Source organism: Cyrtonyx montezumae, unplaced genomic scaffold, assembly GCF_038088225.1.
Source record: "Cyrtonyx montezumae isolate F1298 unplaced genomic scaffold, pur_monq_1.0 scaffold_10, whole genome shotgun sequence".
In the NCBI taxonomy this organism is placed as follows: Eukaryota; Metazoa; Chordata; class Aves; order Galliformes; family Odontophoridae; genus Cyrtonyx; species Cyrtonyx montezumae.
Window position 1 is genome coordinate 44,300,413 of NW_027071826.1, and position 140,193 is coordinate 44,440,605.

General features: G+C 44.9%; 5 protein-coding genes and 2 long non-coding RNA genes across 28 annotated transcripts; 6 read left to right on the forward strand and 1 right to left on the reverse strand.

Annotated features, from left to right (window-relative positions):
- Nucleotides 1–1,691: 1,691 nt before the first annotated feature.
- Nucleotides 1,692–3,486, forward strand: LOC136060539 (uncharacterized). The gene is made up of 2 exons (XR_010623369.1): nt 1,692–1,892; nt 3,452–3,486. It is a non-coding gene; the product is annotated as an uncharacterized LOC136060539 (long non-coding RNA).
- Nucleotides 3,487–4,209: 723 nt separating this feature from the next.
- Nucleotides 4,210–6,173, forward strand: TNNI2 (troponin I2, fast skeletal type). The gene is given in 6 exon segments (XM_065755153.1): nt 4,210–4,240; nt 4,243–4,304; nt 4,625–4,753; nt 5,161–5,250; nt 5,372–5,548; nt 5,873–6,173. Coding segments are annotated over 6 exon segments (573 nt in total). The 5' UTR covers nt 4,210–4,224; the 3' UTR covers nt 5,972–6,173.
- Nucleotides 6,174–7,661: 1,488 nt separating this feature from the next.
- On the forward strand, nt 7,662–45,898 carry LSP1 (lymphocyte specific protein 1). 3 transcript variants are annotated; one of them, XM_065755169.1, is made up of 11 exons: nt 7,662–7,813; nt 27,183–27,335; nt 28,975–29,064; nt 31,389–31,584; nt 32,168–32,233; nt 34,498–34,541; nt 34,652–34,733; nt 35,114–35,254; nt 35,910–35,990; nt 36,691–36,805; nt 45,045–45,898. In XM_065755169.1, exons 1-10 carry the CDS (start codon nt 7,734–7,736, stop codon nt 36,778–36,780), a joined length of 1,023 nt encoding a protein of 340 aa, XP_065611241.1. In that variant the 5' UTR covers nt 7,662–7,733; the 3' UTR covers nt 36,781–36,805; nt 45,045–45,898. The 3 variants fall into 3 exon arrangements, with proteins under 3 accessions (XP_065611241.1, XP_065611239.1, XP_065611240.1); XM_065755167.1 differs by having other exon boundaries at nt 7,663–7,813; nt 32,168–32,290; XM_065755168.1 differs by lacking the exon at nt 7,662–7,813 and adding an exon at nt 17,669–17,845 and having other exon boundaries at nt 32,168–32,290.
- Nucleotides 39,950–53,890, reverse strand: PRR33 (proline rich 33). 2 transcript variants are annotated; one of them, XM_065755165.1, is made up of 3 exons: nt 53,783–53,890; nt 48,744–48,871; nt 39,950–41,717 (listed from the first exon to the last, which is right to left on the reverse strand). In XM_065755165.1, exons 2-3 carry the CDS (start codon nt 48,762–48,764, stop codon nt 40,089–40,091), a joined length of 1,650 nt encoding a protein of 549 aa, XP_065611237.1. In that variant the 5' UTR covers nt 48,765–48,871; nt 53,783–53,890; the 3' UTR covers nt 39,950–40,088. The 2 variants fall into 2 exon arrangements, with proteins under 2 accessions (XP_065611237.1, XP_065611238.1); XM_065755166.1 differs by lacking the exons at nt 48,744–48,871; nt 53,783–53,890 and adding an exon at nt 42,334–42,412.
- Nucleotides 53,891–54,958: 1,068 nt separating this feature from the next.
- On the forward strand, nt 54,959–88,920 carry TNNT3 (troponin T3, fast skeletal type). Of its 18 annotated transcripts, none has more exons than XM_065755181.1 (17): nt 54,959–55,036; nt 59,282–59,316; nt 60,006–60,019; nt 60,729–60,746; nt 62,966–62,983; nt 70,852–70,866; nt 73,093–73,104; nt 74,624–74,641; nt 79,617–79,635; nt 80,485–80,530; nt 81,340–81,456; nt 81,767–81,844; nt 82,098–82,211; nt 82,399–82,508; nt 83,319–83,409; nt 84,055–84,095; nt 88,784–88,920. In XM_065755181.1, exons 2-17 carry the CDS (start codon nt 59,297–59,299, stop codon nt 88,830–88,832), a joined length of 780 nt encoding a protein of 259 aa, XP_065611253.1. In that variant the 5' UTR covers nt 54,959–55,036; nt 59,282–59,296; the 3' UTR covers nt 88,833–88,920. The 18 variants fall into 18 exon arrangements, with proteins under 18 accessions (XP_065611253.1, XP_065611248.1, XP_065611251.1 ...); XM_065755176.1 differs by lacking the exon at nt 73,093–73,104 and adding an exon at nt 75,803–75,829; XM_065755179.1 differs by lacking the exon at nt 84,055–84,095 and adding an exon at nt 86,339–86,379 and having other exon boundaries at nt 54,961–55,036.
- Nucleotides 88,921–90,376: 1,456 nt separating this feature from the next.
- Nucleotides 90,377–101,069, forward strand: MRPL23 (mitochondrial ribosomal protein L23). 2 transcript variants are annotated; one of them, XM_065755155.1, is made up of 5 exons: nt 90,377–90,440; nt 90,545–90,667; nt 90,987–91,069; nt 92,825–92,898; nt 100,706–101,069. In XM_065755155.1, exons 1-5 carry the CDS (start codon nt 90,415–90,417, stop codon nt 100,862–100,864), a joined length of 465 nt encoding a protein of 154 aa, XP_065611227.1. In that variant the 5' UTR covers nt 90,377–90,414; the 3' UTR covers nt 100,865–101,069. The 2 variants fall into 2 exon arrangements, with proteins under 2 accessions (XP_065611227.1, XP_065611226.1); XM_065755154.1 differs by lacking the exon at nt 90,377–90,440 and having other exon boundaries at nt 90,447–90,667.
- A 1,768-nt stretch (nt 101,070–102,837) lies between these two features.
- LOC136060936 (uncharacterized) lies at nt 102,838–103,371 on the forward strand. The gene is made up of 3 exons (XR_010623405.1): nt 102,838–102,932; nt 103,040–103,128; nt 103,219–103,371. It is a non-coding gene; the product is annotated as an uncharacterized LOC136060936 (long non-coding RNA).
- Nucleotides 103,372–140,193: the final 36,822 nt, after the last annotated feature.

Below are 140,193 nucleotides of genomic sequence, written 5' to 3' on the forward strand. Positions count from 1 at the left end.
TCGTCTACTGCATGAGAAAGGTACCCAAACTCGAATGCTGTGTCCACTCTTGGTTCCTACACAATACTTGTGTTCATGTTTCTTGTTCACAGAGCTAAGACAGCTGACTGCTCATGGTTTTCTCTGAAGGACTTGCCTGGAGCTTCCTTATGTTCTCCTTGGGTTTTTCTGCTAGGAACTTGTTCATTGATCACTCAAACAGTTGCATTACTTTGCTTGGAAACTTCTGTTATTTTTTTTAATATTAACTATTGCTTTGTGTTTGGGTTGTTTGGTTGTGTTTTTTTTTTTTCTCTTCTTCCTGCTGCTCACTGGGGTTCTTCCTCATTTTAGATCTGGGGCCCCTTTCTTTTTTTGGAGGATTGCTGCCCTGTGGTTTAAACTCTCTGCAAGGCAGCTTCAGGGAAATCTCTTTGCAGACTGAGAGATTCAGCCTTTCACTCACCCTATTACCACATCTTGACCTCTAGGACTCCTTTGTCTTACAAACACATCTGTTAACCAACATTTGGTTCATGGGACTTTTCTTGTGCACCTTCAGCCTACTCACTGCATTGACCTGAAGCGATGAAGAGAAAGGAGAGCTGCTATCTGTAGGACTGTTGGGATAACTGTGTGTCTAGTTCTGTAGAGAGCTGGAGAAAATGACTAGAGAATCTTTGGAAAGGGTAATAAAGAGTTGATATAACTTTAGAGCCAAATATGGCCTATGGATTTGGTACTGAAGTGAAAAATGAAGTGGCTGAACTCCTCAGTGGGTCAGTGCTGCTCCTAGCTGCTGAGAGTGGCTGCTGTCTGTTTCCAAATGTACTTACTTTAGTCTCTATTCTTTATTTTTCTGAGAAACTGGCTTGTACTGGGAGAGGCAGGCAACTCAGGAGGATCTGCAGGGTGATATCTCTCCTCTGCAGGCCATGAAGTGACACCAAGAGTCCTGATGTAGCAGTGTTGTGGTAATTTCACTACCCAAACTATCTAGCTCTCAACATTTCAGCATAGCTAATCCTGAGCAGATCCAGTCTTGCCCATGTGGTAGTTTCATCTCAAGCACTTAGTCTTCCTTTAAGTATCTGCAGCACTGTGTACATGATGCTACAGGAAGTGTTGCAGCAGCATGTTTGCTTTTATCAGTAACATCCAAGAGGAAAATTTGTCACGGTCACATCTGAATTAGCTTAAAACCTTTTGGCTGACTGGGAGGGGGAGTGCCTGGGCTGTGGGAGGAGGACAAAGGCTGTTTGGGCTCTTGTCTCCATGGGATCCCCTACACACACACACTACATCTGCTCTGGATGGAGCTGCTGAATATTTCCAGTGCCATTTCCATCTGCTTCTTGCTTGTGCCATGGGTAAGTGGGTCTGGGTACACCTCTGCAGATTTGAGGTTGCCTAACTTGCTGGTAGCATAGATCTACCCAGCAGCAGCTCCGTAACTTTTGAGTGTTTTTGTATTTTCTTTTTAATAAAAACATTTAGTATTAGAATATTTCACTCTGGGAGGAGCTGCGCATATTTTTCTGTGTGGTAACTGAGGTTAAAAGAAGATGCTAGCACTGAATGGATCACTCAGGGATGGCTCTCCTACATGCTGCCGATGGCTGAATGTTGGTGGGGTGATGCGTATGCTGCGGGCTCCTTCCAGCCAGCATTCCCCAAGGGCAGAGCTGCTCCTCTCCTGTGGGGCTGCCTGGCCTGCCCCAGCCAAGGGAGGTGCATGGGGACTCTTGCACACCATTGGTCTGAGAAGGTCTCCATGCCCTTAAAGAGAAGGTGGATTTTCTGCTGAGCCATCCGAGAAGCCCTTTTATACCTCCTTTCCCGGCCAGCTGCTTGCGGCTCGCCAGTCAGTCCTGGCCAGCCAGCGGGGTTCTCTGTTCCTCCTCCGGACTCGGGTGAGCCCTTGTGCATGTCTCTTACTGACCAGCTTGCTCTTACTGGGGTGGCAGGGAAGCAGATTTGCTCACCTGAGTGTTGGGGAGATAAATGCTGGGAGAGATGGGGGTGCTGATCAGAGGGTCTGTGCATCGGGAGTTCTCTCTCTTGCCTTTCCCAGCTGCCTTCTTTCCCTTTGGTTTCATCCTCACTTGGTTTTGCTCTCTTGCCTTCATCTCCCTAACTCCTCCCCAATAGGAAAAAGCATCCTCCTCTGTGGCAACTTGCAGTTCTCCCCATCTGCACCCCTTCCTCTGCCTGCTGTGTGCAGCCCCTTCATCCTTAAATTGCCCCTCAGCACCTGAGTTTCCGCAACTCAAGGACTGGAGTCCCTGTTACTGACCATACCCTGCTATGGAGCTGATCTGGCTTTGCTTCCCCACGCCCTTTGCGCTTGTAATGTGGGTGCACGGATATGGGAATGCCAGCAAAAATAGCTCCTGCTCCTCATCCACCTGTGGTGGCTTTTGCCTCACATCGCCCCGACCTCCCTGAGTCATGGGGCCTGGCTGCATCTGAGGAGACAGCTGCATCTCCTTGTGCAGCTCCCTGGCCATTTTTAGAAGCACTTCCCCCCCCCCAATCCCCCCCACTCTTCCCAGCAATGTGTTGTGCCCGCACATTTTCCAGGATAAGGTTTCCTCAGGGAGCTTGGCCCTGCAGCCTTTACCTCCTCTTCGGGCAATGACCCTGTTAACATTTTGCCTCCCAGGTCTGCAGATCGCTGTGTGTTAGGAGGAGGTTCACTTCTCTGTAAGGGAGTGGCTTCATTTGGGCTTGGCCGGTGTGCCTGCTGTACCCATCAGTGGGTATTAGCAGGAAACACTGCTCTGATGAGTAAAATTGCATTTATGGGGAAGAATTGGTATTGAAAAGTACTTTTCCCTGAGGAATCTCTCCATACCTTTGCCAACTCAGCAATAGCTTTCAGCTCTATGCTTCATTATCTGTGCTGAGTTTTCTCCCCTGCCCCATGCAATGCCAACATGTGCTGGCAGTCACCTACAGTCACTGCCTGACTGTGCCCAAAGCTTCCCCAGTCCTGGTGTAATTCATGGTCCGTGACCATGTCAGAGCTGTTTTCCCCCTTTGGTACACAACAAGGTTGAAGTCTAAGGTATTTGCATTGAGTTTGCTACAGCTCTATGCTATGAACTGCATGAGAGAACATCAGGTGTAAAATAGCTTTTTTTCCCTCTTCTTACTTCATTGTGTTAAGTGGTACACTGTGGAGCCAAGGACAGGACAGGCCTAAAGGGAGTACTGTCACAGTCTCTCCTTTTCCAACCATGCAGCATTTGTCCCAGTTGCACGTGTGGCCATGAGCTGGCACATGTTTACCTTTCATCTGCAGACCACAGCCCGGTTCCCTCCGTGATGGAAATTTGAAGAAGTTGGGAAATAGAAGCAAAGCTGTTGTTCCTCTTTTTGGTGTCTGGGGGAATCTTGCTTTGTTTTTAAACCCAAGAAAGCTAATGCTAGCATGAATAACTGTGAGTTATTTTGGTTCTTGTTGCAGGTTCATAACCATCTAAAGCAAGATGTCTGAGTAAGTTCCCATTTTCTGTCTCTAGTATGTTGCTGCTGTTAAAACTTTTGTTCAGATGCCAATTTTTACATACATTCTCCTTTGCTTGTTTCCAATGAGAAAGCTAACTGCCTTTTTCTCCTCTTTCTCTTCCTTCCCTTCCTTGTCCCTCTGCTCTCCCTGCACAGTGAAGAGGTAAGAGCGTCCTGCTGGGCTTTTTCCTATAGCAGAGCTTATAGCATCTATCTTCACTTTGTAGTTCCTCTTTAGGAAAAGCAGTTGTGGAGTGGTGGGAGGAAAGATTGTCTCATGACCTGGCATTTCTGTTCCCTTCTGGAGAAGAAGGGAAGGATGAGCGAAATCCTTTTCCAAGGGCCTTTGCTGGCAGTTGGATGCTTTCTCCCTTTCCCGTTTCCCTAGCCGGCCACGAGATGGTGCTGGGAAGCGTTCCCCGAACCACTCCAGGGCCGCATAACATTTGCCAGCAGCGGGGATGCAAAAAATCCCACCTATGGTGCTGATGTTCAATGGCACTTTGGGTGCACACTAGCCCAGTGCCCCAGGGAAGGCTAGCTAGGGACTCTGGAACGAGGTAGCACTTTTCAGAAGGAGAACAAGCCCCAGTCTTGGAGTCTGTAAGGAACCTGAGCAAGATTCCTCTGGTTAGTGTTGCATGACTTCTCTAAGGTGAAGATGAAGCTGGTTTGGGGACCAAATGTGTGACAAAAGGTGGGATTGTGTGGGGTGGTGGAAAAGATGAGGGAATGCATCATATCTTACCTTTCATTTTTCCCTCTTGCAGAAAAAGAGGAGGGCAGCCACCGCCCGGCGGCAGCACCTGAAGGTATGTAGCACTGCTGGGGCTGGGTGAGGTGTGTCCCAGCCATCCCATCTCCTATCCAACAGTTGGCACACTCCCTCTTGGGAAGGCCATGGTGCAAAACGTGGAGTTCCCCATATTCTTTCCTGCACCTTACTGGGTCACACAGCAGGACTCTGGTGCGGGGGAAGGCTGGGGTCAGCATCATCCTGAGCTTCCCAGAAGTCCCCGTAGCCCCCTTTGTTCAGAGATGCTGGTATTTTGGACATGGGTAGCTCCCATCCCATCCTCCTCCCATCCTTTGACCCCAAACCCATGCTGATCTTCCTCCTGCTGCTTTACAGAGTGCTATGCTCCAGCTTGCTGTCACTGAAATAGAAAAAGAAGCAGCTGCTAAAGAAGTGGAAAAGCAAAACTACCTGGCAGAGCATTGCCCTCCTCTGTCCCTCCCAGGATCCATGCAGGAACTTCAGGTAAAAACTCCTTTAGACCTTTCAGTAAGTATTGGACTCCACCACTCAGCCTGCTGCATTTAGATTGTCCTTCCCATCTTGACCATTTCCTGTCCCTGGGAGAGTCCCTTCACTACGCAGGCAGAGACAGGGACTGGCACCCTGGATGTTTTGGGTGGTGGCTGGCAGTGCAAGGGCACAAGGGCTGCATTTGTGTGAAGGTGGTTGCACAAAGGCCAGGAGCTGGGTTGCAAGATACATTTCATCATCTGTGATCTGTTGGTATTGAATTGTGGCCTGATCCTTCTCCAGCCTTTGGGATTTTCAGAGGTAGAGGGGTCTTTCAGAGACAGAGTACAAGTGGTCAGGAGAGAGAGGAATTGCTTGGTGTGTTGTATTACTCAACATCCATCTACTTTTCCTCCCAGGAACTGTGCAAAAAGCTTCATGCCAAGATAGATTCGGTGGATGAGGAAAGGTATGACACAGAGGTGAAGCTGCAGAAGACTAACAAGGAGGTGAGCATCCACTGGAGCATCTGGATCATCCTTTGTTCCTCCCCATGCTGCTCACTTGTGTATGATCCGTCTCACAAAACTCATGCTCTGCTCTTTCTGCCTGATACTCTCTTCCCCACAGCTGGAGGACCTGAGCCAGAAGCTGTTTGACCTGAGGGGCAAGTTCAAGAGGCCACCCCTGCGCCGGGTCCGCATGTCTGCTGATGCCATGCTGCGTGCCCTGCTGGGCTCCAAGCACAAGGTCAACATGGACCTCCGGGCCAACCTGAAGCAAGTCAAAAAGGAGGACACGGAGAAGGTATTGCTTCCCGCTCCCATAAAGGCATAAGCTCCCAACTTTGGGGGATGAGATCTCCTTGTGGGCAGAGCTTGAGACTGTCTATGTAATGTCCTTCCTGCCCCATGTTTCCTCCTCCAACTCCCATGTGGTTGTAAACATGGAGTTCAACCCCGAAAGACATGCATCGGGGGTGGAACTGGGAGTCTCTGGCTAAGTTTTCCAGAGGAGGTAAAATGTTGAGCATTTGTGGTGAGGTTCCCATGGGTGGATGGGTGAAAGGGCACTATTTGGGTGGGTTATTACCTGATGGTCCACCTCATCATGTGCTTATCCCTTCTGCAGGAGAAGGACCTCCGTGATGTGGGTGACTGGAGGAAGAACATTGAAGAGAAGTCTGGCATGGAGGGCAGGAAGAAGATGTTTGAGGCCGGCGAGTCCTAAGCACCGGTCTCTCCACTCTTGCCATTTCTACCCTCTTCCATCCCCTCCTGAGCACAGTCACAGCTGTCAGCATGGCCACATCCCTGTCCTGAACCTCAACATGTCCTCACCATGCATTGAACCCACTGACTGGGTGCTGTTTCTCTGATTTTGTGAAGAGCTGCAGTCCAGTAGCAGCAATGTAAATAAAGCTTTCATGGGAGAGGGGGATGTGGCCTGCCGTGATGGGGCTGGGGATGCCTAGGGCTGTGGGAACACACTGGGGATGCTCATCTCCTTTGGAAGGCTGTTTGAGTTGAGGTCAGCAGCACAGGGGGCTCCCCTGCCTCCCTCTCTCTTCGTCTCTGTCTTGTCATGGGCTGGAAAGGCCATCTCTCTTCTAAGCTGAAGATCCATTCTCTGACTCATTGCCAGCCCTTGTGTCCCCCATCTCAGGAGTTGCTGCACTTCAAGAGCTACCAAGGCAGACAGAAAGAAGGGATGGAAACTGGGGGGGTGGTGAGGAACCATCTGCCAGAGGAAGGAAATGGGTGAGGTCATGCCGCAGTGCTGTTGGCTGTTCTACCTCCTCCTGCTTCTGCTTCTTTCACAGGGAGTGCCTGTGGGCCAGGAGTTAGTGTTTCTTGTTTGGTGGTTCTGATTGATCCTTACACCAGAGTTTGGGCCTGTCATTCTTCTTTTCATCCTTCTCTCTCTGGGTTGAGACCTGCTGCAAAGGCCACAGCCTGAGCAGTGTCCAGAAGCTGTCCCTGTCTAAACTACTTCCCTGAGCACCTTTCCTGGGACAACAAGGTCTGCACCCTGTGTTGAGGCAGACAGCATCTCATGTAGCCCTACTCTGGAGCTGGGGTGGACAGACTGCCTCTGCCAGGAGCTGAAGGGGTGGGTCTTACAGGGCTTAATTTCTCTCTGTGCATAGGGTGTTTGGCTTCTGCTTCCCTGCAGATAAAGATACGGAAATATTCAAGCCCTGGGAGATTCCACTGGGCCTCCATCCATGGTAGCAATGGTACCTGGCCCACAGGGCAGCAGAAGATGAGGGGAAAGACCACTAAGATCATCTAGTCCAACCATCAACCCATCCTCACAGTGACCACTAGACCACATCACTCAATACAACACTTACTCTTTTCTTGAATACCTCTGGGGACAGTGACTCTACCACCCCTTGGGCAGCCTGTTCCAATGCCTTGCACAGGGAAAGAATGTTCTAGAACAAGACATGCAAGGTGATAGCTGAAAGGTAGAAGCTTTCGGTCTGGGCACAGGAGACACACAGCCTATGCTGGCAATGCAGAACAACCATTTTCAGAGCGAGGGGTAGCATATGCTGAGTGCCCAAAGCGGAGTGGGTTTTCTTTTGAGAGGTGTGTGATCAAGACTACCTTTGTGTCTGTGGTGGTGGTGCCCAATGCACTGTAGGGTGCTGCAGCATTTCCCCAAGATACAGGTGGCTCTGGGGAGTGATGGACTGCCCTTCTTACTGCTGCTGGGGGGGAATGACCACTCCTCTTGCTGTCCCTTCATCTTAGTTTGACACTTTCCACTTTTGAGGCTGCTGACAAAACCTTAGAGTAACTCAAATGGTTGTTAAAAAAATAATAATTTGCATTCGCCTGCTCCTCTCCCATCCCCCCTGAGCCTTCAGCCCACAAAGTTTCCGGCACAGCTCACTTCTGCTGAGCGCAGGAAGAGCAAAGCAGCAGCAGCAGCAGCAGCAGCACCCTCTTGCATCAACCCTCTGTGCCACCCAGGAGGGGATATGTCGGACCCTGAGGAGTGCCAGGAGGGTGCAGGAGGCACAGATCAAGTGGGAGACGAATCCTACCAGGAGAGTGAGAGGTGAAGCTGGGGTCTGAGGAGCCAAGTGTCCATGAATCTGGGAGGATGGGGGAGCTGGGTTTGATGGTGGGGAAGGAAGACAGTGTGGCTGAAATGAAGAGGATCCATGGGACATAAAGGTGGCCAGATGCTTTTGGCCTCCCAGATTGAGAGAGACTTGGTTTTCTCCTAGGTCCTATCTCCATTGAACTTCAAGACCAATGGGGTGTTGATCCAATGGAAAACCTGGCCCTGACCGCATGCAAGGTCAGCGAGGGGTCTGGCTATGAGACCCAGACCTGCCTTAGTGCTTTGCTATTGAAACCCATCTTCAAGATGAGGTGGGGCAGACCCTTCTGTTCTCACTGTGTATGCATGGGTGTAGGGCTTTGGTGGAGAGGAAATGGGAAGTGGGAGGGATGCACAAACCCCTCTTGCTTTTACCTGCCATCTGTGCTACAGCTCAGGTGACCTTCACCAGGCATGTCCTTGGAGACATTCAAGGTGAGGCTAAACGTGGCTCTGAGAAACCTAGCTGTAGGCATCCCTGTTATTGCAGTGGGGTTGAACCAAATGACCTTTACCGGTCCCTTCCAACTAAAACTATTCTATGGCTTGTGACTTTGGATGCAGCCGTGGGACGGGGCTGAGATGCGATGCTGCTCTGAGGGTCTGATTTCTTTTTGTGTTGGCTATTCCTGTAAGCTGAATTAGCTGGGACATTTTTCAGGCTGTCTGCTGCCTTCTGTCAGTTTACACATCTCTCTCTTCCCCGATCTGCTTTGTTGCTTTATCAGCAAAGATTGTAAAAATCTTGCTCTGTTCACTCCACAGCAAACAGCTTTCCATGGGGGTTAAAAGGGAAAAGAGTAGCAGCTGAGACCAAATTACTGCTGTCCCTAATAAGGGAGGCAGAGATAAACAAGGCTGAAAATCACACGAAAGAATTCAGACTGGGGCTTGCTGGGTTGAGGCTGAGCATCCTTGGAGCTTGGGGGGTTGCCTGGTTTTCTCCTCTGTCTTCAAAGCCCACATTAGCATTTCTCCCAAAGGCAGCACACTCAGATAGAAACGCACTGATAGAAAAACACCCCCTGAGTGACAATAAGAGGAGAAAGGTGTGTCATCTCCCATCACTAATGATTGCAGCAAGTGTTTTGGCTGACACCTGACAGCAATTAGCCTCGGCTGAAGCCTTAACTGGAAGCATCAAAAGGTGCAAAGCCACAGCAAACTCAGTTGTGCCTGCAGAAACAAAGCGGGGTTTGCTGCTGGGGGAGTGGGGTGATGGCTCAGCATGGTATGTGCAATCCCAGGCAGTGCTCTGTACAGCAAGCAGGAGAATGGAGCAGGTGCTGGGATATCTGGGATAGACAAGTCTTCACCTTGTGCTGTGCTGGCTCAGATAGGGCTATGAAGCAGAAGCTGCTGAGGTAGAGCCAGGTTTGTCCTTTTTCTTTTTATGGTTGAAATTTACCATAAATAAGATGGGAAGTGAATTGTTCTAGCAATGAAACTTTTAAAAACTTGTTGTGAAGTTGCACATGTGAGTGTTGTTTGAAGGGTGGTGAGGACCTTCCTTTTCAGCTGAATTTAAATGGAAAACTGAATATGATGGAGAAAAATATGTAGAAGTAACATCTGTTTTGGAAAAACACAGAGAACTGATATTCCTCCTTTGTGGAGGATTTGTGTAATGACTTTCTATGCAGCTCTGAGCTTCTCCTGCTTTTGCTCACAATTAAGTGTTGCTAGGTTCTCATGATTTCTACTCCCAAAATGGAGGGAGGAAATGTTTGTGTGCTGCTTAGGGCTACCTTTTCTCACTCTGAGGCTAGCTGAGCTCTCTGATCTTCTCACCTTAAGCAGAAACTCTTCTCAAGCTGGGGTTATGCTCTTTTGTGAGCTGCCATTGCTCTATGGGAAGACTGAGTGGTGTGAACCTCACTCCCTGGAGGACATCCCAAGGCTCACAAGCAGGCTTTGCTGTGGGGCTGTGGCCTGTGAGATAAGAGATCACTTCCTGAATTCCCCTGCCTCCTTCATGCTGGGGCTGCAGGAAGCCCTCAGCAGCCCTTGTATGGTCAGCAGCAAGGGAAGGGTGCTGCTGCGCCAGCAGCCCCAGGCTTTTCCTCACCCCAGCTGTCTCAAATTCTCTAGATCCTTGGAGGAGCCTCAAGGGCCTTTGCTGAGATGACTCTTGTTGCTAAGTATACCCGTGGCTGGAAGGAGGTTGGCCAGGAAAACTGATATGGGGAAAGTCCTCAGTTCATTGGATTCCTTTGGAAAAGGATGGCTGATCGCTGCATGGGAGTAACTGGTCCAAGTCTGATCCAGCTGGGTGCGTTGGAGTGAAAAGGAGGAGGAGAACAAACAAAAGGGGGCTAGCAGACTTCAGTTGAAAAATTCAATGAGGCTGGGCAATATTTCAGCATTTCCATATTGGATATAGGTGCTCTGGCAGGGCTGTTAAGGATAAAGAGCTGCCTCTAATTATAGGGTCATATCAGGTGCCTTTACTGCCTCTTTCTACTTTCAGGAAAGCTTGTCTCTGAGCCTAGTTTGCCATGTAAAGCCATGGGTTTGTTGTACCTGTTAAGCAGGTGGATTGCCCTGGAGTTCTTATTTGAAATTTTTAACTGCATGAAACTGCTGGCTGGAAGGCTGTAGAAAAGAAAAAAAAAAGTGGGTGTTTCTCTAGCAGGTTGTTTTAAAATGTTTTAAAACATTCTGAGGTGAAATCTGGCTCCGAAACTGCTGGGAGTCCCTTCTCTGTGGATTTTGGAGAGAGCTTATTGTGGAGCTGGGTGTGAAGGCAGAGTGGGGAAAGGCTGGACTGGGAGAACTGGAAACCCAGAGGATGTCAGGGAGGAGGCTTTACCAAAACCCGTTGTTGCAATGGGGTAAGATTTCTGCTGTTTGGTGGGACACCAAACCCCTCCAGCATCCCACCCCTGCGCACATCATCCCCATCGCCCTGTTTCCTTATCCTTAATCTGACAAGCTCCTCCTAGGACTGAGCTGCTGAACTCACTGTTGAGATGCTTTGGCATCCCTTGAAGCCAAATGTACAAGGAATAGGTTCTTGTGGGGTGTTTCCTCAGTCCTTTCATGAAAAGAAATCCCTAGGTTTCTTGCAATGAAAGCAAATATAAGGATGTGCTGTCTAATAGGGAATTTTGTGCCTTCACTGCTAGGAATTCAGTTCTGTGTGGTGTGACCCCAGTGTGATGTGTACTAGAGTAACATCAGTATCACCTTGGTGGATGCTCTGCTATTGGCAGTCTATACCCATGGCACACTGTGCAAGAAGAAAGGGTTCTCTCTACTGTCAGGCCAGGGAACTGAGGGGGAAGAAATATCTTAGCCATGGGATTTGACCTGTGTCAGTTGGTGGTTATGGGTAATCCCTTACTGGAACACCTGCCAGGGCTTGGACATCTCCAGTGGCTCTTGACACCTATGTTTAGGCAACAAAATTGCTCCAAGTTTCCAAAACCGCTGCTGAGATTTGAGTTGCACTCTCCCATTTATTACTGGGTGTTTCTCAACTCTCAAGCTCTCTGGGTGCTCCATGGAGATGCAGTCACCAAGGGGTTAACCAGCCCCGCTTGGAGCCTAAGTGTGTTTTCCCTGCTAGTGTATCCCTCCTAACATGCACCAGATGTGTGAGGAAGCTGCCGGAGTATCTTAATCCCAGGTTTCAGCACTCAGAGTTGTCTTGTTCATGGGCAGGTCTGCAGAGAGATTCCTTGGAGCTTTGCAGGGTGGTGTGTGGCAGGGTGCTGGCAGCAGCCAGGATTTTCCCTACTTTGAGGAAGCAGTGTGTGATGACTGCCCAGAGACTACATGGGCAAAGAGAAAACCAGATGGGCGCACCCCTCTGGATGTATTAATGAATGGAAATAGTCAGAGCTTTTCTATTATTGGTGTGATTGGTGACTTGCTTGCACCAAGAGGCTGCAAGTTTGGAGCCACATGGGAACACCTGCTCTGAGATGTGCAAGGCTTGCGTCATTTGAAGCCAAATTTATTCCAGTTTCTTATCGTATGGAAATACAGACCCAAATGTTTATGTTAGCTTAAATCAGTGCCATCCCACTGCCTGCAATAAAGCTGTGACAGTTTGCACCAGCTGGAGGTCTTTGGTTCCTTCCCTTACAAGCTCATTTAGCAAGCAGATCCTTTGCAAGGGATTTTTTCTGCTTTACCAAGCAGCCCCTCTCCTAGCTCTAGATATCTGTTGCTTGCTGCTGCTAAATAGACAGTATGTGCAATTTGTTTTATCAAGTCCCTGCCAGATGGGATGGAAAATATGAACTCTTCTCCTGTGCATGCGCATACATGTGCTTTTTCTGCTTCAAATGCAGTTTCCTTTCCAGAGAAATGTTGCTCTAGAGCCATTAGCATTAAAAAAAAACTCCTGAACTATTGACCTATTCCAAGCAATCATAACCACCATCCATTTGTGAAGGGCAGATTCCCTTGTACCCGATAAAATTTGTAAGTGTTGTAATTATTGAAATACTCTCAAAATAAATGCCTCCTGGCAACTGACACTCAACCTCCATGTAACAGGAGGTAACAGCAGTGTGCTCCAAGGAAAGACTACTGTGATATTCAGTTTGTTCTCCCCTGTTCTGACAGGGCTTCTCCTTCCTTTGAGTTGTTCCAGGGGAGGTTCGGGTTGGCCAGTAGGACAAAATTTTTCTCTGAAAGAAGTAGTTAGGTGCTGGTACAGGTTGTCCCGGGAGGTGGTTGAGTCACTGTCCCTGGAGGCAATCAAGAAGTGTTGTATGTGATGGATGTGGGTGGTTGGACTAGGTGATCTTGGCAGTAATTCTATGATTGCTTGGGATGGTATTTGTCTCCCATTTCCTACTCCAGTTGACATGGCCCTTCATGCAGCTCTGGGTCCCCCTTGTGTTTGCCTTGATCCATCCCTCTTGATGTAATGACAGGAAGGCTTCTCTCAACTTGCTATGAGGGCTGACTATGGGCAAATAACGGCTATTCTCATATTGGTAGAAGCGTACTTTGGGCTTCAGACTTTTTGGATACACGGTGCCATGTTGCTGTTCTTTGTCTGTTCATAGTAGCTCCCATCTTTTTGCCCAGCTCCAGTAGGGGAAGCATGGATGGATGCTGGCAATCTGAGGTTAGATATCTTCCAACAAGGTGTCTTGGAAATGGGAGTTGGCAGGTGGTGCCTTTCTATCCCTTAGCCTACCCTGACCCCAGCTGGAGCAACAGGCTGGCAGCATGAAGCAGGTATTAGGCAGAAATCACCTCTGTCATTGAAAACTAGCAGCAGGACGTGATCCTGTAAGAAGGCCTTTTATAGCTATTTGTTAGTGTCCTTAGTGAGGGGATGATCTTGGCAGCAGCTGCCTGTGGCATATTCATCCAGACTGGAACTTTGCCCCACTGTGTGGCCCTGCAGGGGAGATGGATCCTGTAGTGATGGAGCTGGTCTCCTTGAAGCCAGTAGTTCTTTGTTTGTCCTGTAATGTCCAATCTGCAGGGGCCAGGAGTGCCTTATCTACACTGTTGTTTTGTTTTCTTATCCCTTTCACAATGGCTTTGTTTATTTAGCATAAAGATATGGTGCACGCTGCAAGAGCTTTGCTGGCTTGATATACCAACCTATCTCGGCTGAGTCACTTGGCCACCTCAGGTCTTAATGGTGCTGAGTTGCTCTGGTTTGTGCTCGCACCCTCCTCCTTGTTGGCCTCTTTCTCCCTGTAATTTTCCTTTTGCTTCTTTCTCCAGCAGCTCCTTCATCATTTCTCCTGTTTGTATCATCACTGGAGCAAAGCTTCCCCTCTCCAGGCTTGTAGATTCGTGTTCCCCTTTCCCTGGGGGATGAAGTGGACCCTTGGGATTTTAGTTTTGAGGTCTGCCCATAAAACATACCACGAGAATGGAACTTGGTTGGCCCCTCCTCCATCCTGCATGCAGACAAGAGGGCAGTGGCAGGGTAAGGAATGAGGGCTGCTCCTTCTTCTTTTTCTGCCCCTTTGGATATCGTAGGAAGAAAGTCATCGCTGTTCCTGAGCCAAGCGCTTCAGCCTGATGACATGATGTGTATTGACTCTAGGGACTCAGCCCACAGTGCTATGAGCTCTTCCTTGCAAGCCAGCACTCCTGCAGCCACTGACATCCCTCGCCTGTGGGACTGCCCAATGTGCTGCAAGGTGAGCTCAGGACCATGCTTGTATCTGCAGAACCCTTCCTCAGCACCTCCTGGGTCCTCAAAGCCTGTGGGTCAGGCAAATATTCTTGCTGTGACAGCTTCCACCCACAGCATTCACTTCTTTCAACAGCCATGAGGTCATGCTTCGGCTTGGGAGCATCCTTGCAGGTTCAGCATAGCTACAGGGGGATGGTTGTTCTGCCTTCTACCTTGAGCACAACTTTGCATCCCTCTGCTCCGCTTCAGGGCATTTTCTAGCTCACCAGAACTGGTGGCTCCTGTTTTCAGGTCCTGCTCTTTCCTCCCCAGAAATCAAGTACCTCCACCTTAAACACACAGTTGAGATGTGCTGTTCTCTTGACAGCATGCTTCTGGATCTTGCAGACGGTTGTTCATGTGAGAAGGGGACAACGTACAGCTCTTGGCTGCTAAACACTCCATTTCCTTGGGATTAACTCTGACTGTTTTGGCTTCTGAGTTTGGCTGCCTGAAATTGAGTGCTGATGGAGTGAATTGGGCTGCACTAAGTGGAATCCAGTGATGAAACCTACAGAACATGTGGAGGAAACTTCTTGGGATGTATTTCTTTGTTAGCAGTAAAGTGTTTTCTTCTAGTTTTCCTTTTCTCCTCCCTAGATCATGTGTTAGCCTCCAACTGATTTTGCAATCAGTCCTACATAGCAGAGCGATTGTGTAATTAACGGGAACTGATGCAGCCCTATCTCCCTGGGACTCCCGCCCTCCTTCCACCACAGCCCAGCCTCACTTGCTCCATCTTGGTCTCTCACCTTCTCTCTTTCTCCAGCTGCTGGTGAGAGCTCAGTGAAGCTCTCTGGTGGCCTGCAGCCTGTTCCTGAGTGCTCTGGGCACCTTTCCTCGTGCATTGGGTGCAGTTCTGCTGCAGGGGGTTATGTCAGTTCTCCTAGCTTGTACTGTGTCAAAAGGAGGGGAAAAAAAAAATGAATGAATTCTTTGTTTCTCTTTCTGTGTCTGCTGCATTTCTGCCCACTTCCTGGTGGGACCATGAGGTTTGTTTCTGTGAAAGAACATGAGAAACTGTCCTTACCACTGGTTTACTGGGGCTGATGCACCTGGGCTTGGTGGGAGGTGAGGGGACAGAGTGACTCTGTTCTGCAGGCTGATGGTAAGGGACTTCCCTTGCACTGCTCCTTCTCCAGCCCATTCTACCTCTGCTATTTCCAAGTGGATGCTTCACCTTAGTCCAGTAGGTGCTTGTGCTATGATTTCTCTCTGGCCTGGGTTTCTTCTTCTAGCTTAGTTTCCTTGCCCTGCTCACTGAAGGCATGCATCTCTAGTATGGTCATGCCTCTACCTTGTCTCCTCAGCTGGCTCAGATCATGGGCAGGTTTGGGGACATTTTCTTTGTAGGACAAGAAGAAATGTCCTTTAAGTTGCATCAGGTTGGATATCAGCAAAAATTTCTTCTTAGAAAGAGTGATGAGGCACTGGTACAAGCTGTCCAGGGAGGTGGTGGAGTCACCATCTTGGGAGGTGTTCAAGAACTGTGGAGGTGTGGCACTGAGGTACATGATTCAGTAGGCATGGTGTGGATGGGCTGATGGTTGGACTGGATGATCTTAGTGGTCTTTTCTTAATGATTCTATGATAAAGAGAGTCCTGCAGATGTGTTTCATTCTAAATGTGTGGGCAATTGTGATGTTAGAAGGTGTGTTCGCTTGCTTAAACCTAATTGCTCCTGCAAGTGACTGTGGGGCTGGAACATGCTCTTTCTGAACATCATAGGCCTTTTTTGGGAAATCTTTTGCATCTTCTCACCAGCCCCAAATTTAGAAATAGAAAATACAATGGGACAGCATCTAAAAAGCCAGCAGAGCTAGGCCAGAGTCAGTGTCTGTGCTTTGAGGGTTCTGTTGTTATGATCACCAAGGGGAAGTTTGGTAAATACCTGCAGAAAAAGTAACAAATTGCTTTGAAATGAAGCTGAGGAGGGGAGGCACATCCTTCTGATCTGGGCTTGGTACGCTTCCTTTTTATTGAGGAGTCTGGGTGTACTGCATGGGCAACTTCTCCATTTTAGGCAGCAAGCTCTTCTGTAGAAGTGATTGAAAAGAAATGAGTAAGTTAGATGAGAGAAGCTGAAAGCAGGAGGAAGGTGAGGATGAGAGAAGGGTGATCCATCTCAGAGACAGACAGGTATTCCCATCCACGATGGGGGAAGGAGGGCAGGCTGTGCCGTGAGTGATGTAGCTCAGTGGGCATGGTGAAGATGGGTTGATGGCTGGACTAATTAATCTTGGTGGCTTTTTGCAGACTATGTTTCCCCCTTTATGTGTAGGTACAAGTCCAGGTAAGTGTCAACTTGGTACAAGGCATGGTCTTCCCCTGCAAAGTCAGGGGAAAAGACTTATTTTATTTGCTGAGCTATTTTTCCAAACACTAATCTCATGACAATGCAATGTGAAGGCTAGAGCAAACATCTGCATCTGGCAGCACAGCACCACAGGTGGCAGTGTTATTGGTCCCTCATCAGTCACTCACGTGATTCTTTATTCTCCAGAAGTATTGGGGTTTCACAAAGACAATCCAGATTTCTTCCTTTCACCTTCCCCCCCCCTCCCCTCCAATTTGATAGCTGGGGAAATCAGCCATTTGGGCAGGTAAGGGAGGTATTGGGAGCAGGAGCAGGGTGCAACTCATTGGCATGCCCCCAGCTCAGCTGTTGTCCTCATCTCACAAGAGCTTTCCCCCAGTACAGGAGAGACACGGGTGTGTTAGAGTGCACCCAGAGGAGGATTACAATAATGATTTCCTACTAAAACTGGTTGAGAGAGCTGGGGTTGTTTAGCCTGGACTACAGAAGGCTCTGGGGAGATTTGATAGTGCCCTTTCATTATCTAATGGTGAGAGTGCTGTAAGGAGGAAGGGGACAGACACTTCAGCAGGGTCAATTCTGATAGGACAAGGAGGGATGGTTTCAAACTATTACTGGAGATTCAGATTGGGTATAAAGAAGTTTTTTTTACAATAAGGAGAGTGAAGTGCTGGCACAGGTTGCCTAGGGAGATAGTGGATACCCCATACATTGAGATGCCCCAAGGTTGGATAGGACAGGGCTCTAAGCACCTGATTGAGCTGTAGGTGACCCTGTTCATTGCAGGGGAGTTGAACTATGTGGCATTTAATGATTCCTTCCAGCTCAAATGATTCTAGGATACTCAGGCCCTCTTGCACGAATTCAGCTCTTGGTTCATCTCTGGGTACGCAGGGAGCACTAGGAGGCGAGGCTTCTCCCGATGTGAATGGACCGGCAGTGATTTACTGCTGCCTGCTCAAGCACAAGCTGCCAGCCCGGGCTGCAGCCCTCAGCTTGCTTTATTCTTCATTTTTATCATAGGGAAAGCAGCGGTGGAGGGAGGGGAAAAAGAAAAGGGTGGAAGAAAAAAAAAAAGGCTTGGGGGGGGGGGGATAAAGAGAAGGAAAAAGAGAAAGCAGGGAAGGAGAAGAGATGGAGAGGATGAATGAAGGATGGGAGAGGAGCGCGTAGCAGCCCGGAGAGCGCCGGCTTTGTAGCGTGCTCGCAGGCAGCACCCAGCCCGCATCCAGCGCTGCTCCCGGAGCTCTCCCTGACGTTTGCAGCAGGCAGAGGAGGAGGAGGTGGAGGTGGAGGAGACACGAGGGGGTGGAACAGGGGGGGCTCGCCGAAACAAAAGGAAACCAGCTGCAGAACTTCCTGAAGACGGGGCGGGGGGACGCGCGGCGCCGGGCGGCTGTGCGGGCAGGGAGCGGCTGCGGGAGCCGGCCGCCGGGCTCGGCACCATGAGCAGCGCGGTGCTGCGGAGGAACTCCAGCAAACAGGGCCTGCAGAACCTCATCAGGTGAGTGGCGGGGCAAGGGGGCCGGGGGGGTGGACACGCGGACCCTCTGCCCCGGCTCGTCTCCTCGATCCCCGAAATCTGCCGGGTTTCTGCCCTACCCCACTCCGCTATGAGTTGGGAGAAAGGAGAATAGATCTCCCGAACAATATGAGAAAAGCAGATCAGAACTTGCTGATGGATTTTCCAGGAGCGCACAACTGGAATAACAGCACAACCGCGCCGTGACACTCACCTGAGACAGAGACTTTTTTTTCCCCCTGAAATGTGTGCTGTGCTTATGGTGATGTGCGTTACTAATTCTGCAAGCTGGTGCTGCTTGGCTGATGCAGTGCATCCCAGCAGTGCTCTGACCCTTCCTCTCCATGTAAAATTGACGGGGCATGAGGCAGCGGTCAGCTGCGGTCTGTTCCCATCTGCAGCCCAGGAGGATGGCTAGGTTGTGTGCTGGCACTGGGTGTGTGCTCAGTGCTGTTCAGCTGAAAATACCCCCAGGACCCTCCTCTAGCAGCTGATGCTGGGAGAATTTGTTCTGTGCTGAGCTCTCAGCTGGGCTGCTCATCTCTGTGTGTTTAACGGAGCTCCTGAGAGAGTGGAAGGTAGAACAAGGGAGCACAGGGTGAACAAAGTGTGTCGGGCATCTCTGGGCTGCCCTGTGCAGCTGAGCTCCGGTGGGAGGTGCCAGGGTGGGGCTATTCAGACTTGCTTCTCACATTAGGATCCCCCCCAGCCAGTAATGCAGGCTCTACACCTCGCCTCTAAAATGAACTTTGTGCTGTGGAAGGGATGTGGGCAGAGATGGGATGGTGTGGGAGTCCCCTTAACATAGATGGGTGGCAGGGAGACTTTCTGAGGTGGGAAATGAGCAGGTTGAGGGGAAGCACACACACTTGCACACACAAAGGGAGTCCAGAATTGGCTCAGCCTAAGCCAGAGGTGATTTCCTTTCCTGAATGGTGTGTCCAAGTTCCTCATCCTTTGGTTTGGGACTTTTTGCAATCTCATTAACTCACACTGGCTTCTACCAGGGGAACTTTGCACTGATGTTTGTTCTGATCAAGGCTTTGTGCCCTTCAATGGGCCGAGGCCTGGCACTGGGGCCGTGTTCTTCAGCCTTGGCTATGGAGGAGGAAGGATGTGAGGATGTGTGAGGGATTTAATCCACTGCATCTGAATAACCCCACTAATGCTCACAGGAACAAGTAGGAGAGCAGGCAGTCTCTGTTCCAAGCACAGCCTCTCTTGCAGTTGTTTCCTCCTTCTTAAGCCTTGCAGTGAGGTGCAAGCTCCTTCAGTTCACGAATGCCTTGAGGCTTCTGGCTTCAAGACACAGAGCTGTGAAGACTGCTGAGCTCCCACTCTGCTTTCATCTATCCCAAGGTGCCTGCAGGCAGAGCAGTTACACTGCACAGGTCTTAGGCTCTTCTGATGTGCATGAGCGCAGAGCTGACATAGAAACAAGAGTGAAAATGGCTGTTTGGAGCCACATCTGTAAGCTTCGGGGATTCCAGTGTGATGCCAGACGTACCTTCCTGTTCCTTGATGTAGTGTCGTGGTCCCCCTTGAGTCTCCACAGCATCCTTGGCAGGGTAACCTGTTGGCTTGCACTTTGTTTAGCAAAAAGCAGAAGGATGTGCCTTCTGCACTGCTCAAAGGGAGCCATGGGGTCTGTCAGTGTTTCCTGCCTCACTCATTCCTCTCCCTTCACATCCCTATCTGGGCATGATCTCACTATCAGGGTGTCCCTGGAGAAATATTTGTTCCTTTGTAGGAAGGTAACATCAGCAAACCCTAGTGCTCCCCTGAGATTTTGCGTTTTTGAAGTCTTCCTCAAACATGAGCTTTCCCTATCTTGTTATCGTGGTCTGTTCTCCCCTTATCCTCCTAATGAATGCCTATAAATAAGATAGGGATCCAGCGCCTGCTATGTCAGTTCATTCAGTTCATTATCAGCTCCTGCTGGAATTCTACTCTCTCTATTTATCGAGCCTTGAGTGTTTCACAAAAGAAGATGGCTGGTTAATTAACCCACAAATCAGCCTCTTTGTAAATCAGCAGCAGTGTGGCTCTGCCACTCCCCAAAACTGGATGATAGAGACTAGACGCTGCAACCTCCACGTGCAGGGTATGGGCTCTGTCCCACAGGCACACAGTGATGTGTGGGTGGATGTATACTTAGTGTTACGGGGATCTGGGGTTTTGCCCACCTCTGTGTGATGATTCCCTCTCTCTGTGCGTGACATCTCCTGGAGCTGGCCAGGATATGTCTCAGCAAGGAAGATGCTGCTCTGTTATTTCCACTTGACCTCTAAAGCAATGAGCCGAGGGCAAGGAGCTCGGAGGGCTTGGGAAGAAAAAAGGAGGTGGTGCTTTGGAGGGGAAGGAGATTGGGAGAAGAAGGAGGGATGTTGATGCCATATTTTGTTGCATGGGAAATGGTGGTTATCATGAGGGCTATAACAGCTTCTCTTCACTGATGTTCACCCCTGCTCCTAGGATTGTGGTCTGATGTGGGGAGCTGATTCTTTCCTCTCTGTGGCAGTGGCTGAGCCATCCATCTGTGTGTCATGTGGATGCACTCCCATCTTCTTCTGGCCCTAGGTCTTTTTTGGTTGGGAGCACTATATCTGCCATGCATTGTAATGCTTCTTTTCTGGAAGGAAAGAGATGTGTTTCTTTCAATGTAATTGTGTCTCTGTTGACTTGGGCTTCTATCAGCCCTGATGCAAGTGGATATTCAGGGCTGATGGAAACTGTGGGGGCTTGGGTGATCTGCACCCTCTTCTGGGGTAAAGCTCTGCCATGCATATCAGAAGGATTTGGCCAGTAAAAGCAGCAGATGGGATGCTGGGGACTGATGCTTTGGCAGTAGGGCAAGAGGTAACAGCTTTAAGTTGCAGCAGGAGAGGTTCAGATTGGGTATTAGGAAAAATCTTGTCTCAGTGGTTATGCAGTAGAACATACTACCCCGGGAGGTGGTGGAATCACTGTCCATGTTGGCATTTAAGACCATGGAGATGTGGCACTAGGGACATGGCTACTAGGCATGGTAGGGATGGTTTGGGGTTGGACCAGATGATTTTAGTGATCCTTCCCAACCTTGATGATTCGGTTCTATGATTTGAAGCTCGGCTGCTGTGCTGCTTTGTGACAAGTTTTCAGCTTTTCAAAGTTTTTTTCCTGTACTCCCTTCCTTTGTGTGACTTGGCTCTTTCAATGGAGAAAGCCGGATCCTGAGATGCCAGGCAATCTCAGGAGCTGCATCCCTTAGTTCTACAGGGAGACAAATTGACAGCCAGTGATGTGCAGTGCCTCTGTTCCCCTTGCCTAAAATGAGAGGCTGTGCTGACGTGCTTGAAGGATAACATTTGCACTCAGTATTTTGGGGTCAAGCCTGCTTTCTCTCGAAGGCACAGCAGGGGTAGAGGGCTTGTTGCTGACCCTGGTTCCTGTTGTGGCTCCACTCCTCAATGAGGGCTATAAATGCTGAAAACCTCCTCTCTCCCAGAGACACATTCCCACAGCCTCCTTGCTACCTCCTGTCCCTGTCCCAGCAGGGAGCTCCCTCCTACTGTTCCAGGCAGCATGGGGAAAGAGCACCATGAAACAAATGACTTGTGGCCAATCTGGTGGGTCATTGCAGCTTGGCTGTGCTGTAGAAAACATCATGCCTGGTGTGAAACTGGCCTTTAATCCTAGCTTTGAGCAGTGGCAAAGCATTGTTCTCCTCCATCATTGAAGCACAAGGTAGCAGAGGCTGTGGATGCTTTCCTATCCAAGACAACAACAACAAAAATATCAAAGTTCAGTAAGCCAAGCCAAACCTTTCTGACAAATCTACTTTCTCCTCTGGTGTGCCTCTCCCTTCCAAAAACAGAGTCCAGACTTCCTCCTCTCCAGGCAGACGCCAGTGTCTTGAACAGTGCAGCTGAGATGGAGGGAGCGTGAGAAAAGGCCACGTTTTGGGGTCTTACACGGCACAAATTTCTCACACCTACTGAATGCTGCAGCCTGTGCAGGGTGCTGGGAGGGCTCCAGCTCCAGCCCTTTCTCTCCCCCGCTCTGCCTCCAAATTCCAGACCGGTGATGTTAATACATTACCACACCAGCATATCTGTGTGCGAAGGACATGCGATCCTGGGGGTGCAATTCATCATCTCATAAGTGAGTTGGTGGGAGTCAGCCTGCTGTGGTTAAAAATAATTAAGAAATACATATAAAAAATGGGTCATTAAGGATAGTGACCTCAGAATTGCTGCATGGGTTGGCTGATGATGGGATGCTCCCATCAGGGCAGGAACTGGCCTCTTCTCCTTCCTATTTGTGAGAGACCTGGTGCTGGGGTGTAATTTTACACTCTGCTGAAAAGTCCAATTGAGACTCCTTGAAAATCTGTAGATCTCATCCATGTCCAAAAAAAAAAAAAAAAAGATATCCCTGCACATGCTCCTTTTCAATAAATGTGTGACTGTACTGGAAACACCCTCCCTGCCCTGCCTCCATCTACCTGGATGCAACTATTTTTGGTTCTGTCTTCTACCTGGGCTCCAAGGTGGGCTTTTCCCCTCCCAGGGACCTTGCACAATGGTGTAGCTCACCTAGACCTCCTGGGTGGCACCAAGGCTACCCAGAGTGTGTGGCTCTGTATCTGCTTGTTTTGCTCTGAGCAGAAATGAGATATGCTGTCATGAAGATAAATTCAGATTCATTTTAAAGAGGAGAAAAAAAAAAAGGACAAGCTGCTTTTGTTTTCAAGGGGAGGCTATCTCCCTGCCATGCTGCCTATGGCATTCTTTCTTTTCTGCTTGATGAAATTTCAGGCCATATCTTATTCTTCTCAATTGCCCTGGTTTGTCCTTATCAGCTCCTGTGTGACACCTTTCCACACCCCAGCTCCTGATGGTCTGCAGCGATGGGAGATGGAGCTGCCTCTCTGTAGAATGAAATGGGGAGAAGTGGCTAAGGCTGAGGAACTATGGATGGGTGGGGAGGTTTGGTATGAGAAACAGGCTTAGGGTGAAGCATCTACGTATTTTGCTGTCTCTTTCCCCTTTGCTGCACCCCCTCCTTGTTAAAGCTCTGTAGCCTGGGCTGTGAATGCAGCTGAGGAATTACATGAATGTATGGGAGGGAGAGGCTCGTGCAGCATTGCTGGCTGCTTTCAAATGACAAGGCGATCTCTCAGAGCTGGAATCACCATATCCCCTGAGACGACACTGAAATAAACTCCAGACTGTGACATCATCATTTCTGGTTTTATTTCTTTCCCAGTTGCCTTATATCGTACTAATATCCATGACCCCTTCCTTATCCAGCCAGATTATTGCCCTACTGTAATCTTTGCTATTAAGCCATGTTACCTCTCAGCCCCAGAAACATATCCACCAAGAAACCTAACTGGTGTTTGTTATCTGTCCTGGTTATTTATGCATCAGAGATGTTTTGCCCAGTGTCACAGAGGTCATCCATACTTGATGTTGTTCAGCAGCAATCCCTTGGCAGCACAGTAATCAGGAAATTAGGGTGTTGGTTGAACATCTGCTCAGTTCCCAGTATCTTCATGGTGAGCCCTTAGATGTGGGGACAGATTCTGAAGACTTCATGATATTTAGAGGTAAACTGGGTCTTAGATCTTTGGGAAGTGCTAGATGCTGGGGCATTGCTTTTAGCCAGTGAGTTGCAGCAATTGGAAGAAACTGAGCCACAGCAATGTGGCTGTGGACTGGGGGTGTCCTTTTTCATTTCATGTGGCAAGAGTGGGCAGTATGTTTTGATACCCCTGCAGCCACACTTAGCTCTTCATGCACTGATGATAAATGCAGCATGAAATAAAGCAGCTCTACTTGTCAGCAGGATGAACTTGGAGACAGTTCCGGGGCATGTTCTGTTTTATGTTGGGTAGGCAACTTTTGTTGCTGGGTGTCAATGGAAGAGCTTTACCTGAAGTCTATGGTTCTCCTTCTGTGATGGGCAGTAGGGCACTGAGGTTGTAGCTAGCACCATGGCAAGGCAACAGAGGCTGAAAAGGGCAATGGACTGAGATGGACCACGTTCTTAGCAACGTGATATAGCTGTAGATGTCCCTGTTCATCTCAGAGGAGTTGAACTAGATGTCCATTAAAGGTCCCTTCCGACTCGAATGACCCACTGTAGGAAGGGGAAGGGGTCTTGCACAGGTGTCTGGTTTCTTCCTCTCCCTAAAATTCAACAAAGAGGACAATGGGTTGACTGCTGGGGATGCAGTCCTGTTTCATGTGGGGAATTTTTTCAGAAGTAGTGGGTGTGAGCCTAGCCCTATCACTTTTGCAGGTGATAGGAGCTTTACCCTTGTCTGCAGTAGGGTTTGCAGTGGGATGCCCTTTGGGAAATACCAGCCATTGTGTCAGACTCCTATTAAATCCTGTTCCTGAAGCATCTTTCCCCATGACCCCTGGGTGTGTGGGGCAGCATACATGACAGAGGCCTCAACCAAAGTCAACAGCATCCTGGCCCAGCACCCAGTAAGCTCAGAAGACAGGAATGTCAAGTTTGCTGGTAGAGGGTTGCTATGTTCTGGCACAGGTCTGCAATGCCTAAAGCCTCTGGGAGGCATTTTATTTTCCTTTCTGGAATTAGCTTTAGTGGTGAAGGTTGGTTTAGGGCCAGCAAAACTTCCTCTATGCTGTAAGCCATGCAGAAGTCTCCTTAAGTCTGCACTGTTTCCCTTAAATACAGCTCAATGCCAGAAGTTTCCCTCACATGAAAGTTATAAGCTCCTCAAGCACTGCTGAGGAATTGCCCAAAGGATATGTGACCATTCTAGAAATGCTGGCTTGTCTGGAGCAGGTATTGGTGGCCGTGAGGACTGTGCCTGCCTTTATCTGTTCTGCAGGAGGTATGTGAGAGGATGAGTGGAAATAAAACTACTCCCTTGGCTGGGGTCTGGTGGGACGTGAAGAAAAGAAGAAGAGAAAATTTAATGGTTGACCCACTCTGCGTATCAGAGTGGGCTGACATAGGGTTGGAGTGCTCCAAACAAAAAGGGTGCAGTCAGTTTGTAGTTCAACAAAGTGCTGTAGCTGACCCATATGTGAGCACTTCGCCAAGGTTTCGTTTTCCATTTATTTGTTTGTTTGTTTTTATTGGAAACAAATATTTATGCTACTAGATCAGCTGAAGAGGTATAATCGTTTTCCCTCTGCTTGCTGGCTGGATCACTGAGCTCCTAAGCATCGTTTATTAAATATCACTCTGCTGCCAGCCTGTCTGAGCATGAAAAAGTTCTGAATCTGCCAGTAAAGTGAGTTTGGGTGTTCAGTGGTGTTTCTAAGCCAAGGGACTGCTGCTGAACAACCAGTTATGGGTGACCTCTATGACGCTGGGCAGAACATCTCTGTACAGAAATAATCAGGGGCTCAGTGGGGACCTGCTTTTTGCCTGAAGCATGTGAGCAATACCTGTCAGTGCAGCATCATCTGGGCCATAGGCAGCTCAGATGCCAGCTCACCCTTTGGCATGGGGAATGTGGGTGATATTCCCCTGCCCTACAGAAAGCTGCATCTCCCTGAAACTGTCTCCTCTGGTATTGTCCTGAGTCCACTGAGAAGATCCAGTGATAGAATAGTGAGTTGGTGAGATCATAGGGAGAGGATTAGTCACATCTCAGTGGGAAACACAGTGGATGGCAGGCTGAGGTGATGTGCAAAGTGTGTATGGCCCAGATGGGACATCCCTGAGTTGCTACAGCCCCTTGCAACAGCCTTCTGGGAATCTAGGGTGTGTGGAGTTAAATGAAATTGAATTCGTTCAGGGAGAAATGTGGGCTTTGCTGCTGGTAACTGGGACAATTTGGGTATGAGGGGGTTAAGAGCTGTTCAGAACTGGAGGCACTCTGGAGCTGTCGCACAGGGGAGGGAAATCGTGGCAGAGTTTAATGAATGACTTCATTTATATATTAAAAGAAAATAAAACGCATGCACACACACAAAAAATAAAACAACAACACTGTGGCTTCCTGCCAGGCCCACAGACAAGGGTTTCTATGGGAACCATGGGGAAAACAATAAATACGATGGGGGACGAGGAGGGGGTCTGGCTGTGGTCCGGGTGGCTTTGGGCTATTTGTTCCAGTTGAGAGCAAGGGGAAATAACCTTCCAGTCTGCTTTGGGGCTGGGTGAGTGGATGGGTGAGTGAGCATCAGTGCCAGCTTTGGCCATGAGTACTGCAACCCGTGCGACAGTGTTATCGCTGAGCTGGAATGTGGCAGCCGCCTTATCGCTTCCTTGGGGTGGGCAGCTGTCCTGCTGGCAGAGGCACCCTGAGGCTGAGAGAAGCCAGCACAGGTTTCTTCTCCATGCTGGGGTAGGAAGTGGAGCAGGATACAGCTCCTGCCTTGATTTAGACGTGGCCATCTCAGTTGTTAGGGTGATGGCTCCATAGTGCAGATTTCATCAGGAGATCTAGGCTGCGGAGCCTAGACCGATGCATGAGGTTGGGCCATGGGATTTCTTACAACATCCTCATATCTCCATATTACTTGCCATACCCTGTTCCTAGCCCTTTTCCTGGGATGCAAAGCAACATCACAGGGAATGATGCTTTAGGTTGTGTCTTCCTTGGGGAAAGGCTCTCCTGCAGGCAAAGCCCACCCTTGCTCACACATCACCCATTCCTGAAACTGTACCCTTTAAAAAAGGGGCTGCAACAGGACAGACATGGAATCATTAAGGTTGAAAAGACATCTAAGGTCACCTAATCCAACATCATCACCATGCCCGCTAAACTATGTTCGTGAGTGCCACATTTACGTATTTCTTAAATACCTCCAGGTGTTCCAGGTGACCCCACCACCCCCCTGGGCAGCCTGTTCCAATAACTGGCCATTCTCTGAGAAGAGATTTTTCTTAGTATCCAGCCTGAACCTCCTGTGGTGCAGTTAAGGTCATTCTACCTTGTCCTATTCTGTTAAATGGGAGATGAAGATGCTCCTCACCTTTCTATGATCTGTTTTCAGGTCACTGTAGAGTGCAGTCGAGAGCCTCCTCTTCTTCAGACCAAACAATCCCAGTTCCCTCAGCTATTTCCCATAAGGCTTGTGCTCCAAACCCTTCACAGCTTGGTTGCACTCCTCTGGACATGCTGCAGGGCCTCAATGTCTTTCTTGTAGTGAGGGGCCCAACACTGAACACAGCACTCGAGGTCCAGCTTGAGTTGTGCCAAGGGACAGGATCACTGCTTCAAGAACCAGCGCTCATGCTGACAGCCCTCATGCAGTGAGCTCCCACTTTGCTGGAAGGGTTGTCCCAGCAGCTTGAGGGGTATTTTCAAGCATTAAGATGAGTTTTCCCTCTGTTTCGGCAGGCTGACGGCACAGTGGAGTGTGGAGGATGAGGAGGAAGCGGCGCGAGAGAGGCGGCGACGGGAGCGTGAGAAACAGCTGAGGTCCCAAGCAGAGGAAGACTTCAATGGCACTGGCTCCTGCATGGAGAGTGCAGGTTCAGCACAGGAAAACCAGTAAGAAATACCCATGTGTATACACCTCTGCAGCAAAATTGAACTGAACTCCCTCGCGTCTGCTTTGGCCTTGTGTTTACCCTGGAACTTAGGTGTCCCCGGGAAGGACACTGCTGCTCCTCTGGCTGTCCCCTGGTTTCTCTGCAGCTGCTGACAGCCACCTGGGCTTGCTCACGCAGCCAGGGTCAGCCTGCCATTAATCTTCCCACAGCTTTGCACTCTCTCAAGTAAACACAGCCCCCTCCTTCCCTCGGAGCTTCCGCACAGGATGCATCCCATTCACATTGCTGCTCTCGTCCCTTCCCCCATTCAAACAAAAAAGGAAAGAACTGATAAAATGGTGGATTTGCAAACCTGAGCTCTGCAGGGTCCTGACTGCAGACCAGACTGGTGATACCCACGGGCTGCCTGTATCTGCTCTCTTCCCCACCGTCATGGTCAGCAATTATGCATGGCCTTGGGAGTGAGGGGGGATGGATGTCCCCAGTGTAGCCCCACCCAGACCCTACAGCCAACTTACTGATGTCCATCAGGACTCGTGTCCCACCTTTGGAAAACCCCTTCCTCACAGCTATCTCTTCCTGGCTGTACCAAGGTTATCTCAGTTGGGGCATCCCCAAACTTCCTACTCAAGTAGTGGGAAATATAACCCAGTTCACCTCCTCCAGCTGATGCTTGCAATGTGGGTGCTCATCAGGGAGCCCCATCCCAGTGGTGATTTTCCTTCCCTGAGGAAGGAACAACCATTCTCATACATGATGAGGCTGCATCTGGTGCAGGCAGCTGTGGGAGCCAGGAGGGCTGCTGCTCCCTCCATCCATACATCTGCAGGCTAGGAGGGCTGTCATCACAGCTTAGGAATGCGCTCGTGGGGTTAGAGGGCAGTGGGTTGCAGAATGGACGTAGTTCTTCCTTTAGGGAGGAGAAAAATGGTTCTCCCTTCTATCCATTCTGCCACGGCTGGGAGCAGAGCAACTTTTGGCGTGGCTGAAGTTCACCCAACCAATTGGGGCCAATTGGAGTTGGCTGGGCATGCCAGAGGCTTGAACTACAGTGAGTGCAGGGGTTGGGGAAGGTGCAAGATGGAACAAGTCTGGGCTGTGTCCACCTCTGAATCATCAGCATGAAGTCAGGTGAGGAAGAATTATGTCACTGCTTGGATTGCAGTGTGGTGGGCAACTATATTGCAAAGCTACACCTCCATCACTCATCCTCACCTTCTCATCTCTTGCTGCTTGCAGATGAGGCCGGAACAGTAGTGTTTCATAGACCAGGTGCCAGAGTTCTCAGAGCTCTATGGGAACATGAGGAACAAGCCCAGGATGTGTGCCTGTGTCATTGGGTATTCTTGCCTTCCTAATCCAACACTCTATTCAGGCTGACTTCCACTGATTTCTTTAGTCTGAGGCTGCATACAAGTTCAGGATAAGTGGGAACCTAATCTGAAACATTTTTAGTCTAAACAAGCTGCAATAGAGAAGAAAACCATGGAACTCCTTCATTTTGATGTGCTGCTTTTGCTCACCTGCTTGTGTTCTCAGAGACCAGGCAGACAGTGGGGTGCTTCTGCTGGAGACAATGAGCTGGTACGATCTTTTGCACTGTTCTCATCCTAATTTTCCTCCTTGCTGTGTTTCAGCTATGACTTTAAGCCCTCTGGGACCTCTGAACTGGAAGAAGATGAAGGGTTTAGCGACTGGTCCCAGAAGCTGGAGCAACGCAAGCAGAGGTGGGTAAGGCAGAGAGCTGGGCCACCCAGTACCCCAAGGAGAGGTGACTGAGCCCAGGTCGTGCCTTGAGAGCAGGGTCTGGTGCACAGGCTAGAATGGGGATGGATGGTCTCTGCCTGCAATTTGAGCTGCTGGGGAGAGATGGACACAGGCTTTGGGGTGTTTGGCTTCAGCTCTGTGCTCTGAGCAATGGCAGCTGGCCAGGACACTGGGGTTTGGAGGAATGACAACAGTGGATTTAAGCCACCTGAGCAGCTGCACGGGCCAAAACAGCCCCTAACATAATCCAGGCAGTCGAAAAATAAAAAATTAAAAAAAAATTAAAAATAAATAAGCTGTTCTATGTTATTGCTGCTTCCTGGCTCACGTCAGCATTGTGGGTGTTGTGGCCCCCGCCCACCTTGTGCTCAACAGCTCTCTCAGCAGTGGAAAACAGTGCTGAGGGGTTCCTGTGTCCCTGACCAGGAGCTGAGCTCCAGATCCATCTTCCACTATCTCCTATCACTGGGATGAGCAAAACTCTTGCCGTGTCTCCTGCCCTGGACACCACATATCTACATGTGAACTCTATGACTCAGTTCTCTCACCAACCCAATTTTATAGGGAGCTTTGTTCTGCAATGACACAACCCCTTTTCTGCCCAAGGGATTGAGAAAAATGCATAAGATTAATATTTACTTCTGAACAAGTAAACAGATCTTGCTTCTTCCTTGATGCAATCGCTGCAAGCTGTACCTTCCCAGTCTCAGCCCCAGGAGGGCTGCTGGAGCAGCTCACGGCAGTGCTGATTATCACAGCTGTGGGAGCAATTAGCAATCAGCCCCAGCTGCTTTTCTGCAGCCCCTTTCCTCCTTGCAAAGAACTCAGGCCTTGGGGAGAGTCTGCTGCTCTTGGCTGCAGGGGCTGGGATCCTCTAAGTTTCCTGGGAGTGAGTTTTCGCAAAAGTTTGGCTCCCCAGTTGATGGTTGTGCTTTACAAAGTCTGTTCGATAGCTTTGCCCTTCTTCCTGGCTCATCTGAGGAGAAGCTTGGAGTGCAAGCACAGGTAGGAGTTGTCTGATAAGGAATGCCCATGCTGGGACAAGTGGTGCTGTGGGTAGGGTTTCCTAAATCCCATTTCCTCTTAGCTGAGGGTGGAATTAACTGCATTTTCTTAAATATAGAAGTGCCAAAGGCATCTTATTGACTACATCATATCTACTGGCTTAGATCTTTATCGTGAGCTTTCTCTATAGCTGGAGGCATTGTTGGCTGAGGCATCCTAGTTAGAAAAAAAAAAAGTTACCTGGGTCAAGAGCCCTTTGGAGTCTGTTTGTTGATGGTGACTGTGCTGTTGTGGGAGGATGATTAGTAGGAAGCCCAGTGAGCCAGTGTATGCATCAGCCTTTTTTCCGATGTGGTCAGTGAGGAGGGCTGGAAGGTGGCTGTCCTGTGAGCTGCCTTCCCTGCTGCAGAGGGGTGGGTGGAAAAGCATAGCCTGAACTTTCCTCTGTGTTTGGTGCTGGCTGGTGATACAGGAGCAGTGAGTCAGCCCTCTGCTCTGTTAGCCAGCTCCTGCCTTGCTGCTGCAGCATAGGCAATTTTCTAAGAAATAGATGGGAGGAGAAAACTATTCTCCTTTTGGGACTGTAAGATGGCAATAACATCCCAGGGTGTGTATCTGAGCCAGTGAGGGCTCTGGGTTAAGTGCTATCACAGGCTGTTCCCAAAGGCTGCTCTGCTTTCACAAAGCTGAGCACTTAAGCATACGGGTGAGCCTTTTCTCTATGGCCTCTGGGATGCATAGGAATCTTCTTGTGAAAGCTCTTGCCTGGTTTTTCTGTTAAGACCTGGCTGCTTTGGTACTGCTTTGGTAAAGCAGAGGTGTCCTTTATTCAAGTGGTAATACCGAGGTTTGGAGACAGACGTAGTTATACAGAATCCATACATGGATACCTAACTGCATTTGGTTTGGAGCCCCTCATTAGAAGAAAAACACTGAGGCCCTGGAGTGTGTTCAGAGAAGGGCAACAAAGCTGCGAAGGGTCCAGAGCACAACCCTTACAGTGAGCAGTAGAGGGATCCGGGTTTGTTTGGCTTGGAAAAGAGGAGGCTCAGAAGAGACCTTATTGCTCTCTACAGCAACCTGAAAGGAGGTTGTGAAAAAGTTGGGTTCAGCCTCGTCTCCCAATTAACAGTGATAGAATGAGAGGGAATAACCTCAGGTTGCACCAGAAGAGGTTTGAGGGGGGGGTATTAGGGAAAATCTCTGAAAGAGTGGTGTCTCTAGGCTCATAACAACATGTTTTGGTTCTTTGACCTCTCTCCTCCACATCTACATCTAGATCTCCACAACAGTTGTATGAAGAAGAGGACAGCAGTGTGAGGGAAGCAGAGGTCAAACTGGAGCAGATTCAGCTGGACCAGGAAGGCCCGGAGGAGGTCCAGGAGGAGGATGTGGTTGTTAGGGAAGAAGAGAGGCTGTGCCAGGAGGAAGAACATGTCCCAGAGCAGCATGAGGAGGAGAGAGTCAAGCAGGAGGTGAGATCAGAAGGAGCTGGGTTGTTTATATTCTCAGCTGAGCTGTTTACAGAATTGCAGAATGGTTGAGGTGGGAAGGTCCCTCCAGCCCAACACCTGCTTGAGCAGTGTGCCCAGGACTGCATCCAGGCAGCTTTTGGAGAACTTCAAGAGGACCTCATGGTCTCTGGGCAACATGTGCCAATGCTTGTTCCCTGCTGCTGGGTGTTGAGACCATGTGGATGTGCTGCCATGACATAACTCGGGGATGATTCTGCTTGCATCTAAGAACCTTCCTGGGTTCATGGATGCAACTCTTTTTCCTTGTACAAGTGTGTATCTACTCCCAGAGTTTATGCTGTGTTAGTCATACCCATGCCATACCCAATTAAAAAGTGCTACTGTTTCTCCTGTGGTTTTGTCAACAGTGAGTAGATCTTCAGGAGTGCTCAAATCTGAATTTAATACTTATTTTTCTCTCCTTGGCCTTTGCCACACCTTTGACTTGATGCATTGCTACATCTTGCATTGCTTTGAAAATCAGTTTTCTTGAATCTTAAGTGCTGTGACCATTCTCGCTTTCTGGCTTGTTTTCTGCACTCAGGAGAAGAAGAGAAGGAGAAATGAAGAAGAAGAAACCCCAGAAAAACGCCCAAAGGCCCCAAGCCCTGCCAGTCTGGATGAGGAGGAGCTGTGCTCGGATCACACTGCAGTGTGCTCCATCAAGGTTTGTGGCAAGGGAGGTGACCCTGAGCTTGTGGTAACATGGGATTTCCCTATCACAGCATAAAACAAAGTATCATTTATCCTTCACTTAAAGTGGGATTCCCTATCTCTGAAACATTTTGTCCTTCCTTACCTCCATATCTGAATAGATGCTCTTGTGAAACCTCAGCTCTTTAATACCTCTTGAATTGCACTGTGTGACTTCTGTTGCACTTTGCACAAATCCTTAGATCAGCGCATGAGCTTTTACATACAATAGATGCACTTAAGTGGTTTGTGTAGCAATTGACTTTTTTTGTCTCTATAAGCCCTGAGCTCCTTGATTATTGCATAGAGGGAAATGATGAGGAGCCTTGGTAGTTTGTAGCTTGTTAACCTGCTGTTGATGTTTTTTTTCTTTTTCTTTTTTTCTTTTCTTTTCTAATCCATTCAGTTTTATGCTTCTTGTTTCTTAGTCAGTATTTCCTTCAGGGAGGATTGTATAAGCACTTCTTCTTGCAACAGTGTATAGATATTAAGAGGAAGATTTCATCATCTATGACAGTCAGAATCTAGTTGTTTATGGAGAAGAGCTTTAAAATCAAATAAAGAGGGAGGAAAGGGTGGTTCTGGATGCAGACCCAGTGCTAATGTCACTGGGGTAACCAAAGCAGATCCAAAGAGTGGGGAAATGCAATTAAACTCTCCCAGCACCTTTTATGCACTGAAATTCTTGTAGTTGCTACTGCAAAACACACAGTTTCCTGACCTGAGCTTAACTGCTGTTGCTAGGATTAGCCCAGGGAAAAGTTCAGAAATCCAGTTGCTGTGGCTTCATTTGTTTATTTGTTTTCATGTAACAGTGATGCCAGAGCTCACCCATACACAAAGCTGAAAACTAAGCCATTCAGGAAAAATGAGGTTGGGGTCTTTCTAAGGATGGAGGGGACCAAGGGAAAGACTTGTACTGGTCCCATTTTGTCCCAGGCTGCTTGTGAGCTGAGGTGTCGGCTGAGTGAACTTTCGTGATTTCTTCTGGCCTTTGGAGAGTGCTTTGAAACAGGAAAATATAACTCTCGCTGCAAGAATGGGCAGCCCAATCTCTGAAGTTCTGGCTAGGAGGCAAGCACTAATTCCTCCAGCATTGAGCTGAGAACTTGCTTGGAAGAAACTTTGGGCTGATGGGCTCTGTCTCACTGTTGTGCTGGAACCTCACAAAGTGCATCTCTATTAGCAAGGACTGTGCTATTAATTGGTTATTTTGCTATTCTTCAATGGATCATGAGATTTTGGCACAGCTGTTAGTCATTTCCTTCCTATGACAATGTTTTGTCCTCTCCTTAGTTGAAACCTAGCACTAGCATTCTGAAAGCTTCCTAAAGTGAGCATTTAGCAGCACTCCTTTTTGTCCACTAACTGGGAAGGTGATGCTTCCCATGCTGCAGGCAGTGGTATACATGGGGAGAATCCTTGTCACCTGGGTGCTGCAGCTTGTCTCTGTAGGAGCTACCTTTTGATTTGAATGTGTTCATATCTCTGCTTTCTTGCTTTCTGGAGCACAAAAAAGCGGAGAGGTTAAGCAATGTTTCCGTCTTCTCCTTTATTTGGTGCCTGAAGTGGTTGCTTGCCTTCCTGCCTTGGTCAAAGTGTTCTTGCACAGGAGTCTTCTGCAAACCTCCCTTCCCTGAAGCCTTGACCTGAGGAGCTGCCTTGCAGGTGGCTCCACATGCTACGTAGCCTGTCTGTGTGTGTATGTAAGCCAACATAACTCATGGCTGTGCTGCTCTTATTCTTGGCTCCATTTCTGCAGCAGTTGTTGACAGCATTTCTAGTTTATCTCTATCTTTCCATGTTTTCCACTTTCTCTCCTGTTCAGCAAGGAAGTGTCTGAGAAAGATCTGTGGCTCTTAAGCAGGGTTGTCCTGAGTTGCTGTCTGAACTCTGGGTCAAGCTGTGCACTGTTACTTTGTACCCTAAAGTGATTGGGCTGTTACTGTGTACTGGTGCTTCTGGTTGGGACTTTTGCCTGCCTTGGAAAAGAGAAGGAAATAGGATGCTCGCTTTCTCTCTGACTGTCATGAAAATACAAGACTGAGGCATTTGTGCCCCAGATCTGTTTGAGGGAGAGGAGAGAAGGAATGTCTACAGTGTGGTCAGCCAGTGTGGCCTATATGATCCGTATGAGGTCCACAGATAAGTAATATTTGTGTCTTTTCTCTCCCACTTCAGATCACAGACAGAACTGAGTCTTTGAACCGTTCAATAAAGAAAAGGTATTTCCAGGGTTGCTGTGGGGACAGGGTAAATGGGATTTCTTGGAGCTCTACCATCTGCCTGAAGCTTCAGGATGTTGCCTTATCTTTTTTTTTTTTTTTATCTCCAGTAACAGCATAAAAAAGTCCCAGCCTCCACTGCCTGTGTCAAAGATAGATGACAAACTGGAGCAATACACACAAGCCATTGAGGTGAGCTGCTGTGCTCCCTGTCCCCATTCTCTGTGGTGCCCCATTTACAGGGTGTTGCTCTCCTACCATGGCTCTTTGTCTCAACCCTTGATAGTGACACTATAGAACCATCTCCCTTTGGATGGGAGCAGCAGTTTATCCTGTCTGTCTCCCTCCAGAGTGTAAAGGTTTATTTTGTGGATGGCTCTGTCCTCGTTTCCTCTTGTCCCCTGCTTACGAGGTGACAGTATTTGTCAGGGAATCATATCAGCAATGTCCTTTAGGTCTCCTTTTGCAGCCTCTTATTCCTGGGCAGCAGCACCAGTTAGAGGGAATAGATAAATAAATACATGCTCAGAGATATTAAGTTTGCTGATGATAGTTTTCCATCCCTACTCTAGACATCCACAAAAACTCCAAAGCCTGTCCGACAGCCCTCTCTTGACCTTCCCGCCACCAGCATGATGGTAGCAAGCACAAAAAGTCTTTGGGAGACTGGGGAGGTTGCTGCCCAATCTTCAGTGAAGACCCCAGCTTGCAAGGTAAGACTCTTGCACTCTTGCAGGATGTGCTTTGCTTTGTGCAGGTGAGCATCTCAGCTTCTGACCTGAATTCTTCCTCAGTGATGTAGCTGGGAAAGCCTCCTGGATGCTGATTGAGGCTCTGCTTTGCAGTGGGAATAAATTCACTGGCATGGAAACTGTATACCTATTCTGGAGGCGCTAGGACTGAACTTCATTTTTTTTTCCAGTGCAAAGTTGGGTCAATCACCAAGGTGATAAATCTTGTAAATTTGGAAAATGCAAAGGTTATTATGTGTTGCTCTTAATTTTTTTTTTTTTTTGAGTACGTGTGATTCTGTAACACATGGGTTGTAAATCTGTGTTTATGAGAGTAAAATTCCTTCTGCATAAAAAATGCCTTGATGTTAACATGTCTGAAATGCTTATTTTCTTAAGTTTAACTATGTTGGATCCAAGCTCTCACTGAACAGAGAGAGAGAGGAAAACACAGGATATATTGCTAATAGGTAGAAGTTTTCAAAGTCTTGGGTTTTAACTGCAGCTGTTTTAGCTCGGACAATGTAATATTTAAAGTATAGAAGGAAGTCAGATGTGTGGGGTTGAAAGAGATGTGAAGGTACACCCAGTAGCATTGGCAGTGAAGGGTAATGAGAACCTTGTATCCCCTTCTCAGGATATCGTGGCAGGAGACATCGTGAGTAAAAGAAGCCTTTGGGAACAGAAGGGCAATCCCAAACCTGAAACCAATATAAAGGTAAGTTAATATCTGTGTGAGGATGGATGTCCTCTTTTTCACAAGAGTAAGGGCTCTGAGCTAGGTTGGAAGCATTGAGGAGGCAGTGATTTGGCAAAGAGGCTGCCTGTATTTGTCAATGCAATTGCACACAGAAGATTTGGAAAAGCTCTTATAGCTCCAATCCTAGTGAAAATGGGGGCAAGAATCCTGTTACAACCAGTAATACCAAAGAGTCTCTTCAATGCCTCATTGTTCTCAGATAATGAGTTGGTAGCCCTGGCCTTCTAGGCCAAAGTTGAACCGCAAACACAAGTTACTTTGCTCTCATTATACCTCTTGATCCTGAGAGTAAAGAAGAACATCCACAACAAGGCTCAAGATAGTATCAACAGTTGTAGATGGATCTGGGATCTTGTGCCTACTGGTATGCTTGTGGGAATGGCAGTTAAAATGCAGCAAACAGCTGCTGCTCGAGTCATCTGGGCTGAGAAAGAATCAAAGCATTTTGTCTGTTCCTGGATCAGTGCTGCTTCCAGGATGCAATCAATGCAACTGGCTTTTGCCATGAGTGAAGCCAACCCTGCAGAGCCCAACTGCCTCCAAGCCCTCTGGGATTACAGGCAATTGTTGCATTTTTCCTCTGACTTCAGTTATTTGGTATTGACAACTTGAGGGGAGAAAATTGCAGACTCTGGCTATTTCTTTCTCTCTTGTTCAGTCCACTCCTTCTGGCAAGAAGTACAAGTTTGTTGCGACGGGCCATGGCCAGTACAAGAAGGTGTTGATAGATGATGCCACAGAGCAATAGTGTGCCTGGAGAATCCATTAACCAGGTAGGTGGGTTATGACCTTGCAACAAACTCCTAGTGCTGTTTTGGCGGGACACTGGGGTTGTTTCTGCCAAACAGAGGCAACTTGGAAGGTATGGTATAGTAACAGCTGGAGCCTTCTGGGCAGTTGCCTGGCTTGGGGCTGAGAGGAGCACAGAGAGGGGTTGTTTCATTTCCTGGCACTTGATAATTATAGGATGGTGGATACCTGCATTGGTTTAATTTGCAGAACAAGCTGTTCAAAGGAGCAGACTCTCTACTGATTTCTTATGGTCTTATGTTGCAAGGAGAATCTTATAACTGGAAGTCGCTCTGGTTGAGCATGAGGGCTGATTTAATCCTGAAATTCAAATACTTTTTAAGTTTAATTCCCTGATTTATTGAACTAAGGGGAAATAACATGTAATGATTTCAGTGACCTCTTGGAACAAGTTCACAGAAGGGTTGTGGTGAGGAGGATGGGAGCATCTGCTGCGCTGGGTGGATCAACAGAGCAGAAGGGGCTGCCCTCAGCTGTATGGCAACAGGGAGAGGCAAAGTTGGGTCTGTGGCTTGTTGAAATGACTTTTGGGGGTCATGCTCATATCGTGTTTATGCTAATAGACATCCTGGTGTTATCTGGAGTTACTGAAAATAGAGGGTTGTGGCAATAAGAAGGGATGGAATAGAGGGAGGGAATAGCTAGCTGGATTCAACTGTGCAGCATCTGGCACTGAGCAGAGGGGATTTGTTGTTCGGGTGAAAACAAGCTCATTCTTTCGAATATAAAAAAGTTTTATTTCATAGCCAAGCTTATAAATAGCTCAGTCTGCTACAAAACACCTTTGTTTCTGAGTTCTGGGGATTGAGCTACTTTTTTTTTTCCTTGTTCAAGGAGCTGAGCGCTGAGTATTTGCTTTCTTGGTTGTTTTTTTTTTTTTTGTGGTGCCTGCTTAGAAAAGGTCTCTTGAATGCCACCTTGAGGTGAGCAATAGTACAAACGCAAGCTTGACTGCAGCTATCTTCTTAGATGTAAAGAGGCAGCAGCCAACAGAATATGCATCTTCAGCTTGCTTCTCTGCTCATAGCTTCCAGAAATCTGTTTTAAGGACAGGTTTAGCTGTCTATTTTACCTGCTGAGAGGTCCCTGCTCCCCACTTCCTCTCCTTCATAGTGATGTCCATCCTTTATCCTTACTGTACCATCCCTTCATGCTTTTTCTGCTCCCAAGTCCTCCTGGCTCACGCCCACATCCCTCACTGAGCACCATCTCAACTTGCACGTGGGTACCATTTTTCCTCTCCTTTCCCCACTGAGCTGCAGCTCCTCTGGGCAGGCTGCAGACCAAGAGACTTTCTCCAAGTGGCGGTTTAGGTTCTTTCCGGAGTCTGAGTTGCCTGAGTCTGTTTGACATTGCACAGCAGCTCAGGCTGGGACATGCTGTGAAGGCTTCTCATTTGGAGCTGGTGATCTCCCATTGCCTCTGGGCATCTGTTCTCTTGTCTGCAATGCTCTTGTGCCAGGGTCTGTCTGCAGGACTCTCCGTACCTGCTCTGTGCCTCTGTCTTTTTGTCTAGGGGCTGAACTAGAGTCAGTTCTGCCTGCCTATGCTTCCTCTCCATTGCTCTCCCCAGCAGCAGTTCTCCATCCCTGTGGAATTGACTGTGGATGCAACCTGGTGGGAAACCCAGCAGATGCAAGACACAAACCTCTCCTCATTGCAAGGTTTATTCCAGGTCATTGTCACTGAGGGACAAAGTGGGTTAAAGCCCAACTGCATCTGAAACCATCTTCTCTAGACAGTTAAAGTCTTAATAATAATTGCGGGTTTTGTTTGTTGTGAGTGCAGACTCTTGAGCATAGTTATCTATTTGTACTACTGCAAGATGCCATTTTATAAGTTCATCTTTATATACGTTACATTAAGCATGTCATGTGTTATAAACTGCGGTCTATTTGAATTTCTGTTCCTGTGGATCTTTCTCTGCAACCTTGTGTTGCAGCATGTCAAATCATCCTACAACGGCTTGTCTGGGATCCACTTGTCATTGCTGAGATATTTCCAATCTACCTTTTCTCAATATTTTCTTGCGGAACTGGAGTTGGAAGAGAAATCTAAACTCCATACACTTGAGCTTTTTCTTCTCTGTTCCAAGGGAAAAAAATAGAAGAGGTTCCAAAGAAGAGAGGATAAGACCAGCAAACTTGAAACTTCCATGAAGAGTTAATTATAACAGCTCTTCTGATAGCAATGAAAGTTTTCAAAATGGCAAGAGGACCTTACCCCCACCTTCCCCCTCCTCCCTTACCCCTAAGTCTATATACAGTTCAGCTTGGGGAAATTTCACTCAGCTCTGTATGGGAAGAGAATGTAAAGAGTTACGTATCCGATTTCCTATGAAGCTAAACATAGCAATCCTATATCAGCTGTGTAGGAACAACCCAGCAAATGACCAAGTCCTCTGAGAGACAGAAATAGCTGCCCACCAGCTTTCTTGCTTACAAGCCTGGTGGTGTTCAGATGCAAAGGAGTGACTAATGCTGGAAAGGACAGTTATTTCTATGAATGACTGGTGTCAGGGATTTTGTTTTAGCTTTTTCAAGACATCAGGCACTAGCAGATATGCAAGTATCATAATTTTGCTTCTGAAAATGAGACTTACTTGGACTTACTGTGATCCCCGGGAAAACAGCACCTTATTAAGTACATCGGAGCTGATGTTCACATGCTGAAGTAGGCTTTTGTTGTAAAAACGTAATCCCATATGAACTTAAAAAAAATAAAATTATATAGCAGAACCTAATTACAACAAAAAATGTTAGTCTCGGTGTTCTATGACTTTCTAGTTTGGCCCAGCTCTTCCAGTGGGGGAACAGCTGTGTGAAAGCAGAATGGGTTAGATCTTATGCTGTCCCTTGCCTCTGCTTTGGGTGAAGATGTGCATTCCCTCCTTCAAGTTCTGTCATCTTACTCTAAATGGGGCTTTTTTCCATAGGTAGCTTGTCTTGGCTGTGTCACTGCTGTCCCATACTACTGCTTAGTGTTTGTTGCTGGCTTTTTTGAAGATGTGTGTGTCTGTTTCTCTGGTTTGCGACATGTGGATGTGGTGCATATGACATATAAGTTTATATATGAGTAACCTTTAAACTCTCAGCATGAGGCTGCTGTCTTGGAGGTGGTTTACTTTTATTTTATTTTTTTCCTTACACTTGGCTCTACCAGGCAGATGACCTGGAGGTGCAGGTGCAGTTGCTTGGTGCCCTGTAGGACCCTCTGGAGCAGTGGGTATGCTGGAGTACCTTGGCTTCAGTTGACTGACCATCCTGATGCTGTTCTGTTAAAGCTCTTGGTGTGCTCCTTGTCTGTCCTGGATCCATACCGACCTACCTCAAACGCAGTGGTGATCTTTGTCATGGGTTTGGCAGCTAGCTCTCTCAGTTTCCGTGCATCAAAGCGTGGCTTATGCAGAAAGATTGGGAAACGGCGGGGAAGAAAGAAGCCTTCTTCCTTCTGTGCTTTCTTCTCTTCTGCTTGCTGCCTCCTTTCCTTGTTGACTGTCATCTGGTATAAAATGGCATCCCACATCTTTGTGGCTCTTGATTTAAATGGTCTGCTGTCTTGACTGATGCTCAGAGAGCTGTCCTTCTCCTTGTTCCCTTCCTCCTGTCCCTGTTTTTCTGCTTCAAGCTCTGGGAACCTGGGTGCTTCTGGCTGTACTATCAGGTGCTTCCTGAGACGATGCCAGCCGCTGCCCTTGGCTCCAAGAAGCCTTGAGTCTTCCACTGGTATTGGCCTGCCTTGCAGAGGAGGGCTGGTATTTGGCAAGCTGGGGATTGGCTGAGGTTGCACAATGTGTTCTGCCTTTGTGTCTATGGAGGCAGGCCCAGCTTGTGCAGGGCTTGCTGTTTCAGGGTGTTCTGGCCTCCAAGGAGTGCTGGGTGTCAATGGTTTCAGAATCTCACCATCCTGCTCAGGCAATTCAGGAGCTTTTTCTGATCTGGATATTTCTGCATCACTTCCATGGGTTGTAACTTTACAAGAGTGGATATCAGGTTTGCTGGGTTTGGGTGAAGGGGCCTCGATGGTCTCTTTAGGAGAGGTAGGTCTGGGAGCTTGGTTAGGAGGCTCTGTCATTGCAGAATGAGGGAGAATAGGCTGCAGTGTAGGATCTGGGGCCTTGCTGCTGTCAAGAGGGGAGGACATCTGCCTTGGGAATGGTTCAGAGCCACTTTTTTCAGGTGATGGAGATGAAGGTCTTTTGTCTTCATGGCTGGATGTTGCTTGGATCTGATGTGATGTTGGTGTCTTGGATCTTGGAGCCTTGACACTGCGGAAATAAGTGTGCATCTTGGTGATATAGGTGGCCTCTGGTGCCCTTTCCTTGCTGGGTGTGCTGGAAGGTGGAGGATGGGAGGAAATGAGTATTGAAGGGTTGTCTGGAGAGGGAAGGTGTGCGTCTATGCCTTCAAGCTGCTGGGGAGCCTTGGAAGCACCTGACTCATGCAGTGGGGATTCAGCTGTGGGGATGGTGAGCCTGAGATGCTCAGCAATGCGTCTCTGCTCGGTGACTTTCAGCACAAAGGGCTTGCTCTTGCGGAAAGGGGAGTGCACACGGTGGTGGGTGATAGGCTTGATGGAGAGGTGCACTGGGAGGCTGGTGGGGCCTGGTGCTGCCCCTTTGGGGGTCTCTGCTGGGGGAGCATTTCCATTGCGTTCTAGATCAGAGCTGGCCTCGTTCACTGGGGAGAGGCTGGACCGAAAAGACTTAGCTTGCTCTGCAGCTAGCAGGGCATTCTTCTTGGCAGCCTTCTTCAGCAGCTGCTGGAGCCGTAGGTTGTCCTTCTTGGGCTTTGGGAGGGTGGGAGGGGGAGATGCATGGTGGCGAATGGGAGCGGGCTGAATGGAGGATGATACTGTGATCAGCATGGTCATTTCCTAGAAGAAAGCACAAAGCTTAGAGTTGAGATTGGAATCTAGCCCAGGCCTAAGCCTGAGTATTCATGAATATAGCCTTCTCTTCCTCTCTAAAAAAAACAAGCATGGAGTTAGTACTATGTGATAAGAGCATCAGATTTTGCTTCCTTATCTTCCCAGGGTGGTCTCAGCCAGTCTCAAGAGTTGTGTGGCAGAGCAAGAGACGTACCAGGAGAAGCTGTGTTGCCAAAGCTGGAGCCCTCCTGTTCCTGGCGTTAGCGCAAAATCTAGCGAAGGTTCTTTGAGGCACCTTGGCAAGTCCTAGCATGATCTGCAACATAACATTAGGAGAAACAGCATAGCTCTAAGATATTAGAGCTCTGAAACATTCCCCAGGAGTGTGAATTGAAAGTATCTTGGAGCTTTCCAGTTTGAAGTTGATCCTGGCTTTATTTTTTAGGTAGCAGAAAGGCATCCCTGTTGTGAAAGGCAGGGCTTAACGATGTGCTTATCTGGTAAGAAAGTGTTGTGACAGAGCACTAGCTCTGGTGTTTCTTTGCTGTGTTGAGCAGGGTGGCAACTTCCTCTATCTCCACTCGCCAGCCTTTGAGACAAAAAAAAATAGTTTTCCCTTTACCTTGAAGTAAATCTTCAGTGGAAGAGGAAGGGATTGTAGGCTGGATTGGGTCTAATCTCCAGTGGGAATTGCACCTGGAACCCCTTTAAGCCAAAGTTGTGCTGCTCTTGGGAAGAGAAATACCTGGTTTTTGTTGTTTTTTTTTCAGCTCTGTTACTAACTCACTGGAGCAGCATTTCCCCAGTACTGCCAATCCCTTTCCGCTGAGCACTGAGCAGATTTGCTGTTGAGGACAGCAGGGGAAAACTAGTCCTGGTTCTCCTCTTTCTCCTCCTCAGCAAGTCTAGGGAGCACCGTACACTCTGCTGCAACCGTGATGCTTTGGCAGCCCCCAGAAAGAAATCTGACTCTGTTCTGGCTCTCCCTCAGTGTGGAGTTGCTGAGTTTTGCTATGAAATGAAGCATAAATTAGAGTCCCTTAACTCCCAGTGCAGGATATGACTGAGCATCCTGAATAAAGAAGATGAGAAGGGGTGATGTCAGGGTTGCCCACAGGGACTATTGCATGCTTTCCACTCTAGTCAGTGAAATTGCAGCCTAAGCATCCACCCAAAGATGGGGGTTTGCACTGATACGTCCGTCTCCGTGTCGTCCCTGTCCCCCCCCATAAATTAATAAATAAACCAAACCCAACAAAACTCCCAGTAGTGCAGAATGGGTATTTCTCCTTGAAAGCCAGTTGTTTTCTTTGTTCCTGAAGTGCTGCTACCAGCACTGGGCTGGGAAGCTGCTCAGTACTGTTCCTAGCCAATGCATTTGTTTCAGCTGCAGTATGAGAAAACTCCCAGCATTTTGGCGAGGGGTCTCAAAGGGATTTGGGCAAGCTGGGGTGACAACTGTTGGGCATTCCCAGCAGCTTATCAGCTTCGTGCCTTAGGCACTGGGCTAGGATTAGGATTTGCTCTATTCTAAGAGCTGCTCCTGGAAACGACTCCACACTGGCTCTAAAGAAGGCTGAGAGTTTGCTCCATTGTATACCTGTTCTTCCCCCCAGTTATCTTGTAGATATTCTAGATTTTTCTGGCTCAGAAAGCCAAAATGTTTCAGTTGAAGAGGGGTGTACCTACAGAGGTGCAATTCTATTCTGATTAGTAATTGTTTGGGTGGTTTTTATCAACTACAATGTGGTCTAGTCACATTCACCTGGTGTTAGGATTGAATATGGAATGATTTCATATATTTCAGACTGTGGTCCTGCAGACAGCCTGTATCATAAGACTGTGGTTTAGCTGCATTACTAAGCCAGAATTATGAGGCTGAACTGCTCAAGCTTGTTGTGTTGAGAATACTAAATAGGCAGGGCAATGGGCTTCCCAACTACTGATCAGCTCTAAGTGCCTCCTTGTCCTATGGATTGCTGCATCTTGGAAAAATGCAGCTTCCTGCATAGATCAGAGTGGGATTTGGCCTGGGATTTTCTGTGAACTTTGTAAGATGCTGCTGAGGTAAGCGTGAAGGTTCGTGGAACAAGAAAGACAGGTCTAGTCTGCATGCATCAAAAATGCTTTCCCTCTGTTTTGGGAGTTAGCCACAGGCTTGTGCCCTGTAACCTCAGGGCTTGTGGTCTGCGCTCCTGAAATCTCTCTTGCTACTATGGCAGCATCTCTCTGAAACCTGCTGTGATGTGGATCTTGGAGACTATATGGATGGCAGCTTCCATGGCACATAGCTGTGCTGGTATCTGCATGTTTGGATGGAGAGGCAAAGATGCTAAAGGTGGTAAAAGGAAGCTGGCTTCCAATTTACTTGCCTCCTCTGTTAAGCTTGTTTTTTGTTTTTTTTTTTATTTCTAGTGAGCCTCCTTCAGAGCCCTGTGAACAGGAGGCTATGCCACTAGCAAGACTTGTGTGTGGCTTCCCCCTTGCTGCATAACGAAGAAAAGCACAGGGAAAGATAAACTTGCTTTCTTACTAGCAGAAAGGCTAGATCAGAAAACCTGGGGATGGAGGGAAGTATACAACTTGAAGAGATCTGTGTTCATTATGGACTGGGAAGAAACTGAGCTGAGAGGCTTCCAGGGGGATAAGCTCCCCCAGAGTTGGTTGAGGAGGAGGGCAGGTCAACCATCTGGAGTTCCCTACCCTTCTGCCCCACTTCATCCACAATCACTCCAAAACTGGGAGCAGCAGGGAGCGTGTTGGCACAGAGGAGCCATCCATCACATGGTGGAAAAGTCATTTTCCCTCAGCAGCACCAGCTGTCGCACACAGAGTGCATCAAGAGCTGCAGGAACTTGATACGACTGCAGATGGTCCTGGGTGGAGAGCTGCGGCTGTTGGGGGTTGGAGAAACGTGCTCTGTGCTCAAGTGGCTTTCTTGGGCTTGGGAAAAAGCCTGCTAATTGCCTGCTGGGTCAGAGAGGCTGGTGGGAGCACCTCCTTCCTTCTGCTTGGCATCAGCTGGGTGGAATAAAACTGCCTTTAACTGTTAGACATGATACAGGTTGGGGTATTTCCTGTGGTAGAAGAGAATTATAGAATCATTAAGGTTGGGAAAGACCACTAAGATCTTCCAGTCCAACCATCCACCTACCACCAATATTGCCCACTGACTGCGTTCCTCAGTGCAATGTCTCCATGTTTAACTTCTGGGGATGGTGACCCCATCACCTGTGTGGGCATCCTGTGCCAGTTTGACCACTCTTCCACAGAAGAAACTTTTCCTCATATCAAACCTGAGAATATGCCTAACCATATTTTCTTGTCTTACAGCTGAGCTTGGACCTGTCTCGATGCAATTCTAAATGCCACAACTCCCTCTGCTCCATAGAAGATAATCAACGGATATTTCTCTTCTCCTGCCTGATGTCAGTTTGCTCCAGTACAGCCTGACACCTCATGGGGTGAGGACACCCCGTTCTGCCTCCAGCTGGCTGTGAGGGATGGATCAACCGGCCAAACCAGTTCCTCTTTAATCTTCTACATGACTCTTTGACTCTTTTTTTTTTTTTCCCACCTTTAATTAAATATGGCTTTGCCATGGAGATGGGAGGCTGTAGCTCCCCTCTCTCCTCTTTTTCAAGTGCTGAAGGAGAAGGACTTGCTGTCCTAGCTGTCTGGCAGGTCTCTTGCTGTGTGATGGAGAGGGGGAGCTTGTGGGAACTCCAGTGAAGGAATTGGTTTTGGAGAGTGATGGGTAGACCCTGTGCCACCCTCCTGGTGCCAGCTGTGCATGAAGATGTTGCCCTGCAACATCTGCTTTGAGGGACCTACATCTGTGTGCACATCAAATTGTGTTTAATTTAGTCCTGTTTATTTAGTTCCCATATCATCCTTTAATCACAACTAAGTAGCTATGCCATGATGTTCCTGCCACTCTACTATGTTGACAGCAGCAGCAGCTTTGTTTCAGAAAGTCACTGCCTTCCCCTCTGCTGCCCATCGTGGGGGTGAGCACTCCTTCTCCAGGTGAGGAGCTCTTCTTGAAGTCTTATTTTCCTACCCTCTTCTCACAAAGGCTCTCAACATAGTTTTGCAACTTGCTTCTGCTTCAATTTACAATGTTTTCTGGATTTAATTTTTTTGTAAGCATTTAATAAAATGAGGAAGATGTTGTAATGATGGCACCTCTGAGAGTTTTGAAGCAGGAGTTCCTGCAACAAACTGTTTCCAAGAGCCTTGCAACTCTGAGCGAAAGTATGAGGGGAAGAAGCACCGGACTATGATGAGAAGAGTTGGAGCCTGATGCATGCTGGAAAATGAGCAAGCACAAGAGAAACCCAGTTTAAGAGTGTCTTGCTACTTTCCTTGTCATTGGGGAGTGGGGAGAATGACTGTAAGATGGGAGTGAGTGGTGTCTGGGGAGAGATGGAGCGGCATGTGGAAGGCTTTCTGGATTGAGCATCTAGGAGAGGCAGAAAGCTCAGCTCCTTAGCTAATAGACCTGAGAAATCAAGCTTCAACTAAAAGCACTGGAGAAGTCAGCTATAAAAATTGCTCTATGGCTTGCTTGTGCATCTGAGATGAGGTCAAAGCAGCTGTCTGCAGGGGCATGCAGCACTAATAAGCTGACTCTCCTATCTGAAACCACCTAATGAAAAACCCTTTATGGATGTGACCTTCTGAATAATATTTCTGTGGAGTAGAGACAGCATATAGATTGCAGAATCTTTGCCTTTGCTATCCTAAATTGTTAGAAATGGGAAAGCTCTTGACATTTATTTTTATTTTTCTTTGCAAGAGAAATCTCTTTTCTTGCTATGATCTTTGCCTGCTGTTGCCCTTGTCCCCTGCTTCTCCTCACCATGGAGGTAGGACTCATGGATTCATGTATGACATCTGATTATATCTTCTTTTAATCCTTCTTCTGCCAAACTGTGATTTTCAAGTGAGACCAGAGCATCAACAGTAGCATCAAGGCATCCTGTAAGCAGCCCTGTGTGGTGTCTGCATGGGTGCAAACTGCTTTTTTTCCTACTCTATCCTGCTAGTAGTTGGGAGAGGGTGTCCAGAAGCTATTCTTTTATTGATGCACATCCTGCCAGCTTGGAGAGCATAGAAAAGCTTTGAAGGCTGTTTGTGTGAGATACCTGTGCTAAGGAGGGTTAATTGACAGGATGTAATTCCTCACTTAAAGTCCATGTGGAACTTACGTGGTTTTAACAGAAACAGCTGTGATAATTCAGGTGCTGGCTACAGCTAGAAGTGAGCAGATTGCACAGAAAGCCTCTGGAGAAACCAGGAAGGGAATTGGCTTGAAGCAGGTGCGTGCAGCTCTTTATGAGGTATCTGAATCAGCCAGGGGAAAGTTTTCCACAATTATATTAACTTTACGAGGTGTTGTTCCTCCTTCTGAGGTAATGTGGTGTGCACGTGCTGCAGGTGCTGGTGGGGAGTGGAGGCGGGTTACTGTGATGTAAGAGTCTTGCTCCAGCTGTGAAGTCTACTTTCAGAGCCTGGTGGACAAGAGCCATTTCTCTTAGGTCCTGTGTGGTGTCTGGTTATGTCCTATGTTGTTGTGTCCTTCAAATTCACCACCCCTTGTCAGGCTGATGGTGCCTAGAGAAGGGGCCTCGAATCCCAGTGTGGGCTCCTGGTGCACTGGCTGCAGTGCCTCAAGGTGTTGCTTCTTTGCAACTTTTTCTGTCTCCATCCTATTTGTTTAGATTAGGCAGGGGGGAAATATGCTATAGCATATCATCTGTTCCTCCTACAGTAATACTGGAATATATTGCTTGTCAACTGGAATGAATAGGAGATGGGATTTGTGAAGAAATATGGCTGATAATAGTGCAATGCTTATTTCTCACAGGCTGCAAAACAGCTCTGTTTAAACTTGAGGAAAGCTTAGCTGATGGAAAACTGAAGGCTATTTTGAATACTACATCTTTGTTGTGTTTGTTCTGTCTTAGGTTTGGGGCTAGACTTATCTGCTTCTCTTTCCAGGCATAAAATATGTATAGGTCCATTTTATAATTGTCTTCATATATATATGTTTGTTAATTAAGAGGTCCTTTCCTACCACTTAAAAGCAGCTCCATGTTGGGCCTTCAGTGAGGTGGTAGATGCAAAAGTCTAAAGTTTCCCAGTGACTTTGTCCCTTGAAATGTGCTCACAGAAGGAAAGGTCAGGCTCTGAGGCATCTGGACCTGAATGTCAGCATTTCTCCTCCCACCAGCACCTCAGGGAAAGGCAGTAAACAAGCCCAAGGAGCAGCGAGGCTATAAATAATGAGGCAGCAGCTGATCTGTTGCTGGACAAGTCTCTGAGTTGGTCTCTTGCTACCTCTTTCCTGCTGTATATGCTTTTTGTAATTCTATGAGATCCTCTTATATATATATTTGTTTTTTAAGTAGATAAAGGACGGATCTGACAGTGACAAAATGTAATAAGGCTTAGTGCTTGCTTAAAAATATTCCTTACAAGGATCAGGTTGGATATTAAAGAAGAAATTTTTCCTGTAAGGGTGGTGAGGTACTGGCACAGAGTTCCCATGGAGGTGGTGGAGTCACTGTCCCTGGAGGTGTTCAAGAAATATAGACGTGTGGCACTGAGCAATGTGGTTGAGGTGGTGGGTTGATGGTTGGACTTAGTGATCTTAGTAATCTTTTCTAACCTTAATGATTCTATGATCCTGACAGCGATAACAAGCAGGTGATTTCTCAATGCCTTTGCATTGGGTCAACTGAGGTTTTTGCTTGTAGTGGGGAGGTTTGATGTAAATCATAAATTTCAGAAAGGTGCTTAATTTCTTAATAACCATAAGTGACAGCTGTGCTAAAGGCATGTACTCTTTGTCCTTCAATTAAATAGAAGGTATCATGGACTTAGAGCTCCTGAATCCTATGGGCGAGTCTAAAGCAGATGGAACAAGAATATTTCCCATAACAAACAGTCAAACAATAGAGGGATAGAACACTGCAAAAATCAGAGATTTATATTAAGTGTAGAGAGGTGAAATTCAGTACTTACTGATGTGTGACTTGTTTCCATGTGCAATCACTTGCATGTTGGGTGAATCATGTTTTGTTTGCGAAATTGACAGATCATCATTCCTTCAAGATCATTTCAGGAGCTGTTTTCTTGTGTTTTGTAGAGCCCTGTAGGTAAGTTCAAAATACCATATGGAGGAAAAAAAAAAAAGTATTTACAGTAGCCAGTCAGTACCAGACGTTTCTCAAAAATAAAGTGACTAGTTTTTAAAAGCATTAAAAGTTCCACGGCTTAAAATAAGTGTGAAGATGACATATTGAATAACACCATTGCATACTCCCAGCTTTGGCTCTGCAAATTTTGGTATCTGAAGCACTGGAGAGGTGAAGGGCAGATGATGGTGATGTTGCCAGGACAGATATTCTAGCAGGATAGCTCCAGGCAGTAAAACCATTTGGCGGCTTTTCAAGTTTACTGGTCAGATTTACTGTTTTGCAAAAGGCAGGGTTGCAAAATGCAAATTTGAAGCTGTGCTTTGGTTGTTACTGTCCCTGGAGAGGAAGAGGATGAGTTCTGGCTCCGCTTCTGCTTGTTCCTGGCTTAGCATGAGCTGTACTTGGAGGGTGCAAGCTTGGGAAGTGCTGTGCTGGGGAGAAGAGAAAGAATGACTTGGAGCTGAGGGATTGGACAGACAGTGGTGAATTTTGGGTTGCTGGTTTCTGTGGAGTTTGATTCTTGTTTCACTCAAAAATTGGGCCAAGACGGCTAAAACGCGCAGGGCTAAGCTTGCTATGTTCAATTTGGACGTAAAGTGTGGAAACATTGAGATGTTTGCCTTCAGAGTTAGCTTTTTTGCACTCCTTGTCTTATCCAGTACTACCCTGCTGAGCATTGTTGACCATTCACTCCAGGCACTAGTGCATCTCTAACCTGTTTTCCAATCACTCTGGGTTGAATTGAGAAAGCTGAGTATTTCCCATGATCACCAGAATTGTGACCCAACTGCTGAGGCCAGTTTTCATGGTAGCCATGCAGATGCTGATAGTTTGGGGGTAACACATTTCTCAGGAGTCTCCTTCCTCTTTAACCCTTTCACAAAAGGTGTTGAAAGGTACTTGATGGTCAGTAAGACCTACTATCCCATAGATTGGAAAGATCTGTCCCACCCAAGTTATTTTCCTGGAGCTCTGTTAACTTTCGTCCTCTTGCCCAGAGAAGTTGTGCATGCCTCATTTCTGGAGGCATTCAAGTCAGGTTAGATGGGGCCGTGGGCAGCCTGATTTAGCCTGACCCCCCACAGAAGGGGGAGGTCAGTTAGAACTAGATGATCTTTAAGATCCCCTCCAAACAAGCCATTCTATGATTCCCTTGCCTCACCACTGATGGTAATGCATGAGGACATGTTGCTCCTTGAAGTTGGATCAGTCTAATGAATTTATTCACAGCAGATATGAAGTATGAATGATGAAGCGTATGAATGATGCACAAGGTTGGCTTATGTTTGCATCTGTCACTGAAGAAGGAGGTCTTCAGATCCATCCCTATTTCTTAAGCAGGCATGCAGTTTTTGTTCTTGACATGGCAAGATAGGGGTAGAAGATCCTACTGGCTGAGGAGCTGACATGTTTGTGTCCTCCTTGAAGTGTTGATTGAATTCCTCCCTACATATGGAGCCATGCATATATAACATGACAGCCTATTAGGCACCTTTTATCCTCCTTGTTATACCTTTGCATCTTGGAGACAACATGGAGCTACCATCAGGAGAAGGTGTTGACGCTGTGAGATGCCCCAGCCACCCTCTAGGATTCAGGGACCCACAACCTCACAAATACTTATCTATCTTAATGAAGTACTTCGTTTTGCATGAATGCCTGCAAGTTTGAGGGACATGGTTAGTAGGCATGGTGATGTTGGATTGATGGTTGGACTAGATAACCTTAGTGGTCTTTTCCAACCTTTATGATTCTATGAATTTCCCATAGCCTGAAAACTTCCCCATGCCACTGCTGCCCTCATCCTATGTTTTCCTGACTGCTACAGTTGCTTCTAATGGATCAAGTGAATATATGTATCAGGTGGCATTCAAAGACTGGCTTCTGGATCTCTGCTCTCAGCTTTCCTGTTGTCTTGTGTTTTGTTCCTCCTGCAGATCTGGGCCTGAAAGCTTTCTCTCAGGACCACTTGCGATGGGGCTGTAGAAATGTCTGGGTGCTGGCATGCTTGCTGTCAGAGGTGTAAGCCCTGCCCTGGTCCCTTTCAGCTGGGAGAAAGAGAGACAAGCTGCACGATATTGAGGACAGAGATCCTGACCCTAAATGCCAAGCAAGGCATTTGAGGAGACCAAGAGAAATGTGGCCTTTGCTCATCCCATCTGAGTTGTGCTGCACATTCCCCAGCATCCCGTCATCACTAGGAAAATGGCAGCAACCTGCTGGTTCCTAAATAGAGGAGCTGATTTTAAAGTTTAAGGCTATTCTGATCTATACTTGACCTGCTGTTTATAATAGGTTGTTGGATTTTACTGAGGAACAGAAAATATTTATCTATACTCTGTCCTTTCTCTGAGACTACTTAGTCACTATCTGTTTTGCCTTCTTAGTTGCAACTGCTTCAATTAAACTGGAAAGAGCGTTTCAGTGAGCATAAGGCATGCGCTCTAACCTTGAGCTGTTGATCAAAGCCCTCTGCAGAAATTCTTTCTCTGAAGTAGGAGGAAGAGAAGAAAAGGAGAAACTTGGATAAGAATTTAGTGTCCCTTACCAAATGCCTTCTGTGATTCTCGTTTACCGCCTGCCCTAACTCACAGTAAGAAGCATATAATTGACAGTGTCACAAGCCAGAAAAACAAACACCACATCCCTTCCCCAATCAGCTCAATCAGCATGTTTTCCTGGAAAACTTCAAGTGTTCCATTGTTGAAGTCTGTATATATGGACCAGCATGCCAAAAGCAGAATCATGCAAAAAAAATTGAAATACTTTGTTTAGAAAACATTCAAATAGGAGTTCAGAAGGGAAAAACAAACCCAACCAAGAAATATTCTGATGGTGAGTAATGGAAGAATGCAAGTAAAACACCTTTCCCTTGCATGTAGCTTCACTTTGGGTGGCTTAACCATTTTCATGCTGTTGAAAGTTCTTCTAGCTCCTCCATGAAAATGCAAGTGCAGAATGAAGGATAAAGGGCAATGCTGTTTGGAGAAGGATCTTGGGAGGATCTCTGGCTAGGCATCATTCGTTTCAATTTTTTTTTTTTGTCTTTTTGATTTTGCTCAGGGTCAGGACTTGGTAAATAAGAGGTTCATATCAGGAGTAAGATATTTCCTTTTTAACCCTAATTCACCTGTTCTATTTCAAGGATATAGCTCATTTTATTTACAAACTCTACAGTATTTAAGGAATGTAAAGCTGTGCTACAGACAGGACTTAAGGCTCTCAGGGCTGCAGAGGTTTCCAATGGAAACTCCTCTGGGTCTCTGTCCCAACCTCTGATTTTCTATTTCCTCCTGTGTGGAAACAATGTCAGCGTGAAAGAATGTGAGATTCTGGTTTGAAGGTAGCAGGTAGGTGGGCTTGATGCAATTTTAGAGCCTGGCTGGTGCCTGCTTTGTACAGCCTTTGTACCATTCATGGTACACTAAGTGGTCTCCAAAGACCTGTGCTTTCCACACCCTCACCTAGCAAAATTCAATTGGTTTTGGTAGAAAGGTGGATGCAAGCAATTGTCTCTTCCCTTTTCTGGTCAATGCTATGAGTAGGGACTGTGAGGTGGTTGGTAGTGTTTTCTTGCTGGCCACAATGGCTGTGAATATGGCATATGGCATCAAGAGATGATATAAGGAGTATGTATGGATTGCATGGGGTATGTGGCTAAGATACAAAACAAATACTGAAGAGGATCATGGTTACATGCCAAAGCTGACAGTGAGACCCACAAAGAGAAGAAAGGATGAAGCACTGAACGGGGCTGTGGGAGGTGGGCCTTGCTTGTGAGCCAAGTGGTAGCAGAGCAAAAGAAGAACACAGGTGTCAGGCAAGACTTTGCTCAAGGGATGGATGGCACAGGTCCCCTCAGTCAGACCAGGCTGGCACTGGCAATACAGCATGCAGTTCAAGGCAGCCAGGACAGGATGTGGGCATGGAAATGAGCACTCCTGGTGGAGGAAATCCAGAGAGTACACAGGCATCCTTTAGGGACAGTCATAAGTATCCTGGTGATGGGGAAGACAGTATACATGTGCTACATAACACCAAGCTGAGCTTTCATCTTAGATCAGTGTGTCTACATCTGTGCAGACATGCACATGAGATTTAAGGGTGTGCTTCAGAAACCAAAGTTCGCATATAATTTATTTTCCATCAGAGTCAGCATCTGTCTCCTGCATCTCTATGCTTATGGTGCTGCACAGTACAATGCCCAGTGCATTCAACCCAGTAACACTGGAGAAAGTCAAGAGCTGCAGCCGGTCAGAGCACTCTGCTGTGCCTGTCCATCCCACAGTCTGTCAACGCTAATTTTGCCTTTATGTAGCTTTGTCAGTGCACCCTGGTTTGGAGAACCTGAATGGAGACTCCCCATCAGCAGCAAGAGCAATGCAGAAGGACAGATAAGTGAAAGAAGCTGATGGTACCTTTGCCAGACAGGCATGCTCTACAAGAGATATAAAAGGAGAAGCAGATGAGGGACTCCCCTCCAGTACATCCTTGCTCTGCTGCCAGTTTGGGCAAATACATTATTTCTTGGCAATGTGACCAACCAGCAGAGCACGTGATGGGAATGAGCCAGTGCAAGACGGCAAAAATGCTTAGCAAAGCCCAAAATGTGTCATGAAAGCTAGTTGGCTGCATTGGTGTTCTGGAGAAATGCAGGCTGTGATTCCTGGTCACAGTCACCTAGTGGGTGCTGCTGGGGCTCTGCCACCATCAGGCTCCTCTTGCCCAAAGCAGGGCATTGAGCATGGGTGCAGACCTAGTGGTTCTATCCCCTTCCCACCCAACAGGTAACACAAGCATCATCACAAGCCAGGTTGCAGGAGGCAGAGAGGGGATAAGGGGATTTTTGCTCGTGCACGTTACCTGGTGCATGGGAGGCTGCAGCACCCTGCTCCACGTCTTTAAAAGCTGCTCTCTACATCCTCACGCGGGGACTCCCTCCTGCAAGTGGCAGGGAAAGACCGGGAAGGAATCGATCTGTGAGCTGAGCCAAAAATATCACTTGTCCTGCAGCTCTGAAAGGTTTTCTCTGCTCCTACAGGCTGGGAGAAAGGGGTGCCCCATCTGCCAGGCACACCGTGGGTACAGTCTGTGTGGCAGGGGCTGCTTGCCAAGAAGAGACAGGAGGAGGGGATGGGGACTGAAGCTGCAAGTGGCAGTGAAATGGAAACCATGACCTGTGGGTCGTGCAAACTACTGTGAGCCTCTGCTGGCATGTTTGTGCAGCTGGTGAAACCTTGCATGTTTCTGGGTTGCTCATTGGGTCCCTCTGTGCACCTAAAGGCTCCTATTCTCATACTGGAGTGACTGGAGGGTTCAGCCACTCAAAGCTTGCCATATGATGTCCTTACTTAAATATCACTTTAATATTATGCTGAGAAGGTTCTGAGTGTGATTTGAGACCAGGCACACTCTTGTGTGGTTCTCCTGCTGTATTCTTGCATTTTGGTCTAGGTCTCCCTCAACCCTGATGCTTGGCAGGACCCTAAGCAAGAGGTAGGTGAGTGTCAACACACAAAACTTCACGTGCTATGTGCTGCTGACTTATTGTGCACCCTCTGAGCACCGTTGGATGTCCTCAAGCTCTCTGCAGACTTCAAAGTAACTCGCACTTCAAAGGCAGCAGGGAGATGCCAAGGAGCAGCCTGCCTGGCTGGGGGTGTAGGGGTGGCTGCTGTACACCGAGCTTGCAGAAAGTAGTGTGCCACAATCATGTTTTAAGCAACAACCACAAAACATGGAGCTCCAACAGACCTACATTTCGTTTCTGAGGTGCCTTTGCCTCAGATACCCCTCTTTAAGCTTTGCTTGCCTAGTGGTAGTGTAAATATAGAAGCCCTGCTGTTTTTTACTCCAAACATGTCCCTCCCATCTAAGAAGCATCTGTGCAATCCCTCTAGCTGCTCCTATACATGGTATGACTTTTTTTTCACCCTTTCCCTCACTCCTCACCCTACTCCCTTCCCTTTCCTGCCCATCGCAGGGGGCTGGGGGCCAATCGGCTCCTGCAGACGATCGAATGTCACTATAACTTGAGAGCAGAGGCACCTCGAGACGCCCGCAGATCCCAGCCCGACCCCTCTGCAAGGAGCTCCGTGCCTGTCTCCACACCCCCAGGTAAGCAGGACCCCGTTGGGAAATGCACTGAGGCTAAGATTTGAATGGGAGCTGATCCCAAGGGGAGGGTTAGAAGTTTGTGAGGTCTGGGATCCTGCATAGGTTGTGTTCCCGCTAAGGGAAAGGTGCTTTTCCTTACCCACTTCGCTGGGGCACTGCATGAGACCTGTGTCACTTGTAAGAATCTGGGTGTGAGGGTCAGCAGAAGGGGAAGAGACACCTCTAAAGCCAATGAAGTGGTATTGTTTGGGGTCAGGGCAGTGCACGTGGTGTTTGGGAAAACTCCTGGGCAGTGAGATAGAAATACTGATGTGTCCCCAGAAGAAAGGCATGACCTAGGTAGAGGGGATGGAGGACAGATGAGCACTAATACAGCCACTGAGAACTCCCGCTCCTTCCATGGAAAGAACAAAGTTAGGGAAGGATCCTCTGCAGGAGGAGGTAGATGAGTAAATTCAATGTGGCTATGGGATGTTTACTGTAAATACAGCTTCAAAGCCCTGTGCCTTTCTGGCCTGACCCTCAGTGTGGGTGGCATGGAGGATCTCCAGCATGCTGGTGGGGCTGTGGGTGACTAGCCACATGGGGACAGGATGGGGCAAGAGCAAGGGACATCAGTTAGGCACAGCTGATCTCTCAATTTTAGCTTTGTTGCTTCTGGACAGCTCCAAACAACAGGTAGGTGACACCCAAAGTCAAGGTTAAAGGATGAATTCTGGGACAAGAATTGGCGTTTTGCTTTGTGTTGAGGGAGGCAAGTGAGCTCCACTACTCAATCCCAGCAGTGAGAGAAGCACTTTCTGTGGGAAAATATTGAGCAGAAAATATTTGGAAAAAACATTTGGGAAAATATTTACGGAAATAAAGGAGGTAGCAGATTAAATAAAGGAGGTAGCAGGAAGAAATCTATTATCTACACACATCTTACATACATACATTATTAGAAAAATAGTAATAATAACGGATGTGTTGAGTTTGCAGCAGTCCTGGCCAGGAAATCATAGTTTTTTGGTGGATTGAACCCTGCTCTGTCTGAGCGCTGTTCCATTGCCCATGCATGGCCAATTTATTCCTCCCTCCTTTCTCTAGTGCTCCTGCCACCTCATCTCCCTTGTATGGCTGGTAGTGGGTTATTTCCAAGGATAGGCTTGAGGTGCAAGGGAGCCCATTCCTCCTCCCAGCTGGCAGGCAGGCAGGCACATTCCCAGCTGCTAAGATGCTTCTTGGGATGTGATGGTTCTGCTCCTTTGGCCAAGGACAGAAGTGTTTGGGGTCAAAGAGGACGAGCTGAGCTGGCCCCTGGCCATTTGGGGCTGAGGAAGAAGAGGGCATTTGTCCTGCCAGCTGGGAGGGCAAGCAATAAAACCACTACATCCCTGTGTTTATTGGAAAAGCAAATGAGCATGTGTGGCTTAATTTAATTTTTTGAATGGAACAAACACCAGGGCTTGAAGAACATAAGCAAATAAAATTCGAAATGAAACAATTCAGATTTTTAGTTTGTATGAAATGCAAAAAGTAACCTCAACTTTCACCTGAAGGGGTGAGAGAAGGCAGGAAGCTCAGGCTGGCAAAACTGTGTTTTGCTTTCCTCCCAGACGGTGGGCATTATGAACTAATTGATTTTATTACATCCTTAAACCTCAGTCAAGTCCAGACCCCCATTTTACTCTGCCACTGTACAAACAAAAACCAGTTATTGCCTCAAGGTGCTAACAGCCCTAATCTTGGGCTGCGTTCACTATGTGTAATGTAATTTCTACTGAAGGGCAATCCTGAGCCAGCTGGAGATTTTCCATTGCCTTCAGTGAAGAAAATATATACTGTTCTTAGTGGATTGCTTTCCTCATTCCCTTTTTGGGATGAATACGGTTCTGTATTATTTGCTGCTTTGATGACATGGTTAGCTATGTGGATGATGAAGGAATTGAGAAGCGTTTCTTGTCTCACACATGGCTCCCAAATTGCCCAGGGTATTTTTCTTGCTATATGGTTTTGTCCTTGGCTTGTTATTGATTCATTTTATCTAGGGCCTGGAAAGCACCTCTGGATTGGGGCATTTGGGTGTTAGAAACTTTGGCATTCTCATTTGGCCTTCCTAGCATGTGGGCAGATGCCATGTCAAGTCCCACTTGCTGTCACAGCACTTGGATTAACAAATATGGAAGAGCGTAGGGGAGTACAAGTGTGACAACCCTCAGCAAGAAGTCCTGAGAGCTAAATTGGAGAGTGGATGAGCTCATTCCGATATCTGTTAATAGCAAGCCTGATTGCAAAGATTCCCGTTGACTTCAATTGCCTTGGAAAGTACAGTATGCCCTGCATTACATGCCCACCCCACACCAAGCAAATATTTTCGCTCTGCATCCGCATGTGGGTCTCTCAGGCTGTTTTCTTCTCCAGCACAGAGCAATATCACTCTTTGTACCATGCAGTGAAAGTTTAGCCCAAAGGTCTTTAGGCCCCCCCCCCCTATTTTTTTTTCAATCCAACTTGGGAAGAATGAAATTTGCCTTTGCACATTAAAGCAGAAAGCATGGGAGGACTGGCCATTGCCACGAGTCCAACAGATCACATACTTCAGTAGAAGCTGACAGCTGGTCATCTGAAAGGTTCCCTCCTTGGGCTTTTGCCAGGACAATCTCTACCAACCCACTGCAGAAAGCAACACACTGTTAAGTGTTACTGCTGTTTACTCAAATAATTTTTGGTGGCTGAAGTGAGACTGCAATGCTGCTGTACTGCTAGCCCCTCTGCAGAGAGCAAGAAGAAACCTGAATACTGAAGACTTGATGATCTAGATAAAGAAAGACAAGAGGTGGTGTTATACCTAAGCAAGCAGTTGGAGCTCTATGATCTTTAGGGTCCCTTCCATCCTAAGCCATTCTGTGGTTCTAAAAGCCTTTTGCAGAACTGTGGTTACTCCCAAATAGGAGTGATGCCTGTGGGCAATGCTGGGTATTGGTTAGATGAAGCCTTGCACCAAGAAATTGCTGAAACCAGGTCTTGTGTGTACTAGCAGTAGGCCATCCTCCTACCTGTAATACAGCCATTGCTGGTATGATTTCCAGGGCAATTGTGAGGTATATGAGGAGGTTGAAAATGCAGCCTGTTTAGAACATGAGTTTTTAAATTGTGTTGGTGTCAACGAGTAGCGTTAATGAGTGGTGTTCAGGGTCACTGCTGGGGAATGGAAAGGATCCCTTATAGGGCAGAGTTGGAGCCTCTGGGATTACTGCCTTCCTCTGAAATAGAAAGCTTCTGTGCTGCAGTTGTTCCTTTTGAACCTAAATCAGTCCACCTGCTCCTTCAAGACATCTCTCATATATCAGCTGAGTAATGAAGTTGTGAAAGTCACGGTTTGGGTTTCCCAGCCAAGAGGAGCCTGGCTTTGTATTTTAAGACCTACTGCCAATTTGGAGGAAGTTCGAAGGGGCCCTGACTACCTCCTGCCCCCAGCCTCAGGGCAGGCAGGGCTTTTAGAAGAGCAGTGGCCTTGCACTGCAGTGTGCTCATATACAAGCCAGAAAAGTGCCATGGACGGATTTGTCTCTGCCATGGTCTGTGAGATGTGTTGTAATAAGGACAACTGGCTAGATTGATGTGGATTGCCTAACTGTGCATTTGGCCAGTTTTCATCCTAAATTAATCAGCTCATTGTTCATGTATTAATCAACTGTGTAAGCCAGACACTATTACTTAAGGCACGTAATGACAGTTTCTGTGTGCTGACAATTAAATAGTTATCTCTGGATATATCTGTAGGGTGGTTGTTTTATTATTATTATATTTTCTAGCTCTGAGTAATGCTTTGAAGCTTGGATCTTCCCACTTCTAGTTGAGTAGAAGAAGGCAAAATTTCTCTGATCATGCTGAAGCAGTGGAAATGTCAGACAGGTGTGAGAGGACATGGCCTGTGCTCATCTCCCTGAACCTTGGAGGTTTTGTAACCCAAAGCCAGGTCCAGATTTTCCCCCCTCCCCCCCCCCCCCGGGTGGTTGAGTTGATAGGCACATATTGCCAGCTGATCTTTCCCCTTTTCCACTTCTCATCTGACCTGGCTGGCTGGGGTCTGTAGCACTCCGAAAATGGCAGTGTTGGTGGGGGATTGGCTGCTGTGTGGGAAAGCAGATGCCTGGCTTTTTCATCTTCAAATGTCAACCCATCTGCTCCTGCCTTGGAATTATTTAGGAGGCTCTCTCGCTAATAATGCTTTTTTTCTTTTTCTTTTCATCTTTTATCTAGAAACTCACTGCCAACATGTCTGATACCGAGGAAGTGTAAGTAGAGAGCGAGCTGCCTGCACATTCATCTATTCTGCTTGGGTCCACAGATTGCCCTAGGGCATTCCCATGAGGAAGGGAGGCAACTGTCACCCCATGCACAGCCCCAAGCCATTGAGCAGCAGGGAAGGAGGTCCTGGTGTCAAAGGGTCCATTGGAGTTCATACAGCAGGGGAAGAATTCCTGGCACCCTGACTCAGCTCCACTTGTCCTTGGTGGCCATGGTGCTACTCATAATGGAGTCTGAATGAAATACAGAGTGATGGAAAAGCTGCTTTCTGCCCTGATTTAACAAATTCAGAGTAATATGTCCAAGCTCAATGAGATCAGTAGTTATTTATACCTCAGTATGTAGAGAGGGAAGACATAGGGCAATCACAGGATCAGAGGCTTCAAGTGCAGACCTTCTGAGGTCAGTTAGCTGCTTCCCTTCCTACAAGGCCATTAAGTCCAGCCAACTCTTAAATAACAAACAAACAAAAACTTCCAAAGATGAAATTTACATGTTTTAAGGCAGTGTCCATACAACACACCGCTTGCTCAGACTCTTTTGGCTGTGCCCTGTCCAAACAACATAGATTTTAAACAAAAGTTCATTGGATTTCTTCAGCATAGCCTGGCAATAACGTGGGGTGGAAGAAAAATTTATCTAGTTTTAAAAACCTTTCTTTTTTTCTCTCTTACAGGGAGCACGGAGAGGGTAAGTCCAAAACCTCTAATTTCCTCTGTCTGTGTGTAACATTTGCTGACTGTGTCTATATTCTCCTTTTTGCCTATTTTTGGTCTTATACTGAAAAGTGCTGGTATGGTTAGCTTTACCCGATCTCTAAATATGTGTAGTTGTAACAGTCTTTTTTGCATGTCAGTGTTTGTCTGTCTGTGCTGTGGACTGGCCTTGGGGTTTCAGCCCCAAGCTGATGTCCTGTCTGTGTGGAGATGCTGCTCTTTTTTGTAGGGGCACTGCCATCTGCTGGCAATTTATTTTGATAGTTTTTGTAGACATAATTTGTTTTAAAGCATAGAAACCTGGTGTGCACAAGCAACATAGAAACATACGTCTTTTCTTTGTTTTCTTTTTTTTTTTTTAACTCATTGGACCTCCCTGCCACCTCTTTCCTCTAACACGCTTGTACACCTGAGTTTCCATTGCCCAAGAAAAATTCAGTACAGTATCACCCTCCTCCAGTTTGTTATAGCGCCCTTTTCTCAAAGGAGTTTTGTTTGCTGTTCTTCTTTCTGATTTTGAAGTGACCCCTCTGAGGGCATCTTGCCCATATCCATGTGAACTTAAAAGATTTTATCGTGGGTTACATCCTTCTGATGTGTCACCTGTCATTGGCTACGTGTTTGGTGCTAAAGCTGATAATTGTCTGCTTTTTTTTTTTTTTCCCTCCTCTATTTAAATGCAGAGGAATACGAAGAAGAAGGTAACAAAACAATTGGAATGTAACTGATCTTTCCTGGTTTCTTGGTTCTGCCTTTCCCTTGTCTGTATGTGACCCCTCTCTTTGACACCTTGCCACTAAAGGTGATCTGAAACACTTGATCTGTCAGTTGAAACATGGCTAAACTGGGACCATGATGTGTAGACACATTATGATGAAACATAATACTGTAGGAGCCATAGAGGATGGTAATAAAGCTGGTAGCTGACTCTTGACATTGAAAAGGAGAGTGAGTTGTCTGGCTCCTGAAGAGGGCCAGGCAGGGTACTGGGAAGTCTGAAGGAGGTGAGGCCAGAGAATAGACTGACAAAGAGGAAGTCTTTCAGTGCACTGTTAGTTGGCAAAAGGTGATTTGACAAGCTGATAGTGACATGGAGGATGTTTTGGAAAGATGGAGTATGAATAGCACTTCATACACCTGAGCTTTTTCACCAGACTTGTTTCCGAGCCTACAGCCAGCAGGGAGAGGGAGATTCTGGAAGTGTATCGCTGCCTTTGATGGGCACTTTTGACGTGTTCAAGCAAGTGTAGCTGTCAGTTGTCATCCTTCATTTTTCCCATGGTAACTGGAACTGAAATAAGGGCAAAACTCTGGGACACATCCATAGAAGTTTTACTTTCTCACAAAATCTCACTTTAGTGACCAAGGCATCTTCTAAAGGGTCAAGTGAAAGCCTTTTCTCGGAGGTGCAATTGCCCATATTGCCCACCGCTGAGACTGTCATCTGCAGAAATGTCTATCTTGGGGCCTTTATACAGAGCAGCTGGTTCCCCCAAGGTTGTTGCCACTAATTACCATCAACAGTGATGGGAACAGAGGGGAGCTTGCTCAGAGAAGTTCTTGCTCTAAGGCATAGCTGTGTCTCCCTCAGCATTGCTACCAAGGAGAGAAACTAGCAGCAAGTGCAGGTGCCGAATGCATTGTAGAGATGTCTCCAGTGACTGCTGCTCAGAGGGGCAGAGCTGGGGGGATGTGTCAGTGCTGCTCATACTCCATCCTTCTTCTCATCTTGTCAAATGCCCAAAGAGTGAGCAAAGGGTGTCCTTCCCACAGACAAGCCTCCCTAAAAAGAGTACTTCTTGCCTCTCTCCTTCCTTCCCCTACTGTCTCCTTTTGAGTTTCAGCAATGTAATAATTGAAATTAAAAGGCAGGTGACTATTATACTACTTTTCTTTATCTGCATGACCACCTCCTCTAATGTATATCTTTGCACTGTTCCCCTGTTTTGCTTGACCTTTGTGCTATCTTCCAAAGCACCCTGTGTAACTTCTTCCCATCACATTCTAACCACTTATTATCCAGGCCTTACCTGACTAGAATGTCAGTTTCTAACAGTTCTCTGTTTCCATTTTCCTGTTTGCTGTGGCTTCTTGTTCCATGACACTTGCCATCTGAAGCTCATGAAGCAGGTATGTGACATGGCTTCGGTTTTCTTTCTCTCTTGGTGCAGAGGAAGAATGTGTGCAAGAAAGCACAGAGCAAACAATTTACACTTGGTGGTTAGGATGCAGTCCTGAGCCACAGACATCAATGCAATGACAGCAATTGATGTCACTTATTGAGCTGGTAGGAAACTGGGTCTTCTATATATAGGTGCACATATAATGTATATGCATATATATATACACACATCCACACATATACAAGTGTGTAGTTATATATGGAAGCAAATATTTATTTGGTTTGGTCTATGTTGTTTTTGTTTTTTTTTTTTTACTTAACTGTAACTTTCCTGACACAAAGGTGTTAAATCCTCTCTCCAAAATCTTAAGTTAAAAGAGAGGTGATGGAGGACTCTGCAAAATTTACATCCATTTCTTGAAATTCAGAAATGAATTTTTTTAATGATACAGAATTTGATGAATGTTGAATATGAATTTGTAAGTGTTCAAGAAACAAGCTTTAAAAAAATCAGTTAAGATTTTATCAAAACTCAGCCTTAGGATATTTCAACCAGCTCTAATAAAGATAAATAAGTGGGTGACTTTATTGTGGTTTTCATTTGTGGTCATACTCCCGTATTTCAGTAACATTTATAACCCCATTGTACTATATTTATTTCTCATTCTGTAATTTCATCATTGTGTATTTTTATCCATAATGTTGTGGGAGCATGGAAAACATCAAGAATGTTTAAATAATACATCTGTTTTAATTTTCCTCTCCATTCACTTTGCTGCACGATGTTGCCACCCACAGAAGAGGTCCACGAAGAAGGTATGTGAAAGGACATCTCAACTCTGCCCTTTGGGGGCTCAGTGTCGATGTGCCCATCATTTTGCAAGGATGTAGAAGAACACAAGAGACAAGAGAAAGATGCTGGGACAAGGAACATCTCACCTGAAAACACTTCCCCCAAATCTCTTCATTCCCACATGATGATCAACTGGTTTAGGAAGGCATCTGAGAAAGTTTTAGGGTTCCACCACGGATATCCCATACACTTGCGTCTCCATTAACACCTCCACTGGTTTTGGGGAGGGAATAGCATGACATGGGAAATGTTGGCACCATCCCCTCCTCCAGACCATAGCAAGCTCTGAGGCTGGTTTTTAGTCCTGGTTGTTAATAACTCCAGCCATAGAGCAGCTGAGGTGTAGCTCTTAAGGTCTATATCCCAAATCAACTGGTTTTGCCTGCGTAGCTTGGCAGATAATGTTCAGATGGATTTTAAAGCCAAAATCCATCTGTGGCAAGGTATGTGTGTAGCCATGTGTTACACAGTACATATTCTATAATATGTAATATTATATATAGTATGTAATATATATTATGAGTTATAGACTATAATATATAGTATTATATATAATATAAGTAATAACACCTGCATTCGGTGGTGTTATTAGTTATATCTGTGAGAATACTGACAAATAATTCAGCTGGCTCTCTGCAGGGTGTTTTCCTACAGCACCAGGAAAAAGGACAGGAACAGAAGCCCACCCTTTGTACTTGATTTGTCTGGGTCTTGGTGCTCTGAGTATGAGGAGCCAAAGGGTGGGTTAGTTCTCTTTGCATTTGCAAAGCTTTGTGCATCAGGCACATATGAGAAACCTATAAATCTAATTATAACAGGAGCAGACCAACCCTTAGCAGCTGACAGGGTTTTTTCAGAGCCTGTGTGTTTTATCCAGAAATGCAGTAATGTGCATTTAAGGCAAACGACATCTTATATGGCCACGTAAATCAGCTTTATATTCACATTATCTGATTGCCTGTACTCTCAATTTCAGTAGTAAGTTACCTGTATTATTTTGTTTGCCCACAGTCCTTTCTCAGGCATCCCCTCCCCTCTGTTTTGTATGAGTGTGAGGTTGTTTTGCAGTTCCTAATGCTCTTGTCTTTCTTCACATTCTGCTCTGTGACTCTTCCATGCACTAAAGCTCATCATGAGGAAGGTATGTGAGATGACTCCCAAATTCCCATTGTTCAGAATAAGCTTTGATGAAGTCAAGAGGATACAAGATGTTAAAGGGAGATGGGAGCTCAAGCTGACATAGGAGTGCAGATTTAAACTTACAACTGTGCTGTACTCTGCACTCCTTTCACTCTGTTTCTTGTCACTTAATGTCCCAGTGATACTATGTAGTAATAGTTGCATGAAAACAAAGTGTCAAACTCCTGGGAAGCCTAAAAATGTTAGAAAGCTTGGAAAACCTCTGCTCTGAGGCTGTCTCATTGAGAGGCAAACACTTTTGGACTTCCAGTTGGGTTGGGCCAAGTCCTGGTGAACCTGTGCATGCACAGATAGTTGTTGTTCCTATGGCAGCTTTTCCAAATGCTCATTTCGTAGCTTTAAGGCCTGTTGTATAACAAACCAGCAGACAATGTTTCCTATATTATTTAGCTTTGTAAATGATTAATGATGGCTATCTTTGTGTTGATACAAAGGACTTTCTAGGCCACTGTCTCATGATATTAAGTGCATGCTTTATCTCGAAATCCATTAATGAACATTTATGACAATGGACATCTTATATGGCCACTTAAATCATGTTTATGTTCCTAATATCTCTTATTGTTTATATCCTCAGTTTCAGTAGTGAGTTTTGTATCTGTGTTATTTAATTTAACAACAGTCCATTCTCAGACATCCCCTCCCCTCTGTTTTGTATGAGTGTGAGATTGTTCTGCAGTTCCTAACGCTCTTGTCTTTCTTTACATTCTGCTCTGTGACTCCTCCACGCACTAAAGCTCATCATGAGGAAGGTATGTGAGATGACTCCCAAATTCCCATTGTTCTGAGTAAGCACTGGAATGAGCAATAGGATGCAAGATGTTAAAGGGAGACAGGAGCTGAAATAGGCATGGGAGTGTAGAATAAACTTACAACTGTGCTGGGTTCTGCACTCCCTTCGCTCTGTGTCTTGACGTTTAATATCCTGGTAATACTATGTAGTTATAGTTGCATGAAAACAAAGTGTCAGACTGCTGGAAAATGGAAATCCTTTGTTCTGAGGCTGCCTGTGTCTCATTGGGAAGCAAACCATTGTTGATGTCCAGTTGAGTTGGTCCAAGTCCTGGCCAGCCTGTGGGTCTGCTCATGGCTGGTGTTCCCACGGCAGCCTTTCCACATGCACATTTCTTAGCTTTAAAGTTTGTTGTGTAATCATACAACAGACGTTTTCTTTATTGTTTACCTTTGTGAATAACTAAAGATGGCATTCTTCCTGTTGATTCAGTGGAGCTTTGAGGCCACCTTTTCATGGCAGTAAGCGCAGCTTTGTGCCACCAAAACATGCTGGCTTCAGGCTGTGTTTCTACTTCGATACTGGTTGTGCTTTGGTGGTGTAAATCTGTATGCTTTATGAGTATGAATAAAGAAAAGCTGTAATGTGCATTTAAGCCAAAAGGTATCTCACATGGCCTCTTAAATCTGGTTTTGATTCATATCTCAGATTACCTGTACCCTCAATTTCAGTAGTGAGTTTTGTATCTGTGTTATTTACCCACAATCCATTCTCAGACATCCCCTCCCCTCTGTTTTGTATGAGTGTGAGGTTGTTTTGCAGTTCCTAACGCTCTTGTCTTTCTTCACATTCTGCTCTGTGACTCTTCCATGCACTAAAGCTCATCATGAGGAAGGTATGTGAGATGACTCCCAAATTCCCATTGTTCTGAGTAAGCACTGGAATGAGCAATAGGATGCAAGATGTTAAAGGGAAACAGGAGCTGAAATAGGCATGGGAGTGTAGAATAAACTTACAACTGTGCTGGGTTCTGCACTCCCTTCGCTCTGTGTCTTGACGTTTAATATCCTGGTAATACTATGTAGTTATAGTTGCATGAAAACAAAGTGTCAGGCTGCTGGAAAATGGAAATCCTTTGTTCTGAGGCTGCCTGTGTCTCATTGGGAAGCAAACCATTGTTGATGTCCAGTTGGGTTGGTCCAAGTCCTGGCCAGCCTGTGGGTCTGCTCATGGCTGGTGTTCCCACGGCAGCCTTTCCACGTGCACATTTCTTAGCTTTAAAGTTTGTTGTGTAATCATACAACAGACGATGTTTTCTTTGTTTACCTTTGTGAATGACTAAAGATGGCTTTCTTCGTGTTGATTCAGTGGAGCTTTGAGGCCACCTTTTCATGGCAGTAAGCGCAGCTTTGTGCCACCAAACTTATGCTGGCTTCAGGCTGTGTTTCTACTTTGATACTGGTTGTGCTTTGGTGGTGTAAATCTGTATGCTTTATGAGTATGAATAAAGAAAAGCTGTAATGTGCATTTAAGCCAAAAGGTATCTCACATGGCCACTTAAATCTGGTTTCGATTCATATCTCAGATAACCTGTACCCTCAATTTCAGTAGTGAGTTTTATATCTGTGTTATTTCATTTAACAACAGTCCATTCTCAGACATCCCCTCCCTTCTGTTTTGTATGAATGCAAGGTTGTTTTGCAGTTCCTAATGCTCTTGTCTTTCTTCACATTCTGCTCTGTGACTCTTCCACGCACTAAAGCTCATCATGAGGAAGGTATGTGAGATGACTCCCAAATTCCCATTGTTCTGAATAAGCTCTAATGTGGTCAAGAGTAGGCGAGATGTTAATGTGATAGAGGAGAAGAAAATAGATAAAGGAGTGGAGATTTAAACTTCCCGTTGTGTTGGGCTCTGCACTCCCTTCACTCTGTATCTTGTCACTTAATGTCCCAGTGATACTATGCAGTAATAGTTGCATGAAAACAAAGTGTCATGCTGCTGGAGAACCTAAAGCTCTTAGAAAACTTGGAAACCCTCTGCTCTGAGGTTGCTTCACTGGGAGGCACAAAGTTTTAGAACTCCACTTGGGTTGGGCCAAGTCCTGGTGGACCTGTGGATGTGCCCATGGCTGGTATTCCTATGGCAGCCTTTCCACATACACATTTCATAGCTTTATGGCCTGTTGTGTAATAAAACAACATGCAATGTTTTCTTTATTTTTTTGCCTCTGAATTATTAAAGATGGCTTTCTTCATCTTCCTGTAATGGAGTTTATAGGCCACCATCTCATGGTATCAACTGCAGCTTTGTGCCACCAAAACATGCTGGCTTCAGGTTGTGTTTTCACTGCAAGCGTGGCTGTGCTTTGGTGGTGTAAGTCTGTGCATACTTTATCCAGAAATGCAGCAATGTGCATTTAAGCCAAAAGGCATCTCATATGGCCACTTAAATCATGTTTATGTTCCTAATATCTCTTATTGTTTATATCCTCAGTTTTAGTAGTGAGTTTTGTATCTGTGTTATTTACCCACAATCCATTCTCAGACATCCCCTCCCCTCTGTTTTGTATGAGTGTGAGGTTGTTTTGCAGTTTCTAATGCTCTTGTCTTTCTTCACATTCTGCTCTGTGACTCTTCCATGCACTAAAGCTCATCATGAGGAAGGTATGTGAGATGACTCCCAAATTCCCATTGTTCTGAGTAAGCACTGGAATGAGCAATAGGATGCAAGATGTTAAAGGGAGACAGGAGCTGAAATAGGCATGGGAGTGTAGAATAAACTTACAACTGTGCTGGGTTCTGCACTCCCTTCGCTCTGTGTCTTGACGTTTAATATCCTGGTAATACTATGTAGTTATAGTTGCATGAAAACAAAGTGTCAGGCTGCTGGAAAATGGAAATCCTTTGTTCTGAGGCTGCCTGTGTCTCATTGGGAAGCAAACCATTGTTGATGTCCAGTTGGGTTGGTCCAAGTCCTGGCCAGCCTGTGGGTCTGCTCATGGCTGGTGTTCCCACGGCAGCCTTTCCACGTGCACATTTCTTAGCTTTAAAGTTTGTTGTGTAATCATACAACAGACGATGTTTTCTTTGTTTACCTTTGTGAATGACTAAAGATGGCTTTCTTCGTGTTGATTCAGTGGAGCTTTGAGGCCACCTTTTCATGGCAGTAAGCGCAGCTTTGTGCCACCAAACTTATGCTGGCTTCAGGTTGTGTTTCTACTTTGATACTGGTTGTGCTTTGGTGGTGTAAATCTGTATTCTTTATGAGTATGAATAAAGAAAAGCTGTAATGTGCATTTAAGCCAAAAGGTATCTCACATGGCCACTTAAATCATGTTTATGTTCCTAATATCTCTTATTGTTTGTACCCTCAATTTCAGTAGTGAGTTTTGTATCTGTGTTATTTACCCACAATCCATTCTCAGACATCCCCTCCCCTCTGTTTTGTATGAGTGCAAGGTTGTCTTGCAGTTCCTAACACTCTTGTCTTTCTTCACATTCTGCTCTGTGACTCTTCCACGCACTAAAGCTCATCATGAGGAAGGTATGTGAGATGACTCCCAAATTCCCATTGTTCTGAGTAAGCACTAGTACAGCCAAGAGAGTGTGAGGTGTTAATGAGACAGGAGCTGAAACAACTGTAAGAGTGGAGATTTAAACTTCCCGTTGTGTTGGGCTCTGCACTCCCTTCACTCTGTATCTTGTCACTTAATGTCCCAGTGATACTATGCAGTAATAGTTGCATGAAAACAAAGTGTCATGCTGCTGGAGAACCTAAAGCTCTTAGAAAGCTTGGAAACCCTCTGCTCTGAGACTGCATGTGCCTCGTTGGGAGGCTAACAGTTGATATTAGCTTCAAAGCCTGCTGTGTAATAAAACCGCAGGCTTTTTTTTTTTAATATGATTTAGCTTGGTAAATGATTATGGATGGCTTTCTTCACTTTGATTGATGGATGTTTCAAAGCCATCATTTCATGGTAGGAAGTGCAACCTTGTGCCACCAAAAGACACTGACTTCAGGTTGTATTTCCACTGTAAGCTTGGGTGAGCTTTGGTAGTGTGTGACTGTGTGCTTTTTCCAGAAATTAAGCAATAAGCCTTTAAATTGAATGATATCTGATTTGACACTTAAATCAGTTTTACCTTCTTACTGTCTCTAGCTGTGCCCTTGTTTTCTGTATTTTGTTTTAATCCACATTATTCTATTTCCTTATTATATATTCTCAGATTTCCCCTCCGTTTTGTATGCATGTGAGGTTGTTGTATGGGTGTTGTTCCTAACTCTCTTGTCTTTCTTTGCATTCTGCTCTGTGACTCTTCCACCCACTAAAGCTCATGCTCATGCAGAAGGTATGTGCCATCATTTGTAAATTCCTGTTTATGTCTGGAGCTGTAATATGTGCAGGAATTCTGGAGGTGGCTGAAGAGAGGAGAGGATGTGAAAATATCCTCTGCATGATTGCTGGGAGCTGCTTCACTGGTGTCGGACAGTCTATAATAAGTAGTAATTGCTGTTCTGATCTAGTTGACAGCCCTTCTGTCTGGAAGGCAAGGGGATTGAACAAGATATGAAGAGCATAGTTGTTGTTTATATATACACATATATATACACATATATGTATATACATACTGAGCTAAGAGCAAGCTGTCCACACCAATGCTTGAGCAGAAAAGGTCCTGTAATGCATGCTTGTTAATGGGATGTGTCAGTTTTTGCTGTTGCAATTGCTCTCTCCAACAATTATATGCTGTGCTGGGTTGGGTTTGGCACTGCTTTTATTACCCCCATGGTCTGATTTCCCTAACCATGCTGTGTGTGCAGACACCAGTTGGAAAAGGGATTGTGATCCCAAGAGCAGTTCCTCTAGCAGGACTGGACAAGGGACAGCCGTGTCCTGTGGCGTTTCCACATCCCTCAGCCTCATGCTCCCTCCTGTCACCTGCCCCACTTACTGCATAGGAACAAATCTGAATTTTACAGAAGCATACTGACACAAAGATTTTTCACCTGAAGTCATGAGCCAAAGGTCACACACCATCACACCTGGTTCTCTAAGGGTCGGAGCAAGTATAATCATTTTGGCTAAAACGTATTTATAGAATAATGCCCATTAAGGGGAAAACAAACAAACAAAACGTTTTTTTTTCCTACCACTATTGGTATTTTCATGGGTTAATACTTAATTCCCAAATATGGGGATAGCAGGATTGCAGTTGTGCTTGATTTTATATCGTACATTAAATGCCAGATCTGGAAAGGCCATGTGTGGTCAGCAGGATGGTAATACATCATGCCTGCCAGAGCATCTTCCCACCAGCCCAACTCTTCTGACCTTTAAGTGGTGCTTCCAGCCCTTCTCTGGATGCCCACATTTGATCCCATGAGTCTGCAAGCAGGAACATGCTCTGTTCGCTGTCCTGCACCGGTGTGTCCCATAGCAATAGTGAAATCTGGGTGGCTGGGCAAATAGGTCCCAGCTCATCCAAGCCCTCTGATTTCTGCAGGGGCTGGGATTTCTATGCACATGAATAAGGATGGGTTGTCTGTGCCCTTCTCACTTATTCAAACTTATGGGTGATTGACCTGACTTTAATACAAGTTAATCTGTGTGCCAACTGATGGTACTTGATTTTTAACACAACTGTGTCATTCATCTGCATCTCATCTCCCAACCCACTCCTGCCTCCCCACAATTTTCTGTGTGACATCCATTTCCCCTCGTATTTCTCTTTTAATCATATTGACTTTTATCTCTTTAACCCTCTCTACCCTGGCTAAAAAACATGTCAGCTGTTTGTTTTGTTGTTTTTTTTTTTTTTCCAATGATCCTCTCTTTCATTCTCTAATTCTCTTATCTTTCTTTGTATTTCCTCACCTGCTACTTCCCTCTTAAAGAAGTCCATGAATCAGGTATGTGACTTCTGAATTCCTCTGCGTCAATGTGAAGGGTTATTGAGAGCTGGAGATTCCACTGCGATTGGTGATTTCACAATTGGATTGCACTCTAAAATGGGACAAAGTGGAAGCATAACAAAATAAAAAATTAAAAAAAAAAAGGAGAGAAAAGCCTTGCGTGGTAGATATTGAAACAAAACATTGTGAGCCAATATTTTCATGTTTTCCCTCTTTCCTTGAGAGAAGAGTTCTGACTTTTGAAATGAAATAGTTCTGAAGCATTGGCTTGTCAGATAAAGTGGGATATATATAGTGCAACTCAAGAAGATGAATTTGAGATGAAAGATTATCACTAGGCAAAAAGTGAAAAAGTGAAAAGTTTTGCTTCAGAAATGTTAATATCTATGCAAGCTTTGAGTGTGAAAACATTTTTTAACAAAACCTTAGTTAAATTTATATAAGTTCTGCAATATGGGTACTTATTTGGAACTCCGATTTTTGACAGAACCAGTAACTCTAATATTATACTCAGGAATTCAAAAATGGTGGAAGGAACCGGATAAAAGCACAAACATTAACGATAAACTGTAACTTCAGCTTCCTTACACCTTCCATCAGTAATACTTCCCTCTACCCTGTGATGAATATTAATGAGGATGATCTAACTGATGCATGAAAAATGTAATAACATTTCTGTAAATGGTATTCTAAAATGTCAGTTGTAGTGATGGCCACTGAGTAGACTCAGAGACTTCCTTGGGCTGTAGACAGGAAAGTTACAAGGTTTATTCTGTGGAAAAGCAGAAACAGAACTTGTAGCATCCTCTATACTGTGTAAATGATTGCTGTTTTGGGTAGCTTCCTGAGGTCAGCCATGTCTCAGGGCAGCCCTTCCCACTTATTCCCCTTTACAGTCTTCAAAGGGAGACCAGCTCAGCATCCTTCAGTATCTGAAGCTGCGGGGGGATGTCTGATTGATTTTACATGACTTAACACTTCAACATTTGTATGTGTGCTGCTTACCAGCTCCCTCCTGTTCTCACATCTTCCCATTTCTCATCCAATTATAGCTATATTTCTTCATTTTCACCTGCTTTCCTGAGTGTGGCTTGCCCAAGCTGGGCCACCTTGCTACCATTCCAGCTACTCTGAATTCTCTGCATCCTCTTTCTCTGCAGTCCTAAGCAACCTGAGCAGCTTACTTGATCTTATGTGTTGGTCTTAAACTCTAACACACTTAACCATTCGCACAGAATCCAAGCTGCTAACAGTCAGGACTTACCTACAGCCTGCCCTTGCTGTCCTTTCCCTTGGAACTGTCTGTCTGTGACTGAAAGGTTTATAAAGGTGATGTGAGCACAGTGAAGACGTCTGGCAGCTCTTCGCACTGCTCTATTAGTATTTAGATTCTGTGGCATTAATGCTACCTTTGTTTCACACATCTAAGCTGTCACGGCCTGGTCCTGCATGAGTTCAGAGCTGTCACTGTTGTGTTTCTTGCCTTATTTCTTTTACTTTTTTCACTGTCACTTTCTATCTAACCAGCAATGCAATATCTAATTCTCTATGTGTTAATCTGAAGCAGTTCTGCATGTAGGAATTTGAAGATGTTGAAGAAAATAGGAGTCATGAAGAATCAATCCATTCCCTGAAATTCATTATCCCTGTAGGAAATAGATAAAACGATTTGCAACTGCAGTGGGATCTAGGGCAAACACTGTGTAGACCTGAACATTTTCTTTCCTGTGGAGCTAAGCCCCAAATCTGCCAGTGGTGGATTTCAGATGGGGTGGCTTCAGATGCAAAAAGAAAGACACACCCCAAGCAAGATTTCCTTGCAGTCATTCTTATGCCCTCATACTTACTCTGCCACAAGGGCATGCATACAGCTGAAACAGGTCACACTACGCACTTGTGAAATTGTTTTAAATTTAATGGTCATCAGTGATACTGATGTTGTCCAGTACCTCTATAATTGCATGAATTAAATGGCTGTAATCCATCAGCATTCAAATTCCTTTTATCCTTCACTTCTATGACATCCCCTTCCTGTGTACTTCATACCCCACCGTAAACCATCTTCTCTTCCACACTTAACTCTCTCCCTATAACCTAGTATGCAAAAGATACCCCTTTCAACCTGATCTTACCAAAGTTTGAGGTGGTCCCTTCCTGAATAACTTCTAATTCTTTTATCTTCCTTTTGTATACTTTTCCCCTGACACCTCCTACTAAATGAAGCCCCCCCTCCAGGTATGTGATTTAACTTCTAAACTCCCCAGTGCCTGCCTGCTGGGATAGCATGCATAGGAGTTGAATACAAGGTGACGGGAGATGATAACTAAGCTATTAATGATACCTTGCATGCATTTTGTATATATATTGTTTTTCTTCTTTAGAAATGTTATTAAAAACTGGGGGACGTGTATGCTATTGTGAAAGAGCAAACCAACAGAATACATCCTTGTGGAATGGGTTAAATCCTGTGCTGTGATATGAAAATGAATATTTCATCCTACAGTGAAAGCTTCATTTCAGATCTCAGGGCAGAATTTGACCCACTCACTAAGCATGAGGAACATAAATACAGAGAGATTTTGCATTGCTTTTATACCTGCTTTGCAAAATATTCAGAAGTGCATGTATGGCTGGAAATCAAAATCTGTCCCTCAGATCTGCACCACTAATCAATTCTTGCCTTGCTGAAATTAGAGGAATGAATTGTAGACCCACACAGACTTTAATCAACACTTTCTTCCTCTGAAGTAATCAATCTGAATATCTGCCTTGCAAATGGATGTGAAGCAGAGCAGTAAATTCACACAACCATCCAGATTGACTTCAAGGAAGGAAATGGCATGAGTCGTAGATCCGTAACAGAGAACTGAGCTTCTCTGAAAGTTAGCTGAGTGCTGCTGATGAGTTACAGCAGGTATTCCAGTAGGTTACCAAACACATAATGTTGATCTGAGTGCGCTGGAATGCTGCAGTAGAAAAGAATGGATCTGGTAGTGCCTTGAAAGTGCTGTGTTCATGTGCATATTTCAAACAAAGGTAGACCTCGGTACATCGTGCTGTCAAGTTGTGCTTTATGCATAAAATGCTCACAAGTACTTTGTTTAAAGCATTGCACTGTTACCATAGATCTGTTTCACTTGTCCAAATTCCTTTCCCTTCAAGTGACTTCTGTCTATGTGCTATTTCAAATGTAATTAACTTATTTTCTCTCAGGTTTATTTCTCAGTGTTATTCCCTTCTCTCCTTTGCTTCTCCACTCCTTTGGCTTGAAAGCTCTTTTGCTTTGTGAAATAACAGGTTTCTCGTTCTCATTCTCTTATTTTCCACTGCATCTTGTTCCATGACACTTCACACATGAAGTTCATGAGCCAGGTATGTGACATGACTTCTGATTTACTCTGTGTATTTGCAACACAGGTGTGAGTGTGTGTGAACAGGAGTCCTGGGCTGGTAGAAGAGAACAAAGCAAGAGAAACAAATATTAACCATAATGATCCCTTGCAGCTGCCTTCTCCTTTAATCTCCCTACTTACTACTTCTTTAACCTTACAGCATCTTTAACTCCTTACAGTCTCTCCAGATACCTTTTCTCTTTGCCTTAATTCACTAATCACTTCATTTTTTATCCCCTCGTGCATTTCCTGGTCTCTTCCTCAGGCTTCCAAGAACTTTAAATATCTGTTCTGTTTTCTTCCTTTTTTCTTTCTTCCCATTTCCTGTCTTTACATCACCGCTCACACCATGATGCCCACAGAAGAAGCCCCTGAAGAAGGTATGTGATGATACCGCTAAAGACTCTCATCCTTTTTCTTTTTCAGAGCTGGGGAAACAGCGTTGAAAACGCTGACCTTGTTCAAGAGAACAGGTAGCATGGGAGGGAAGTGGACAAATGTGGAGAATAGAGTTGTACACTTGCAAACCAAAAAAGCTTCACAAAATAAGCACAGCAGTGTGGATCCTGTGGTCTCAGCCTCACTGCAGTGACCTCAGGCTCTTTGTTCTTGGGAGCTTGTGGGTCACTGCATCCCTTGGATATACGTATATATAGAGCCCTGACTGAATAATGACCCACAGCACGTGGCTGAGCATGGCTCAGGTCTTCTCCACAAAGAGCTGATGTAGTTTGTTGTTCTGGAAAGATAGAATTGAGAGATGAAAAGGTGAAAGAGTGAATCCTTAGCTGATGGTTCAGGGACTTGGATATTTTGTTCCCATTCACATGAAAGTATCTAGCTGCTGTTTGGATATGAGAAGTCCCAATAGTGCTGGATTTGGGTATAGGTCTGAATCTGGAGCTATTGTTTTGTCCTTACTTCTATAAAACTAAAACCACAACTTTCATAATAATAGATATTCAGGAAAGCCTATGGCAAGACGGATATGTTTTGTCCTGGTTCTCATAAAACCTGCTCTTGAACTCCTTATAGAATGATGCTGAAGAACAGAAGCATAGTACTTCAGTGTCAGCTAGAAAAATAAAATTTATGCCAGGGAGTACAAAGATATTTGTTGACTTCAGTTTACAGCTTGTTATTTCCAGGTGTACTGGGCAATGTAAGGTGGAGTACGTTACAGGACACACCTTTACCTGTTGCAAACCAGTAAAGAAGTAATGCACCTCTATACTTCCATAAACTTCAACTGGTTCATGATTTGGCATTTTATTAGTAGGTCAAGACACAATATTAAGCACAATAATTTCTGGCTAGAGCGAAGGTACTGCATCATATTATTTCTTCATATTTTTGTATGGCCACTGTAAAGAGACAGATACTCTTCTCTCTTTGCTTCCTCTTTTCATTTGATTTCCAGAGATCCCCAGGTTCCCAGCATAATGGGGAGGGAGAAAGGACAGCTGCTTTTAGGACAACAGTGCTGGTTGTGGATTGACTACTGTGCTTCTTTTCTTTTGCTTTTATCCTTCCATCTACAGCTGATGAAGAAGGCGGATACTATGATGGTAGCTTGATGTTGTCTTAGGACAACAAAGTCATCTTTCTAATATCTCACTCTTTTTTGTTTGTTTGTTTCTGTTCCTCACCTGATTTTAAACTCAGGAACTGGGCCAAAACCTCTCTGCCGCAAAGAATCACTATGTATATCCAGTTAATCTTTAGAACTCTGTACAGCCTCACTAGGGTAGCAGATGATGAAACACAAGCTCTAGAAGCTTGTTCTACTTTTTCAGATAGATCTTGTGTTTGTGTATTGCTCTTCTCAGTATCATAACCTTCCAATCCAAATAATAAGTCTCCTTAACTCCAGTGGCACGATTCAAAATGAAGCAGGGCCCTGCATGGATATGCCTCCTCATCCAGCCTCAAAGGTTGTGCTCTTCAGGCTGGAACCTGCAGATATTTAAATTTCTGCTCCTACCACGCACTTATAATTGTTCTTAGCACAGAACATATGAATAAATTTATTCAGTCTGATGGAGCAACCCATTTACTGCTCAAGGTAGTAAATTTTTAAATATCTGGTTAAATAGGCCCTGGAGCACATGGGTAGGAAGAAAAATCATGAAAGGACCAAGTCTATGAAGGGTCAATTTTGCTCTTGTATGTGGGCAGGTAACTTCAGCCCCCAGAGAGAAGTGCAAAATCAGTTTAAAGGTGTAGAAATACTCTCACCGACCTTGAACACCTTTGAGGTAACTAGGTTTTGTTCTGATGGTTGATGTTCCTCAACCCCTAGAATGTTTGCCCAGGTGTTTCCAAAGACAAAGCCCAACACTACTGGGAACCATTTTTGTTTTTCTGTGTTTTCAAGTTTTGTTTTTCTTTTTGTTTGTTTTAATTTTCTTTCTCACTTTTCAGGTTTTATTTTTTATTTATTTATTTTTATTTTAGGGACAACCTCTGAGGACCTTTCAGAGCCTCTTACATCACTTTTCACTTCAAAATGGGATCTGTTCCTCTTTGTTTCTCTCCTTTTTCTCTTTCTTTCCTCTTTTTTTTTTAATAGCATACTGATTTTGAAGGACGCACTATGGGTTAGAGATGTTGCTTTTCAACAGTGGGGAAAAGGAGGGTGTTTAAGAATAACAGTGAAGCAAAGGCAAGTCGGATTTGCACAAAGAGGAGCGTGGTGGGAATGTCTCAGATATTGAGCAGAAGAACCAAAGGTTGTGTTTACTGTGGTGTGTGTTCTCTTTGAACCAACTCTTTTGGAAACCAGAAATTCAGAGACTCTACCTCTAACCACCACATCAGTGAACTTGGATTTCCAGTGGTTCTTGCTTTCTTTAGGCATGAATGTGTATGGGGATTTTGTCATAGCCACATGCTTCATAGGCAGAATGAGCACAAGGTCAGTCAAAATCCACCACCAAAAGCAGGAATTGGCTACTACAATTCCTGTGTATCACTAAATTTTGGCCCAGTTCCTTCACTCATGAAAGATGGGGTATCTCAAAAGAAATCACATCTCCAAGCTCCTTTTGGTGCATTCAGTGTGGACCATGCTGGATCATGCACTGCAAAGGACATGTTAATTACTGTTCTTTTTTTTAATAAATCCTGCTATTTCTTTGTTTTCCCCTTTTCTGGTTTTCTGGAGGCACCTTTAAATATCCTAACTACTTTTTTTTTTGTTGCTGTTCCAAGAAAACTAACCTTTTATTTATATATTTATTTATTTATGACAATTGTTTGTTGGTTTAATTACATTTAAAATGCTGATTTGGTGGAAGCTGAAGCCAAATTCACCCAGTCATTGACAGACAGATGTCAATCCTGGCACTCAAGGTCAACAAACAAAATCCGTTGTTTCCTCTCTTCTTTTTCTCTCTGAAGTGTTACTAACTGACAACCTTAACTTAAACAGGAATGTTTCTGAGAATTACCTGGCTATGTCATGAGGGAAGGGAATCCTGTGTGAATTAACATCCCTGGTAGACTGGTTAATTGTGGCTACTTCCACTGTCCCGATTTAAGAACAAAAACGGTACAATGTAACTTAAGTTTTAATAAGCTCACTGGCTATTCAAAAAGAAAAATGATTTATAAACTAACTGGAGGAACTCAGAAGTGCATTTTTGCCTATTTTTCTTCAAGTGTGATTCGTGTTTTCCTTTATACACGTGCTTTAAAACTTTTCTAATTACATGCTGTTTATTTTATTAGTGTTGCTCTGGCATTTAGAGGCCTCTGCTGAAATATGTTTTAGTAGGCAACGTTTTTGTAGTAAATGAGGAAAGGGTCTACCCCAAAAAATTTATTTACTGAAACTGATGTGTGAGAGAAAAGGAAGCTTTATTTCTGATCTTTTTAATTCAGACCTCACCTCTTTTCTCTTAGTACTCCCAGTTGCTTTTTTCCAGTCATTTCCTTCATTTTTTATTATCCAATATCCTTGTAAGCAGCTCCACTAAATATTTTCTAGTATCAGTTTTTGCTATTTTCTTTCTTACTATTTTTATTTCATTGTCTGTTCCCCTTGCAATTCCTGGTTTCCACAGTCAGTCCCAAAATGGATGCAAATGATCACTTGACAAAATTAATACCATACAGTATAATAAAATATATTATATCAGATAGTATAATATCTTTCTGTATCTTTATGTGGATAACTAGGCTTATGCACCCACTTCTGAAGGAGATAGGTTTCAATTTTCCTTTACAAAGCTGCCTGTTTTTACCAGGTTTAATAGCCTGTGAGCTTTTAACCTCCGTTCCTCCCTCTGAACCAACAGAGTGAAAGTCTTGTACAGCAAAATCCAGCATCACTGAAAGTTCAAACGTAGCATGTGGTTATGAAAGTCAATCTGAGCCCCTGTGAGACTGGGCCAGAATAAATATGTAAGTTTAATTCACCTCTGTTTGTGAGAATAACAGTGCTGAACTTATTGGCATTACACCGGGGCTAATAACTAAAGTATAAAAAGCACAGCAGGGGGGAGGATTGATAGCAAGCACAAATGTTAAGCAAGAAACTTCAGAAGACGGCATATTTCTGAGAGCCAGGAAAAGGTCACTTGTTGCAGGGGGACATCTCTGAATACCAGTCTCCCTGATGGCTTAGCCCTCTTTTCAGGGCATTATACCTTTCCTGGAGATGCAAAGATTATTTCCATTACAACTTATGGAAATTTTGCTCACTAAGAGAGAATGCCCTTTCCAAGCTGGGTTTGATGGGCACCACACTGTATAGAAAAAGAAACGTCTTCCTCACAACACCAAAGCATCTCCAGGATAAGTGTCCTAAGCTGTCTTAGAGTCAATAGGCACAGAAAAAAGTATGTGGCATCAGGCTTTTTTCCCCTCCTGGCCTCCATGTGAGGCATTTAATCCAAATTGACCAAGCCTGCTTTATCAGTGACACCACTATAAATTCAAGCTAACTTCAGTGAATGAAGGGCTGATTGAAACGGGAATGTTTTCCTCTACCTGAATGCCCAGCTGTCCTCCTTAGAGTTTGGTCAGGACATTTTGAGAAAAATAATTTATTATTTACATGAAAGCACTGCCTTCCAGATGCTACGCTTGGGACTTTGATACAATCTCTTGATTCTTTTCTGTCAAATTCTGTTTAAAGGATAAAAACAGATTTACTCCTAGCAGAAGGGGTATGCGAGTCTGTATGTTTCTTTTGGAAGTGTCTGCAATTTAACCAGTTTCTTTGGGATGTTTCCCCTAAGATTGAATTTCTCTTCCCTCCTTTTGCTTTAGCAGCTGGCATGATCTCTGTTGTTCTAACTGTTCTCCCTCTTTTTCCCTTCCTGTTTTGCTCCATGTTTCCAAATACAGAGGAGAAGCCCAGAATAAAGTAAGTATGAAGAGTTTCAAAACTTTGTGATCATTTTTCTGATCCAGCAGAAGCCTGTGGTGTCTATTAAACAAATGGCCATCAGAAACCTGTGTAGAAACCTCCCTCACGCAAAGCCCTGCATGCCTTTCCAGGACATCTGCTCTTGCCAGGGGACACCTTAACAATAATTACTGGCCAAGGGTCATCAAACCAATTCTTCATAGATCCGGAAAAATCACAAACTGTCCGTGTCCCACAACTTTCAGCAGAAATGAGGTGGCTCAGCAGTAAATTCTTTGTGAGAGCCTGAGGGCTGGGATCTACCCTTCCATCTGGGATTGCTGACAGCTGGAGAAATGGTGAATGTTGGCCTGGTCTGCCTAGAGCGTAACTAAGTTTTCCTAAGGACTTTCTGGCTCTGGGTTCCAGCGCCTTCTTTTCCCAGGTTGCTAAGCACCCAGAACAAGGAGTGCACCACTGCACTGACAGCCCTGTGGGCTACTGTGTTTCTGTGTAGCAGAGAATGGTCTTAGATTTTGGGAACAAAAAGGGTTTTTACAGACAACTCCCTGTTAGGCACAAGCCTCCATGAAGTCTAGAGGTCTCCAGTGCTTGCTGGATTAGTTCTCAATTGACTTGCTGTTTCACACCTCTGCATCTCCATTAGCATTTCTCTTTGTCAGAATCATTCTCAAGGGCAGATAGGTTCAGGACATGCCTATTTTCTAACATGAAAATCATTTTTTTCTCTCTTTCCTTTCTTCTCTTTCTTTTCTCACTTTTTTTTCTTCCTTTTCTTTCCCCTTTTTATTTTCCCTTTTCATATTCCTTCTCCCCCCTTTCCTTTTTGATTCTGTCACTCTGAAGGCTAACTGCTCCTAAAATACCGGAGGGTGAGAAAGTAGATTTTGATGTAAGTACTCCTGAGGCTGCATGTTTTGTCTATCTGTAACTGAGGCATACATATGTGCAAACCCATGTAACTCCACCTATATTGAATACAGCTGAGGATACTGCCCAGGACAGAATGAATGCTTGCTGCTTGTTCTCCATTAAAGGCTGCTCTCTCTTCTCTGAAGCCTTCTGGTTACATCTGTGGTTAAAATGGACAAAACGAAATCTTTGTTTGTTTGGTTTTCCTCCTTGAAGCAAAAGGAGCAAGAGATTTAGGATCTCTAAGATTCCCTGTTCCACCACTGTAAATTATCTGAAAGTTACTGAGCAGTTTGATATAAAGCAGGTCTATACTCAACTCTTGCTGAGAAACTCTACCTGAAATGACAACAAAAAAGTTAACAACAGAGATCCAAATACTTTCCTAGAAATCTGACATAAAAATGAAGAATTGCTGGTGTTGAAAATCTCTGCAGAAATGTCTGCCTTACCCCAAAATGCAGGGGCATTTTTAGGTAGGGTTCACATCCCAGTCCTTTGAACTCTGTACATAGGAGGCAGCTAAGCAAAGCTAAGCGTTAAACTCAGTGCAGTGAAATAGAAGTTGTGGATTCTATTCCCTTCTGGGCTCCTGACCACCACCTGATGAGCCTCTGAATGTTTCTGACCATCATCAGCACTCACTGATGCTAGCCCATAGATAACTGTAACACTTTCTGTTTTTGTTTGTGTGCGTGTGTGTGTGTGTGTTGGCAGAGTGCTGGGGGTCTCCAGGGCATGTTCCTAGCGCACTACAGGCTTACTGAGAGCTTTTTGCTGCTCTTCTAGGACATCCAAAAGAAGAGGCAGAACAAAGACCTGATTGAGCTGCAGGCCTTGATTGACAGCCACTTTGAGGCCAGGAGAAAGGAAGAAGAAGAGCTGGTTGCCCTTAAGGAGAGGATTGTGAGTCCTTGTACTGCTCATCCGTGGTGCTAGATGAGAGATATAGATGAGAATTTGAACCATTAATCCTGTTACTTTGGTAGTGTTGCCATGAATAGAACTTATTCCTGACACCTCCAAATGGCTTCTTCCCACACCTGTTTTCTCACTTATCCCCATTTTACACCTGATAAGTTACATGTCAGCCCCATCCAGAACATCCTGGCTAGGTAGCTGATGGCTCGCTCTCTGCATATCTTGGTGGTGGGGACTGCGAGAGGCAGATGAAGCCACAGGGCTGAATTTAAGCCTCTGTCACTGCTTGTTGCAGGAGAAGCGCAGAGCTGAAAGAGCAGAGCAACAGAGAATCCGGGCTGAGAAGGAGAAGGAGCGTCAGGCACGGCTTGCGGTAAGCATTCTCATGTCTCTCTTTGTTCCAGCATCCACATGGAGCTGATTTCTAGAGTTGGAAAGAAACTACAGGTTCTGTCTATCTCAGTCTGGAGAAGAAATGACTATCCTTTAAAAGCAAAGGCAGGACGTGGGAGTTGCCAGTACTCGCACACATCTTACCCAGTCACACTCCCTGCAGTGACATTGGTTGCTACGGAAGCTGAGAGCCTCTGCCGGAGTAACTTGCTTCTATGTCTTGTGCTCTGCAGGAGGAAAAGGCAAGGAGAGAGGAAGAAGATGCCAAGAGAAAAGCTGAAGATGATCTCAAGAAGAAGAAGGCTCTGTCCTCTATGGGTGCCACATACAGCAGCTATCTGGCAAAGGTAAATGCATGGATCAAGTGTTAAACCACGGGGTTGACAAGAAAGAGTCTTTATTATAAGCTGAGAAAACAACTAGACTTTCCTTCTTCTGGATCCCTAGCAACTTGTCTTACGTGCTCTGTTACTGAATTTATTTCATTCAGCCTGTATTTTTGCAGTCTGACATGAATTAATGTTCTGAAAACAGGCTGATCAGAAGAGAGGGAAGAAGCAAACAGCTAGAGAGACAAAGAAGAAGGTCCTGGCAGAGAGACGCAAGCCTTTGAACATTGACCATCTTAATGAAGACAAGCTGAGGTAACATGCTTATCCTCACCTAATGTAATGCAATCCATTGAAATTTGGACTTGTGTCCTGGGGTCTTCTCTAGCAAAAGAAGGAGAGGGAGAGGAGGATGCTTTCCTTGAAATTCTTCAAGGAACAGTATCAAGATCTGCGCTTGTTTGGTCTGGAAAGCAGAGGAGGAAATGTGACATGGGATACTGCTGAAACGGCCAGTCAGCCTGTCCTAATTAGGATGTCCTCCAGTGAACTAGTCACGAACTTCAAACCTAGCTCTGAAGTAAGATGAACAAAACCACAGATTGGTTTCTGCTGTTGCAGTGTTCCCAAGGTAGTTAGAGCTGCTGAGTTACAAGTAAGAATACCACTGAGGCTGGAGGTTTGGGAGCTGAGTGCTCAGGTGTAGAGCAGTCTTCACTTGGTGACCTGGACTCTATACAGTGGAGTTAAAACTCAGCCCTGAAGCAGATGAGATTGCACAATGACAGCTGCTCTGCTCATCTCTGAGGCAATCGAACATTTTCCCTTTTCATCTAATTCCCCTTTTCTATCCTTATAAGTTAGGGGAAAAAATAGATCTGGCAGAAATATATTGGTGTGTGGTGCATGCAAGAGTAGAACGCTAAAACATTCTCAAGTGAGGAAGTGTGACCTTGACTAACTTACAGAGTTAAGTAGCTTTCAAAGGTCAGAAGAAGTTGATAGGATAATGCGTGAATGGAACTGAATAAAATGTAAAATATCTCACTAATAGGGATGTGAAAACTGTAGAAAATATATGATGTCATGTGTTTCTCCTCTTGCCCTTTCCCCGTAAACTTATAGGGACAAGGCCAAGGAACTCTGGGACTGGTTATACCAGCTGCAGAATGAAAAGTATGACTTTGCTGAGCAAATTAAGAGGAAAAAATATGAGGTGAGTGGAAAAACCATTTTTCTAAGAAAACTAGCTCCAGAATGTTAAAATCTCTGTGAATCCTCTGACAAAAGCCATACAGAGGCGAGAATCATTTGATTCTCCAATGATCCTTTGGAATTTTTAAGCAGAAATGCACCTGGAGCTATAGTCCTCCCAATGTACTTGCACTGAATTTCACATTTTAGGCTGAAATTTCATTGATTACTCTCAAGGCTTTCAGTGCCCTCTTGGAAAGCCAGTGTCAATGGGAAATGCATTTATTCAAACACTTTGCTCATTCTTGTTTATATTATAGGTAACTGTGGTACAAAGAAGTCAATCATCAATTCACTCCTCCCCATCACAAAGTACTGTTTTTAAGAGTCTTTGGTTTCATATTTGAATATTTTAAGTTTTATACCTGTCCCAGACAGATGCCCTGTGGACTGAGTTCTCTGGAGTTACTGAAACTAGTCTCCAGACAGGAGCACCTAACTTCACTGTCATATGGTAACACAAAGTGGATAGGTTTCCTTCTCAAGTTACCTAAATCAGGTTTCAGTGGCTGAGAAATCCTACTGCTCTACGTTTAATTCCCAATTACACAGACACACACTGACAGGGAATGAGCAACACCAATGTAATTATCTCAATCTCTCTTAGATTTTAACACTACGTTGCAGGCTGCAGGAGCTTTCCAAGTTGTAAGTACAATAAACTTGTCTGTGTAACAGCAGCAGCAAAGGCTACCAAATGCATGAGCCTGCAGCATGGTCAGAGGTCAGGTGCCAGACAGAAACTGGCACTTAGCTCCAAGAGCAGAAAGAAAAGAGAAAAATGGTCTTTTGTGATTCCCTTCACTTCCTTTTTCTCTCCCTTCGTCTTCTTTGAAAAGAGATGAAGGAATTTAGGAGAAGAGTCAGGATCTAACAGGGTTGTAGCAGAAGAACTGAGCTCATAGCATACTCAGTTCACCTCTACAAATAATTCTCTGTCCAGACCTCTGCTTTTATCTGCATGGAGGAATCTCTACAACATACTTGAGACAAAAGCAGAAGCTTAGGGATGCACAAGCAGCATCCTGCACCTCATAGAAAAGAATGGTATGAAGTATTCAGGTATGCTGAAGAGGTCTAGCTTGAGGATAGCAGGTCATCTAAGTGTGAAACAGTAGGAAATACAACAGTGGAAGCTGTGCTGTACATTTTATGGTAATGAGGTCTGTATACAGATGAATGGATGGGTAGCTGATAAGGAAAATCAAGTCCACAGAGTACGCATAATGGCAAAGTAGAAGGAAAATGTGCAGCTGAGTTGTTAAGGTTGGGAGAATAAGGGAAGATACAGCAGGAAAAGAAAATGAGGAGAAAGGTAAGTGAAAACAGCAAAAAGAATGAAGGAGAGATGAATGAGGATGCAAGGGAGAGATAAAGGAAGGAATCGGAACACATAGGAATAGAGCTGTTCTTAGCTCTAGAATCTATTGCTCTTTAGTGCTTCCTTGGAGAGTGAGTGTTATGGTCACTGTAGCAAGGTTGTCGGTGAAGGTAAGTCTTAAGTCCTTGGGTCAACGTGAAGAGAGAGCTGGTTTTTCCTCTACACTTGGGAAAAATAGCCAGTTACAATAAACAACTTAAACTGCTGCAGCAGATATTAAAAATTCCATGAGTAAGTACAAAAGCAGCTGAGGAGCTGCTCTTTCCTTCCTTCCTTGTATTGTCCTGTTCCTGCTAATGTTTCAGTCTTTTATTTTGTCTGTTTGCCATGGAAAGAAACAACTCAGGAAATATCAGTTGTTGGACCAGCCTGAATGTATGACTTATTATTTTTGTTTTGCTTGTGGGAAATATCAAACACTGCTTTAAATATTCAAATGCTGAGTCGTTGGTTCTTGGACATGCAGAGGCAGTGGAAAACTTTGGAAAACTGGAAAGTTTACCAGAAGCAGGAACACAGTGTAAGTTGTGGCCAGTGCATTTTTCTGCAAGAAAAAAAGCTAGTTGGAACTTTGACTTGGTTACAAATGGGAAGGTGAAGGAGCAAGGGGACTCCCTGTCACACTTTCATCTCTGGGGCTTTTCCACTACACTGGAGGTCCTGGGATTTCAGTAGTGAGTCCAGGGCTATGGGCCAGGACTTTGATGCTAAGTCAGGCCAGAATGTGCTTACGCTGCAAAAGGTAGGTGTTTGCTTTCCATGCATCAGGTTGAAATCTAATTCTACCCATGGCAAAACAAAGTCAGACAACATCTTTCAGACAGATGGTCCAATAGCTCGCAGTCACCAACAGAGCTTGGGAAGAAGTTCAGGGCCCCTGCTCCAACCTTTTCCTCGTGGTTGTTGAAGGTCTCCTTAATATTACTATCTTCAGCACCTTTAATATTAGATGAGTAGCTCTAACTAGATGAGTAACTAGGCAGGTGGTGACATTTGCAGGCTTCTCACCTTCTGCTCTGCCAGCTAACAAAGGTATTCTGGCAGGACGCATGGACTCCACTCATAATATCCCCATCCAAAGTCTACTGGACTTCAAGCTTATGTTTTCCCTAAAACATATGAGTAGAGAAAGATTGAGAAGGTGAGATAACTCATATATGGGATGAGGCCCTGAGAGAGCTTTCCAGTTGTTCAAGATGATGCTCATTCCAGTTCATCTGCCTGCAGTTTGACGTGTGAGTTCAGAGTAGATTAATTTGTATGGATAGGGACTTTACTAGAAAGGATTATGAAATTCCAGTTCTTTCCCTTGAAATGTGTGACTGGCTTTAAGGTTTATTGCCGAGGAGCAACATTTCCTTCAAGAAAGAGTGTGTTTTTATTTCAAAGGGAGTATTAATCCCTATCACAGGCACCCGTTTCCAGCACTTCAGCAGGTAAAACTCTCCTCTCTGTGATGGAATAAAGATTTGTTATCCCTAAAAACCCTAGTCATGTGTGTTGTTTTCAGATTGTCACTCTCAGGAACCGGATTGATCAGGCTCAGAAACAGTAAGTACCCATATCCCCTTCCTAGCTCCTGGCTGGGGATATCTTCTAAGTGTTCAAAGTAGCCACTTCAGCCCCAACAACATTTTCTCCTTGCAACAAAATGAGGCTAAAGATGGAAGTGTAACTCTCATTCTGCCTCATGCTGAGAAAATGAAAGGCAAAATGAAGTGAACATAACAGCCAGTAAATAAAAAACATGTTTCTTCAAACCATGCCTGCACAATTTCCATCTGCTAATTGCTGGCATTTTCAAACATCTAACTGAGATGCTTTGAATACACAAGGAGATACAACTCTTGTTTACGAAGAGTAAACAAGCGATTGCCAAGAATGGTGTGTAACAAAACTAACATCACAGGATTACTGTTACAAGTTCTTTTTACTCATCTACTCATCTCTCTCCTCCCACTTTCCTTCTTCATACGACTTCTCTTTAATCTGTTTTTTTCTGAGTCTCATGTCTTTAACTATTTTACATGTTTGCAGTGAACTTGTGAGTGACTAGGGCTAGAAGAAATCTGGGAGCTAGAGCATGTAGAAAAGTAGCAGACATAAAAGAGGAGCTACAGAGAAGCAAAGGATGAGAACTCTGCGCTGGTGGGATTTGGTCTTCTCAGTTTCCTAACCTAAACAAAGCTATGTCAGGATGAAATGGTGGTCTCTGATGACATCTTTGGCTGATTAGGAGTGACCAGGCATTGCGTCCCTCACTTCATCCCACATTGTGTGTAGGTGCCAAACATAAGACTGGATGCTCCTGTGGTATTTTCTGTACAGAGCTGTAAACTGATAAACCTCAACAGAAAGGTGCAGTGGTTTGGCTGGGTGTTGCTCTCTTTTGAGGGGCTCTGCAACCTGTACTAATTATGCATAACTGTTCCCCAAAAGGTATGATATATTCTCAGCACAGTGTGACAATATTTGAAAAGGTTGCACTGGGAAGCCCACAGCTCATGAGATTTCTGTGTATTTGAATTTCTATCCAAAACAGACTGTAGCATTCCAAAGCAATGTCTGCTGATGTGTTATACAAGGATCAAGTGATCCTTTTTCTTCAGATTTTCATTAAATCTCCTTAAGCACATTCTAAAGGTTAGATGTAACATCAAACATTACAGACGTTTGTGGAGATAAAAGGACTCTGCCTTCATTTGAGGAGCTATAGAGTTCCTATACAGGATTTTGAGCCTGTGGGAAAGTTGGCGAAAGGAACACTAAGATGAATTTAACATAAGCAGAAAACTTTCAACTGTCTGTCGTGCAAAAGGTCGTTTCTCAAATAGGTCAAGTCTAACTTGATCATAAGGTAAAGTATCCACTATATGTATGGTCTTTGTCACTGTGTTACATCCTTATATAAACACAGCTAGTGCTCTTAGAACAGACGGGACAGTGCTACAAAAATCTCCCCAGATGTGTCTTTATTTCTCTGCTCTCTGGAGAAGTCACTGGTTGCAAAGTGGGTCTCCTTATTGATAGCAAGACCCCACTACACTGTGCCTGCCCCCCATGTTCTTCCATGTCAAAGACATGTTCCCATTTTGCATGTGCTTTCTGTTCAAGAAGCAGCTTCACTGTCCTGTGTGTGTGAGATGGGTTTGTCAATATGCTGTGCCTCAAAATACAAGGTTTTGCCTATGGAGGCCAGCGCAGAATCTAACCCGACTAACTTCATGCCTGATCCCTCTGTGGTTCCAGGCATGCCAGTTTCTCAGTCAGAAGGTAAGTGGCTTGCATGCAGTATTGTTCTTCTGTATGCAAGAAGATACTGTTTGGAGAGAATTTGCTTTGTGTGGGGACTGTAGCTGGGCTGCTCCTACATACAGTGTGAGCAAGACTGGAATATCGATACAAAGGGAGGCCTAAAAACTTTGAATTGTTTTGGAGAGTTGCTCTAAGAAAGAAGTTACTCTGCCTGTGCTAGAGTGAAGCAGATTTAAGTTGTGTTTAAACTACTGTTTAGCTTGTTATCTCAGCTTCCAGATAGCTAGGACATCTGGGGAACTTGACAAGAACTGCCTGATGAGAAGAAAATTTTCTCTAGAAACACATAAATCCAGATCAGAGCAAATCTGGATCTGGGAAACTTCAAATCTGTGGCAGGGTAGTCTTGCTGCTTAGTTTTGAGTTTGCTTGGACTTCTGTTCTGTTAATGCAGGAATCTGGAAGGGTACACCTCTTCCAGGAATGCACATCTTGGCCTTTCACTAAGATTCTGAAGTAGAAACTCTTTCCACAACATCCACAGTGTTTTCCTCAGGATGTGCTCTATAATGGGTGTGCCCAGCATGTGAAAAGTAAAAGCAGCTCCTTGCTAATCCAATAGTCAGAAATGAGTAGTGGTCACAGAGAGCCCTACTGCTTCCTTCAAACTGACATTTTTTTCTTGCCTTTTGTATTGCAGCAGCAAGAAGGCAGGAGCCAAAGGCAAAGTTGGTGGGCGCTGGAAGTAAAGAACCAAGCAGGATGGCCCTTGGTGTTGTGCCGAAACCCTGCTGGTCTCCTCTTTCTTCCTTCACAAACCACTTGCGTTCCCGCGCCTCAGCGATAACTATAATTGCAACATCAGCCTGGGTTGGCTATTGCTGCTGCTTTTCTTCTTCCTGGAGGGGTCTGGTGGCTTCCACAGTCAAAAGGAAGCAGGTTCCCTGTGGAACTGAGGAGACTCCTTGCTGGCATCTTCAATTCCTGCTGAGCATGTTCTTTACCCTCCTGACACCAGCCCCTTGCTGTCCTGTAGATTGCTGTGTACAAATCTCTGGATTTTGTAAATAAAGCGCAACCAGTATCTACTTCAACAACAGCTCTCTGGAATGGTGTTTTGTATTTTACTTAATGGGAACTAGGGGTTAAACCAAATGCTTATCTAGTGAGATTTGACATGGCTGCAAGTGGGAATGAGGTTCAGTACCATTAACCAAAAACCAGGACTCAGGGCCGGTTTTACAGCCTCCATGCAGGCAGATAAGAAAACTCAATTCTGTCGTTAGGGAGCTTATAATCTATATGCCTGTCTGGAAGCCAAATGCAGTTGAAGCGGACTTAAACATTTGAGTGATGAAAGGAATCAAAGACTTGGGCGTGGATGAATAAATCCACAGAAGTAGTAGCTTTCAGCACATAGCATTTCTTAAATGCAGATGTCACAGCACATAGCACTTCTAACTCAAATATTATGCTGAAATGTTTATTGAGGCAGTTAATCAACTTATAGCATTGAAATCCAATGAATTCCATAGTTATTTCAATGCAAATGTCAAATGGGGCTGGAGACACAGAACAGCTGCTAACAAGAGCGGGGTTTGAGCTGTTGTGTAGAGAGAGCTGCTCTCCTCACCAATCTTGAAGACACCTCATCGAAAGGAAGCTGACCAGAGGTTTCCCATCTGGTTTCCTACTAAACTTATAGTGCCAGCTTATGTACTCTGTCTCGCCATGGGCATATGCATGCTGCAGTGAACAGTGAGGAAAAGGAAATCACAGCACTGTCACAAAGATTACCAGATTTCAGAAGGCCTTGCTGGGGTGGCAGGGCTGGTGAAAATGAGGCTGCTTATGGTCATCCTTGCGAGAAGTGACATTTCACGTTGAGTACTAGGGAAAATCTCAGAACGGGTGGTGGGGCACTGGCTGCCCAGGTTGCTGGTGGAGTCACCGTCCCTGGAGGTGTTTGAGAACCGTGGAGATGCGGCACTGAGTGTGCTCAGTGGGGACGGTGGGGACGGGTTGGTGGTTGGACTTGCTGATCTCAGTGGTCTTTTCTAACCTCAGCTTTTCTACGGTTCTATAGTAAAAGAACCGATTAGCACCTGACCCCCCCCCCACAACTCCCACGGGCCAGTCCTGTGTATGAACCCCACTGTGCCTGTAGGGGGCAGCCTTGAGGCGGCTCCCACCGCAGAGGCGCTGAGCACCCGCCGAATCCCTCCCTCCCGCCGCTCCTCCGCGCCAGCAGGGGGCGCCAGCGGCTGTCGTCGCCCCTCAGGACGCCGCCACCTCTCTGTGTCCGCAGCACTTCCGGGCCGTGCCGGGGCCATGGCGGCGGGCTGCAAGAGAGTCGTGTGAGCGAGCTGGGCGGCATGGCGAGGGATGGGGGGGAGGAAGGACGGGGTTGGCGGTGTAGTGATGCCGGTTGGTTGCTTATCGGGACGTCTTCTCCCTTCAGGTACCCCTTGTTCCAGCTGGGCGGCCCCCAGCTGCGGATTTTCCGCCCCAACTTCTTCATGCTGGCGGTGCGGCCTGGCGTGCCGCAGCCTGAGGACACTGTGCAGTTCCGCGTCTCCATGGAGTGAGTGCGGGCGGAGGGCGGCACGTCGGGCCCGGGAGGGAGCAGCCCCCCATGCTCTTTTTTTTCCAACCAGCAGCTCCTTCTTTGCTTCAGGGCATGAGGGCGAGGGGCCAACTGGTGCTCCTGGTGGGGCTGAATCTACCTTGGTTTGGTTAAAGGGTGAAGACAAATTTATTCTGTGCTGTCAACGTGCCTGTAGCTACACTGGCTCTGTTTTGAGTTCAGTTAAATATTCATAGTTTTGCTTCTTTCTCACCCTGTAGTTAAGTATTCATACTTTTGCTTCTTTCTTTCCCCAAAATACTATCTCCTTGCTTAGAATGACAAAAGTGGATATCAAGAATTACCTTGAAAAAATCTATAACGTTCCAGTAGCTGCTGTGAGGACCAGGATACAGTACGGTAAGTGCAGTTGAGTAATTCAGAGTTATAGTTTCCCTGCTCATCTGTTTATTTGTTCCTTAAAACAAGCATGTGCTGCTTCATATGTACCACTTCACATTTGAATGCTTTGATTAGATTACATTGGCTTTTCTTTTAAAAACTTAGTTTAAGAAGTCTTAAAATCTTGTCTGTTTTCTGACTCATTCCAAGTGCTTTTTCAGTTGGTACTGTTTCTCCATGACCAGTGGGTGTCTCACTCGCTTCAGAAGGAGCTACTTCATGAGATTACCTAGCTTGCACAGAGAGGAGGTGTTATGGTCTGACAAAAGCCAGAGTGTGTAGGGGGGAAAAATACTCAATTAGACAAGTAGGTTATATCAGGAACACACTTTAACAAAATTTCTTCTTTTTTCCCCTGTAGTTACTACATTTCTGCTGTGGACTTTTATGTATCCAGTGACTGTGTTGCTTCCATGCACTACACTTGTACAAAAAACAAAAACAGCCAAAGCAAACAAACGAACAAACTGACCAAAAAAAAACCAATCCCCCCCCCCCCCCCCCCCCCCGAAAACAAACAGAAAGAAAAGAAAATAGCAAAAAAGGGCATTCCTAGTCATCTTGAACTCACACTTGGTGCACAGGGACTCTTGTCTAATTAAGCTAGGCTAGGATTATGTAAAATCACATTCACATATGAATGCTTCCTTCTGCAGAGCTTCTCTGAATGCATTTTGTATGCCGTACAAAGTCAGGAATATAATTTTTATGTCATTTATGTTTTTGATTAGCAGGAAGTTCATTAATCACATGGACAGTGACTTGTTGGTTAGTACATCCTTGTCTGGATTCTTCTTTTTCATGCACTGACGGGGGAAGGAATTCATTGACATGTTTCTAATCCCAAGAGAAGGGGTGATTTTTAAAAAGACATAGGGTAAAAAGAGCTGTGATAGTGAAAAATGGAGAATGAAAGATGAAGCATCAAGAGAAGGTTGTAGAACTCGGAATATATAGAAGAGTAGAAGGAGAACAAAGATAATCTGCAATATGCCTATGTAGAAACTAAAATTAAGCCTTAATGCCAAAAACATTCGGTTTCCAACAGCACTGAAAAATATTTTTAGTTGTCCTTGTAACTCACTGCTTAAAGAAGTGGTGGTATTATGTGTATAGTTAGGGATAGAGGAGGAAAGGTTTAGGATGTCTCCTAATTGAAGAGCTTTAATCCTCTTATAGGCCGGGAATAAAATGAACTTCTGAACACAACTTGCATGAAGTGAAGGTGCTTCATTTTGATTGTTTTCATTTTTCAGATACGCAGTGTAGTTTTCTGATGTGTATGACAATAGATCATTCTCAGTAGCTGAGCAGTAAAAATTGAGCAGTCTGAAGCTGCTTAGTGGACATTTCTTCATTATTTGACTAAAGCTGTTAATGTTGGGAGGACGGTTTATTTCTTCTGGCCCCTACTGAGAAGAATTTCTGCTTTGCAAAATTGCTATTGTGACCTTGAAAGCATGTCAGCAGTTTGAGTCTGATGATATCTCATCTGACATGTGAGCAGGGTTTACCAACTTCAGTATGCTTTAGGAATTGCAATACTACTGTGTAGCCTGCATATTGATATTGAAGAAATAACATCAATTGTAACAAAAAATGAAGATTGCTGGACCCCCCCCCCCCCTCCTTCAGCCCGGTCTTGCTTTTTGGGTACTTGGAAGTCACTTGGAATTCCTTTGTAGTTACAGATGGGTCTCTTCTGTTCTGCAGGTGCAAACAACAAGAGAGACCATAAGAATCGGAGAGTGAAGAAGCCAGATTACAAGGTCGCCTACGTACAGCTGGTGAGTTAACAGGGATGCTTGCAGGGAAGGAAGAAGGAGCTGTTAATCAGCCAAGCTGGAAGTAATGCTTAGTGAATTGTCCAGTTGGCTGAATATTTCTTCCAGTCCTCTAATGTAGACTTTTTCTTTAACGCATTCCAGAACGTATAAAAGATATTTGCTGATCTAAATGACCTAGTTGAAAAACAAATTCAAACTGAATGTTAGTTTTGAGTTCCATTTTTGTCTGAGGCTTCTGTGTAAGTTATGGTCTGATGTCATATGGTGTTGCTTTGCCAGTGAGTTTCACACTGACCCTGTACTCTGCAAAGTTCATGGCTCGTGTGGTTGATTGCTGAAATGTCCAGTAAGTAAAAGAATATATTGTAAGGACGGGGAACTTTTTATTAAAGCTCTTTGGATCTCTGAGAAGACTAAGGCATATTCCCTGGAGAGCTCTTAGTCATGTCTAATAAGTGTGCTTTGTGGCTGAACTGGGTTCTAAAACATATGTTGGTTGCCCAGTGGAAAAGGAGCTTCATGTTCTTATGAGTTTCTTTCGTAACAGAAGCATATTATAGTTCAGACTTCTCTTGGGCTCACCTGGCTACAAGGAAAAAAAAAATGCCACCCCTGAAAGAAAAACCTTTCACATACTGAAATCACGTTAAAGGAATGCTATTTATAGTTGTAAAACCATAAGTTCAAAGTTATTATTGGCAACACAACCTCAGTATTACTCTGTCCTGGGACACTGAGTTAGTGTGGGGAGAAGTTGCATGATCTTACAGTTCAAAGACTATATAAAAATTCACACAGACTTGTGATGAAATGGAAGATGCACAGACAATGGGAAATAAAAAATAAATAAATATTGTTAGTTTTTCAGAATTTAAATGATCTTAGAAGTTTTTCTTTAAAGCCCCTTTTAGGGAAAGGTGTGGAAGGAAAATTGAGAACTCTTGTGTTGGTTTATTTTTGTTTGTTTTTTGTAGACAGCCCTTATCTATAAAAGGACAGCATGAAATACAGTGTTAATAGAATGTAACAGTTTTATGTTTCTGCGAGGACTAACATTCATTTACTGGTTCTTGGGTTGAGGGCAGCCTCCTCTTGATGAAGGCTTGTGTTTTGATGGCAAAGAAAACGTGCCATTTTCAAGGAAGACTGTCTGCTTTGTTGGACAGATTCCCCCTCTTGGAGGGAAGGTTATTGACTGTGCAAGGTTTTTGTCTGCAAGAGGTTAGGTATGACTCATGTATTAAGAACACAGCTGAGGAATTGAATGTCAGGAGTCGTTTTGTCTTATGAGTTACTTTCTCTGGATGATGGTTTCTTAGTCAGGAGTTAGAGGTACTTTCTATTGTCACAGCCCCTTGGTGGTGATGGCTGTGCTTTTGGAGACTTGTTTCCCAAAATTGAAGCAGACATGCATCTCTAGTGAACCTTGGTCAGCTCTCAAATTTTATCTTACTGTATTTAATGCGGTCTTGTTTCTGTGTCTGCTCAGTCAAAAACAGGGGTAGTCTGAAACCCACAGACAAATTCAGGGGTAAAGAATGGAAAGGAAAATGTTGTATTTCTATGGAAAGCCACTCATTAAGGACAGTTCCCACGTGCATTTATTTCAGATTACATTTCTGAGATAAGAATAGTTGTCATCACCGTGTACGTAACTGCAGTATGATGGAGGATTGTGTAGTACTGGAAGCAGTTGTACACCAATAGTACTAGGAATTGCTCTCTAGCCCCTATTTTGTTTGCTGGGCAAATTGCACTGTGTAGAACTGTGGTCCTATGGCTGAGGAGTATTCCTGGTTCCTGAAGTATCCCTTGCTATCCAACAGTATCATTATAAGTTTTTATAGAATGCCATGTTTTCACCTGTGCTGTGAATGAAGTTAGGGCTTCACCTTTTAAGTTTTTGTTGTATGGCATCCTAAGTGAGGAAACCAACTGTTTAAATAGATATCTGCATATTCTCCCTTCACCTAGTTCCTGGGCTGTTTTTCCTTCTATTGGAGTTATTGTATTTGCCTATGAATTCTAATCTCTAGGTGTGTCTTTTTTTTTTCTTTCTCTTTTTCATTTGTTCTTTGCTTTTCATCACTGTTTGTGGTGTCTCAGTGAGCTCCCAGTTCTGTGTTCACACCAGCTTTAAATGCTGGGCGAGGCCAGAAAGCCAACTTGTTTCTGAAACGGAAGGTTTTGCCTTCATTCTCATTCATGGTGTGATTCAGGCCAAAACAGGCCCTATGCAGTCCATTGTTAGTATCTGCCTAATTTAGGAAAGTTTGGTAACCACTGTAAAATCCTTTTTTAATGAGAATTATTTTGCATCTGCCGTGACTCAGAGTAGCAGGGCTTTCCCACCATTTCTACCAGCTGTGTTTTCTCTCATTAATCCAGTTTCAAGTTAAAACTGCTTATGACTGGAAAAATAACTGTGTTTTTGGAAGGTCTTGGGTCGATCTTGTGTTGCCCACTAGGTGGAAGTATTGCTCTTCCCAGTGAAGACTCCCTAGCAGTTTTAATGTAGTTTACCTGAATGTAATGGAGCATATTTCTCGTGGCTGCTTTTGCTTGTTTGCTTCATAAAATATCATCTTATGTGTTCCAACGCAATGTGCATATCCATTAACTTACTGCAAGTGTCTCAAAGGTTGAAAGTCGTAGTCGATACACCCTTAAGTGTCACAATAGTGCCCCAGCTGCTCCACACAGAAGAATTGTTGTCCTTTCCTTTCCAAATACTATTTCTTGGAGATTCAGAGCTGTTTACTTTATTCTCAGGCTGTAACTGGACAAATACGTGATCAGTCCAAGCACAATATTTTCACACTAAAAAAATACCTCAAATCATAGAAGGCCGTGGATCAACAATATCTTGCCATTCCAGAGTCTGCGTGCCTTTTTTCCCCTTCTGGAATGTGGTGAGAAAGGTTTAAGTTAGAGATTTTTGCTTTTGCTATCAAATCCTGCTTTATAATGCTAATTGATTTTTTTAATGGAAATCAAATCTATATATCCTTGCCAAGTAACTGAAACAGCAACCTTTTATCTGATGAAATTATAACTATCCTAATGTTACTTAAAAGAACTTCAAAAATAATAATAATAATAAAAAAAGCCACTGGTAAACTTTACAGTTACATCAACATCATAGAAATTGAAAAAAAACCCAAAAACTTCCCCTCCTCCTCCTTCACTGTTCTCACTGTTTAGCTCAGCAGGTGTTAGCACCCGTGGGAGCCCAACTGTAGACAAGCCTCTGGAATCCAGACCTATTTTTAATTAAACCTGTTTTGAGAAATCTAATGGAGATGGCTGTAAAAAGGAGTCTGACCTTGTCAACATTAGGACTAACACCTATTTAGCTACATGAATGATGGCACCAGTGGGAACATTTTTGCAAATGCCTTCTCCTTAGACCCTGCTTGCAGTGTCCTGTACATTCTTAGTAATTAACCCATTTGCACATCAGATGTGACACGTAATGAATTCAGAGCCAACTTGTATGCCCTGTTTGCTGTACTATTCCTGTGTGGGTTTTGAAGCTGTTTCTGTGTGCTGTTTTTCCATACATTTTTAATATCAGATGTTACCATGTGCAATAGTAGGAGAACTGTTGAAATGCACTGGATTATTAAACTTAACTGCATTTGCTGCTACTGCTGGACGGAGTCCCGTGCTGTTGGGAGTCCAACATTTTTTTAGTTAACGATACTATAAACATCACTTTTCTACTAATTCTGAAGGACAGTAGTAAGTGCTTCAATTATCTAAATAATCAAAAGACCTCACAGTTGTTTACACGAGCAGTGTTTGCTGCGTCATTCCTACACAGTAATATCTTTGCTGACCTCCTTTTCCTAAACTTCTGAAGGGACTCAAAGGTCAAAAAAGTACAAGTGAGTTTGTGCTGGATAATCCTTCCAGCAATTTTCTGACATGAGGCTCAGCAGTGGAAAGGCTAACACTTGACTTCATGGGCCTAATTATGGTCACTTAACCTCCCATTAAAATGAATGGAAGCAATTTGTACCACTTGATGTTGTAACTCCTACAAACTCAGGGAGCAAGGTGTGTTTTCACCCTTTATAACCAGTAAGACTTGTAATGTAAGTTAAAAATACATTTTCAGTGTTTAGGTCACTTGTTATCTTGAAAGATTGTTAGTATGTAATAAATGAGTAAAGACCCTGTGTATAAATCAGTTTTACATTTGGGTAAAGCTGAAGTGAAGATTAGATTTGTGCAGGAGAGAAGTTGAACGGTTCCCAATTCTTTAATCTAAACACAGGACCACACATCTCACTTGTATACAACCCTAGAATTCCTAGGAAAAAGGGAGGTCTCTGGGAAGACCCTAAATTGAGAATACCAATGTGTAAAAACATCATATTGACTTTATTTTTTTGGGTACTTTTGTAATGTTTCTATGACTTCATTGCTTTATTTATTTATTCTTTAACATTTTAAGGCCTCATATAAGGGGATGTGGAGGGAGAGCTTATCCTGACAGACTCCAAGGATATCACCTCACATTGCTGCAATGTCAGCAAAATAGCTTTTTCACCATCCAGTTCTAAGACAAACTAATCTGAGCAAAATTGCCTGTTATTATTAGTATTATTTTTTGCAGCGCTTTCTGTCAGATAGGAGGGTGTTCTCACTTTCTCCCACTTTCCCTGTGCTTCTGACTGAGGTAACTGTGCTGGCAGAACTTGTAAAGGAAGACCAGATCCTGGCTTTTTTTTTAGAGTCCATGTCTGTTTATGAATTTCAGTAGATCAGTGAAAGGGATGACTTCAGTTAAATGGCATGCAAAAGGTAAAATGCTGAACAAACATAAGGTCTAGGAATAAGAAACACAGAGTTTTGCATCCTGGTTGAATATGCCAGTAGTTCTTGTTCTGTCAGTTTGGAAACCACATAAAATCATGAACTAAGTAGAAATTCTGTTGTTTGCTTTATGTTGGTTAGGATTTCATTTACTGTATAGCTGGCAAATGACTGCTGTATAGAAGGGAAAACTTTGTTACAAAGGAAAATGTATATCTTAAGCAGGGTTGCATAAAGGAGTGAGGATCCCTCTATTTCTAGGCATTGTTTTGAGAAGGTGGCGTATGAGCTGAAACATTGGTGGCCTCTGGCATCACGTTGAAGATAGAGCAAATATAAATATGCTTGGATAGACTCTCAACACTTTATGTAAGCTGATGCCTCTTGGTATTTTTGCAATTTTGAAATACCCAAGATACAGGCTTCTTTTGAAAACTAGCTACTGAGCATGCACTACAGCTATTTTTCATACAGCTTTCATCACCACAGAGTCTTACAGTGCAGTGTTACTGCATAGTATTGTTACTAAAGATTTATCAACCTTCAGTTCTCAGGGTGTAATGTCTTGGCTGTTTCGAATCGTGTCTGGCTGCCAGCCAAAATCAGAATTTCTTCACAAAACAAGAGCTGGAAAGAGCCAACTTGTCTGTGCTGATTTTGATTTATTAAAAGGCTCCAGATACGGATTGACATTTTTTCAGCTCAATATTTGACTTTCACCAGCCTTGAAATGGGAACTGTGAGCACTTTGATACGCAGCTGAAAGGTTCGCCTGGTTTCGCTACATGCTTTGCATATCTTTTTTTAAATTTTTTTTATTCCCTCTTTTAAAAATAATCACTGTTTTGCAGTGCTTGGTGAATTACCATGAATATTGTTAGTGTGCCTTAAGGACAGCTTTCCTTCATTTGCCAATAAGAGAAGTGCTTTGGTGTTGGAGGCATACCAGAATGGAAGTGCTGAACAACAAGAACCCCATACTACAGTGTTACCAATATGAACAGTTCTCACATTTTCAGTGTAGGTGGTATGCCTACCATATTATTCTGAATTGTTTTCCAATGTGTTTAGCTAAAATGGCTTCCTCTCCCGGATGGATGACTCCTTAGTGTCAGCCCTGTCTGTTCTGTAGGTACCACAGGGCTGAGCAACCTGCTTGCAGTACAGTTTAAAACAGTGATTTTTTTATAACGTAAACAAATTCTTTTCCAAACGCATCAGTGTGCTAACATCTTGGGCAGCCCTTGGCCTCTAGGGTGTTTGCTGTTGATCCCACTGCAGGAAGAATTTCAGTAGGCTACAGCTTTGGGGATTGTTCAAGGAGATGGATAATGCCTATTTCTGTACTTCAAAATGGAACTATGCTTCAGTTGTCATAGGACAGCTGTTATAAGCCTACCTGTTGGTAATTGAAAGGTACAAAAGAGCTGAAACTCCCTAGTGTACGTCGTGGAAAGGAAAACCATGATTTGTTCCAGTTGATCTTATCCAGGCTAGAATCTAGGAAGGAGCAATGTACACAGCAGCTCCCTTGTTGTTTTTGTAGTATGGTCAGGCTCTTAGGAAACCCCCAAGAAGTATGCACTACAAAAACAACTGGAGCATTGCTTGGTATGAGTTGATATTTCCTAGATTCTTGTCTGGATAAGTTCAACTGGGATAAGTCATGGTTTTTCTTTCCAAAACGTATGCTTGAGGTTTAAATTCTTTCACACCTGTAAATGACCATGTTGAGTGTGTATGGCTAAATGGAACATAGCATACATTCAACAGGGTCAGGGATGCAGTGGCAGATTTTTTTTTAATGTAATTATGTCATATTTCTGATCCCAGAATGTAGTACAGATAGCTGCGTTGTGGAAGGCTCATTTCATCTCCTTTGCGGAGCTGCTTCTTAATTGTGCCTCTGATTTGGTTATGTTTATTGCACAAACGTGAAGAGTAGGTGATCTGAAAAAAACTGTTTTCATCCAAGGCAATTAAATGCTTTTATTGAGGTTTCTGTGTAGTGTTCTGCCAATGAAGTTAATGTATGATAAGACTTATAAGTGTTTTGGAGAGTAATTTTAGAGTTGTGAATTATGTGCTATCAGTTATGAGCTTCATTATGCAAAGTCCCGTATGAGATGCAAAGGAATGGAAGGGATGATATTGTTGAGTTTAATGAAGTTGTGCTTAGTGCAAACATCACTAAAAAGCAAGCAGATAATGTTAATGGGGTAGAACATTTCCACAGAATAATGGTTTCCTGCTGTTAGATAAAAACCAGAGACCAAGCAAATGTTTATTTTCCAAGTGGGAGACATAGATCTGGTGATGATGTTACACTAAAATGACTTGTCTTTTAGGCAGAATGACTGATGCAGATGTAATCACTTTAATCTCATCAGTGATGGATTAGACAAATTGTTCCCACTGTAATTATTTTACACTGTAGACTCTATTCCAGTTGATAAGAAACCTCTGATATCTGTTATTCTGTGTTCCCACATTACACCCTATAATAACAGCTGCTAGCTCTGTTCTTTCTGATCCCAGATGAGATTTTAACAAATATAACCACTACTTGTATCCTAAGTATTAACATAATGAATGCTTGCTCTGCCATGTATTTCCCTGATGGTGTGACTTTAACAAAATTGCTTATTTTGCTAATCTTGCTTTTACTATATGACTCCTACAACGTATCTGAATGGTCTCAGTGTCTTTGAAGAGTTGTCTGTCTCCTGACCATTCATTCCATAAAGAAAGTTGCCAGAAACAATGTCCACATAAAAGAGAAGAGGCAGAAAGCTAGCTTTTGATGGGGAGGGATTTGTGTGTATCTCAGGGAAAGTGCTGGGAAGAGATATTGGGAGTTAAGAGGTACTGTTTCACACTGACTGAAATTTCAGGGTGGTCTTTCATTGTAATTGCAAGTATATGGGTCATACCTGCTGCAGAAAGGCTGGAATGCCTTTTTGACTGTTTGTTTTCTCTTTAGGGTCAAGGGAAAACCTTTCAGTTTCCCAACCTCTTTCCAGAGAAAGAAGACTCAGAAACTGAGCCTTTTGATGACTTCAGAAAGTTCATGGAGAAAGAGCAAGAGAGCCAGAAGGGTGACCCCAGAAGAGGTGGAGTGCCTGATTGGTTTGGACTTTGATGCAAGAAACCAGCTGCCTTTCTTTAGGCCCGAAGGGATTTTATTCAGTTGAACTTGCACTCTTCTCATAATGACTGAGGGCTTATTCCTGAGCAGTGCTTGCTAGCGTGTGTTTTTGTGTTTTTTTTTTTTCCCTGACTGTGCTCAACTACAACAAAATGGCCCTAAAGAATTAAAAAGGTAAAATAAATCTGGCTGCATCAGATCTTTCCTCTGAACTTGGGGGCTATTTCTACAATGTGAAATCGCTTGTTGTTTGTGATTGTGAGAGTGTCATTGTACTTATCTTCTTCCTTCTACTGGTCATTTGAGTAGGAGACATTTTGTTTCCCAGGTTAAGTGTGTTTTGCACTGAATGCATAGGAGTCATGACAGGACAGCTGAGGTTGGACAAAAAGTTGTAGATATTTAGACTGTAGGGTCAGGACACTTCCATTATTGTCAGTTACTGTCTTTTGCTGTCCTGTGCATTGCCCTCCTTCCAAAGCTGCCCCCTTTCCTGGACATTTGTGCATGATCTGATTTTACTCCTTCCTTTATTGGCTATGTGGTATTTTGGATGCAGGTTTTATTAGATAGGCTTATGGCTGTGTGTGTGTGTGATCCCCAGAAGCCTCAAGAAATGAACAAAGGTGGTGCACAGTCTCTGCTGGCTTTTGTGCAATGCAGTTAATTGCCTTCTGTGACCAGTCTGCCCTAGGAACATTTAAGGGCTCGGTTGTGCTAATATTCCTTCCCCTGCCCACAGCTACCTTGCAGTGCTGGCAAGAGTCCTGTGTAGACACAGTTGTATTGGCACAAAAACGATTCTGCGAGTGTAGACTGTTTTGTGCTCTGGACTAGTAAAAAGACTCTTTTTACTTCTCTGGTGCACCTCCCTTTACTTCCAAGTTGCTGCTGCCAGGGCAGTGGTAGAACTTTTTTAGTCCTTCAAGGCTGCCACGTTTAGGTTTTTCGTTTCTTGGCTCTGCAGCCGTTTCTCCTTGCTTTGATGAGGATATTTTCTCTTTCCCTTTGTCAATTAATGTGCTCTGATGGTGTGTCAGGAACAGCAGAGGAAAAAGGAGGGCTAGGGAGGACTTCATCATTGAGAGAAGGAAGGATGTGTTTCTGCAGGCCATTAGGTATAATGCTAGCACATGCAGGGTTAAACATATGGCTCATGTTTCCTCAGCTTCTGAATTCTGCCACTTAGAGCAATTGGCAGTGTAGTGAATGAGCCCTTTCCTTGAACACATCTACTCGGGTGCTCTCCATTATTGTTCCATGTCTGAACTTCTTGTTTGGACAGCTAGCAAGATGTTTATAAGGGAACAGCTGTTCCCCAGAGAGACAATCCGAGTAAGATGTTATGCACCCCCTTCTGTTCATTAGTTGCCTCTTTTTCCCTGCTGCATCTTCTCTGCATAGCAGTAGGTCTCCTGCAGTTTGTTGCTTACAGCTTCAGTGTCTCTCCCACCCCCATCTTTATCTAGTGTCCAAAGAAGATGGTGCTTGGTGATCTGTGTAAGTTAGCTGATGCTTAAACAGAGAGATGCTCTCTGTGAGGAGGGAGATAAAGGAGGATTTGCTAATCCTAGCCTGCCAGGAGAGTTACAATAGTAGATGTGGAAAAATACTGAGTTCACTGAGAAAAGTTTTTGTGTTTGGCATATCTGCAAAGCCAACATTTCCAGAGTTTTGTAGTGACGTGTAGAACTCTGGGTTAAATTAGGAGGTGGCCTGCAATTTTAAAGTGTGAGGACTGAATTTGTCTGGATAGAAGGGTCTCTCTTCTGCTGTGTACAGTTTTCCTAGCTTTCCACCTAGCCTCTCCTTTTACTTTATTTTTTAAGTTTTATTAATGAGAGTGTTTTTCGGTTTGGAGTTGATCCATGCTGGATCTGGGTCTTTGCTCCTACTCTTCCGTGTTACAGAATTTGCTGTTTTTTCATCACTTTCCTTTTGTTAGCTTCCAATTTAGGTAACTCCATCTTTACCAAGGTGACAGAGAAATGAGAAGAATTCATCTAGTGCTGCCGTATAGCTTCCTAGCTGGTTGGTCAGCCTTGACTAAGCCAACAGTCAGGTATGTGGTAGTTCTGGATAAGTGAGGCTGTATTCCATGTGGTAGGTGTAACAGCAAGTTGAGATATTAACCACCAGGCTTTCTGCCTTCCATATTACGGTCCTCAGGAGAGGTTGGAGTCACCAGCTTCTGTACTGGCACTGAGAACCCGAGCTGAGAGGAGTTTATTTGCAGTACCAAATATGCACTAGGCTGAGTGAGTATCAAAAGTTACAGGCAGGTCTACCATGCTTTGCTACTTTGATTTCTCCATGGGAGATTAATTTTTAGCTCATGTTCAAAACAGGTTTCTGACTGGAGTGGCACAAAAGGAAAGAAATAGAAATGAGTGTATCCATGTCTGTATGAAGTCGTTACAACCAAATTCTGGCAGATACTCAAGCTACTTAAGTGAAAGAACCAGTGTTACCAGCCACCTCTAAAACAGTGTGCCTGTGAAATTAAGGTAAGATTAAAAAAATAAAGTTCAAAGTCCCATTTGCTTTGATGCTCAGATTTCCCTAGGGAGTGTGGTTACAAAGATGCCAAGACCTTCCCAGTCCCTCGTTGACTTGTGTTTCAGGGAAGGTGCTAGTTCTTGATATATACGTAGTGTTTCATAAATCCTGTCCCCCGAACTGTACAGGTAGGCTAGAAGATAATGAATATAACACTTGTATATGAAGTCAGGGTTTGTGTCATGAACAGAGAAACATAACAGATGAGTGGTGAAGCAAGGACAGTGAGGTCTCAGAATTACGTAGCTGTGTTGATTAAATAGTGCTCATTCCAACAGATCCTGATGTTCTGGGTGATGGAAGGGACAAGCAAATCCTGTGAGCTCACATGTAGCCCTGCTTTCAGTGGTGTCAAGCTGTCCTTGGCAATGTCAGCAGCCATACCTGTGGCCAAGAGTTCAGATGTACGCATGAATAACTTCTCCAAGGACCAAAGTAAAGACTTGGTTGAGGCTGACGTTCACTTTAGTGCAGGAAAAGCCACATCCCACACTTGGCGTGCGCAGCTCTGCAGCTGCTGGCTTCTCTTGACATGAAGGGGAGATGTTTCCCCTTTGTACGTGCACAACCCCCCAAAGAGAGCTATGTGCTAGAACAGTCAGCAGATGCGCAATTGCCTGCGTAGGCCTCTCTGGTGCAGAAAGGCACCCAGCTATGATGAGAGTTGTTGCAACCATACCATTATGCTTCAGAGGGAACACACAATTGCTTTTTGTTTATTTGTATTTATTATTTGCTTACATCAAACCAAAATGAATTGCAGGGACAGTGACTTCGTAAAGTGCCTTCTTTAATGTTACAGCTTTGAAATGAGTTTTGCGCTGTAGCTCCTGCTCAGCTGAATGCTAAGTTCCATGTGGATCATGTAAAAAAGTGTGGGTGTGTGCAGGTGGCAGGTAGCAAAACTCCTGTGTCTTCTAACCATTTGTCACCTGAACCTCACTACGCGTCCTTAGAGAATATAAATGTTCTCATCAAGAGATTGAACTCGGAAGGCATATGTGCAGCTCTGCTGGTAAGTGGTTAGTCTCAGAGTTCCATTTTCTGTGTATAGGCCACCCTGTGTCAAAGTTGAAGTATATCCTGCAAATTAGTTGCCAGTTTTATGCTCTTTTTTTAATTTCCTCTCTCTTAAGAGAAAAGGCTAAGTAAAATAAATGATAGAAATGAAGTAAATACAACTTAATGATGTATCTAGCAAATATTCCATCACAAAAAGCTCTGTACAGTGGAAAGCCAAATAGCAGGGAGGGTAAATGGCTTGCTTTTGTGGACAAATAAAACTGGGAGTGGGTAATCTGGAGCTTCAGATGTCTGCTTCCGTACTGGGACTCCTTAATTACACTTCTGCCAAAAGAAGAGTATTCATCAGTCTGATCCGTTGTTGTTCCACTGTTGCTAAATATTTGAATGGAAGAAAAAAAAAATGGGAAAACTATGCCCAAAGTTGTCTTTCTGTGGAAGAATATTCATTGCTGGAGAACACCTGATCTGTTCAGGTTACCTTAATTATATGAAAAAATATCTGGAAAATTATTGAATTTTCACATTGTAACACAATGTGTGGCTTCTTCAGCAGTCACCTGTTTGTAGAATGGCTTGAAGAGAGAGGTAAGAGTTGGGCAGGGGACATCTGCTTCATGTGTGAATCAAGGCAGAGTGCAGAAGAAAAGCACTGTTTGCTGGGAGGACTGAATGCCATCAAACTTTTGTATTGACAATGCTGCTTTCTCCTGAAATAAGAGTTCAAGGTCTTCTCAAGAGTCCAATATAAAATAATTCTTTGAGAATGGCTTTCCAGACGTGACCCTTGGCTTATATGCCAGTGCTTTTAGGTACCATGGCTAAAAAGGAGCACTGTGATAATAATCTTTTTTGACCTCTTGAATAACACAGACCATAAAATTTAATGCTGTAGTTTCTGTCTATCAGCTAGAAACTTGCAGTTGAATGTTACCTGGCATGGATTTCAAGGCTTGAACTTGACAAGCATTGCAAGACAAATTAAATTTCCTTAAATAAGTTGGGCCCAAGTCGCATATTGTCATCTGACCTGTGAATTTCTTAAAGTGGTTGTAATTGGGAAAAATGAGCAGTACTGTTTAAGATTCATGTGTTTGTGGAGAAGAGAGGTAATTCTTATAAATATTATTTTCTTTAAATGGGAAAGACTTTAGAATAGCTGAGATGACATCGTAGCTGAGCCATTTCTTCTGGAGTAATTTATGACTGTTTAGACAGAATTTAGCTCTTTGTATATAGTGAGGCTTATCAAAGTGTGTGCTGCTGTTGTGGGCACACCCAGCTTGTAGAATTTAGGAGATATCTCATTGTCGTTTATTCTGTGGCCTAAGATGTGGTGCAAAACTAATTGTTGTAGTTTCAAAATGGAACTAATTATTGGTCTTTTAACCTTTCCTGCCTTCAGCAGTTTGCAAGTGCTATGAGTGGAAAGTGATTACAATTTTGGAGAATTTGTGCAGTACTGAATTAGGCATTGCATTTTCTTCTGTGGTGGCTGGTAGGCATCTTGAGGCCACACGTTGTATTCTTGGTACACGGGTCTTCCCTGGGATCTGGCCCTTACATAATGCCATCAGTGCTTCATTTTTCCAAAGTTTTGGGATTAAGAGTCAGGCCAGTGTCAGTGTCGTGATTCAAGGCTTGGAAAAAATCTTTTTCTAAAAAAAAAAAAGGCCAGGGAAGCTCCTCCTGTTGAATCAGTGTGGTTTTGAAGCATTTAGACTGTTGTCCATTTGTATGTATCTTGTAAAAAAATGATTCCTGAGAGACAGAGCATACTTTTAGCATAGCAGGTAAAGGCACAGCAAAACAAAGGAAATGATCATTCTGGAAACGGAATGACTGTGGGTTGGGCAAGTGAGAGCCTTACTAAGGGAGGGGAGAGGCCCGGGAGTTGTTCTGGATTGTATGGTGCATTTCCAATGAGCCTGTGCTGAAAATGCAGGGCCGGTGAAGGGCCTCCTAGGTCAAACAGTCCCTCTTCTCAAACAGAGACTGCTGCAGACTGAGCTGTGCCAATGCTTGCACACATGGCAAACCCAGTGTGTGGTGTGTCACAACAGCTGTCAAAGACTGGTCATCATACCCAGAGTCTCTAAACATCCTGTTTATCCCTGCAAGGAGGAACACTTGATTGAAAGATAAATACCAAAAAAAACCCAACAACCAAAACTGGTGCTAGAAACAACATTTGCCCTTGGGCTAACAAACCTGAAAACAAAAGAAAATAAACATAGGATGGAGGCAAACAGATTTCCACACAAGGCCAGATTCTAAAAAGGATTTAGGAGCTTAGCTTGTTTTGGCACGCTTGAAAAAGAAACAGCCGTCTGGGTGCCAGGATTCTTCGGGCTCTGTGTGTGTACGCGTGCATCGGGGGGAGAGCGTGGGGAAAGGCGAGGTGGCTGCAGTGTTGTGTGGGGGACTGGAGGACATTGGAGCTGCCAGAAAGCTTTGTGCAGGGTCACCCTCGGGGCATAGCTTGTACATTTAATTTTTTTTTTTTTTTTTTTTGAAAGATTTAGCATACTGAAAAGATCTCCACGTTGGCAGCAAGATTTTTTTTTCTTTCTTCTCCCTCTGTTTGTTTGTTGTTCATTTGTTGCTGCACGGGAGGTCTGTTTACTTTGCTCAAGAGAATGAGGGACCCAAGAGACGCCGCTCTGCATGCAAAGCTTTTATGGAAGGGGCTAGGGGAGGAGAAGGGGAGGAACTTTCCAGGCCTTATGAAATACAACTGAAGGAGTCTGTGGGTTGTTTCGTTTGCTTCTTTGCCCGGTCCATGCTGGGCCTTGTATTGCTACTGGTTCTGCAGGTATAACTGTGCCACGACTTCAAAGGTGGGTCTCACTGTTAAGGGCCCATGGGGCAAACCTCTACAGGGTTGTGCGAGGGGGTCTGAGAGGCTCTGAGCATCTGCTGTCTGCTCTGCGGTGTGTGACATTCATCCACTCTGCCTGTAGGGACTTTACTGGTGGGTTGCTTTCAGACTCAGTCTCACCACCTTCCTGTTAACCTTCTGAATGAATTTGGCCCTGAACATTGAGCTGAATTCAACTGTGCCATAAAGAGCCTCCTGCAGATAAGCCCAACTCAGCCTTTCGGTCTAGCAGTGCAGTGCTTTAAAGGGGACTTTTCCAGAGCTGTGCATTGCATGATTCAGTCAATTTCTGAATGACTCAAGTTTCTACAGCTGGATTTAGTAGATTGTGTCCCAGCTGGAGGAAGGGAAATGCAGACCTGCATTGCTCTGTTTGCTTCCTTTAATCTGGCATCTGAATGGGTGAGACAATTTTGTCTAGCCACCCTTCCTTGTGTCCTACAATAGCAATAACTTGAAAAGGACAAAAATAAGGGTGCTGTGCAGTGGAGATAGATTTCTTTAGACTGACAAATGGAAATGTCCCCTGGGATGCTTCTTTCACATGTGTTGTGGGTTCTGAGCACCAAGTGCTCATGAAGTGGACATCTTACTTCAGTGTGCAGGAATTTCTGATGAAAATGATGGATAATTTGAATTGAACAGACTTGAGAGTAATGCTGTGTTCTGCCATTTGTAGTTTTCTTACCCTTTTTTTTTGGCTTATAAAATACCAGAAACAGATGGGTCTGCCTGTAACCTCCGTCTTGTTTTTGAAGCACCTCTTTTCTGGCACTGATCTGTTCTTCTCTACAGCCTTGGTGAACAGCAGAAAGGAGAAAATGTTGACTGGCAAAAGTATTTGTCTGCTTTTGAGTTGACAGTCTGTGATTCTTTTATCTGTTTCCTGTTTAAATCAATAAGAAAATTGCCTGATGTCCTGGAACATCTTTCTGTGTTGTTAAGGATCCCTGGGGCACACCATGTTGTGTGCTGTTCAGCATCCAAAAGGAAGGGGAGCTGAAGAACCAGCTGTGATGGTGGTTGAGGAAGCAAAATAAAACTTATTGTGAAAAATGATCAAAAAGCCCATAAATGATCATTCCAGAGGAGGGGAGAATGAGAGGGAATGTGATTAGAGATGGACTACCAAGGAAGTTCTCACTTTACAATGTATGTGAGTGGGAACTGTCAAAGAAACAAGAAACAAAGAGAGGGCAAGATAGAAACTGCCACAGAATTATTTTTACTCAACACTGAGTTGTTCAGTGTTGTGCAATTCTTTGCCACAAAATGTCAAGGCCAAGAACTGCTCCATGCAGACACTGGCTGTTTCTGTGGATAACCAAGATATCAAAGAGAGCTAGTAGTAATATTAAAAGAACGAGAATTATGGGAAGTCATCAGTGTCACATGTGTCAATGCATAAGCCAACTCCAATAGATGGAAGTGGGGATAGGAAGAGTCTTATTTCCTTGGGGAACAAAGTAGCCAGTGAGCTGTCTCTTTCAGGATTTCTTTTCCTGACCTCTGGATCAGCCTCTGTCAAATTTCAGAATTCCAGCCAAGACAGAACTTGGGAAAGATGGCAAGTTTATCAGCTGGCTCAACTAGAGTATGTCTAGTTGTGTGTTAGACCGTGTGGGAAGGTGTAGCACCTTCTGCATTCTTCAGCTGCCAGTTGTGAGCACCCTTCCTTGAAAGGAAAGGTCATTTCTGTGGCTTGTGAATCAGGAGAGTCAGCTTTACTTGTGGACAACTCAGCTGAGCTTGGATCAGTTCTTTAATCTCTTCTTCTGCCTTGGCTTTATGTTGTAGAAATTACCCGAGGATGGTCACTTCCTCAGCACCCCTGCTGTCTGTTTGGCTGCCATTTAGGGGCCCATAGTGAAAAGTGTCCCTTCCATTCCCTCTATGGTTGAGGATGATGCACTACACAAAATATCAGTATACTGAGGTTGAAGACTAATTTTCTAGTTTGCTTTTATTTATTTATTTTTTTTTTGTATCTCTTTGAACTGTCAGGAAGAAGTAGTTTGGGAGCTTTGAACACCTTAGCTGTGGAGACATGCCGTTCAGTAACAGCTCCTCAGTAGAAGTGCTGTTTATTTTTTATTGCATTTTCTTTTTACTGTTTTTAATAACTATAAACAACCGCTGTGCAGAATGGATCTTGAAACTTGCGACCAGCTGGGTGAGGGGCCTTTGTATTGATTTCAGGCCTGGGGAGAGGAGAACATAACAGGTCCCTGACTGCTCCAGCCACTTCCTGCTTGCCAAGGAATGCTGGAAACTGAGGTCCTTATTGCACAAGTAATTAAAGGTTCATCAGCCCTACCTCTCTGATTGCTTAAGGCCATTGTAGTAAGGGACAAATACTCCTGCTTGCTCACTGTTATTTGTTTTCTGCTTGCTCTGTTTTTCTTGGCTTGTAAAGAGGAATTATGAAGACTCTTGAGTAGGATCTGGGAGTGCTGCGGTCTAATGCATTTGGCTGTGGCTCTGGTCAAGATGTGGAACACTCTAGTACTGAGAAGTGTAATGTCTTAAGTGCCCTCTCTCCTCCTTTTCTTCCCCAAACCCGCACACCAAAGATAAGTGCTTTGAAGGTACTCAAAAAGCAGGTACAAGTTGCTCAGGTTCTGGCACAGAGTGGATGAAGAAGTCAGGTGTGGGAATGTCTGTTGAGCAGTGCATCTGAATGGCTGAAGTGTCTTCTGCCTTCGTATAAGCAGATACAGGGATCTTACTATAGCTGAATTGGACTCCAAAAATGTAAAGGGTTTCCTTTGGATTTTATTTAAGGGTTTCTGTTCTCTTTCTGTGATTGAATTCTGAGGTCAAGATTTTTGTGTATTTTCTCTGCATTATAGGTGAGAAATAACTTTATTTGTCCTTTAAATAGACATTGAGACAAACATATGAGCAGGAGCCTCTTAAAAACAAAAAACACTCTACCAAAGACTGTGAGTCTTTGACAGAATTTCAAGAGTAGGGCAGACTGAGCCACCCTTTAACCATCTGTCCCTTAAGATCTCGTGTGTCTTATTTCTCTCGGGAGCACAGCCCACAAACATGAGAAGTCATGTTGCTATCCTCCAGTTTTTCTTTCTATGGATGAACGATCACCAGCACCATCAACAAAGTGAGCACCCGTTGCGCGGGCTGTCCTTGTGCCTCGAGAGCAGTAGAAGAAACAGCTGAGGAATGAGATGGAAAAGGGAGCTAGCTGGCTTTCAGCCCTGTTGATCCAGGAATATTGTGAGTCTGGGAATATGGCTGGCATAGGGTGAGAGTTTACACTGGGGAGTGTAGAAGGAGGCTGAGCTTGGACTGTGCTTGCTGTGTGCACCCCTAAAGCCTCCCTAAAGCTGAAGACTGCCCCAGGGAGCCTGGCTGTAGGGTTTTGGCTGTAGCTCAGGAACAGCTTGAAGGGCACATGTTGGGTGGGCAGATGGAGCGGGTGATGGAGATGATCTGATGAAGAAGGGGAAGTGCAGAGTGAGAAGCGGAATGACAAAAGGGCAGCCGTGTGGGCGACCCAGTGGGAGTGGAGGAGGGCAATAACTCATCTCAAGAGGAGTGAGAAGCCGGCAGCGAAATTGCCTGGAATAATCGGCTATGGCAGAAGAGGGCTGGTGGAATGATGAGGTCTGGCAGACCTGAGGTTATTCTCCATGTGTGTCTGTGAGGGAGTAAAACAGCTTCTTGCTCAGCCTGGAAGGGCTGCTGATCAACAGCCCTGGTGCTGGTCGCAGCTCTGCATGGTCCAAAATATCATTAACCACACAGCAGAGCAGAGGGGCATCTCCAGAGGTCCCAGAGGCACGGCATCTCGACACTTGAACGCAGCCCCCAACGCAGCAGCCTTACAACAGACACTGCGTAATGGCCTGTTTTGCATTTATATTTCATTTGTCTCCCATATGGGATCAGTTTTTCCCTTTTCTTTATTTTTTTTTTAATAGCATTTTTCCTAGTCATAATAATCAGTGTTTCCCCGCCCTCCCTTCATTTTACACAGCTGGCTTTGATTGGTTTCAGTCCTACAGATGCTCCTGCGGACTGAGAAGAAGGGGCAAAGGTTCCCTTCCTTTTCAGCGCGGGGCAGGCAGCCTTGCCGGGAGGAATGAGGAGGCCCCCGCGCTCCCGGACCCGTTGACTCTTCACCCCAGCTGGCCTCTTATGCATCTGCTGAGGATTGCCAAATTGCGAGGTAATTTCTCTGCTGAAGGCCTGGAGAAGATCACAAGTCACTGATGGTGTGCATGCCCATTCTCCTGTGCTGTTTAAAAACAACTGTTCTGGTAAGCGAGAGGGGCAGGATCCCCAGACGCCTTGTACTTGCAGGCTGTGGGTACAAAGGGCCAGAGTGCATCTGTGATCTGGCCTGGCAGAGAGACCTTGGGGCCCACTGGGTCTGACTCACATTTCTGTGTCTGTGTGCAATCAGACTTGCGGCAGCTGCAGCCCCATGTGTCTGACTGTGCAAGGTATGTGGTGCTCAGCGCAGGACATGTTTAACCTGTGTGACCCCATGCAGCATGCCACCAACAGGAATTTTTCCTCCTGGCAAATATGTGAGTAAGAGGCACTGTGAGTGCACGAATTGGCATGGAAAACAAATGGGAGGATGGATAGGCAGACTTTCCTGATTTTTAGGGTGTGAGTCAAACATGAATTGTATGGCAGAGAGAAGAAACTTCCCTCAGAAGCAACCTAATCCACAGCTTCCCAGTATGGGGTTTCTAGCAACTTCCTTTGAAGCAGCTTGTGCTGGTCACTGTCGGAGGCAGACAGCTAAGTCAATGGTTGCTCAGCCGATGTGTTATGGCTATTCCTGCATTCCAGGCACCATCCAAGAGAATGAGACATAGCGTTGCACAAGACTGAAAGAAAGTAAATGTTTACAGGCACAACGCACATTTCAGCTTGTTACATGTTCCTGAGCAGTGAAAGAAATGAAACAATAATTAAAACAGGTCCCAAGTCTCAGTGTGTATCTTGGCTTGCAGCAGTCCTCTTGGAGCGCTGCCTCTGCCTCTCTCTGATCCCAGCCTGAGCAGTACCACTGGGCTGTTGCATCCAGGTCGTCTTTCCAGTTACCCCACGTACACTGTCTTTCTGAGAACTGCAAAAACCTTTTGGTGAGGTGGCTTTATGGCTTGCAGTAGATGTGGGTGCTCTTACCTCTGACAGAGTCATTCATGCAGGAATCTGCTTGGGTGACAAGATGCTTGCCTTGGATATCTGAAGTTTCACAAGGGATTTATTACCATGGGAGCAGGGTGGAGAAAGCAGAAGAGCAGAGTGGGAGAGGTGTGGACCATTTAAAATAGTTTATTTCCTGAATTATCACTTTTTAATGGTCTAGTTGTGCCTTCGGCAAAGCTCTGAGTGTCATGGAGCAGATGTAGCGAAGAGCTGTATCGGCACACCTGACAGCTGTGCTGGGAAGTGAGCCTGAGTAACTGGCTCTGCTCTCCTGCTTCAAGCACAACATTGGTCCCAGTGTGGTTTGGAAGCTGGGATGTCTCCCTGCGGTGAGTTTGTTAGGTGGGGAGAGACGAGGGCTTCTACTTCGGCTGTTCTGGCTCCTTATTTTAAGGAGAACAGCAAGAGGGCCGAGGAGGTTTAGTTTTGCATGGAACACTCACTCATCATCCTTTCTGCTTGGCAGAGGTGAGTGAAACACCCCAGAGATGCTCTGTGGGTGATGGTCTCTTTGTATCTTTACCTCTTCCCAAGCTGTGAAGCTTGCAGCTTCACCCTGTCCTTCACACTAAGAGAAAACCTTATGTCACCTTGAAGGTTAGTTCTTAACAAGCAGAAAGGGCTTTTTAGTAATAAGGAGCCCGTTATGCAAATGGCAAAGGGAGGCAGGCCTCCATGTGTACGTTACACTGGTCTGGGGTGTAAACTCAGCATCCACTTATGAGCAATAGCCCTAGCTGCTGACTCAACTGCATTGCTTTCCTTAGTTCCCTCGGTTGAGCATTGAGCTAGCCAGATATTATTCATTCTACTTGAAATAATAACTGAGAAAGTTGTCTTTTGGAGGTATAAATGTCTAGGCTTCCTGTAAATGAAGTTCAAAAAGGGTAACAGTAACTCACGCAGCAGAATGTCTCAAAGAACACACTTGCAGCACTGGCTGGTGCCCATGTATCAGGCAGAGCAAGTGTCCCTGGCTATTGCTGAGTCTGCACATAGACTGGATTTGTTTAGCTTGGTAAAACAAAAGGTAATTTCAAGTGGCAGCAGCTACATGGCCTCTTGTCTTATGTGACCGAGTTATTTAAAGTTCTTGTTATGGAGAAATGCTGACTTCTCTATAGGGCAAGCTGCAACCTGCTTCTATGCAATATTCTGTTACAGCTTTTTGCTAACTTCGGATAAACCAGGTTTGATTAGAGACTGGCTGGATTTATTCTGAAAGCAAGCGAACATTATGTTCAAATAATGTCAAGGGTGGTGTTGGGAAGTTGACCTGTGTGCTTTTTGGTCACTAAGTCAGGAAAAATTTTTGTGTAAGAATTTGATGCTTGTGTGCCTTCTACTCAGAAACAACTTATCAGCTCTTCAAAGTTTTCGTATAGTTAAATCTCTTTAATAAGTTGAATAGCAACTATTGTTGAGGAAAATACAAAATAGCTGAGCGGTGTTATAAACCCTTATTGTTGAAGAGTGTGTAGGGAGTATATTGTGGGAGTAAAGGTCCCAAGCCTTAGTCATAGAATCGCAGATCATATAGATTCATTGAGATTTGAAAAGTCCCTTAAGATCACCAAGTCCAGTCCCCTACCCTTCCCCACCATGCCCACTAACCATGTCCCTCAGTGCCACGTCTCAGCGGTTACTGAACGCCTCCAGGGAAGGTGACTCCACCACCTCCCTGGGCAGTCTGTGCCAGTGCCTCACCACTCTTCTGGATAAGAAATTTTTCTTAATATGCAACCTGAACCTCCTCTGGTTCATCTTGAGGACATTACTTCTCAATTAGTCCTGTCACTGGTGTTGGGATGTTATTCTGTAATTCTTCCATCGAAGTTTCCTCGGCACAGAGCAAAACAGATAGGCATGATGACATTTGTCTGAGAGCTATCAAAAATCTTCCTGTAAAGATTATCTGCTTTGATTGTACTTGGGAAGTAAAGGCTTGTGTTTGTAAAGAGGAAGAGCCAGATTTCCAGAAGTCTGGTATTGTACAGAATGCTTGACACAACAGCCGTAATTGTAGGATTTCTGGTTCCCTTGTTAAGTCCTTATGCTTTCAAATTCTTGGAGCTAATTTTCATTGACAATAGGAACATTCCTTGAAAAATGCTGATGTAATGAAGTACGTGCTACTTGTGATTAAAAGATTTATTCAGTGACTCCTTTTTGAAACTTTTGCGAAGTATCTTAACATTTTTATGTTCCTCCAACTGCCAACAAAATCACATTGCACCACACAGTTTGCAACATTAGTCAGATTTTGACACTGGCTCACGCAAGAGGCACTTTTCACAGTCAGGAACCATAAAATGTTAAAGGAATCGCCATTATTTGAAAACTAGGCACAGTTCAGTGAAGCAGATGGACTTGCTAACTGTGACTTAGGAGGTCTGTAGCACAGCTGTGTTGACACGGATTATAGACAATCAAAATTGTATATAAAGGGCATGCCATAGTTTTAGTTTTAAGCATATTGCTAACATTTAATGAAGTATGTAACCTTATATGGTTTACGTACTTTTGTACTGTCGCTGCAAGTTTTGCTAAGGCCTTGACTAAACCATCCCAGAAATCTCTACTGCTATTTGTAATGCAGGCAAGCAGACCTAGAGTGCCAATAAGCCTTTGATTGAATCTTGATTAATGTAAATACACTAAGCCTGTAGGTGCCATTCCAGCCTAGGCAGCCTCTTAACAGCTTTTAACCATGTCCACATCAGAGTCAGTCCCTTTTCTTCAGATGATTTCCAAAGACCAATTGAAGAATGTTTGGACGTGTTTGAGAGGGATCAGGGATAGAGACATTTCCTGAAGCCCCTCGCTGGCTTGTTTGCAACACCATCCAATAAAAATTAAGCCCTCAGACAGAAACTTAGGAAAGGAAAGAAGGAAACAGAATTCTGTATGTTTCACAACTGTACTCTCTGATCCCAGGAGAAAGGTTGGGTAAGAAATGATGTGATCTTTCTTGCGTATGTCTATCTTCCAAGTTTTTAGCTAGTTTTGTTTTACTAGCCAGGGCTCTTGGGTTAGGTGAACGAGTTGCCCAAGTGTTTCAGTGCATTGCTTTAACGAAGTGGTTCCTTGTCTAACCAAATAGAGAGGGTGTGCATCAGCACACTGCATGAAAATGTGTGCATCAGCACACTGAGCAGAAAATGGTATGTGCTTGGAGAGAAATAAGGCAATGCAAAGCATGGTATGTGTTATTGGGCTGTAGATGGGTGAGAAAGACCAGAACTGGTGCACAGTGGTGTTTGGTGCCTTTGCTCCTGTTTGGTTGGTGCCCAGCTGTGTCCCAGACTAGGATGTGTGCTGGACGTTCATAACTGCTTTTTCTGTGGAATGGGACAGGACTTCTCAGCACGGGAACTGGCTTCTCTCAAAGTAAATCTGTATGACTATAACATTCCTGTCTACATCACCACCAACACTGGCTAGAAATTCTGCTGTGGGGAAAACTGTAACTGCAATGGCATGTGATGAGAGAAAAATGTGATGATGAGGAAAACATCACGTGGCTTTTGTCCTCCCTGCTTTGGCAGTACTCTGCAGTGTCTTCTACTTGAAGATGTCATCTTCAGAGACTGTATGCAAAATAGGTTATGTCCTCTCCCATTGCCTCTCTGATTAGACTCTGTTGCAGATAGCCATAGACTAGTACTGCTTCTACTAACAAGAATCTGCCCCTACTGACTGAAGGGAAGACTTTTACTCTGTCATTCCCTGAATTTTTCTGTGGATGACTCTACCTCTTAATCTAACATCTTGGAAGGCATTTGTAGTGAAGAGAGCAAAGAGATTCTTTCTAACCTACACAAGTTTGCCACTTCTGTGATACAGTTCATGCCCTTCCTTGGTGAGCATTGTCAGAGCTTCTTATCTCCTTTTGCCTGTGGCAGCAGCATCTGAATACCATGGTGGGTACCTCCTCGGCTTGGGTGTTTTTGCACAGCAACACAGGAGAGGAGCTGATATTCTGGAGCGTGTTTCATGCTGGCAGGTGTTTGGCTTCTGATGTAGGTCTGCTTTCAGTGCTCATTCTTCTCCAAAATCTACACAGGAGCTTTCCAGAACCACCTGTTCTGCAGATTCGTGATCTTCCCCACCTCTGGATGCTCCTAGTATTGTTTCTGTAGTCTCTGGCTTAGTATTTCTTGAGCTTTTCTGCCACTGTGTCTTTCTCTATGGCCTGTTTTGGATTTTCTACCATGTCTGAGCACTGTTCATCTGCCACAAAACTTGTTCTGGGCTGTCTGGCCACTAACTGCTTTGCTCTGACCGCTTCAGTTGCCACTTATAGTCTGGAGTGACAGAAGCTCAAGTCCTGTAATTGCAAACTGGGTGATTTAGCCTTGTTTCAGTCCCAGAGTGTGCTGAGCTTTCTGAAAGTACTCGTGTTTTTGTATTCTGGTGCGGGGATGCAATTTCTAGAGGGAAGGTAATTTTATGTAGGGTATGCTACTTGACATATAGTTGTACCATGTACCCTGAGTTTACTACATAGTCTTGAAAAGTGCTTCAAAGATAGAAAAAAAACAGGTAACTTCTTCAAAGCTAGGTAAAATTTATGGGAAGAGGTAGATACACAGATTGATAAAACAGGATTAAAGAAGCCATAGAACAGTCCCTGAGCTCCCCGTGATTTGCATGAATGGACAGATGTGTAGGAAAACTTTGCCTAGACCTCTGCTTTTCCAGAATGATTTTTAAAATTTATCTTTTCCAAACTTCTTTCCTTTTATTCTAATTTTGTTTCAACCCTCCTAACGCATGTTGTTCGCTGTCACTTGGAGCCCAGGAGCCCGAAAGAGTCTGTTTCACTGCTTGTCTGCTCAAGAACTCCAGAACAGTCCTGTGCAACACAAACCTCTCTATTTTTAATGGGGCCTATCCAAGGTACAGTTTCCTATCGTCATTTGGCCTAACTGGGTCACTGTTACACCTCCTGGTTTAACAGTGCTGCAAACAGTTGTAGACTGCTGCCATTACTGCGTGATGACATTTCTCTGGCTGTTCAAATATTTCCTCTGACTTGTATTTTCTGTAACATCATTTTTCTCGTGTTTTCTATGGCTTACTGTACATTTCTTTGATTTTTTTTTCCTCCTTTTCTCCAACTATTCTTACAACATGCAGAAAAAGCTCACAACTGTCAAATGTTACTTTAGGACTTGCTGTGACTACCTATCTGTTTTGCTGTGGACACGATAGTTTTCTTCACTTTTCTTTGCAAAGGAAGGCATTTTAATCAAAGAAGAAATCTTATTAAAGAAAATTATTCTGTCAGCCTTTAAAATATGCGGTGACTTGATTTGTGGTTCCCGTAAAATTGCGAGTTTTCAGCCAGAGTTAAGAGATGAATTATTGCCTGAAGTGGCAGATGCAGTGAAAAATGGTGAAGCTTGTCTCCCTCTAATGCACATGTTCTGGGGGTTACCAGTGATGTCATACCTGTGATTATGTCCTTGTGGACCAGCTCTTTATTTTTAAGTAGAATATTATTTCCTAATCTCAATAAAACAATCCAGACAGTGCATTATGGTGCAATTGCTGTCTCTTGGCTGCAGCTGCTGAGTTCTGGCCCTACACTTTGGAGGACCACCTTGGTCGTTTTACACTCGTTTGGTGCTTTGCTGGCTTTCTCACAGAAACCCAGCTTATTATGGTGCCTATTATTGACACAGTGCTAGAACTTGATCCAGGCATCCTTAAAGAAGGGTCATCTCTAGATCAGCTTTAAGTCCTGTCTCATCTCATTTCTTCATCTCAACCCATAGAATAGTAATGCACAAATCAGCAGAGTGATGATCATGTGAATTGTCCTTCATACGATCTGTTCTTTTGCCTTTTCTCTCCCATTCACTGTACGCAGCAGAGAACCAAATTATTAAAATGTACAAGAATTTATCATGGTGGAGAAAAAGCAGGGTTAATCTGCAATCCTTAAAAATGAGTTTCTCCCTATTATTTCTGTTATTTCACTATGTTCTTACTGTGTACTTTTCTTGCTTTTGGTTTATCCTTTTTTGAAAAAAAAAACCAACCTTTTTCTGGTGATCTGGAAGGTTATTTTTTAAAAGAAAATAATCTGCTGAATCTTCTCTCTTATGCAAACAAATATTGTCTTCAATATAAAACGTGCATGCATAAGGAAATTCATTGAAAGATGTAATCAACAACAAAAAAAGACACTTGGCTTGGGCTCTTCTAGGGATTATCTCATATACTGTATTGTGTTATCCTTAGATATCTGTTATTGTCGTCCTCCTACTGAGCAATGTGCCAGCAAGCATATGAGTGGTTTAAATTGTACATCACTGGCAGACTGGCAGCATGAACAAGTTGGGTGCCGTACCTACCTCTGAGGTGGGACCAGCTGTATTACCATAGGCATGTTATTTCATGTCTCTCTTCCCTTTCCTGTTCTTTGTTTGCTTGGACTGTATGATCCCTTGGAGTATCTCTACTCTGTGTGATACAGCATCCTGCAGGGATGCCCGAGGTAGCTGCAGTTCTCAGTGGGACATAGTTATGTCAGTGCAGTACTGCAGTGGAGCTAGTAGTTCAGGCAGCTGGCCAGGCTTGGCTATGGGCCATGCTGATGTGGCTATCCTGTTCTTCAGAATGATCTAGCCTCTCCGGACAAGCCTCCAAAGCACTGTCTGCATGTCCTAGCTTGTTTGGAGTCACAGCAGGGAATCTCCAGGAGGATCTGGTGCTCCTGTTTGCTGTGCATGTGAGTCTGTGGTGGCCAGAAGTAGAGAAATGAACATCCTGCACTATTTCTCTGTTGAGGCTTACAAATACGTACTAGGTTTCATGCACCTGGACCCATCTTTCCCACGTGGGTGTGAAAGAGCAAAGAGCAACATCGCTTTTGGTAAAATACATCCATTAAGTGATGAAATGTAGCTATTGTGCAAATATTCAAATCACCTCAAATCTCAAAAATGACTTTGCCTCTATTTCTGTAGTCTCCGTGCATGATGATTGACAAGTAGGAGTGCTTAGTGTTGAGATGAGCCAGGTCTGAGCCTTTATCCTTCAGAAACCATTCTTGTTAACTGGCACCAAATTGTGATGATGGGAGAATTCTACACTGGCAAATGATCTCTGGGGTAGATCATCTGTTGTGCAGACCACAGCACAGCTTCCCTGCTTTTAGCTAGCTGAAGACTTACTTGAAATTACATTGGTTTGCACTTGCTTCTCCATGGACTGCCATAGGCTGCCAGCAAGAGAAGTCCAAGCTTCTCATGGTGCTGAAGGCTTTCTGTGATGGCTGCAGATATTGAAACTGCAAAGGCCTTATTGGTGTTCCCCAGACATTTCTATTAGTTTCCTCCGTAAGGCTTGAGGAACAGGCCCAGTAAGACCTCTTCTAATTAGTCTGTAATGAAAATGTGCTGTTTTTTATGTTAGTAAGTTAACTGGAACAGCAATTTGGCATCTTTAGTGAATGATAAAAATGCCTTGGGTACTGAATTGCCTTTATTGGCCTGGTTTGAATGTAATATTTTCCAGAAAGCAAGTGAAATCAGAATCATCTAGTGCCACTGCTGCATGGTTGTCTTGGTTCACATGTAATCATTGATCCCTGCTTTCTGAGAACTGGTGCAAAAAACCCCACACCACTGTATTTGGTCCACTACTTTTGAAGCAGTATGGCTCCTCATCGTAATGAAGTAACACCAGTATCTCAGTGAGAGGACAGATGTGATCTGTGCTTGCCATGTCATCTTTACAGTGGAACCACACCAGGGTTTGCAACATAGAGATGTCTTCCCAGTCCAGATCAGGCGCTAGTTAAGATTGGCTTATATACAAAGATGCATTTGTTAAGCGGATGTTTTGTTAAAAAAAAAATCAGTTAAACCATTGCACAATTCTCTGAGTGAATTGTCAAGTAGCTCTGGCCAAACGGATCCTATTCAGATAGATTTGTGCCCTGGTGTAGCTGAATTCATGTAAAATTCTGCATTAAGTAATATTTAAATTGATGGCAGGATGTGTGTGGTGAGGTTTAGACCTGCCTGAAAAAACATGGCACAACATGAAATTCCAAAGGTTTTTGACCTGTTCACTTCTGTATCTGTGTTGTGCATTATCCACACCCGGCCTTCAGCACCATTGGCTTTGCTTTGGGGTGGGGGAGGTGGTTAAGAGTTCCACTGCAGTGTGTGTGTCAGTGCTGTGAAATTTAGCATTCCCTGTGGACAGGGGCTGCCAGACAGAGCTGAGAGCGGAGTTGCCCAGTTCAGTGAGGACAGAGCCGTTCTGGGCTGGGGAGGTGACCGTTCCTGGTATGCTGGGAATGTGAGGGAAGAGCCCTTTGTGGCACAACTCCATCTGCTTTTACTTACTTCTTCCTTTCATATTCCACGGGGTTTTAGTGGCTGCTTGTTGTTCTCACTGCCTGGACCTTCCTCTAGGCTTTGCAAGCTCTGGAGACGCCCCTCGCTCTGTGCTTGGAGACGCTTCTCTCCCTCCAGCTGGGAGCATGGCATGCTCCAAACCCACATTTCATCCTTTCCCTAGGAGAGCAGCTACTGCTCTTTAGGGTGTCTAGAGAGGGGAGGTCACTCCAAAACCCAGAGTAATGCAGTTTAGTCTTGCTGTGCATGATTCCAGTCCAGTGTAACGTTCTTCCACTTGTATTTTTCCCGCTACTCCTGAATCCAATGAGTCACTTTTATGGAGGCTGTAGGCTCTGCACGTCATTGTCATGGCTTTGTCTGAGGTTCTGTTCAGGTCCCACTGAAGCTAGCAGAGCGCTTTCCATCAGTGGAAGCCTATCCCATTGAAGGCAATGGGAGCTGCGTCAAGCACCTGAGCAGTGCCAGAGCCAGTCAGGGACGGTTGGTGGGTGCTTTTGAAATATACAATTGTCTGTATGCTTTGGTGAAGTGAAAAGAGACCAATGAGGGGATGGAAACATTTTTGTAATGAATGCTAAAGGTCTTCCCCAGACATTAGCTCCCTCGTATGGGATGAGGAGGCCATCCAGGAATGAGGAAACTCTTGTACGTCGCCAGGAGCAGAGCTGAGATGTGAGGAGTGGCCTGTTTCCAATCAGGGTCTCACGCACTGTGGCCACGCTGCTCTCGCAGGATGCAGAGCTTGCCTTCCACTGGGACTTCTGCATGAGCTCAGTGAGGCAAAGGGTAGTGCTAACTCATGCTCTTTGTGAGAAGTGCCCCGACTTTCTATGGAGTCCACCAAGCTGCCTTCCTGAAGCTCACGGTGATCACCTACTGTTTCCCAGCCAGACGTCATCCAGTCCCAGGGTTAGGAAGGCAGGTGGCTCTTCACAAATCCAAGGCCTTTTGCTGTGCCCTGCCTCCTGATGAGTTTTTAATTTATGATGCACAGCCTCGGTTCTCCTTGCAGATCAAGTTTTCTTTGATCCCTCCTGAAGCTTTCAGATAATTTCAATTCAGTCTAATCTTTTCTAAAGTTTGATGTCCCAAGACTAGATGGGCTGCTCCAGCTAAGGCCCTGTATGCTGAGCAGTGCAGATGAGTTGCTCCACGTGGTTTACAGGCTGATCTCATGTTTGTATAGCCTAGGACAGTGTCCTCTCTTTGTAGCAACAAACTGGAGCTGACTCATGTACGGCTTGCAGTCCATCTCAGTTCTCTCCATATTTTTCTGAGGGATGTTGTCAGTTTTTCTCTATCCTTATCTCTACTGAACGGGATCCAATTTTTTTTCAAACAATTTCCCTACTTTGCCAAGATTAGAATTTAACCCTGTCTTCAGGCAGTCCTTCCCAGCTTCGTAGCAGCTGCATATTTTACAAGCGTGCGATCTATCTCATGGCCCATGTTGTTAAAGAAATCTTTGAAGAAAGCTGGACTCACAACAAACACAGTACAATTCCACTGGGTTAATCCCTCCATTCTGACAGTGACCCATAGATATTTAGTATCCAAGTGTTATATTACCAGTCAGTTTTGCATCTGCTATGGGAAGGTTTATTTGATACCATTTATTTGATGTCTTACGAGGATGTTATGCATCTGAAGCTTTACAAGTCAAGGCACGTAACATTGACGGCCTTTCTGCTATCCACGAGGCTGTCACAGAGGGAAATTAGCTTGGTTGGATGCAATTTGTTTCTGATTAAATCCACATTAGCTTAAGTCTTTGCTTTGTTATCTTCTGTGCTTACGAATGTTTGCGGTATTTATTCATTATTTATGTTGCAAACCTTTTTTTTTTTCCTGGGAATGATTGCTAACCTGACTTTTACTCCTTATGCAATTCCAAAAGCTTACTTAATTTAGGTACCGAGTTTGCTTTGTTCTCTCTGTTGTGCATCATGCTCATCAGAGACGCAGATAATTCCTCATAGTTTCAGCCAGTTCTCTAAATCTTGTAACCTAATGTTCATCAGGTGCTGCTCTGTCTTCAGTTGGGGTTGAATAGCCCTCTGCAACTGGTTTTAGCCATGCTTCTTGTGACACCTGCTGCTAGACGGCCACTCAGGTTTTAAAGTTTCATGGATGTATCATGGGCACAAGTGAGTACTGCTTGCTCCACAGAAGCCTGGAGAGGAGATTTGACGAGCAGCCCTTTACCTCATCCCTCCTTGAAAGGTTTTGGTGTGTGGGGAACATGCTAGTGCTGATGCCTTTGTAGCCCTTGGCCGTCCTGCTTGGTGACAGAAAGCTGTGCACAGTCTGCAGTGCCAAAGTGAGGCACTGCTACTACCTTTGTCCATTTTCCAAAAAGGCTGTACGTCACCTGTGCTCAACTCAGCACAACTGGAGAGCACAGATTGGTTTCTGTGCAAGGCAGTACTGGATCAGAGTCTGTGTTAATGCTTTATTTGTGAGCAGCTGCTAAGCTCCAGCTGCTGGTGGAGGAGATCAGCTGCGTAAACAGCATGGAGACGGTGCAGTGCAGCTCCCTGTCACTGTGTGGAAGTCAGGCAACAATAACGGATTGAAAAACCTGGATTGGAGGAAGTGTATATAAACAGTGAGTAGTAGCCTCTTCCAGGCTGGAATGCAGTTAAGTAAACATGAGGAACACAGGTTGAACAGGGAACCTGTAGCGTTCTTCTAGCTGAATGCACTTAGACATGTTAATGACCCAGCAGGCTGTCTAGGACTCTCACAGCAGTCCAGAGAAGGAAGGTGAGGTATGAGAGCCCAGACAGAGGGACAGACAAACAGAGGTGACTTTGATGTCTCTTCTAGTAAAGCTCTAATAGTTTTACTGAAACTTTTCCTAGGAAAAAGATTGTCCCTGGGACAGCACCTCTCTTATGCTGTCTTGCTGTCTGAATTAGCCTGCAGTGCCCCCCTCCTATGTTATCCAAAGTGGTGTTAAATTGAGCCAGATCTTTTATTTAACAAGGGATATTTCCAGGGCCAGAAACTGGATCTAAAAGAGATGAAGAGATATCTACAGTGTTCCAGCTCAAAAGGTTGTCTGGGAGTTTGCACCGCACCCACTGTTTTAGGAGCAGGGTTAACATGTAGCCTGGCAGACTGTAAATCAAAGTCCTGTGATGGAGAGAATCCTACCGTGTGCAGTCTATTTTTGTTGATATAAGGACTTTTGGCTTTCTTCTTGCCTTCTCATGCTTTCTTACTCTCCAGGCCAGTTGGTGATTTCTGGCCCTGATCTTTCCATCCACTGCCACATCCCGAAGCTATCACTACCAGTGCTTTGGCCAAGAGGAGAGCAGCTCCAGCTGTAAGGTGCGGAGCAGCCTTTCTCAGCCTGCGATCTCCCAAGCCATTCTAATGAGCTTGAGATCCATCCCCAGTCTCACTTCAGTTTTTGACCCATCTCCATAGCCCGCAGGGAGGGCCCAGAAGTGCACTTGCTGCAAAGTCCTGGGCCAGATAAGCCAATAAAGAGATAACAATTTTGAAAAAAAAAAAAAGAAAATAATAGAAAACAACTCAGTCCCCTGATTCATTTTGCTCTGGGAATCCCCACAGTCTTAGGTTTCTGGGCCTGGCCTTGTTTCTATTTCATCCTCCCTCTCTGAAGAGTCTTTTTGTCCTTAATTGCAACTATAAATAAATCATCGTAGCCAGAAGTAGTATTTTTCCAAGTCTACAACTGTAGTGTCCAAAACCTTTAGTTTCCAGGAATTCACTTCATCTTACCCAGAAGTTGGGACAAAGAAGTGAAAACTGCATTCATCCTTCGTAACACTAGCTCCAGGCTTGAGAACTTTCCCTTTAAGTATTTCTTCTGTACCTGACCTGCAAAATATAGTAAAAATTGATACGTTAACACTGATTTTTCTCTCTGGACTGGTGGAGTTTGTTGGAGCTCAGAATGCAGGCTTTGGTGCCTGAGGGTGAGTTAGGAGAGTTGACAGAGCTCTGTTTGGAGGTCAGCCTTACCCAGCCCGTGGAAAAGAGGTGGGTATCTTCTGTGTGCCATGTACCCTCAACTGTGCCAGGAACTGAAGAAGAGACCAAAACCATTGTGTTATGAGTATACATATCTACAGGACATGGAATAAGCTGGACTGGTAGCAGTCATAAGTTTAAAATATTTTCTTTCCTGCTAGTGGAATTACATATTTTCTCTGAAATTAATGCCTCCTCTTTATTTCCATTGGACAGTAGCGCTATTTGATAGAGCAAATTTTCAGCTATGAAACACTGCTCTTCAATATAGTCACCACCTTTAGCTATGCATTTTTGCCAGAGTTTTACAAGAGCTTGCATGCTATGCTGGTAAAAATCTGCACCAGTGGAGGTAGCCCACTGTTGCCACTGCTGAAACACACCACCTACTGCCTCTCTGTGCTCACATCCACTGTTTGGTCTTTGTAAAGGTTCAGCAAGTGTTGATGAATGTCAGTGGGTGCCATTTTTTTTCCGCTTGGAGAAATTCAATTCCACGCTTTTACTTCATCTACACTTCCGTGTCAGGCACCATTTTGTCAGACAGGCCTTCTGCTATCATCTATTGTACTACAACAGAACATAATGAAATGTTGGTGGGAAGATTCAGCCTCTACTGCCATGCCACCACCAGCTGCCTCTGACGTCATAGGCCAACGTAATCAAATGGGAGGCATTACTTTTGGAGCAGCCCGTGTATTTCAATTTTGTTGATACAAAAAGTATTTCTGCTTGTGTAAGTCTTCAAGTAAAGGGAGGGGCAAGTTGGGAGTGAAACTGCCTTGTAAGGATAGAGTATTAGTCTTTGTTTCAGTCTAATTCCCACATTGTCACAGGAACATGTGTGATGGTGGTAGTCATCCTTGTGGATTGTCCTCTTGTTCTTCAAAGATCATTAAACACAATTACAGGAAAAGAAATCTTTGTTTCTGAGCAAAACTCAGCTTTTATGTAAGTGTTCCACATTTTCTTCATAATTCTTTACCGATCATGGCTAATTTTAACCATTTGGTTGGCATGAATATAAGCCAGCCCTTTTCTGCCTACTGCTTCCCATTTATTTTCATGAGAATCGGGTGTCTGGATCCTTAAGTCACCTTTAAATATGCCAACCTCTGATCACATTTGCTTCATATGACTTACTCTGCTACGTGTCTTGGGGCGAAAACCTCCCATTTTTGGAAAGTGATGGTAAATTCCTAGGGGCCTCGGTGAGGGCTGAATTTCTAACTGGAGAGAGGCTCTGTATTAAGGAAGCCCGTGCTCCCTGCCTGTTTCTGCTGTCTGCCTTTTGGTTGGTCACGTGCAAGGTTGTGATTTTGTGGGCCACAGCTGGCCATGTATGCAAGGGAAAGGGAGAAAAGAGCTTCCAGCCCCAGAATGGAGATGTTTCAGGAAGGATAGGACATGGTGGCACAATCCATGGAACAAGACAGGCAGCATCAGAGCCAGCTCCAGACAAAAATCACCTGGGCAGGGGCTGGAGAAGAAGAGTCTACAGCAGCTGAGGTCTAACTTGAGTTTAGTCCTGCAGCTTCAATAGGTCAAGGCAGGGACCTGTTGGCTGTGCTTACTTTTTTTTTTTTAATGATGGTAGTGTCATCCAACAAAGGCTTCCATTTAGAAGGCATAGGCTCTCTAAGCTAGTAGAGACTACTAAAAAATATTAATAATAAAAATGCCTTTGTAAGGTAAAGAGAGGCAGGTTGGCAAGTGAGAAGTATTTCCCATGATGAATTATGAATGAAAAGAAATGTTCCTGTGCTTTGAAATTTCTGCAGGATTTTTTTTCCCCTCATCAGAAACACTAAAACCTGAAAGAAGTTAAGTTAAAAAGAAATAAATAAGATCTTAAGCATCTCCTCCCTCCAGGAAATGAGCTTCTCCATCTCCCTTTTCTATGAAAATGTGTATTTAGAAAATAAACTGTTTTTCTGTTTGAAAATAAAACAAACTATCAAATATAAAAGGTTGACCAGCTCTAGGAAAGTTTGGTCTTGTGCTTAAGGCACTGATTTTGGACCAAGAGACCTGGGTTTAATTTCCACTTCTGCTACAAACTTTTCCTGCGTGACCTTGGGCTAATCCTTTAATCTCGCTTTGCCTCTGTTCCTCATCTGTCAGATGAGGCTATGACTTCCCCACCTCACAAGGGTGTTATGAGAGTAAACACATCCTCTGTGCCCCGTGTCTCACCTTCCAGCCAACTCCTCTCCCGGGGAATGGGGAGAGAGGGACGTGCCCCCGCTCTGGGAGCTGCTGCCTACCTCCCTCTGTGCCATCGGACAGACTAGAAAAGGCAAGGCTGGCTAGGACCCCTGGCATCCTTAGGGAGTGAGAAGAAAAAAGAAATGCTGGACATGTGTGAGCCATGGGAAGGAGAGATGTGTTGATTTTTTGTCTTTTTTTTTTTTTCTCTTTAATTTCTCCAAGATTTCAGTGTGTTTTTTTCAGCCCAGCCTTCACAAAGTGTCCGCAGCACTCTAGCTGTGAAAGAACCAGCCCTGTGTAGGGCTGCCTGCTTCCTGAATTAGTCTCCATTTGCAGCAATTACCTTCTTTCCTTTCTTGCCAAATGTTTCTCTGAGCCTGAGGCCCAGCTAATTTTTTTTTTGTCAGCTTTGGTTGCACCGGGCAGCGCTCCTTTCCATACGGGAAATAGAGATGCCATTCAGGCCCCTCTAATCCCGCTTTCACTGCTGCACTCGTTAAAACACTCCTTTATTTATTTTAATTTTATTCTCTCCTCCCCACCACCTTTTCTAAACAACCCCTTCCATTATGCTTTTAATTACCTTTAGATTTCCCTTGTGTAACTTCACTGGCGTTCGCAGAGCCGTAGGCAGAGCGCGTGGTGCCGGAGCCTTGCACACAGTCTGTGGGCTTGCCCCTGACTCACTCGGTGGCATGTTGTGAATGACTCAAAGAGCAGAGGGGATGGCTGGTAGTGGACAGAAGGGCGAGGGATCCAAACAGGGGGAGAAGGGGGATGAGAGGTGAAGGTGCTCCGCTGTCCCCGCGTAGTTATTGGTGTGAAGAGGGAAAGGATTGAGTTGAAGGCTGAGAGCAGGATTGGGAAACTGAGTGTCCCTGCCAGGGCTGGGGGCAGCAACGTCTGTATTGTGGCTCCACGAGCGTGAGCTGTATTATGGCATTATATAGGCATGACTTCATCTGTTTCCATAAGATTGCTTTCTCCCTCTCCTTTTCTTTGGCTGGTAATTGAGAAACGCATGAGCTCACCTCCTAGGAGCGGGAAATGAGAACCGCAAGAGGAAACGAGCTGGAAAGCATACACCGGGCCGGAAAAAAAAAAACAAAAACCACATAGATTAGGTGGGGTGGGGGGGGTCAGAGATACTATGGAGAAGAAAAGGGATTCCTCTTGCATGGGATCATAGCCATCCAGAGCTTATGACAACTTCCTCAGCGCTGCAGGCAGGGCCGAGGCTGGGGCAGCCCCACTGACAGTGTGTGGGCAACATTGTGGCCTTGGAAGCATCAAGAGTATCAGGAGAAAAGGATGATATAATATGTAACAAGGTGCCAAGTAGCTCATCTGCAGGTTTTGGAGAGGAAAGGCAACCCATTTACCCCAGCTAATGCTGCTTAGAGATGAGGAGGGCTTACTCAGGTGGAAATGGGAGCAAGGTATGAATGCACCCAGGTGCTGGGGATTTTAAAAGCCTGGGGAGAAGGGCTGACGGTTTTCTTTTCAGAACTGGGTCTTTCTTGAACTGATAGATCTCAGTGCAAGGGCTGCAGGTTGCTGCTGGTAGGAGAGTTGCTTAGGGCTATGCTCTGCCGTTGGACTTGGCTTACAGGCAGGTAAGTAGAATCTATTGCCAGTCCTCCACTTGTTTATTTCTTGCCTTGAGCTTTCTACCTAAGGCAATCTCTGGTATGATGTGAAAGAAAATCTCTTTGGAGATCTGGCTTCTGCCTGTTCTATGTTTTTGTTTGTTTGTTTTTGCCACTTTCTTTTGAATTGTTAGAACAAGCCTAGCAGAGGCTGTGAGGATGCGCAGAGGGCTGGAGTACCTCTCCCGTGGAGAGATGGTTGTTCAGCTTGGAGAAGAAAAGGCTCCAGGGAGGCCTTGTTGTGGCCTTCCAGTACCTAAAGAGAGCCTACAGAAAAACTGGAGAGGAACTGTTTCAGGGAGTTTTTATAGGGCAAGGGGCAATGGTTTTAAACTGCAAGAAGATAGGTTGGGATTAAATGTTTGGAAGAAATTCTTCACCACAAAGGTGGTAAGGTGCTGAAACAGATTGCTGTGGGTTTCCTATGCCTAGAGGAGTTCAAGATCTGGTTGGATGGGGCTTTGAGCATCCTGGTTTAGTGATAGATATCCCTGTCTACAACAGGAGTTTGGAACTAGATGATCTTTAGTGTCCCCGCCGACCCAAACCGCTCTCTGATCCTGTGTGACAGAGGAGCTGGCTTAATGTGACCAGATGAATGACTATAGCCATTTTCTTGCAGTTCCTTATGTTCCTTCCCCAGTGCCTGTTTATCACAGAATTGTAGAGGTTGGAAGGGACCTCTAGAGGTCACCTAGTCCAACCAGCATTCTTTATTTCTCTACAAGTGCTCTACTCACTTTCACTCTTTGCTCTAAGGATGTCTTGCATCTTTCCCTACTGTGGCTTTTGAGGTGTGGCTGGGGAAGAGACAGCTGCCTTCTCAGTTAAGGTTAGGTTTTGAACCAAGAGATTTTATTCTTACCTGGCCACTGATACAATGTCATCTTGTTTTCAGAATGGGTCCCCGCTTAAGTAATTCTCATGCAAATTACTGGGACACAAAAGAATAAGGATGTAAAATGAAATATGCTAATTATTTTCAGAAAGCTGGGCTAATTAGAGTCCTACACGCAGTCAAGTGTAGCTGAGGATGGATAAAGCTAAAGAACAATTGGTGGGATTTGTAGAGAAATTGTGACGTGTCTGGTTGATACAGAGGACTGCTGTGCTTCACCAGAGGTGGTCTGAGGAGCTTGGGACTTTGCAAATGAGCTCTCTGTTCTTGAATTATGTGACCCTGATCAAAAAACATAAATGGAGACATGTCAGTGCTGGGGACCAGATGTCACTGGCTTGTTCCACCTCTCTGTGGTGACTAAGGGTTTTTTTTAAGCGTTCTAAAGAAATTTCTATCTGAAGGGAAGTCTGTATGATCCATTAGGGCTTAGGAGGTCTGTGCTGGCACAAGTGGGTGCCCCATATACGTTATACCCTATTTATGTTTCCATTAGATATTTTTTCCTTCTTTTCGCCTCTTTTTTTTTTTTCTTCACAGTTTTTCCTTAGTGAAACACTAATGCAGTAATGTTCAAACCCACAATGTTTGAATGGCCTCTAAATTAGGCAAAACAAGCTTGCCTAGCCTGAGCTGCAAAGACTGGACTCACTTTCTAATTCATATACACTGCTTATTTTGCCCTAATAAATACATTTCCGTCCTAGACTGGGAGCACTGGAGGACCTTGAGAAGTTTAACATTAGGACAGGTGACTGAGGAGAGACTGGGTTGATAGCAATGAGTATCTAGGTGCCTGGTAAGAAAGTCAAATTGTGCTGTGTTTGAAGAAACCTGTGTTAGGGGTCTCGGTCACAGAAAACTAAGTTCCTTAAGCGTCACTCTTGGTTTTCATAGGGCTTCTCTTTTTCTGGAGAAATCAAGGAGGTATTTAAACTGTAGCTAACGAGCAGTAGAGTGGTCTGATGGGGCTTCTGAGAACTGGTGGTGTTAATTAACAACCAGCTGAATGTGAGCCAGCAGTGTGCCTAGGTGGCCAAGAAGTCCAGAGGAACTCTGGCATGAATCAGAAATAGAACAGTTGGCATGGGCAGAGAGCGACCACCCCACTGTACTTGGCCTTGATGAAGGCTGCACCTTGAGTACTGTGTTCAGTATTCACTGCAAGAAGGATAACAGAGCTGTGAGGGGTCCAGAGCATGAGCCTTAGGGGGAGCAGCTGAGGGAATGAGAGGGCTCAGAGGGGACCTTATCATTCTCTACAATAACCTGCCAGGAGGTTGTAATGAGGTGGGGGTGGCCTCTTTTCCCATGTAGCAGTGATAAGATAAGAGGGAATGGTCTTAAATTGATCTGGGGAAATTCAGGTTGGATGTTAGGAATTAGGTTGTTTAGGGAGGTGGTGAAGTTGCCATTCCTGGAGGTGCTCAAGAAATGTGGAGGTAACGTACTTAGGGACATGGTTTAGTGCACATGGTGGGAATGGGTTTGATGTCAGAGTGGATGATCTTAGTGATCTTAACCTTAATGATTCTTTGACTCAGTGAGCTGGGCTTAGGCTCTATTTTATGCCTTAGAGCATGGATCTAATTTGAATTATGCTTGGTTACTTTTATCTATTATGTACAGTATCAAACTAGCAGTAAACTTATTCTGCACCCTGTATGTCACTCTCCTGTAAAGACCGAATGTTTAAGAGGGAATTCTTGGGACACTGAAAATGAAGCAGGTGCATGGAGTATGATTCCTTCTCCTAAACATCCGCACAATTGTAATAAGGTTTGTGGCTGTGGCTGAACTTAAGAAGCTCACATCCCTGTCCCAGTGTGTGCACCTATATTGACCTACAAACAGCACTGTGGCTTTTTTGAGTTGGCTGTTCTGCTCTGTGTGGGTTGCCTGGAGTTTGTGAAGGTTTGTGGTCCAGCCCTTGCAATCCTCTTTCCTGCTGTTAACTTGGGAATGGGCCATGAAAAAGATAAATGATTCTGGCAGTGTGAGATCCTTCCTGACTGACACCTATCCCAGGGAGAGAGAGCAGTCTGCACCTGTGTCTTGTGGAAGCACCCTGAGCTTGCGTACATAACAGGCCTGACTGCGTGGCACATCTCATCCTGTTACAGAATGAGGGAGGGGGCTTTGGGCTGCACCAATCTGCTGCTGCCACAGGGAGAAGTTACGTGGTTTGTCTAATGCAAGGCTTCAGTCCTGATTTCATGGTGTTTTGGTTTTGTTTTTTTTTTTTTGTTTGATGGCACAGCTGCATTAGCTGTATCCTGTCCTCCAAGAAGGAAATTAAGGAATCAACTTGTGAAGTTGATGCTGGTGGGCTGATGCTGTGAAGCTCTTCACTCTGTGATGGCCTCTTCAGGGACTGTTAAAGGAGATAGCAGGTTGGCATGTCCTCAGCGCTGGGCAGGAGCAGCGGTTTCCCCAGTGGCCTCCCATGGAAATGAACACATCTTCAGCATAGCCTACAGGTCTATGGGTAGTTGTTACTTGATTCTAACCAGGTCTAGACTAATGATGAGTCTGTCTGAACGCCCAACCTTTTCCATGAAACGCACCAAATGATATCGTGGCCTAAAATAAATATTTCTTTTTGGACTTCCCTGCCCGGTCACCCTGCCATTTTACCTTCAGACCATAGAGTATGAATCAGACCCTGTTTGCCTGCCTTTTTAAGGCTTTGCTTTTCTGACTAATGTCTCATTACCTTTGCTCTTGCCTTTCTTTCCTCTTCTGCCTACTGCTGCATGTCTCTTTTTTTTTTTAATCAGGCCTTTTGCCTGGAAAAAGCAGGCTGTGCCTTCTCCCTTGCACACCTGCCCTCATCTGTGTTGGCCACTTAGGTATTTTTGCCTTTTTTTATTGGCCCGTCACACATGTGTTGATCGGCTGTGCAGCTGAGGTCAAGGAATTTCCATGTCGTACTTGGAGAGAGGGTTTCCCCTTCACAGCCTCTGCCTCAACCAGGCACCAGTTCATGTAGAAATAGCTTGGCCACTCTTGGAAATAGGTCTCTGTGAAATAATAAAATAATATTGTCTTTTTGAGGTCAGGAAAAAAGTATGTTCTTTTATACAGCCATACATACGCTCTTAAAAAGAATTCCACAAAGCTTGGTCTGTTTCCCCCCCTCTCACACTTCCCCCTCACCCTACCTTTTTTCCTAAAACACTGGAGAATTCACGCTTGGAGTCTGACAGCACTGAGCATACAGCATGTACTGTGCCTTTTGAAATGCTGGCTGCACAGAAAAGCCTTCCTTACCCCTGCGCTCTGTGGCTTTATGACGTTGTGTATGCTGTGCTGGTGGTGGAGTTCCCCACTGGCAGAAGAGCTGGGGAAGAGGGGCAGGTGGGATGAGGGCTCAGAGGAGTGGAGAAGAATGGCTTGTGAGATGGGCAGGTTGGGAGTTGTTCACTGTTACTTTTTTCTTTATTATTTCTGTTGTGACCCTCCATACTTCTTGGGAAGACGGAGGGAAGCCACGTGTTTGCATGCGGTGGCCTGTTTCCAGTTGAGATCTGTGTGGACGTCTACAGTACCAGTGAAGCAAAAAGGTCGTTGCCAACCCCACGGATAAACTCAGGGAACCCTTGCCATGAGCATCCTACAGGCACACTGATGGACAGAAGAGCCAATGGCATTGTGCTCTTTAAGATGTGTGGGTAGGGTGGTTGGGGCTGAGCGCTGTCATGCTTTAATGTTTCCCATGTGTTCACAGAATAGCCAGGACTGCTCTTTTAATACATTTGGGGAGAACCTAGGGAAAGTCCCTGAATGCTAAGGAAAAATTACTCTGTTTCAGTGTTCGTAAGGGTGCTTATGCCATCCTTTCCTGCATGCTTGCTCTTGTCAGAGGAGTCAGCCTTGTGATTTCCCTTCTTTTGTGTGGGGCGAAGGGGAGAAATGGCACATGATGCCCCTCTGCATTTTCATAGTTTTTTATGAGCATTTTATCTCCTGCGTTCCTCTTCTGGGCATGTTTAAAAAATCCTTTAACCTTTCTCTTCAGTCTTGCTGTCTCAGGCTCCCCATTGGCTTTCTTTATTGCCACTGATTGCCCAGCATCTCCTCCTAGCTCCAAGAGGAGCTCAATGACTGCTGAGGCACGTGAGCCAGCAGGCGTGTATGCATCATACATGCTTTGTTGGTTCTCATGGCGCAGCAGCACAGTGAGGGATGGCAGATTGCACTTGGAGTACCAGCCAATCTCATCCTGGCATCTAATAGCATTGAGGTCCATGTGTTAACTGGGCAACCTGCAAGGCTCTGGTGAGCTGTTTTTCCTGTTTTAATCATATTTTGGGGAGTATTTGGGTGGGTACTATTTTTTCAGTATAACAGCAAATGAGAAAACCTGTATGGTGTCTCTTGTTATTTTGTGCAGTTCTAGTATAACCTATTTTAGCAACCAGCCCTTAATCTTCCCTCCTGATAACCTTGAGAAACCCTTCTGTGCTTCTAACAACTTCTGGCATCCTTCTTTGGATTCATTTCTGATATCCCTGATCTGGAACTGAGCGAACAGACTTTAGCTCACTTCTTGATATGTGAAGATGTCATTGATTTATGTGGTGGCATTTATAACATTGTTGGTATTGTTTATCTTATTGAACCTAGCGTTTTTTGGTTCTTTTTTTTTTATGGCCTCTGTGCATGGAGCAGATGTTTTCATTGAGCTGTCCGCAGTGACGCCTAGATCTTTTTCCTGAGTGGTTACAGTTAATTTAAAACCCATCAGTGTATTACCTCAGCAATCCCTTGATGTCACTGGTTAGAAGATCCCAGCTGGCTGCTGCTCTTAATTCTGTTGCCTGTCTGTTTCCTATTATTTTTTATTATGCTTACATTGACTTGCATGCTGGGCTGGTTTTTAAAGCGAGGTGGGCACAGTCATTTACAAGTGGCTAATGCGAGCTCTGAAATTCTTCTGCTTGTGTACATAAATATGTTTGTGCTTAGGTGTTTTCACAGAATATAAATGCTTTTCCCGTAGCAGATATGACTGAGTAATGCCTGTGGGAAAACAAACAAGTGTGGCATGTGTTTGCACATGCTCGTCTTTGGAAGCAAACCTCACTCGCTGCAGAGATGCACATCCCTATGAAAGAGCAGCTTGTGTAGCATGCCCTTCTGGGCTGTGCCAATGGGCGCAGTCCTGAATGTTTGGCACTGGGCTCCTTCGCGTAAAGTTGTGCGGCTTCAATGAAGTGACGGGATAGGAGAGGAATCCCAGATGCACAGCAGGTTGAAAACAGCCGACGCAGGCTTAGGCAATATAACGGTGCCCTTTGAGATTCCTGTATGTGTGGTTTCATTGTTGATCTGCTGCACCGTTTTGAAGACCTTTAAAGCATTGCGTGATACTTTCCGATGTGTGAAGTGACCTAAATAATATGTGGAGTCCCAGTGTGCTAAAAGCAGCCCTCCGAAGGGTGCTGTGGTCTGCTGGGTCTCTGGCTGAGTCATGTAGCTGGGAGCAGGGCACGCCAGGACAATGCACAGGGTTTGCATTAGAAAGCTTCGTCGTGGTGGAAATGTCATTCTTGCCTCCCAGAAGGGCAGTAGTAAACCGGTGTTAATGAGAGATACTGGGAGCCTGCCGTAACTCTGAAGGAGCCAAATGCTGTAACTCTGCTTAATGACTGGAAACTTTGTGAGGTCCCATCTTGTTCTGAGCAGGCTTGCACACAACCTTTGGCAGCAGCCATGTTATCTGCTGTGCTGGAAGCCGTGCACCCCAGCTGCTCTGCTGCTGAAGGCAGCGTCACAGGAAGATGCGAGTGTTTAAACAGGAAAACAGAAAGACAGCTGTAGTATGTACGGTTTCCTACTGTGAGGAAGATATAACCAGACTAACTTTGCTGAACCATGACTCAGTTCAGTCCTGAGATTCCAACGCCATGCAGTAAATGTTACAAGCTCCTTTGAGGGAAAAGAAAAACGCCAATTCAAAGGCATGGGACGGAAGTGCCCAGCAAGAGACAGGGATGAAATTGCCAGCAATGATGGATGTGGAAAGCCCAGGAGGGCACTGCTGTGCAAGACTTGAGAGTAAGAAAGAAATGAATGGCCCTCAATGACCAGGGCTCACTGAAGTCTTTGTGATGTGGGTAAGAACAAATGTGAGCTGCACTCAGCTGTGAGTAGCAGGGAGGGGATGGTGATGCACTTCTGCCTCATGCTGTGGAGCTCCTGGGTGGGTGATGGATGATGTTCTCGAAGGCTGAAGCCACAGTGGATTCTCCAATTCCTGGAAGTACAACTCGGCTGGTTCCTCCCTGCAAAGGACAAGCAGCTTGGCTGGCTGCATCAGTGCAGTGCATGCCAAAAGTGATTGTGAGCAACGTGCTACGCCTGTTAACCTCAGTGGACAATACCATCCATTAATCTTGAGTTAGAGCAAGAGTAATGCATCTGATAAACCAGCTTGTGAAAGAGACGAGCGAGTACAAGTAGCCCCAAAGACATGCCCTTATCTGTACCTCGTAGGTGATTGGGCTTAAGCAGTCAAGGAACGAAACCAAAGATTTTTGCAAGCCCTTTTAGTCCTCAGCTCCAGCACATTGTTACTGATTGCGGCAAGTTCTGCTGATTCATAGCTGCAACCAAGAAGAGTGGGAAATGCTTTCCCAGTGCACTTAATGCTGGTAAACCTGACAGGGGACTCTGTGGCAGATGCAGTGAGAACACACAGAAGCCTATTTCCTGTGCCAGGTCTTGGATGCCAGAACGCTAGGAATGGCATAATAAGCTCCTGCTACAAAGGGTATAGAATTGCAAGGAGGATGGGGGAAAGTCAAGGTGTTCTAAAAGATAGTGGTGTGGCAGGAAAGACCCTGAGAGCTCTGTGTTGTGAAGCTTATAGCAGATAAGGCAAACCTTTGCAGGAGATGTCAGAGCAGCCCTGGCAGCGACAAGGCTGAACCACGTAGGGTCAAGTAGCTGAAACTTTTATTCAGGCCTGCAATCCGTGGTGGGAAGTACTCCTTTTGCTTCCAGTCAGAGCCTCTGTTATTACTGGAATAAACCCCAATAGCCCTTTATCAGCTTCCCTTTCCCATGCATGTAGCTGATTTTGCTGGGGCAGATGTTTCACAGGCTCTATCACAGCAAGGTCTCCAGTTCCCCTTGTCAAATCATGGGCTCGTTTCTCTGTGAATCAGCTCTTTCTTAACTTATTCGTAAACTGCAAAACTGCAATAGAGCAAAATATTCCTAGTGCTGAGCCAGACTCCTCATGAGTTTTCTGGTAGATAACCAAATTCAGAGGCTATTCCTTTCCACAGCAGTCAGCACAGTGACATTTATTGCTATTTCCTTGATGGAAACTGCCCATTGGTCCACTCTTGGATGGCAGCAGCCATTTTCAATCTGTGTCAAAAGGTAATGTAAAGGGTTTGGTGTACTGGTCACTGATTCAACTTGCCTTTTCAGGATTTCTTTGAGCCCAGATCCACACACCTTTCCTTGCCTGCTTGGTAGGAGTCTTTGGAGCTGTGTATGTGCAAACAAGGACTCACAGATGCAATACCACGGGGAACAATGCAAACCAGGAATGTACCAAAGCCAGAGGCATTGTAGCCTGGAGCCTAGCTGAACAATGTAGGAGAGATGCTGTCAAATCTGTGTCTCTGTGAACTATTATATCCCCGGCAAGGTCCCCTCCAAAAGTTTGCTCAGCATGCTGACTTTCCAGGAGCTTTCTTACTGCTTGGAACAAGTTACCTATCTCCTGCCAGAACTGAGAGAGGAACACGACTGGCTGACGAATACCATATGTCCTAGGCTGGCCAAAGGAAACCTAATTGTATTTTGTTTAGCTAGCCTATTTAACTGGTTTGCTGTAATGAGACTGGGTAGGATTTTTTGGTGTGTATGCTTCTTTCCAAGTAAATGAGTTTGATTCCTTCTTCTACGTGGGAACTGTCCTGTGATGGGTCTGTGTTTTCCTTTGGAAATGTGGGACACAGCCTTCTACTGCTTTCCCCCATGGAAGAGATCAGGGAAGAGGTGAGTGAAGGGAAATAAGTTGCCAACAGGCGTGATCACAAATTGTAGAACTAAAATCTCATCCTAGGCAGGGAACATCCAGTTCTGAGAATGCAACAAAAATGCTGACCAAAAGATCACCCCCACTTTTTCATTTTACTGGTTGTTAATGCATCAGAATAGATACAGTGTGTGTGCTTGGAAATAGGAGCAAAAAACTGTGGGTGTTCAGTATCTGAATGTAGATTTGCTGTGTTTTAAAATGGCTTAAAATGAGAACTGCTGTATCAGTTCCACCATGTAGATCTGAATCTGCAGAAACTATTCAGGTCCATGGTCTGGTTCCTACAGGTGTCCTCCCATGAATGGAGCCAGGAGTGGGCTCTGTTCCTCTGTACATTTCTTAAAGCCGATCACCTTTCCCTCATGTGCTTCATTGTCCCTAAATGTTTATGGTGAGGCCCTGTCTTATGTTGTTTGTGCAGCATCTTGTCCAACAAACCTCCACTTGGGAGTGAGGCGCTATGCATCCTGATGTTGCCTGCAGTATCTTTAGCTCACCTAAGACAAGCCTACCTTCTCTTCTGGTTTTTGGAGCATGTTGATGTGAGTTCTCCCCGTTTTCCTGGACAGCTTCAGCAGAGAGGTTAGCAGAGGCATGCTGAGAGTTGTGCATCAGCTAGGAAAGAGTTGTAAGTTTGTAAGCATGTGCTGTTTTGGCAGGCGAGCAGAAAAGGGTGGGGGCCTTTATTTCTAGCGGAGCACAAGAGGGGAACCAGAGCTAAAATACAACTGCCACTTTAAATGAATCTCTTTCCCCACCGTCTCTTATTTATCTCAAGTCTTCCTGTTTACAGTGTCATTTCCCGCAGCTCCCATTCTGCTCATTCAGAGGTCAGGTCAACAGAAGGTCTGCCCTGTTTCGGAACACCAAATCAGTGCAAGTGTCTCCATCAGATGCCTCCCAGGAGATATGAGATAGAGGCCCTTTTTCCCCTCTACTGTCTTTATACTGCTGTGCCACAGTGAAGCCATAGCACATCCTGGGTTTAATGGAAGGCAGAACTTGACACAGCTCTTGACTCATTCCTCTGAACCAGTTCCCTACTGTGTCCTTTCACTTCTGACACACTTGTTTATCCACTGGCTGCCTGCACCCTGTTCTGCCATGTGCTTTGCAGCCCACACAAACACGCTCAGCTGTGTGCTCAGCGACCCACCTAGCTAGATATTCATACATTCTGAATCACTCTTTGATGTACTCTCATAGCCATGCTCACAGATGGACTCTGATCCTCATCAGCTGGAAGTTCTTGCTCAATCTGCCATCCCTGTGTCCTCAAGGCAGGAGAAACACTTTCCTCCTAGAGGAAGCATAGGCAAACGTGTCTGGTCAAGCATTCATTTGTTCACTTGTTAATGATAATTTAGGGCTGTGAGAGAAGATTGGAATGCCTGGAAAAAGTTGGTGAATGTTTGCATCTCATTTCTCCAGCATGTTTATGCTCTGAGTCCTGCTCTGGAAGGGTGTTGGCATGCTGAATTCAGGTGCCTCCTTTTGGTGAGGTGGGAGATGATCTCGGCATTGCTTCATGGCTGTGTTCGCAGTGTCCTTCCTTGGCCTGGCTGTGCTTGACTCTCATCCTAATGTTTGGGATGGCCACCATGAGAAATTTCAAGGCCAAGCCCTTGATGGAGGCCATCTGTCCCACAAATGTGTGTAAGCCTACGCGTGGTCCTGCTGATGCTATGATGTGCGCATGTTGGATAAAATGCTCCCTGATGAGAAACATCTTCAAAAAAAAAAAAAAAAAGCTTGAACGTCTCCTGTGACTGCCCCATTCAGTACACAGTGCATTAGCTCCCCTCCCCTCCATCACTCTGATTCCTCTACTCACATTGGACCATTTAAGAACTAATGAAGGCCAGATGCATGTTCTACAAATGTAGGATTGCTGCATTTTGTAGTAGACTCTGGCTTGATGCCTCCTTGTCCTTCAAATCCCCAGTACAACTAATAACAACCAGAGCAGCCCTACTCGAGCTGAGGTAGAGCCCACCTCAGTGGTGACGTCTCTGTGACCGCAAAGGATTTCTTGGGGACCTGGAGGGAGACCAGCTTCCAGCCAGAGAACTCCAGGATCTGGTTTCATCTCTCCCCAGTACTGATGGGGATGAGCTCAGCAGGACTGAGCTGTCCAACAGGGAGGCAGCAATCTAGGCCAGCGCTGGATTTCTGAGGGGGAGGGAAGGAATTTGGTGTGTTTTGGTGCATGTAAAAATAAGGGATGGATCATGTTAGCAGGAGCTGTCCATGGGATGAGACAACAAATGTGCTGTAGAGCTATTGCAGCATCATACTGCAAGGTCTCTCGTATCTACTAACTCTCAAGGGAAGGATGGGTTAAGCTGAGATATTGCATTGCTTTTTTAGATCTGAATCTTGCAGCAGGTCCGTGTCCTGCTAAAGTGCTACTGTCACAGCACCTTGGGCTTCCTTGCTGCACATAACCATCTGC

What these genes read in the sequence shown, in the direction of transcription:
- TNNT3 (XM_065755176.1), top strand. Translation starts at nt 59,297, where the DNA reads ATGTCTGATACCGAGGAAGT. An exon ending in TTGCCCTTAAGGAGAGGATT is followed by an intron (nt 81,457 to 81,766) that starts GTGAGTCCTTGT and finishes TGCTTGTTGCAG; the next exon opens with GAGAAGCGCAGAGCTGAAAG. An exon ending in TTAAGAGGAAAAAATATGAG is followed by an intron (nt 83,410 to 84,054) that starts GTGAGTGGAAAA and finishes AATCTCTCTTAG; the next exon opens with ATTTTAACACTACGTTGCAG.
- LSP1 (XM_065755167.1), top strand. Translation starts at nt 7,734, where the DNA reads ATGTCGGACCCTGAGGAGTGCCAGGAGGGTGCAGGAGGCACAGATCAA. An exon ending in TCCTACCAGGAGAGTGAGAG is followed by an intron (nt 7,814 to 27,182) that starts GTGAAGCTGGGG and finishes CTGTTTCGGCAG; the next exon opens with GCTGACGGCACAGTGGAGTG. An exon ending in AACCGTTCAATAAAGAAAAG is followed by an intron (nt 34,542 to 34,651) that starts GTATTTCCAGGG and finishes TTTTATCTCCAG; the next exon opens with TAACAGCATAAAAAAGTCCC.
- MRPL23 (XM_065755154.1), top strand. Translation starts at nt 90,459, where the DNA reads ATGGCGAGGGATGGGGGGGAGGAAGGACGGGGTTGGCGGTGTAGTGAT. An exon ending in GAGGACCAGGATACAGTACG is followed by an intron (nt 91,070 to 92,824) that starts GTAAGTGCAGTT and finishes TCTGTTCTGCAG; the next exon opens with GTGCAAACAACAAGAGAGAC. An exon ending in AGGTCGCCTACGTACAGCTG is followed by an intron (nt 92,899 to 100,705) that starts GTGAGTTAACAG and finishes TTTTCTCTTTAG; the next exon opens with GGTCAAGGGAAAACCTTTCA.
- PRR33 (XM_065755165.1), bottom strand. Translation starts at nt 48,764, where the DNA reads ATGGAAACAAGTCACACATCA. An exon ending in TGGAAACAAGTCACACATCA is followed by an intron (nt 41,718 to 48,743) that starts GTAAGTACTGAA and finishes GCTTTCTTCTAG; the next exon opens with GAAATGACCATGCTGATCAC.